Source organism: Amblyomma americanum, chromosome 10, assembly GCF_052857255.1.
Source record: "Amblyomma americanum isolate KBUSLIRL-KWMA chromosome 10, ASM5285725v1, whole genome shotgun sequence".
NCBI lineage: Eukaryota > Metazoa > Arthropoda > Arachnida > Ixodida > Ixodidae > Amblyomma > Amblyomma americanum.
The window spans coordinates 59,877,403-60,008,821 of NC_135506.1; the positions used below are offsets into that span (position 1 = coordinate 59,877,403).

The 131,419-nt window shown below is 45.6% G+C and overlaps 3 protein-coding genes and 1 pseudogene across 3 annotated transcripts in view; all 4 read right to left on the reverse strand.

The window, feature by feature from the left end:
• Window positions 1-24,193: 24,193 nt before the first annotated feature.
• Window positions 24,194-116,269, reverse strand: LOC144108349 (sodium-coupled monocarboxylate transporter 1-like; annotated as a pseudogene).
• On the reverse strand, window positions 25,067-44,229 carry LOC144107255 (sodium-coupled monocarboxylate transporter 1-like). The gene is made up of 8 exons (XM_077640262.1): window positions 44,048-44,229; window positions 41,518-41,658; window positions 40,782-40,911; window positions 35,293-35,381; window positions 33,921-34,071; window positions 29,140-29,259; window positions 28,132-28,307; window positions 25,067-25,106 (listed from the first exon to the last, which is right to left on the reverse strand). Exons 1-8 carry the CDS (start codon window positions 44,227-44,229, stop codon window positions 25,067-25,069), a joined length of 1,029 nt encoding a protein of 342 aa, XP_077496388.1.
• LOC144107257 (sodium/iodide cotransporter-like) lies at window positions 44,615-57,680 on the reverse strand. The gene is made up of 5 exons (XM_077640265.1): window positions 57,345-57,680; window positions 52,321-52,386; window positions 52,160-52,211; window positions 45,354-45,421; window positions 44,615-44,623 (listed from the first exon to the last, which is right to left on the reverse strand). Exons 1-5 carry the CDS (start codon window positions 57,678-57,680, stop codon window positions 44,615-44,617), a joined length of 531 nt encoding a protein of 176 aa, XP_077496391.1.
• A 14,000-nt stretch (window positions 116,270-130,269) lies between the features above and the next one.
• Window positions 130,270-131,419, reverse strand: part of LOC144106980 (sodium-coupled monocarboxylate transporter 1-like) — a 38,223-nt gene continuing 37,073 nt past the window's right edge. The window contains exons 14-15 of the mRNA XM_077639951.1: window positions 130,968-131,068; window positions 130,270-130,404 (exon numbers count right to left, since the gene is read on the reverse strand). Of these exons, the coding sequence (XP_077496077.1) occupies window positions 130,315-130,404; window positions 130,968-131,068 (191 nt within the window). The 3' untranslated portion in view covers window positions 130,270-130,314. The remainder of the gene's footprint in view (window positions 130,405-130,967; window positions 131,069-131,419) is intronic.

Consider the following 131,419-nt stretch of genomic DNA (forward strand, 5'->3'; position numbering starts at 1 on the left):
AGAGAGCTCCAAGCTGCCTTAAACAAGCTCAGCGGAAAAACCGCGGCTGGCCCAGATGGGATCAGCAATAAGATGCTTAGAAACCTCGATGACTACTCCTTCCAGCAACTAACAGCATTCATTCAAAAGTGTTGGGAACAGGGGGAGATACCCGGGGAGTGGAAGACAGCAAATCTAGTCCTCATCCCCGAACCAGGAAAAGAACTCAAACTTGAGAAGCTTAGGCCAATATCGTTAATCTCTTGTGTAGGCAAGCTCATGGAGCATGTCGTACAGAATAGGCTCGACGGATACTTGGAAAGGTAGGGACTACCCAGACAGCTTGGTCGGACTCAGACCACTGTCCACAAACTATGTCATGCTACAACTCAAAGAACAAGCATTGGAAAGGAAGACTAGCGACTCGAGAGTTATAGTGAGGCTGGACGTCAGCAAAGCGTTTCGCGTCAAACACCAAGCGATCCTGTCGCACCTTAATCACCTCAATGTAAGAACTAAGCTATACAACTATATCAAAGGCTTCCTCATGGACCGAACGGTGAACATAGAAATCGAGGGCACTATAAAAGAAAACATTAAGCTAGGCAACAAGGGAACACCGCAGGGATCGGTGCTCTCCCCTATTTTTAACATTGCAATGATCGGGCTGCCAGAACGGCTCAGAAAGCTAGAGAGCCTCTGCCACACACTCTACGCTGATGACCTCACCCTTTCGGTCGACAGAGGGGGGAGCGATGGCTAAATAGAAGGCACCCTACAAAGGGCAATATGGGAAACGAAAAACTAGCTGAGACCCATAGGGCTAAAATGCTCACCGAAAAAATCGGAGATGCTAATCATGAGCAAGCAGCAGGTTAATATCCAGCTCCTGGTCAACAACATCCCGGTCCCAAGGGTGTACAAAATCAGGATACTGGGTATGTGGACACAACAAAATGGGAGAAACACCGAAACAATAAACCGACTGGAAGCCACTACCACCCAAACATGCAGGCTTCTCAGGACGATAGCAAACAAAAACGCGGGGATAAAAGAGGCGAACCTACTTTGGCTTGTTCGTTCTTTCATCATTAGCCGAATCACCTACGCTATCCCGTACTTAAAGACGACTAAAGCAGAGAGAGACAAGGTAAACATTCTCATCAGGAAAGGTGTCAAAACAGCCCTAAGTTTACCAGCGGGCTCACCAACCGAGACGTTCCTCAACCTAGGAGTGTCGAACACACTAGAGGAAACGTGCGAGGCTAAACTCACGGCACAATATGTGAGACTAACTGGCAGCAAAACGGGCAGATCCATCCTTAGGAGACTGGACTACCAAAACCCAGAATCACGAGAGGGGATAACCACCATCCCCAAAGAAATTGCCAACAAATTAAGAATACCCCCATCCCAAGAAACATGCACCCCATACACAACGAGGAACGTAGGAGAAGCAGAGTCCAAAGACTCCAAAGCTCCCTCCTCCAAAAACAAGGGATAGTGTACACCGATGCGGCAGAGTACCCAGAAGGGCACTACGCTGCAGTAGTAGTGAGCGACAAAGGCGAGCTAATCTCGAGCTGTAGCGTAAGACACTTCACCAAAAGAGGCAGAGATGGCGGCGATTGCCCTAACAATCACAAACCCTTCAACTAGAATAATCATCACCGATTCTAAAACTGCAATAAAAGCCTATGACAATGGTCAAGTGTCCAAAGAGGCGAGCAAAATTCTGCAAGCAGGCAAGTAGAACGTACCTAACGACCTAGTTAGCATAATATGGGCACCCACTCACAGGGAACGAGATCGCCAACGAGGTCGCCTGAGGACTCAGGTTGAGGTTGAGGTGTTGAATGCTACAAGTGGGGTTAGCCTTGCTTTGTCTGCCGGCAATTGATCCACCGCAGCGTCCCTTCGATATTAACAATGCCGCATCTACCCCGCGAAGCGCACAGTCTTTTATAATAGCACACATTCTCTCCCGCTGTCACAATCTATGCACACAATCAATCCACACAGTTCACATCACAGTCCACTCCTGAAGTCACCATCTATGCACATATTCAGTCACACTAGAACATAGGCCATTGTAGTGCCACAATTCATACACACAGTCACTCACAATATAAAGTAGTCCACTCCGGAAGACACCATCTACGCACACATTCAATCACAGTAGGCCATAGTCCTTTCCTGCTGTCACCATTTAAAAACAAGACCCGTGTTCCGCAGAAATGTTAAAAGGCGTGCAGCCTCCCTTCTGCATGTCTGGTTTCCACTCGGGTAGACAATGTCCTGCACTGTGCTGTGACGGGTTCCTGTCTTCTTGAAGGAAGCGAACATCACATGCCTTTCCGCGTTGTACTTTGGGCAGTACATAATATAATGTTCGATATCCCCACACACCACATAAAGAGCAGAGCGGAGACGATGCTATGCCGGTCTTATGCATCCATGCAGGAGTGCGAGCAGAGGCCGTGCGAATTCGATGTAGAAGGGTCGCCTGAGATCTTCTCAGTCCCTTGGTCACACATGGCTTGTGGGACGCACTCCACAGGGTACTGAAGTGATCGAGCACCGTTTTCCTGCAGAGACTTTTCCCATCTTGAGGTACTTTTTTTGATGGAATCCTTGAGAGAGCTTTATGGGCGACACTGTCTGCCACCTCATTACCGTTGACTCCTATGTGAGAGGGCACCCACTGGAAATGTAGAGTAAAGCCTCTGCTGTGCAGATTCTGCACCAAGCGCAGAAAGATTAGAGGCAAGGCGTCAGTAGGGAATCCGCGCTCTAACCTCTGAAGGGCAGATTTTGAATCAGGATGACAACAGGTTGAGCCGGACAAGACCCTAACTTCCGTAAAGCCGCCTCAATAGCAACACTTTCAGCCGTTGTGGAGGATACAACAGCAGTACAGCGTACGGACAACTTACAGTCCAAAGAAGGAATGTAAAAAGCCGCTGCGCTAGCTTGTTTGACCTTGTCCACAGAACCATCCGTGAAAATTTGAAGGTGGCAGGCATACTCTGTTTCCAAGTATTCCAGTACAAGCGAACGCGTTGCTGACAAAGGAGAGCTGCGCTTTGCGCTCACATGGGGAATTGTGACCTTACCTGAGGACTCACCGGGCCCCAGCGCAGGCAGAATACTCCCTGTCCAAAAAGTGAGACTTAATCACATACAGTGAAATTCTAGAACACCACACTACAGAATGGGGAGGAGAACCCTTCCTCCCCCATACATCTCTCACAAAGAAGAAGTAATATGGCGAAAACTGCAGACGGGTACCTTTCCAAACACGTATGTTCCACACAAATGGCATCCTTAGGTGCACTCTTCCAAATGCAAAAGCTGTGAAGGCAAAGCGACCCTAAATCACATGCTGTGGGCTTGCCCAGCGCTAAATGGTGTACATGGAAACAGAGTCATGGGAATCCTCCCTCCGTAGTCAGGAAGAACAAGTCCAGAAACAAGTCATCGGTCAAGCCCAGGCCGCCGCCGGAAGTCAGCTGATTCCGGCTGACGTCTAGGGAGGAGGCAGACGGTGAAAGGGGGAGCTGCGTCTCATCTGATCCATACTCTCTAACGGGTGCAAATAAAGTGTTTTCTCTCTGTACTCAAGGAATAAATTGGCAAAAGAATAAATCAAAGAATAAATTGGCAAAGAATAAAATCAACTTGCAAAGAACATCTGTGAGTATCAGGTACAATTGCCAGTAAAACGACATCGCTACGGGTAGTTTATTTCGGGAGAGGGGACATATGCAGGCAAGAAAACAAGGATCTAGTTAAGTGTCTCAATGAAGGTATAAAGCAGTTTGGAGACTGTGCCGATATTATTCTGCTGGGTGACATGAATGGCAACATCGAGGACTTGGATGGATTCACAGATTCTATCAGGAAGGTAATGCTAGACTTCATTGAGCAACACATCATAGTTATGGTAAATAGAGAAACTAATTGTGAGGGACAAATCACGTGAGAATCCTGTAACTGGCAGACGACCATTGACTACTGCCTAATGTCGCAGGGGATCTATAGCAAGCTCGCAATAATGCAAATAGGTGAAGAGGGGAAGTACAGCCTGGGAAGGGATCATAAGCATATTAGTCTGCAGTTGGGAGCCCTGATGAAAAGAAAAACGCAGAGGAGCGAAAAAGAACGCAAAATTAAATGACGAGCAGATAGCACTAACAGCAGCCGGTATAGAGGAAGGAATGGAGAAACGCCGCATGGAAAAAAGGGATTCTAATCAATTAGATATACTGATTAGTATAAAAATAAAGCAAGTGAAAGGAGTAAACCGCTGGAGAGGAAAAAGGAAACCACGAAGCTGGAAGAAAATTATTGAGGCCACTGAACTAAGACGGTTAGCTTTAAGTGAACACAGAGAAGCAAAGAGGGTGCAGTTATCTGACGAGGGAATAGGCCAAAAATGGTAATCTTATCCACGAAAGAAACAGCAAGTTCAGGTCCTCGTGCAGGCTAAAATAAAGCATTCCTCTGATCGCTGGCTGGCTGAAGGTCGCGATGCAACTAAAGGGGGGCAAAGAAAATTTCGGAACCATATAAGCTGGCTGGGTAACATGATTTAAAGAAAGCAGGAACAGATTCAAGATACCAAGGGGAACGTTGAGAGGGAGACGAGCCTGTGAAATACATTACAGCAGTTATTGCTGAGTCATTTAGGCGTGACGATAGGGTAATCTTCCCAAATAAGGGAGCAACATAGGACAGCACAATAGAAAACCGCTTAGAACTGACCAATGTTAACTGGAAAAAGGCAGAAGCAAATATTCCTAATGCACATGCGCAGGGATAGACAAAAATTCCAATCAAGCTGATTAATGAACTTGGCCCAAGAAGCAAAGAAACGTAGATAAAGGCATTGGAGACAGTCATAAGAAATAACCAAAATGCGCACAGCTGGGGACAGATTAAAATGAATTTGATTTACGAAGGCAAAGGAGATAAGATGAACATAAAATCCTTCCGATCGATCAGGATAACATCTATTATATACAGGCTAGCAATGCAGGCGGTGAAATTAAAAATGCAGTCATGGGTAGAAAGTAATAGGATACTTGGAGAACTTCAGAACGGGTTCGGAAATTGTAGCGGCTTAGATAGCCTGTTCGTGTTTAGCAAATGTATAGGAATAGCTAATGTAGTAAACAGACCTCTGCATTTAGCTTTCCTCGACTTTAGCGTTGCATACTACACCGTGAACATGTGAAAATCTTCAACTGGAAACTTAACTGGGAGTAACTGGTTTCATCACGGAGTAACTGGTTCCAGTTGGAAACCAACTGGTTGCAGTTGGGATTCAAATGGTTCCAGTTGGACGCCAACTGGACGCAACTTTTCTCGCTTGGGCAACGTCAGCATCGACGTCATCGGCTTACACCATGGATATAATTTGTCGGCTGCGGAACAATTTCTTTGTTCTGTAGGTTGGTGGCTAAGCGCCAGGCCGTGACGTCAAAGAGATGCGGCGGCGCTGGCATCAGCAGTGACTTTCGTTGTGTAGGCAAAAAGCGCGGGACCTTCTGCATTGGGTGCTCCACGCTTGCGTGTTTTTGGGCACAATTCACGGCGTGCCGACAAATTGCGGTGTGGTTGGTTGAGCCGCAATGCTGAAGAAAGGAAGCGGCATATGTTTCCACAAGTTTACTGCAGTCAGATAGGCGCGAAAGCGACGGGCAGGGGCCGAGGATCCAGTCAAGTTCGGCGACGGATCGGCTTCACGGCTAATTATTACCGCCGAGCTCGTGGGTTATTACGCCTAGCTCGTTTTGCCCCTTGGATTATTATATTGCGTATCTGCATTCAGTTCTAATATGCTGGTTTGTGTCTCTTACTTCGCATCGTTGCTGTTCGGTCGCGTACGTGTGCATAGTGCAAAAATCAAGTAACGCTTGCACATCGTTCTCATTCTGTTGTGCTCTGTCAGCATATGTTCAGGCGCCATATTCCGTGTGCTTGGGATCGTAAGTTGAACGCAGGGGGCCATTTTCAGATGCTCATCACCAGGACAGCATCCCGAGCATCACTTCGCGCAAAAGTAAAGACAAGAAGCTGCCGCCAGTCGCCTTCAGCGTTCACACCGTTCCGGGTTGGAAGAAGCACCGGACTGGGGTAGTAGCATGAACGACGGTTTTTCCTCTGCTTTCATTTTCGCGAATTTCAACAGTTTGTGTCGTTTCAACACCGGTCCAACAACGCCAGGATCTCGGCAATGATGCGCAGTGTTATTTCCCAAATAATTTTAAGTTTCACATTGTAGGTCGATCAGAACCTGACGAACACGGCGAATTCCACGCCAAAAGCCACTGCAATCAAGCACAATGCGCACACATGAAGAAATTCTAAAATAAGAAGCAAAATTTTATAGCTTAGCAGAGTGAGCGTAAATTTCGTTTGGAGCTCGAGGAAAATGTCTAGGCATGCGCTCGTGGACCTCTCGGATCGCATTTGCCTTATTCAAAGAGTGAAGCGGCTAGGTGAAAATGGGAAGCACATTAGGGTTCGTCGTGTGAGAAAGCTGATTCGCGTCGTGCATCACGTCATCAGATCTTACACTAGCGATCGGATATGCTTTATCGGCCCATAGGCTGAGAACTGTGGACGATTAGTTCCTCCACATACCTCGCGCTTTCACCTGCCATAGCACTGCGCCGTTACTTGTCGCTAACTAGCAGCGGAGAAGCACCCGATGCAGCGCTCCGCCTACTAATTCTGTCTGGCGAGCAGGCTGAAAAAGTGTAGAGCGACTCTCCGTGCATCAACAAAAATGTTTCTAACCGCAAGTGACGCGCACGCTTTGAAATGTTCGCATACACCAGTTGGTTTCGAAGGCAGCGTCGCTTGGCGCAGTGTAGGCGCGCTGCGTTTTGCCTACACCCCGCGTGGCTGCCGGCCGCAGCGCCAGCTTTGTTTACAAATATGACGCCTGTCTATATGATAAACGTACTAGCAACGTTCGTACGCTACTTCTTCCTTGACCGGAAGTCCTTTTCTACACTGCCTGGGACTGTGTGCATGTTTTAAAATTGCTATTGTTAGCAGGCGATATTGAATTAAACCCCGGGGCTACTGACACGGCTGAAATTCTTGCTGGTATTTCCGCACTATCGGCAAACTCTGATGAACGTCACAGTGAGCTGTTGTCAGTACTTTCCCAAGTTAAAGCTAACTGCAGCAGCAGCTGGAACAGAAGGTTGCAGATTTAACCACTCATTTATCCGCTGTTGAGTCCATATATAGCCGACTCATTAGGCACGCAGGAAAATGCTCGTGACCTTGACAGTTCTGTAACCGAGGCAGAACGCGAAGAATCATCCGCTATAAATGCTAGGTTAGATGATCTCGAGGATAGATCAAGGGCGTGAAAATCCTATCTTTTACGGCAGCAGTAACGAAAACTGGTCCCAGTCTGAGGAGAACGTTCGCGATGTTGTTCTTGAAGTCCGGAATTAACCTTTAATTTTCCGATGCAAGTATTCGTCGGGCTCATAGGTTAGGTTCGAATACTGAAGAGAAATAAATGCAAACCCATAATTGTGAAATTTGCTTCCTTTAATCTAAAGGACGTTTTCTCCCAGCGATCGTAATTTAAACACTCAGGCTTTTCGATAAGCGAAGTCTTGTCGCGGCACTCGTCAGTCCAGGAAGAAGCTATCCGAATTTGCCAGGGCAATTCATATTTTCTGTTATCTAACAAGCTGTATATGATCCATAAATGCTACATATATTGTTCTGTTACGCATCGTGCCTGCCAGTTGGATTCAACTCCTGATCGCGCCGCTGCTACTGGCAGCATACCAGCTGAAGTTGACAATTCCTATAATTCACACCCAAAAGTTCTAGCCACCCTAACCCATAGAAACCCAAAAGCCCGAGAACAAAACCCGTTTCTGTCATTTTTCAATGTGCGTGGTGTCTGTAATAAACGCGATGATCGGTCCTCTGCCACGATACGTGCTCAGCTGGTTTTCTCCCGATATTACTGATGGCGAGACATTGCAGTAAGAATGTACTTACAAGTTTTATCGCTGTGGCCGCAACTTTGGTTGTATTTCTCGTTTTGGTCTTGCATCCAACGTGGGTTGAGGAACTTCCGCGGGTTGAGGACTTCGGTGCGGAAAATCCTGTTCTGCAGGAGGTACGACTGGTTTGAACTTTTCACATCCTGAATGGAAGACCAAAACGACAAATAAAACCAGATTATCGCTAGCAGCCACCGACTCGATCGGCACTCAATTCGACCTCCTTAATGCCACGTTCAAGACGATTGACGAAGACTACTGCAACCGCCACAAACGTGGCTGCGCGGTCACGACCAGAGAAACGTCAAGAACGGGCGGCGTGCCATGGGTACGGACCCCCAACATGGCGGGCCATAACCCGTCCGCCCGCCCGGCGGACACCATAGGCTGCTGTGTACGGCAGTGGAATTGTAAAGCTTCAGTAACAAATATGATTTCGGCATTCATGTCACCCACCTTCAAAGCAAACCCGAAATCATTTTTCTCCAAGAGGGGAACAACACCCTCAAAGCGATCGCTTATGTGGATGGCAACAAAAAGGTGGCCACACTTACAAGCAAATGAGTAAAGTGTTGTGCATTGTGGTACAGCCGCTCCGAACGCCGCTTCACGTATAATGCCTACTGTCTGGCCCGAGCACAGTATTTCGTTCAACACCTCATCCCCGCGCATTCCCGCGGCTCCGCGCTCCCCGGTCTCAGCGTGTAGGCAGCTACATGAGGGCTCTGAACTCTCTTAACTCCCTCTCCTCTTTCTCACGTGAATATATCTATCGTGCTTGTATGCTCCCGCTCTAATAAACAGTTTTACCTGTGACTTCGACCGGAGAACACTTCACTGGCGACGAGGATGGGATTCCCGCGATCGACGCACTCAAGTTCAGTCAATACTGACCACCCCGGGTAAAACTCCAGGATCCGCTCCAGCCCTGCGCACCGCCGTCGACATGGCAGCGCTTCTGCCTCCTGCCACGATCGGGGAATTCTCGCCTGTCGAGCCTACCGCCTGGCCAGTCTACCTAGAACGTCTCGAGTTCTACTTCCAAGCCCACGACACCCAGTCTGATGACAAGAAACGGGCTCTCCTCTGCAGCGTATGAGGCATCGACGGGCATACCCTGCTGCGCTCGCTCTGCGCACCAAAGGCACCTTCCGAGGTTCCCTTCCCTGATATCGTTACCAAGCTCTACGCCCACTTCGTTGGAAAGCCTTCCGTCACAATGGAACGCTTCCGTTTCAACAAGTGGGACCAGCAGCCTGGCGAATCGGTACCGGACTACCTCGCCGCTCTCCGACCTTTGGCCCGCCACTGTGAGTTTGGAGATTGGCTGAATCGTCTTCTCTGCGACCGCCTAGTGTGTGGCCTGCGTGAAGTACCTATCCAAATACGTCTCCTGTCTGAATTGGATCTCAGGCTGTCCAAGGCCATCCTACTGGCGCGTGTGGCGGAAGAAGCAGCGGCCAAGACCGAAGAGCTTCGCAGTTCAAAGTTGAGTTCGCCTCCTGAAACACATCGAATGCAGAACCCCAAGCGCCAAAACACCAAACCAACCAACCATTCTCCGAGTCAGCAATGTTGGCATTTCACCGGTAAGCATGAAGCACGTACTTTTTTTTTGAAGCGATATTTATTGCCTTAGGGCATAAAAACTATGAAATGATAGGTGAGTAAGATGCTTAAATAAATGAAAACAGTTGGGCTGGTCTGATGAAATCAAGAAGTGAACGATGATATGGACCTTGTGTCCAGGGAATATAGGAATCCGGATTGCCCGGTGAGAAACCCACTGCCGCCGGTTGCCGAATTCTCGTCGGCTTCAGCGCCGGGCAGTCCCACAACAGGTGGTGGATATCCGCCTCACAGGCTCTGATCTTGCAGACTGGGCACCCGGGGCGGGGATATAAATTTTTGAAATGTGGCCACTTGCGTGTCACAGCTGGAGTTAAGGCAACCCCTACCCGTATCCTCCGAAGCGCAACCTCTTCTGCACGGGCAAGACCACGGGGGAGGGTTACCGCACACGGGGGATTAGAGCACGTGTGCGGCGCCGGAGGTGTTCCTTATTAAAAGGAGGGTGGAGTCATCCAGAGTGAGGACACGAAGCAAAGACGAGGTAGGGGTCAAAAGGCGGGTCGCAGAATCTTCGCGGCTTTGTGCGCTCAGGAGGTCACGCGGGACCCACTCAATACGGATTTGCTGCGGGATGCGTGCCGCTAGACGATGGATGTCTTGGCAGATTTCTGGGGTGCGACTGACTCGTCGTAGTAAGCGTGTGACTTGAAGGAAGGGCGTCGGTGCGAATGACAATGCTGGCCGTAGGTAGCATGGGAACGGCGGCCACAGAGCAAAGTGCCTCTTGAACCGCAAGCATCTCCGCACAGAAGGAGGAAGGAGGTTCTGAGAGGCGAAACCTTGACATTTTGTTCAGGGCAGGCTTGCAAGGACAGTAAACTGCCGTTGTTGTTTCGCAGGCCTGGATGCTTGCGTCAACGTACATAACGATGGAGCCATGCGGCAGATTGGCGTCTTGCTCTGTAATTCGGTCGCGAAATGACGATGCCGCGGGGGTAAATGATGGCCGACGTAGATCAGTTGGCTTGTTATCGCTTAGCTGCACAGAACGCCAGGGAGGAAGAACTGGCGGGGGCGGCTGTAGAATGGAGTGCGATGAAGCATATGCCCTGAGTGCACACGTTGTGTGTGTAAGGCTTGACTTTAGGCGGCGAGCATCGCGTCGTTGCTACACCAGCTCATCTAGTGCATTCAGCTGCGCATGTTCTTGGAGCGCCACGATCGGGGTAATGCGGGGAAGGCAAGTGATGACCCTCATTGCCTCTCGATTAACAGCTTCTAGACGATCCCATTGAGCCCTCGTCAAATGCTGGAGTTGGGTTTGGTAAACGAGGCGCGGTTGCACAACCGCCCGCACCAACTGTCGTGCAACATGAGAGCGGGTTCCGTCTGTTTTAGGAGGAATGCGTCTAATCAGACCCAGCGCCTGAATTGTTTGCTTTTTAGCCTGAGAAAGCCAAGCAGCACCTGTTCCTGACTCGTGTATTGTCAAACGCAAGATTTTTGCGGTTGAACTTTCTTGAATTGGAGTTCCGGATAGATGGAGACGAATTGGTGTTGCAGCGAGTTTACGGCGCCCCAGCGGTTAGCGACTGACACGAACGTGGTTTTGCTCACTGAAAGATGCAGACCAATTGAAGAAACAAAAGTCGACGTAATATCTATGGCTGATTGTAGGCCTGCTGCTTGAGTCATCAGGTCGTTGTGAGTGCTCCACACCGTTATGTCATCAGCATACAATAAGAACTTAATCTCAGAGACATCATGTAAGCCCCAAGCAAGGGGGATAAAAGCAATATTAAATAATGCTGACACCGATCCCTGGGGAACGCCGCGAAGAGGCACAAATGATCCGACGGCCTCACCCCTGAGGCGTATGGCAAAGTGTCGGCCCTCAGGGAAGAATTTCATAAAATCGCGCACTCTTAACGGGGAAATGCAGCATGTCAAGCGATTCCAGGATGGCAGCATGGCTGATATTATCGTACGCCTTTTCAATGTCCATGGCCAGTACAGTGCGTGCATTGTTGCTGCGAGTTAAGGCCAGGACTGCTGACGCCAAGACATCCAGTCCATCTTCTGTACCTATGGACGTACGAAAGCCAATTTGGGCGGGATGGTAGAAACCATGGTGCTCAAGCCACCACGACAGTCGTGTGGCAAGCATTTTTTCGGTAAGATTGCATAATGTTGGCGTAAGCGATATAGGCCGGAAATTTCCGAGGTCTGTCGGCGGCTTTCCCGGCTTTGGTATGGGGATAACAATAGCCGATTTCTAGGTTTCTGGTACGACGCCTTCTACCCATACCTTGTTAATGGTGGCGAGGAGTTGAGGCAGTACAGCGGAACATAAGTTCTTGTAAACCTCGTACGGAATGGAGTCTGGACCGGGCGCAGTCTTCCGACGGGCCTCATCTATTGCTGCAAGCAACTCGAGCATTGAAAATGGCCTTGCAATTCCCCTCGGCGTCGGCTGTAGATGGGAGCTTATCGACATATGCTGAAATGGAAGCCAAGGGGGCTCCTATTACCCTTGGAGGCAACACATCATACTTGGGGAAAAACTTCAGCGCTGCCTCTCTGGCGAAATCATCCGGAGCTAAGTTAGCTGCGAAGCATGCTGTGGCCGCTGCGTCAGGACGAAGGGAATCATGTTTCATTGCACGAAACGTTCGCCAGAGAGCAGCATTCGATGACTTTGTCGACAACTGCTGACACCACGCATGCCACTGCCGTCGCGAGAGATCGCGGTCATATCTGCGAGCCATGATCCGCGGTAGCTGCACGTCCACCTAGTCGTTTTGCAATCCTTAGCTTTGTTTTGAACACTGCCGGCACGCATGAGCGTGTGACAATTTTATTTTGATTTTGGCTGGATTAAATGGGTGCTTAACAATGCGAGAGATGCGTTTGCATGGACTTGAGCATCTGGTCGTGCAAAGCGCTCGTGGGCATGATATGAGCGACGCTCGTCCTCTGTCGGACCCGCCATACGTTCGCGCCTGTGCACTCCCGCCTGCCTGCACGTACAGTGTTCTGAGCATGACGCAGTGTCTTGGCTCTATCTATGGCGTTTATGCAATGCCATAGATAAAGCCAAATTTTTGGACAAAATTTTAGGAAAGCTAATTAAAGTAAGGTTGTCAAATTATATTGAAAAAATTAGCATATTGACAGACAGTCAACAGAGCGTTCGGCGCGGACTATCTATATATACTGCGATAGTGTCTCACATAGATTACGTTAGGCAGACTACTGATAAAGGAATGTTCTCAGGATCGGTATAGATTGATTTTACTAAAGCATTTGGTTCCATCGATCACTTCATCTTGTTTAATAATAATAATTGGTTTTGGGGGAAAGGAAATGGCGCAGTATCTGTCTCATATATCGTTGGACACCTGAACCGCGCCGTAAGGGAAGGGTAAAGGAGGGAGTGAAAGAAGAAAGGAGGAGAGAGGTGCCGTAGTGGAGGGCTCCAAAATAATTTCGACCACCTGGGGATCTTTAACGTGCACTGACATCGCACAGCACACGGGCGCCTTAGCGTTTTTCCTCCATAAAAACGCAGCCGCCGCATCTTGTTTCACAAACTAGAATCATACGGTATCACTGGACCTCCCCTAATGCGCTTAAAGAGCTTTCTCTGTGACCGAAAGCACATAGTCTCTTTTAATGACCCCGCATCTAACATAACTTTAATTAAGAAGGGTGCTCTGCAAGATTCTATTCTAGGCCCTCTATTGTTTTTACTCTATATTAATGATTTACCGTCCTGTTTAAAGCATTGCAATACTATACTATAAGCAGATGACTCTACCATGATGTCATCGCACCTGGACATTAATCAGCTCATACATAACGTCCAATATAACCTTAATTCTCTGTAGCGCTGATGCCACATTAACCGCCTTTCCATGAACGTCACTAAGACTTGTTTTCAGATTTTCCGTCCCTCTCAGAAGCCATTGCCCAATACACCACTAATATACCTCAATTCTGCTGCTATTTCGTCGCAAGATAGAGTGTCATTTTTGGGTGTTATCATTGACCTTCACTTAAAATTCCATCATCATATAGTGAAACGTGCAAGAAAATTTCACATGGGTTACGCACACTAATTAAAGCCCGAAGCTATTTCCCAATCGAAACTTTATTATTACTTTACTACGCATTCATCCACAGCCACTTAAACTACGGTATCTCATCTAGGGGTAAGGCCTATTATATTCATGTCTAGCCTTTAATAAAACTGCAAAAGCAAGCCATGCGCATCATAACCTATATCCCTCGTATGTAACCATCACGCATTTTGTTCATAGATTTAAACGTTCTACCTATCTCGGCCCTTTATTTTTACGACATTGGTATCCTATTCTTTAAGATTCGTCATAATCAGTTCCCTCTATGCATATTTTCTTCAGGTACGATCATAAGCAACATAGTCACACGTTTTGCGCTGCGTAATAACTTTTTACTACCTAAGGTCAGAACTAACTACCGGAAACAATGCCTTCATTTTTTATCCATATAATTTTAGAATTCTTTGAACTTAGACATCAAACAAACTAATACGCTTTCGTTGTTCAAGGTCAGATTAAAAGTTTTCCTTAACGTGCGATTTTTGTTCTTTTTTTTCTTATTGAATTCTATGTATCGCGGCATCTATGAGTCTTTTAGTGTACATTCTCCTGCATTACATTGTTTGTATTTATATATTTCGGTAACTCATATTTCACTATGTATTCATTCTCTACGTCTCTAATTAATGTGTTGTGTATTTCCTATTTTGTTGCTTATTGAAATTTATTGTCACGGGAGGTCCCACCCGCGGTCTTGTACCATGGGACCTCCCTGAATGCGCTTGTAACTTTGTTTGGATTAAAAAAAGAACGCGACTAATGTATGACGGCATGCGCCGCCGGCTTTGTCGTAGCAACGCTGGCTACTGTTTTGCAGGTGTGTAGGATGCTGCGCCATCGGCTGTTTCAGGATGTTTTGTCTAGTGGAATTTCAAGGCGTCTGTCAGCACCTCGTCAAAAACGAAGCCCTTGCGCGAGGCGGGACGCACGGGCTGTCCGCATATGTGCGCCAAAGTCTGCTAAGCGTGTTTACACAGTCACCTAGGTCTCACAGTAAATGTTACACAATCTGTTACCAGCGCCCGCATACTAAGGCTCGAGCAAATGGCACAGTCGAAGCGACTGGACTACTAGCAAACCCAGCGCGTAGATTTGTGGCAAGATCCAAGCGGTTGAAGCCATAACGCCATCTGCTTGCTACACTCAAAACTTACTTTGAATTCATATATTTGTAGAAACGTTTTCCTGTCTTAAAAGTAGAAACTTTGGCGTCACTTATGTCTTAGATTCGGCGTCAGGTCGCGGCGATTTCGAGGTGACGTGGCCGGTTGTTTGCCGAAAATATGACCTAAAAGAGATTCTTGCTAATAGCTGCGAATCCTTTCGTCTTTACCATGCGTTAAAAAAGAAAATCTTTCCATTTCTGCAGAAATATATTTGCTGATGTGGCATGAACGACAGCGGTAAAGTGTTATCATGGCTTGACACCGCATAAGTGTTTCTCATTCTCCCCTGCGTGAAATATACGGGTGCGAATATAGGCCAAACTACGAAAATTTGTTGAAGTGATCTCAATTAGCGCTGTTGCAGCCCAGCGCTCAAGATGCAAGTTTGCTGCGGTAATTTTTATCCATTGATTAATTTCATTTATTTTTTATAGCTGTCAGAGATTGTCGCTTCGAGTGCAAGAAACTTCTTGTTAGTCGTATATTTCTTCTTATAGGAAGGGTGGGCAATCACTATCGACATGTTCTCGCATCATCTAAGCAGGCGCTTATTTTTCCCACAGTTACAAGAGCAAATATCTCCATTCACTTATGCAGCCTTCGCAATGGTGGTAGACATACGGAGCTAGTCGATAATATACATGATAGCAGGCCTAGCAAAAGTTAACAGCCGAGTAAAGCACAAGAACCACATGATGTTTCTCCTCGAACGTTACGACTCTCTAAGCGCTTACCTAATCGACCTGTATTCAGCACACCTACAGTAATGAAGCTTGCGTCATTTACTTGCATGCTAAAAGAGGCAAAATTGGAGACAAGGTTCACACATACACTATTAAATTCGATTTAAATATTCTTTGTCGTTGCTTCTGCAGGCGGCACTGAAATTTCCGCAGGTGGCAAGCAGAACCTGACGAGTGGAACTCTTACGCCACTATGGCGAAAATTGGGATGGATGCCGGCTCACAATGAAAAGGAGGTAAGAGGCACAATGGATTTGTGGCTCCAAGCAGGAGGGATTGCTTTACAATTGAATTATTTAGCTAAGCAAAAACACTGTAGTTGGAACTGTTTTCGCCGTCTTTCGTTGTAAATGGCTTGGAAATAAGACAAGGACGCCAAAGAGCTAGAAGAACCATCAAGACTGCCGGAAGCGTTTTAATGTGACATGCGATTTGAGTTGGGGGAACTAAGAGGCAGTGTAAAACAATGCTGTGCTGATGCTTGGGGTGAAGTGTGCAAACTGAAAATGAAGTTCCTATCCTAAATAAAGAGATTAAACATCTTGGAAGTAAAAACAATGCCCTGAAGACCGAAAACGAAAAGTTAACACAAAAAGAAAGAGCGCGGGAACAACGTAAAAGGCAGAATGTAAAAGGAAGAATCGAAGGGGTCGCCGCAAGAATATCATGCCATGAAAAGTGTTGAAAACTAGGTGAAGCTATTGGTAAAAGCATCAAGCAACATGAAGCTGACACGTGTCACTGGGTACCGGCGCTGAAGGCAGATCTACACAACATCATCATTCGCTTCGAGCAATGAAAAGAAGCCTGAAGAAGGAAGCGGTTGACGTGCAAAAACATGTTATTGCATTTAAATATTTGGCGTTCGTAAATGAACAGCTAACATTAAAAACAGCAATAAACTGCTCACAGCTTCGGGTCTTATGAACATCAAACGGGACGGTGCTGGCACGAAAGAGCGAAATTTCACTGATAACATACACAGCTTAGCAAAATAACTTGTCCAAAATTGACACCGCATAGCTAATAGGGCTCTTAAGAACACATTCAGTGCTTGGACTATTTTTTAACTTCACACATGATTCACACAGCGGCATTTACGAGAATATACAGCGCCTGAACAAAGAAATGTCAGGTTTAAAATATTTTGAACAATTCATACCAATTCTTGGAGTATCGGGATCAAAGCGGCTGAACTAGGTGACCTGGGGCATCAAAATTAACTTGATGTTACATTCTTCACAGAGACGTGGTTATCTCCAAACTCCCTGATTCTTTCTTTAGAGGGTATGCTTGCAGCACCTAACTATAACCATTCAAAGGAGAGGCTACGTTTTTAAAGGAAATGATATGTTTTACCGAATTGAAGATAAAAATTATGGCGGCCGATGATGTCTAGTTCTTTGTTGTACAGGGCCGCCGCTGTGGCTCAGTGGTTATGGCGCTCGGCTGCTGACCCGAAAGACGCGGGTTCGATCTTACTTGCGGCGGTCGAATTTCGATGGAGGCGAAATTCTAGAGGCCCGTGTACTATGCGATGTCAGTGCACGTTAAAAAACCCGAGGTGGTCGAAATTTCCGGAGGCCCTCATAGCCTGAGTTACTTGGGGACGTTAAACCACCATAAACCAAAACAATCTTTGCTGTGCATTTGGGAAAGGCCACAACACTTGTGATTTATCTATTGCTGACAAATAAAAAGTATTCTTTTAGCTGATGTGTTGTCGCTTGCCTGCATGGGACTGAACGCTGCAAAAACAACCCACGTTATATTTAGCCTCGTAAGAAAAATACACAGAATGAGAGCAGCCTTTACTCAAAATCACGGTAAATAAGCGCGTTAAGGAATAAAGACTTCGGCGTCCGCGTATGAATTATTTATGTGTCTATCTTCCAAAGTCTGTTGGTGTAATTCACAGAATAAGCCAGCCGATTCCGCTATGTCTTAAACAAAAGTTAAAAAATGCCCTGTGTGTTGCTAGGGGAACGATTATATAGACTAACTACAACAAGCTAGTTCTTTTAGTGGAATCGAGCCCTTCATCTATATTCCAAATACCATGGTCGTTTATTTGCACGTCATTGGACGTCAATTTATTTTTACTTTGACTTGGTCAGTGACTGTAATCTTTTGCTTCTACTAATGTCTGACCAGACGAACTTTCGTCGAACCCTTGACTATACCATGGTCGTTATGTGCACCTAAAAAATGCTCCGTTGATTTTGAGCAATTCGATACTTTGTATAGATATGGTGTGCTATAAGAATTTTTTCTTTACCTTAAATGCACAAAACATTTCATCAACATAGACAATGAGGAAACATCGCATTGCTTTCCCCGCCAGAACATAACACAGGTACCAAAAATATAATTGTGTGACACAAACATTCGTACATTAGTCTACAGGAAATAATGCTGGAGCAGTGAGATTTCAGTGCTTCTGAAAATTCCTTAAAAATACCTGGACAGAGAATTAATACATAATTAACCTTCCTTTCTCAGGCTGTCATATTTCTATTCTTCTCTATCTGTGCTTGTGTGACTCCTTACGAATATGTGTAAATAGATTAATTTTGTGTAAATGTGAGCGTGTGGAGCCATGCGCCTTGTTCATTCGAATTAACAAAAGTTTTCAATCATCAGTTTTCAATCTGTTACTACAGTTTTGTTCTCTTGTGTGTTCGTGGTGTGAGTGCTGTTCTATATGTGTGTTTAGAGTCAAATGTCATTGCTGTTCTAACTAGGTATAGGGAGAGAGTGGAAATTTTGTCACGTTCTATTTGCCTTAGTCCCACCCTCCCCTGGTCTAGATGAGAAACAAAGAAACTTGAATTCTTTTCTGCCAAAACTCTTTGCGCTCTGAGCCTACGTTGTAAGATGTCGCACAAATCTCTGTTAACGAGTGAAACTGTCTCGCATAATAAAAATGCTAAGCCTATTCGTGATTTGGGATACGTTGTGAATTCCGAGGAAGAATTTCGTTGCTAACATGTGACGAAACAAGGAAGCACAGGGTGCACAGAATTCAGTGATAGCAGATCTCTTTAACAGAAAATGTATTACATTAAGTGACCCTTGACATAAAAATTTGCCAAAAAATCAGCTGCGTACTGTCAATAACAGATGCATTATCTCATATATTGCGCACAAGCACTTATTCCTTCCTTGATGCGAATATTGATTTTATTCCTTTTTTTCAGTGCAGCTGTGAAGTCACGAGGAGAAGATATCGGACAGGGCTCAATGACCCCGGCGAGCAAGCTGGACTTACGAGTGAAACTTTCGCTTGAAGAAACAAAGTTTTCCTTATGCTTTACATGAACATCTCTCCTTCCAGGCGCACCATCATAAAACTATTGATTTGTAATAAAAAACACCACATGTATTCGAGGATATGTTAAGCTCTGGGTGTTACCCTCGAACGGATGCGACATCTGGTATTAGTGACGAATCTTAGCTGCTTTAAAAAAATGGGCTTATTAGGCAGTTATTCATATGCATAAGTATGCTGCCGCAACATTCATGAATATTAAAACGGTTTTATTTTGATAGGCTCTGTGATCTAAGCTTACCTGAACCTTCAAAACTAGCGATGGTCGAAGCGTTAAAATTATTTTACCTGTTATACAACAATAACTTCGACTTAAACACCATTCTGTACTTCAAACAGCGATGCTCTTGATCTGTGAGATCTTCGCACAAAGAACATGTTACAGTCCTGACGGCCCAGTCAACTTCTTTAAATACTCCTTCTTCACGAGAACAATAGCTCTATGGAATTCCTTGCATCAGGACCTTTTGCAAATAGACACTCTACTCCGATTCGAAACTTATTTGGCCCGTTACTTAAAACTATAGAAACCCTTTGCACATTTTGTCATTCCATTGTGTCCTTTACCTGCGGTTGCGATTATCGATGGTCTGAATTCGAAATTATTGTTGTGAAGGCTGGTCCTATCTGATGCACGTGTGGCAGCAGTATCTGCATAGCAAGATACGACACACTGAAACCAAATTTTCGACCCCGATACTCCGATACTTTCATTTTTGGCAAGTTATACCTAACCTAACAACGATACATAAAATGTACCAAAATGTAGTAACGAAGGTAAATGTATATTCGATACTGCCACGCCTGGTAGCTGGCACAGTAGCACAGACCACGCCCCTCGTTAGAGGATTGGCGAACGGACACCCAATAAATGACGTTACATTTATCGTGGTACATCGGTGAAATAGTACGTATTGAGATGGAATTTAGGGGATAATATGCAGGCAGTTTTAGATCTCTGTTAGTAAGGGAAGCCTGGCGTTTAAGTTATGTATAGTCCAAAAGAATTACATTAAAGATCAATGCGATACCTACCGTGAAATCACACAAGCATTTTGGCACATGAATAAATCTTCCGAGGAAACACAGGTGAGATGAAAGGGAGAAATTAGCGGAAAAGAAAAATGAAGACGAATTGAGTGTTCATGTTATAGCAGGCATATATAAAAATATGAAGCATGCGTCAGCACCATGCCATGCGCCAGCACGCTTTCAGTATTGTTAAGTGGCAAGGAGCGTCATTTCTTGGTCATAACGATACAGTAACGTTTGCTCCAAGACTGCCCATTCACGTGTATCTAGTTTGTTGTGCAGTAATGTGTTTCTGTTTAGTTTGTGAAGATGTCTCGTGTTGCACGTAGTTCATCGTCGCTATCAAGGAAGAACCCGATGTGTCACCTATATTCTTGTAGTTTTTCTGTCTGTGCTTTTGAGCTGCACTGCATTAATGTAGGCGCTTCGCGTGAAAATAAACCAGGTGAAGTACGGCGCTTTGTGGCGTGTTCTCTGTCTGTCTTCGTCTTTCTTGTACGCCGAGAATCTTTTGGTATTTTCCTCTTTTACGCAATACGAGAATGCATGGAAGTTTTCGACCTTCAACAGAAACTCCGAACCTCATCAACATGAGACAAACATTGCGCCCCCCCCCCCCCCCCCTAACAATACGCGAAGCATCGTAATCGTGGCTGCTGTAATTGCTAAAAGAAACTTTGGAGGGGACACTTACGCTCCGCCTTAAGGGTATCACGTGATAACGTAATGGGTCATTGTTCATGCGTGCAGAATGTCATTTTCTATTTTACATTCATAGATCCCTGAGAGTCCTCGCACCCTACCTGGCGTAGTGGGGCAGCGGTTAAGCAATGCGCCACTGCCCTGCGATGGCAGGTGCTCCCAGCGGTGGGCCTTATGGGGCCCAGGTTGTTCTTAACAAGTGGCCAATCATTAATATTACTACCACCTGCCATAGTGGGCAGTTTGCTCGCTTTCTAGAAGGCAGCCTGTGCTGACGCCGCAAGGTCACGTGACCTGAGTGGCCAGCCTTCCTCCTAGGTTTCCCTCTGGACACCACCTACCATGCAGAGTCATACTCCTGCTTTTCCCTCACAACGCCCACAACGCCGGATTTTCTGGGTAATGAGGCCTCTAAAGCTATCGCGTTAAAATCTAGGCGTGCACCGCTTTATTCCCATTTACAGGTGTTATGTTGCATATGAGCTCTCTTCCATTCCTTGATGACCTGGGATAGGCCTTAATATTTACTCGTCGCACACTGCTGTTAGCGCCGAGCTGAACTGTTAACGTTATATATAATGCAAGGTTGCTCAGCTGCACTTACCAACAGGGGCCCACCTGCACGCAGCGAGATTTTTCCTCCCTTGACAGAATGCGTGCAGCTGTTTCAGGTTTTTACACGTATGGTAGGGCACAATTTCTTTATTACTTTCTGTAGCGACAAAGATTGGCGGCAGCACACACACAGCAGAGCACAATTTTATACTCTATGGCAGATGAACCACATCATATTGTTTGTTACTCGTGATGGAACGTACCGCAAATATCCCGAGACATTTGTTTAATTAAACATACGCGGAAACCAATACTATTCGCATTATTTACGCGTTAATTGCATCGAAATTTGGCACAGATATGCACCTTTTTAGCAGAGTAAATGGATGGAAAAAAGGGGGTAAGGAGTTGGTTCTTGACAATCAGAAAGTGAACAAGAGAAAAGTAGGCACTCTGAGGCTTTCCACTCTCTAGTTCACTTTGTAATTTTTATGCAGAGAAAATTGTTACATTATGATATATGCTAGCTATTATTTTCTAATATCAATTGTAATTATTAACTACGTAAAGACCTCTCAGAGCGTTAAATATTTCAAAAAAACTGCACGTTTTTTTATGTTAGATGGTTTATGGGAGTTTAGCGTCCCAAAGCGACTCATGCTATGAGGGACGCCGTAGTGAAGGGCTATAGGAATTTCGACCACCTGGGGTTTGTTAACATGCACTGACATCGCACAGTACACGGGCCTCTAGAATTTCGCCTCCATCGAAATTCGGCCGCGGCGGCCGGGATCGAACCCGCGTCTATCGGGTCAGCAGCTGAGCGCCATAACCACTGAGTCATCGCGGCGGTTTTTTTATCTTAGAATGTCACAAGGCACTGCAGTGTGCAATAAATCCATTGGTTCTTTGTTTAAATGCTCGACACTCATAGAAATTGAAGTAAACCTTGAGCATGCGTATTTATAGCAATGTCAGTTTTTAAGGAAAATGAATTCAGAAAACTTTAGAAAACTCTAGAACTTGATATCAGCCCTCAGCGTCTCAAAATTTATAATCAACAAACAATCATTATACTCTCCTTTGTTTCGATATCCCAAAGGAAGGAACGATAGCGATTTCAGAAAAAAAATCTAAGCAGGAAATGGCAGTTTTAATGCTAATAATCTCGTTTTCTTCATCGCCTCGTTTGCTTTTAATTTTGCTCCGAGAATGGCGTCATTGCCACCTTTCACGGCGCCGTCGGAGAGGCGCAAAATCTGAAATGCACCGGGAGCATCAGAAGCTCGATTCACTCAATTTTTCACGAAGCACAATGAATACGTTTTAATTCGATAGCAATTAAAGCGTAATCGGGGAAAAACAATATGTCGTTGGTCGTAAACTTCGACCACTGTCTGGAGGTAAGTGGGGCCACTAGATCGGAAGGGATGTCTGCAGGGCAAAAGTGGGGTCACCAGACCAGAAGTGACGCCACTCCCGGTAAAAAGAGTGACGTCATTAACAAATTCTAATACTTTCGCATTGCCGACACACCGGCAAACTAGGTGTCTCTGTCAATTTTTTTTCTCAATTTCCTGTGCTTACCTGGCTGCAAATTTTCGCTACGACATAGATGAAGACCCGAGCATCACTGAAAAATTACTTGATAAATAGAAATTATAACTAATTTAGACATTTCATCCCAAATATTCACCGTCCAACTCGATCAGACGGGTCCAACCATGCTGGCATGTCTTCATTAGGTAAGCCGTCGAAAGAAGGTTCTTAGCTCCCGTGGCTGCACAGCAAGACGATCGAAGAGCACGGGGGGAGACAGGCAATATCTTCGTAAGCATGTCGGGTTCACAATGCAGCATGTACACTGCACCCGCGAAGTACTGAATAGCTCGGTGGCGGCGACAGCAACAATGTGCTGGGCGGTAGTCGAATAGAATTACCGCTGCTCTAGGCCGAGCTCTATTTAAAGCTGACAGTGAACTTTAAAGATAAATCACTAAAAATAACCAAAACAATCTCGAACCACGTAGAAGGAGCTACGCGTGGCGGCGATGAATTGCGAGATTTTCTTGTCGCGTCTCTGCATCACAAACAAAGGCATAACGCCGCTTCCCGGCACCTTTGGAGAAGGAACAAACTAACATTACAAGCCTTCGCGGCAAAACATAGTTGTGAAGTCGGACCATGCAATCGTGCGACCAGCGGGTAGTCTATATATTGTCCCTTGCAGAGCGTCTTTAATTATGTACTCAATTCACCAAAAGCTTTCAAACATTGTACTTGACGTAAGCAAGCAAGGAAGTGGCCTCAATTATGTGATGTGCTCTGCATTTATGCTCATGTACTTGTTGCCATTGCTTTCTGCCCTTGTAAAATTTGTCTATAGGCTGTCTGTAGACTTCGCACAGACTCTATGGCCTTCCATAGGTATTGCCTTTTGCCTATTCATAGTATATAGACTGTCTATAGACAAAGGTGTAGTAAATGCCGATGATCATAAATTTATTAGCTCTGTATGGGCTGTTTTTAGCATCGGTTGCATACAAACTTGTCTATAACATTTGTCTAGAGAAGGTGTACTTATTCTGTAGCAGGGGTGGCCAAACTGCAGCTCCTCGCGGGTGTAAGTACTGTTCGCGAATTTCTGGCACGTGTACTCCCTCCCATACCTGCCTAGACAGACATCTTCCCTTGTGCTCTAGAAGAGAGGAGCACGTTGCGGCAGTTGCAACAGCTAGTCAGCAGTTGCCAGCTCCCTAGAGTAGTAACGGGTAGTAGAGTAGTATTCTAGGGTAGTATCGAACGTCTTTTAACTTGTCATCGAACGCATTTGAGTGACTTTCTTCACTAAAACACAAATGGTTTCATGGCACGACCCCAGAAACTGACAAACTTATGTCAAGCATGATAATAGATGATTTTATACAAAAGTTTCGCTCCGAAGTGCAACTTGGTCGTCGTAGTGAATCACGTCCTTCCGATCTCTTGTCTTCGCAACTTCATATTGGTTCTGAAAAGAAAAAGAAACAAACGCATACTTCCGTTAAGAAAAAATCACTAGTGCTATTTATAGCCATCAGTTGGAACTTCTCACACTGTTGTGGCGAATGCATGTCCTTAGTTGCTTTACACATGAGCATCATTCTCAAGCTCATTTAGTGTTACAGGCGTTTTAAACATTTGTGAGTTTTGTAACGTGGACGCTTTATGGGGAGCCGCCTGGTTTTCTTGTCGATGAGGCGTCTAATGCTTTATAATTAATAAATATAATTGCTGTTAATATTGTTGATAATAAGAAATCGCGCTCACACGTGTTTTCTTCTTTTTACGCAGTGCACTAATGAGTACTCTTCGTTAACTTCACAATTATTCTTCAATCGAGAACGTTTAAGGTTATATTCCGTTTTTGTTGTGTACGACAGCTTTGCTGCTTAAAAATGCTTTGTGGTACAGCTAACCGCGCACGCTGGGAGCCCACTGAGAGTCGCCAGAAAATAACGCTTTAGTTTTCCACTACTCTTTAGTTTCCATCTGGAGCTACAAGTGTACGGTGCCACTTACCTCCTTTTCAGTGGGGGGTATCCATCCCAATCTGCGCCAGAGCGGCCAAAGAAGGTCGCTCGTGAAATTTTTCTCGCCTCCTGCTGGTAGCTCACTGCCACCTGTGTAAAAAATTGGTGAAGCAATGTGGTATCAAATTTACCTAGGTGGTACATTTCATAAACTCAATTTTACAAGCGCCTCATGAGAACTACGGCTTGTAGCGCTTGCTTTTCTAAACGAACGCAGTACGTCAGCTGATGCATTTGACACTGCCGGCGCTGAAGACCTTTCTGTGGAAGAGAGCGGGACGTTTATCACGCTGCCGAATTCAAGAACGAATGTTCTGTAAGCTCCTGAGCATGGCAGCGAACGTCAATCATTTCTGTTGGCAGCCACTGCATCGTTATATAGTAGTAAAGAGGTGCTGTTACCACTACAACGGAGAGCCTGTCTCCTTGTTTTTTTTTTGTTATCGAGTGTGCAGAAGTGCCAGTTATGCGTCGTCTATTTGCCAGATACAGAGCGCAGGTAGTAGGAAGACCGACCGGTACAAAGACAATGCCATCGTCTCTTAATTGCGCTCCATCTCTTTCTATGTGTACGAACACCTGCGAACACCGCTTGCCTAAATTCACACTCACGACAGCCTCAAAATCTGGCATTTTTTTTTTAGTATCGGGTACACGACACACTAAAACTGAAGTTTCGGCGTCGATACTCCGGTACATTCATTTTTGACAAGCCATGCATACATCGATGCATGAAAAGTATAGAAAGATAGCATCGAAGGCAAATCTATCTCCTACACTGCCCAAGCCTGGTAGCTGGTACAGTAGCATAGACCGCGCCCCTCGTTGCAGACTTAGTGAACGGACATCCAGTAAATGACGTTCAATTTCTCGTGCTACATTGGTGAAATAGTAAGTATTCAGACGGAATTTCGGGGAAATTATGCAAGCAGATTTAAGATCGGGGTTATTAAGGAAAGCCTGGCGTGTAAGTTATGATGAGTTCAAAAGAATTACATCAAAGATAAATGCGATACCTACTGTGAAAGCACACGAGCATTTTTGCACATGAATAAATCTTCCGAAGGAACACAGGGAGAAATTAACAGAAAAACCATGAAGACAAAATGAGAGTTCGTGTTATAGCTGGTATACCAGGTGTTTGAGGGAAGGTGATCACTCGTGTTTAAAAATAGTGTTCTTGAAATAAACAGCTTTTTTTTTCGGCATAGTAATGCCAGCGTTGGCGGACGTCAAAAAACAGGCGAATCAGCTTAACTAGCTAAGTGACTAACTAAATTTGTAATATTTACCTTTTTAACTATTACCAGTAGGCACCTGGTTGCAATTAGAGATTTGTAGCCGGCCGTTAATAATAGTTAATGATAGCCACATCACTTTTTAGAATTTCGAAAACACCATTACTCTCGCCGCTGTGGCTCGACAAAATTTGGCTGCATCGTGTGAAAATGCATGCGTTTTCGAAAGCAAGCAGGAAAAGCAACCCCTCTCTAATTGCAGTCAGGTGCCTATTAGTAACAGTTAAAAAGTTGTCTATTAAAATTTCGTTACTCACTAAGATAGTTAAGATGATTCGCTTGTTTTCTGACGTCCGCCAACCCTGGCATTACTATGCCGAAAAAAGCTTCTGTTGACCTCAAAAACCCCATTTTTAAACACGAGTGATCACCTACCCTGAAACACCTGGTATACTAAAATATGAAGCTATTCGTTTGATTAAGAACGGCGAATTGGAATGGCGGGCTTCTGTTAGCTACCGCTGTTGTATGTCGATGATGCGGCACAAGTTCCATGCTTGCAACAATGCAGACGGGAGCGAGGAAGTTTGCGTTAGGTGAACATGAAGGAACGACTAATGCAACAATTTGCAGAGATGTGGGGTCGGCATAGTTGATGCAGAGAAGGCGAAGAGCAAGGATCAGTATGAAGAAGCGTTGCGACAAATGGAGAAGTGACGTGCGGTGAGGTACTTGTGCTGCTGTGATGTTCTTGTGGAGTGCTAAAGGAGAACTCATTGCTCGAGAGAAAATACTGATATCAAATACATATGGCAGCGTAGTGTTGGGATTGCAGAAAACCAGTTAAGCCAGCCACTTTATAGGTAAGGTGAAACGAGCATTCTATATTACTGACGCTTGAGCACATTTTGCCCTTGGATAACATTTTTAAGCTTTTCCCAAAATAAACCACAACATTTCAATCAGAAACAATTTTTAACTATCAGAAATACAACTAGACGGCTTTATTTTGCACTCTTCTTGCTGTTCTCTAAACTTCGCGCACTGTTGCGCAAAATAGGTTTGCTTGGTGCAGTTTTACAAGTTTCCATATAATTGTGTTTAGTGGTTAACTCCAGAAAAGAAAGTGAAAGACACGCGATTTGTCACGCTTCGTATTATTGATTTCTTCCTGCGAAATAACTACAGTCTTTAACTTACGGACACGACTTTAGCATATAAGGCACATCGGAAGTCATTTTTGCGCTGCGTTCGTGAAGCGGCCAATGGAATGCCCAGCTTAAAAACTTAAGCCAGCATCCCGAATAGGCCGCAGGATTACAGCATTGAGAAAAAAGGACAAGTACCTAAGAGAAGGCTGACCGCCAGTCCTCCAAAGTAGGTAGCGCATGTGCTGAAGAAGCTACTCCAGTGTGAGGACAGGCGGAATAATGGAAACACTTCGGCCGATCTGCGAAACACGAAATAAAAAAATCCTTTGAACTGGTAGCTCGAATGTTCTGCATGAGAATGACCAGAATATCGGTTTTCTTAAGGTCTTTGAAACCATTGCTTACTGCCTAACCTTCGGACATGTTACTGTGTGTGCTTTGTATTTCATCTCTTGTCTTCTGCGCGTTTGCCATACTTCCGTACTACAGCTGGGTTTTTCTGCGGACGTGCTCTTTTGCAGATAACTGGTTAATTGCGTTTAAGCGCATATCTTGAGCCCAGATAGGTTACGGGGTTTAGCTAGTTAGCTCGCAGACTTACTTCACATTACCAATCTCTTTAAACGTCTTTGTTAAAGCTTGAAATTAAGAGAGGGGCGAGGAGTAACCGGCAACTCTCGGAGCGCCGCATTCTGTTATCCCTTGCCTAAGATAGCAACAAAAAAATTCGTCTGCGGATGAGGTACACATTCCGCCCAGAGCAGTAAATGGTCTACGCTCATCCAAGTAGAATATTGGTACAGTCAAATTAAAAGCTTATTTTGGGTCACGCACATCGCCACGCTCCACCCCCGTGACTTCGTCTGCCCTCCACAGGTGACTGCACGTTGCCAATACCTTTCTGTGTGAGCGCTGAGGGCCGCACTGGTGTTTCCTGCAGCAACCGCTGTAACGTTTACTGCGCAGTAGTCCAAGCTGACGGGCATTCTCTCTTCTGTGACACCAGCGTTAACCCTGACGAACATGTGAGCAAGCTGGTAGGCAACCATGAGAAGCGTCACGATGCCGGCACCCTGCGGAACAGTTGAGCACTCTTTGTGTGGAAGGGAAATTAAGTTATTAGAGTATTGCCCTCTATGCGGAAGCAACGTGCAGGCAGGTTATGCCTTTAAAGGCCTCATGCCTCTTGCCTCTTTCCCCTTGCTGTTGTTTTGTTATTATGATGTTGCAATTTTTGTTGTTCCAAAGCTTGCAACAACCATGTTCAGAATTTTGTTATATTTGCAATCTTTGTACCAAGTACTTTGGGTCGGCATGTAAGAATTATTGTTTCTTGTATACTGTTATTTTTTCGTTGCTTGATTTATTTACCTTTTTTGCCCTTCTTATTTCCGCCAGAAGATTTCGGTGTGAAACTTTTTTTAAAGCTATGTTTAACGTTTGTGCCAGACTGTATGCGGGGCAAGAGCCATCGTCAGGCGTTTCGCCTTTTGCTCTTGCTCCGCTTTCTGCATCAGAAAGAAACAAATAAATCAAATCAAATAAATAAATAAAATATGCGTCCCATGCGACACACGGAAAGCGGCGTGTAATTCATGGTTTCTGCTGTTAAACTTTGTTCTTCGTGGGCGTAAGACACGCATAACTGACTCCATGGGTTAGTACACACCTCAATCTCGCTTTCAGGTACGTGGCGGTGGTGTGTCCACCTGCAAAAAACTGGGCTTTCGCACAATACTTATTGCTTAGCAATGCTAAACTGCAAGCCATTTCTTTGTTTCTTTTGTTTCCGTTAAAGCACTTCGCATAATGCAGTGTGATAGGAAATGACGGCGTTTTGTACGGTACGCTCAAGACCTTTCTCCGAAACCTTCCCGCATACCGCAGTTCCGCTCATGGACGTACCTTAGCGTTGGCGAACGGGGCAGTGAGGCCAAGTATGAGAAGTCCAGCAAATGGGCCGGTGATGGCAGCGTTAACGGTCATGAACATCTGCAGCAGGGCGACAAATCGGAGCACATGGTTCTGCTCAAAACAATAAAATTTTACGCTGAAAAGCTGCAGTTCGGCTAGGAAGAACAACGCACTGCAGGGCTCAGGAACGAGTTTTTACGATGCACTGAAATGTATTAGCACAAGAGTAATAACTCTCTTCGCCGCCGTAGAATTTCGGCCATGCCGCCGGCTGACGAACCCATGCTCTAGAGGTGAGTTGCAGAATGTCCTAACCATCGAAATACAGCTTTTAGTCATATCTGCAGCATCTTTTACCTGACCTCCAATCATAAGTAGTGACGAGTTAGGAACGGCATAGACTTAATAGACAGGGAGGTCATTGGGTTCATATGGCAAATACAGGAAATAAAATGACCAGTTAAGTGTCTAGGTTAATAATTCGGTTGTTTTATGCATAGATGAACACACCAAAACACGATTCATCAATGCATACTGCGTGGACAGTGGCGCAGGAATTGTACCATGAATCTGAGTTGAGTAGCATATTGTCACGTAGTGTTGACGGCAGTCGAAGGAGCGATGAAGACGGACAAAATGTCTTCTAAAAGGAAACTGTTTATTGGGGCTGACTTGCGCCCACAATGGACTGAATCACTCGGCGGCGGCGAAGCGACAAGCGTGCTCGGCGGTCGTCGAGCAGAGTGCCCGCCGCTGTCGGCCATGCTCAATTTAAAGCTGATAGCGAACTTTCGAGATAAAGCGTGCGAAGTTACAAGAACATTCCGGAACAACGTAGAATTAGCTCTGCCTGGCTGCGATCAATCGAGATAAATCAGTCGCGTCTTGCGTCGCAAACAAAGCGATAAAGTAGTGTGGCGGCAGATTTGAAGAACGAACAAACACTGCAAATATTCGCTGCAATATTTCGATTAAAACTCTTCAGCAATACATTTCACTAAGCCGACGCCTTCTCGTTGTCCCCTCACCCAACTTGCTTCAAATGTCACAACTAAGCTGTCGCATACTACTCTCTGAGGACTGATGAGCGAGCAAAATAGAAGGCGGCTGCTTGCATAGCAAACTACTAGTGAGGAAAGGAATTGTATTCAGGTGCAGCCCACAGTGAAAGCACTTTACTCTGTTCCGGAGTTCAGTACGAATATTTAACTAAACGTGCATTGCTCTCTGCAGAGCAGCATGGTTTTTCAGAAAAGTAAATCAACTGAATCCACCCTTTTACGAATTAAAGATAATTTAGCGCATAATATACAAATGCGCCTGTTTACTAAAGGAGTTTTCTTAGATTTTAAGATAACTTCCAGCTGAATTAAACATGAAAATTTTTTTCAACAATTACCACATTAAGGAAGAAGAGATGTCGCACTACGCTGCTATTGTTTGAACCGTCCGCAACTTGTCGTTAAAAATAATGTCTGTGATGCTCAATTAAAACATATGGTTCTCCTGAGGGTTCTATGTTATGCCCTTCAATATTTTGTATATATATAATTCACATATTGCTATACTTGGAACTTCAAACATTCCACTTTACGCTGGTGACACAAGCGCCTTGTGTTCATCGCGTAACTTACCATCGCTAGTGTCAGGAACAAACGAATGGTTTGAAATCGGTCCAGATGGCCTAGTTACAACCAGTTAAAGTTAAACGTTAGTAAAAACAAATATATAATCTCTTCAGCTGTGAATAAACCAGTTAGTGCAACTAAAGCACCCTCATTGCAGTCTTGTTTCTAGGAGCGTGTTGCAATACATGAATATCTATCATAAATAATGCATACATGATAAATAAATAACACATAAATAATATCTAGTGGTCTTATTCTATGAAAATCGGCGCCGGCTGATAATGGGCCCATCCAGTCACTCGGTACATGTGCCTTAAAAGACTAGATCCCGCTATGAAATTTTGCTTCCGCGCCCATGTGCATTTCAGCAGAAAAAAAAAAAAACTGGCGCCTAATCAGACAACAACCAACAAGAAAAACTGGAGAGCGTATGTGTTTTTGTCTGATTTGGTGCCAATTTTGTTCTGTTGAAATGCACTAACTAGCCCCCCTACATGTTCTACTCAATGCCCTCATGCATGCTTGACGCAAAGACTCCGTTTAGCCGTCGCTTTCACGTGAAAGTACTAATTTCTTATTGGACTTCCAGACAACCAACACTGTTACACTGGCCACATAATCGATACTGTGCAGCATGTACTAGTGTTGTGTCCAGTATACGTGCGCGAAAGACAAACATTTGCCACTTCCTTGAAGCGTTTAAACAGCAGGCCATTTTCGGAGGACTTACTGCTAATCCCTCGGCCGCCGAGTTGGAAAGCAGTGCAAGCAACGCAGTTGTTTCCACGCTTTTTAGGCGACACACACCTCAACTCGCGATTGTGATGCCATCAAATGTGCGGGTACATATTCTCAAATCTATTCGGATGATATCGCCACCCACCACGACCCTCTTTATTGTCATCTTCCCGTTCCCCAGTGCATAGTAGCAGGCCAGACATTCTTTTCGGCCGACCTCTCTGCCCTTCCAATCATTAAACTTATCTCTCCATCGTAACAAGCAAAACTCTTCAACACATTGGTACATTAAGTAAAATTCGATCCCTTCTACGGATACACATAACAAAACAACTATATTGTCACATGTGCACTACACTCTCACATGTGCAGTACTATTGGTCTGTGTGCCGTTCCAAAACAAGCATGGAAAGGGTTTGTCCCTTAGAAATGAAAGGTCTTATTTTCATTTACAAACGACCGAGATATGATTCTCGTTCAGTACACGTCACACAAAGCCAAACATAAAAACTTCCAGCAATCTACGACTATCTAATGTGATAATTAGTGTACACAAGATACAAAACTGACTGTGCAGAGATTTTAAATACATTTCTTAACACCAATCCGCATTAGGTCTTCAGAAGCGCGAACTTTATGAATTATCGAGCAAAGATCAGGTATAGAATGCAGTCCATTCAACGTCTAATTCCCAATCTTTTGAACTGCTATCTTGATATAGATGATATAAAAGATAAATCATCCTCATTGTTCACGTTGAAGAAAAAAGCTAAAGTGTACTTTATGGAACATACTCGATATATTCTGATCAATACCCGTTGTCATATTAAACTTACTGTGACAGAAATTGTTCTCATATTTATGCAAAAGGCCGCTTTCATGTGTTGTAGCTTCGTGCTATTATGGAGTGCATATGTCTCATGCCCGTTACGTATGACGATTATTTCTAGCTGCTGCTTTCTTTCTGACTTGGTGTGTTGCCCATGTTAACTGTTGTGCCGAAGACCTAGTCAGGTGACTTGTAAGTCACCTTTTGCCTTGGCTCAGCAGCATAGCTTTGTGTGCTGAAATTTAATAAATAAAAAGGCCGATAGAGGTTTTGGCATTTTTAACCCTTCAAGATAACTTGTGATGATCAAGGCTTATAATTAACTGCGTCTAGAGACTTTTCGACATGCACAGCTCATGAAGAAGAACAGGAGATGGAGCAAGGGAACTGCTGCCGGCTTCGCCAGAGCGCGGTATAGCCGCACCCTTTGGAACCAAAAAAAGCCAAGTATGCTGAAACGCACCGAGGATCGCTTTTGGCCCTACACATGTGTTATCCATTGTTTTCCGGGTTTCCTGAACGATTCACCGCTCCTGCTTCTATTACAAAACCTCTAACGAACGCCAGACGGAGTGAGTCCGCTACTTACACCAAATGACACCCTGAGATGGTCGATGGACCTGTATTAAATCTATATAATTGGGAGTGTGTGCGACCGAACCGCTTAAAACGTTAAATATCCATGAGTAGAAGTTGAAGGCGGCTTAAGTTGGCACTTTCTATCTACTTTATAAAACCGTAAAGGCAATGGTATGAACCCTTGGTTTCAAATTCTTATTGCGTGAGATGATTCAGCATGCTTTATGGGCGGTCGAACAAAGATAGAAATGTTCAGTGAACAAGTCACAATGAGGTTTGAGGAATCAACTGCGCATGGTACGGAGGAGTGACAAGGTAAAAGTGCCTAATGCATCGTTGGCTCTGCTGAAGGATCGCCTCAATTTGAGCAGCTACTGAAATCATTCAGCTCAATGCCGCAGGTGATCGGTACCGCACTTAAGTACACTAACTATATCAGTTACTGCCAATGCCGCTAAATCGCGCTAAAATACCGCCCTCTCATTGTATATAATCTCCAGCCTGCAACTTACTTGCAATGGTGCATTTCCCTGGCTCTATCTCGATTCGGCACAATCTTTGCGAACCTAGAGATCTCGATTCAGTTACTTGGTTTGTAGGGTTTAACGTCGCAATGCGACTCAGGCTATGAGGTACGCTGTAGTGGAGGGCTGCGGATAATTTAGACCAGCTGGGGTGTCTCTGACAGGAACTCACATCCCACAGTACACGTCACCAAAAATTTCTCCTCCATTGAAACGCGACTGCCACGGCCGGGATCGAACCCGCGTCTTTCGGGACACAGCCAAGCACCACTACCACTGAGCGACCGCGGGGGCTTCCGACTCAGTTGCGTCCTGATGTTTATATAAAATGGAGGTGGTTAGCGCGGGCGAAAAACGAAGTTTGTGCCCTTACCGACATGGCAGAGCCGAGGTACGGAATCAGCACGCTGCAAGCCGTCATCACGACCCCAACTGCAAAGGCTGTTCGTTCGAAGAACGTTGCGTTAATCGCACTGCAAGCGTGAAACTGTACGGACATGTTTGCAGCACATCACCTATTGTTTTTATGATGCAATCCAAGCGAGCGCCGGCAACCTTGAAGAAAGGCGTCACAACGTCGAAGTACCACACGGCTGCTTGAGAGTTCACCATCGAAGATACCGTGCTGCGCACAAAATAAAAAGAAAAACCAATCTCGATCTATACCAAGCTATACAACTAAAATGTAAACTAGTGATGCAAACTTACTCGTATTAAGTTTTTCGCGCTTAGTATTAAGCTCTACAGATTCAGCGGAACATTCAAATGAACTTAGTGCGGTGAGTTGGGCGTGTTGGTAAATATTTAAAAAAAAAAAAGCAGCGCAAAAAAGACGTGGACAAATACGGGCGCTGAACTTACAACAGCTTATATTATGAAATAATTAACTCTTATAAACATTCTGTACGGCCGTGGCTATCGTTCACGCATGCGCAAATAGGTCAGAGGTGGTGCTGACACAGCCCTTCTTCAGACTACATATCTGTTCAGATTCTGCGATTTCTCTTGTGATGCGTTCGTTGCTCTTTCTGGTTACGGAGGTGCTATCAAGTGCTCGTAACAATACTGGCAGGTAAGACAATGACTTGCGAGGAAACCTTCAAAATCTTTTCGTGAAAAGTGTGTTCGAGGGAAAAGAACAGGATAAACTATTTATTATTCAAAAACGATTTTCTCCGGAATTGTTGGGTATGGCTTGAGTTGATAGGGCTAAAGCACTACAGACACCCAACTTATGTCGAGGTGTTTTCTTCTTCTTAATCATGCTTATATCCTTATTTTATGTGATATTCTCCAACGACTGCTAAAAAATTTATATTCAAACATATTTATTTCTCGTGCTGTTTCGGTCTCGGTTTAAGCAGCCAAATGATGGCTTTGACGTCAAAGGGTGCTTAATGTTCGCACCAGACATGAAATAACTGCGATATCATCGCTCTGCTTCGCCGTTTTGATTCTCTATAATGCTAAAGCCCGCCTGCCTCAGGAGTCAAGAGCCGGAGTGACAATGAATGTAGAAGCAGCGATTATATTAGATTTTGTTCCCTCCTCACGTGACCTATAAGCACACTTCGACGTCACAGTCACCGTTGTGCTGTTGAAACCGTTGCCGAAACAGCATACCAGGAAATTCTATTGTAAAGGATTAAGTGGTCGAAGCGAATACCACCTGGCTATTCTTGCATAGTGTTGGAAGTCTCTCACATCATTGTCGAGGACAAAACATACTCCCTTAAAAAAAGAACGGTTCACTGGTGACTATGCATTTAAATTGGAGGAATTCAAGAAACATGAGATGCGAAATTTGAAAACCAGCGTGTGGCGTATGGCTGATCAAAAGGATTACCTCACTGAAGCGCTCACAACGCCGGCCAGGAAGACACCAGAAAGGCCAGTAAAGTCACGGAAGTCTTGCACAACGTAGAAGGGCACCAACTGTCACAAAATGAAGCTGCAGGATGATCACGTTGCTCTCATGATAAAATGATCAGTGTGTCGCCTGAAATTTGTGAACGCACGTAAAAAATGTGTGCTCCTTAGCGTACGGCTTCTCATGGAAGTAAGCACATGATAGCAAATGTCCAGCCTTCATATGAAAGCTGCACTAGAATCTTGACTTCAATTTTTGTGTGATTCGTATTAAGCGTAATATAGGAATGTGTAAGAAGACTAAGCTGTTTTTCAACAAAAACACCGCTAGGAGTTCAAAACATTTCATTTCGCCGAAAAAGTTTGAAGTGCACGTTGAAGCAGTTCATGATTTCAGAATGTGTGACTGGTGGTTCAGTAATGCAAACCGGCAACTCAAATGCAACACAGAAACAAGAATAAAACAAGTAGAGATACAAACTGAAAGGACTTTAAGTCTGCTAGAAACCCCCTGTCAGCCCCCGCCTTAGGTATCAGCCATCTCAAGAGAGGCTAACAACAGCAACTGAGGGGCGTTAGTTCAACGCCAATGACCAAAGACGCGTTGACGTAATTCGGTTAGATTTTCTGCGGCTTTCAGTTTTGCTCAGCCAATACCATGCACAAGTTATGGAATTTTCCAGGAGAAACTAAAATGGCCTACTGTAATACGCACATTGTTCACCTTACAATGAACACAAGCGATGAGAAATCTGTATTCAAAGAGCAAGTAACTAAACAGAGTAGAAAGACTGGCGAATTAGGCATTGTTCATAATATTTTGAGGGCGAAAACTTTACGAAGACAAGAAAGAAGTCAGAGGACGCGAGCCGCGTGTCTTCAAGAAAACACAGGTCTTGTTTCGGCATCCACAACAACACATCAGAGAGGTTATAGATGCATTCCACATCATCTAGTATGGAAATAGGGCAGCAAGACACCGCTCCCACTGTCAAATCAAGAAATTGCTATCTTGTGACATTTTAACCTTTGTTTTCCTAGTAAGCTTGAATCAATAGTTTTTTTTGTTGTTGTTGTTGTTGTGATTGTTCCATCGTATTTAAGTATCCGTTTCCTTTCCAATACGGCACGTGCGCTTCCTCTTTAATCGTCTTCGTAAATTTTGCACCAACTCACAAAACATCAAGGCTGGGTACTTCGTTTAGAATGCATGTGCTAACTTCTCAAACGCAGAGGTGGCTTGTAACCCTTTTCCACGAAATGCTACTGGTCGGTATTCTGACGCAAGCAGAGAACAAACTAGGTGGCCCGAAAAGAAATTTTACTCCGTCGGTGATCTACAGCGGAGTAATGTCAAATGTTTTCTTGCCTTGGAGGAGAAATGATCACATTCGTGTTTCTGTTGTCATTTGGCGCCTAATGCTATGGTGCGGCTATTTTTGTTATTACTTCTCTAACTCTCCGGTGGGGCAAGTATAGCTATCGTTGTAGCGTTCTTGGCTAAAGTTGCTAAGGCGAGAAAACTAAAAATTGCGAAAATGGGCGGAAGTTAGTTTGGTTTAGTTTCGAAACCATATATGAAATTGCTGCCTCGTTACGGCAAAGTGGGTTATAAATTCCGCTAAGGATGTCGACTTAAATTGTCGGTGCGTTACTAGGACAACGACCTTGTTTGTTTCGATGGCAAAAAATAATTCTGCTCCTTTCCAGCGAAAAAAACGTTTTGTGGACCGTATGAGCAGCGGTTTTTAAGCAGGGTTTTACTTTGGATGCAGAGTGTCCTTTACAGGTGGCCGGTAGTAGTGGATTCTATAAGACTGTAAGGACTGAATAACAAAACGGAGAACAGCTAATTTTAGATTATAACTGTTATGTGTTAGAGATTAAGCTTTAAGCTTACAAGTTTGTAAGCTGACAAGCTTGCAAATTCTCGTTATGACATATGTGACGGAAGCCAGAAGTAAAAACAGCGCAAATTTTTACACAGACCACATAGAAAGACCAGACAGGACGGACGCTGATTGCCCATTGCAGGCACACATAGTGTTGGGATTTGAAGTCGCGGGCTCCTTTCTCATGCCATGCACCCCAGAAAGCCGAGCACTAGGCCAGGGAATGGCTTGTACCCATTACAGCATGACCGGTGGGTAACCGGCGGCAGTGGGAGTCGAACCCACCACCTCCCGAAACCGAGGCGGGTGCTTTACCACGAGGCCCGTCCTGTCCGGTCTTTCTGTGTGGTTTGTGTAAAAATTAGCGCTGTTTTTACTTTTGTTGCACAATGTTACACCAACTAGCCCAGCGAGAGGTACTGGTAAACGGAAGTCAACCGCTATCGAAGGTTTAGGTAAACTTATGGGTGTGGTGGCTCCCTGATTCTTGACAGCAGCACATCTGTGAGGCGCAACAGATGTCTACATGGCTAAGATGCTGCCTCAGTCATATAGAGTGCAGCCGCTTTACACACTGTAGGAAGTGCAACGCTCTATGCAGTGCACACTGTTTACGCGTGGCTAATGAATAACGTGACTGCTATCAAGAGTGCCGTTTACTGCTGCAACCTTACACCTTAGCTGTTCTCACCTTCAGCATGCTCCCTTCTGCGGTCTGTGCCCTGCTTCTTGCGAATTTCCCACTGTTCGAAGCAGTGCATCAGCTCCTCAGTTTTCACTATTTTCACCTGCGCCGTGGTTTTCTCCTTGACGTAATATGCAGTCTGACAGTGAGTTCCCATCGACTCATATTTTAGTTTGAAAGCACTATTCCGGTGTGTAAGCCGCGAGCAAGATGTTGCGATGTTTGTAAGAAATAAATGAAATAAATATCCCCGACTGGGATTCGAACCAACGGCGGCGTGAAAAGATCCGCTTCGCTGGCCACTGCGCGAGAGCATTAGGCTGTCGCAGCAGCCGAACACGCTTCGTGCCAAACTGCAACACACTCTCGCACCGTGCATTGCACATTGTCTTCTTCACAAACTAATGCTCCTTTCAAGCTAATACTCGCGCTTTGATCTATATAGCGGTAGTGACAGAGAGGTGCGCGTTGCATGCGTTGGCGTCGAAAAAGTTGTGGCGGAAACACGACACTAGGGCAATGAGCGCCGATCATTGCTGCAGAAACGCGTCAGTGGGGCATATGCCGGCAGCTTAATTTGAGTAAAATGGAATTGATGGCGAAAAAGTTGAAGACGCGCATAACTGGCTCCTTGGGTGAGTGGATACCTCAGTCGCTGTTTCGGGTACGTGGAGGTGGTGTCCACCTACAAGAATTTATGCTTTCGCCCTATATTTTGTGCTTCATCGTCGTCATCATCATCATCAGCCTGACTGCATCCACTGCAGGGCAAAGGCCTCTCCCATGTCTCTTCAATTAACCCTGTCCTTTGCCAACTGCGGGCACTTTTTCCCCGCAAACGTCTTAACCTCATCCGCCCACATAACTTGATTTTTTTTGGTATCTATTCTGTTGCCATTAAGAACCATCGGTTATCTTGCCTTCGCAATACATGCCCTGTCCAAGCGCGTTTCTTCCTGTTGATTTCGAATAGGACGTAATTAACTCGCGTTTGTTCCTTCACCGACTCTTTCCTCTTCTGGTTTCTTAACATTAACGTTTTTGTTCTTAGCAATCTTAACCCACCAGACATATTTGGCTCACAAAACAGCTAAAAGCTGCTCGGAGCTAAGGCGGGCAAGAAAGGTGGGTGGTGCAGCACTGTGATGCTTTTGTAGGCCGGAAACTGCTTTTTGTGAGCTGGTTTATTGTGGCGTATAATCCAAGCCCTGTTTTTCCACAATTCAGGCGTCTTCCTTCTCACTCGCTCTCTGAGCTTGGCCAGAACATCAAGGAAATCCTGCTTCTTGACTGTCTGGCCCCGTACCACCCGTTGATATAAAAAAAAACTATCAGCATTGCCTTCACTTTATAGTTGCTCATTGTAGCATTTATCATTCTTGGTGGCGGCAAAATTTTGCCGTTCATCGATTGTGTCTTTGTATAGGATCGTAAAAGGCACATGTAAGATTTGCTACTAATTTAGGTTTTGTTGATATTCGTTGTGTGAAGGGAGCGCTAATATATTTTTGGGAGTCTTTCTGCTCTTGGGGCCGATACTTGGCGGCCATTTTGGCGTCATTTTGCGCGTGTTCAGATGGTTTGTCAAATGGGTCGCACTGTCCCCTTGTCAATTTGCACTATATCTGCAATCACTCGGATACTCAACCGGCGATCGTTGTCAAGAATTTTAGTAACTTTCACAGTATATTGTTCCTTTGTGGCCGTCGCAGGGCACTGAAGTCATGCGTCATCTTTAATGTTCACTCTTCTCTCGGAAAATTTTTTCTTTCGTTTAAAAATTCAGCTATTTGAAATCACATTTTCGCCGCACACCTTCCGTTGGAGTTTTAGGCCCCCAATGTGTCATTTATTGAATTTAACAAGAAATCTGAGACTGACGCCCAGCTCACTTTTAGCATCCGTAATGCAGTCTTAGCTTTGCCTCGTCTCGGCTGTCTTGCCAGTGTCCGGATTACCTTCTCTGAACTCTGCTTACATCGACTACGTCGGAGAGCTTAATTCATATTCGCTCGCAATGCTTTCACTCCCCACTGCTCTCAGTATGCAGCCTACAGGGAATCTGTTCAGACCAAGCCGTACATAAGGCGGCAATAACGGTGCCGCTACACTTTCTGTACGAAAGTCCATTGGTTGCTTTTCCGTCGCTTTGCAAGCAGTAGGCACGGCACCCATTCGAAGACCCGCCCGTGGATGTTATGTTGATCTTCGCTTAGCAAATCGTTACGTTGCTAATGCGGTTAGCTGGATAGAGCAGCAAACAAGAAAGGCTTTTACGGTAACTAAGAACATATCGAAGATGTTTGATCGGGGGTAATGCGGTCGGTGCTCTCCTTACTGCACAACCTAGCTGTTAACAAAACGAGGTTAAGTTTACTGGACGCATAAAGGTAGATATTTAAAACAGTACAGAAACTTTAGATCTTGCACGACACTTCCGCGACCGTTTAGCCTGAAGGTCTCGTTAAATGATGCCAAAACGGTAAAAATAACAGCAGTCGTAACATATGTCACAGCATAATATTTCCGTTCAGGCGCACACCAGGGAGGAACAGGAGGTACGAGTTTGTTATGGACACGAATACCTGCGCCTGAACTTTATTCGTTAATGGTTAAAATATAGCAAGGCAAAATATTCATTACAAGACAGAGGCAGTAAAGAAGCAATGTCAGATTATAATAAAATTTTCTAGTCCGTTCACTTCTGGCCCACTCTAATAACCAGTGACAATAATAGCTACTATTTTTATACTATTTTGCATTCGCAGAACTTTCCACGGAGAACCCTTTACAACACACTCCGCATTAAACACCTACCGTCAGCTGGTCTCAACTGCATTCCAGCCTCTAAAGTGCATTTACGCATCCCAAAGCCGCGATTGGTCTCACCTGGTCGAACCTCTTAATTGACCCAGCAAGAAGTGGATCGCAGCCACGATACCTGGAAGTAAGAGCTGCTCCGGCACCGGTCAGGAGGGCGTAGTACAAGCTGGCAAAGAGTGTGCCGATTATGACGGTCCTGCAAGCCGCGCGTTGCGTTCTTTTAGGTATATATGACAGAAAAAGTAACTTAGTGGTAGCAATTAATGTTAGTGACAAAGAAACAAAGGGAATACCGCTACGGCAAACGAAGTCTGCAGTAGATAGCTGCCGAGAGTTAATATGTGCATTTCAAATATAGTGTCTGCTCATTTTATCAAGCGTTTGCTAGCAACGGCAAGTATTTTGTTGAATCATAACACTATGAATGCAAACAAAAGCGCACTTGCACTGCGAAACGCGTCTGTAGAAGTCGGTCTGGGATTCGTAAAACTTACAAACCGTTAACAATAAGCATACACGGTTCGTACCCTTCGTGTACTCGACCGTCATGTACAAATCAGTTTAACTTTACTTGCTTTACTAGAATAAAGACACTTGACAACGTTTTTGGCGTCCGTTGCCTCTTTCCTCGGGAGCTGCACCCTCAGCGTGAGAGTGAAGTAATGTCAACAAGCTGTTTAATCGCATTCCTAACAGCTTATCGCGTGGAGTGTGACTAAAAGTCCGTTCGCACTTAGTCATTCAGAGCTAGCGTAGAAGAGATCACTACTTACATGAAGCAGCGGTGCCAATGCGCGCTCACCATTTCGCCTGTTTAAGGGTCCTGGAAGCGAGGTACCTCTGGGCGGTACCCTGGTCCAGGCATATACGGTTGAAGAAAGTCGGCGTTGACGCTATCACAACTGCCCAGACATTCTCGTCCTTTGTGAGGTCAAAAGCCGTGCTGAAGTGCAGGAAACACGTTATGTACCACGTTATCCGCCGCAGAAGGTGAAAACGTTCTCTAAAAACTTGCGTTCAGGCAGTGGAATACTTGCGTGCATTGAAAAAAAAAATTGCCAACTGTTCACGCTCTGCTGCATAACGGTATAAACTTAGCGAAACCGGTCGCCGTGCTACTGGCAATGCCAAAGACCTACAGATATTGTGGCAACCTCGTCTACCACAGCAATGATAACTGGCGCGGCACGCCGCGCATTTCGCTAGTCACGTGACTGGGTGTTTGTTGTACAGGCGCGGACAGAAGTAAACGGAGCGCGCCGCACAAGAAAGAACTAGAGTCACTGGAACGGTAAAGTACCGCATTCGTTTTCTCTCGCCGCCGCGCCGGCGGGCCAGCGCGCGCGGACCATTTATGGCGGTGACGTGGTCATTCCCCGCCATAAATGGTCCGCTCGCTTCTTTCTCGCGGCCCCGGCACACAGATAATCCGGAGCATTACGTAGCACTTGCTCTTACGGGCCGAGATAAGCGTGCACAGCATTTCCAGTCACGTAGTGACGCTTGTGCAGTTCATGCCTGCGTAGAGACTGCGTGCGGCCGTCACTTCAGCGGCGCTGGACCAAATATGGCGGCTCCGGTGATGGTTGCGGTACATTTCCCGTTCCAGTGACTTTAGAAAGAACTGCGTGTCAGCGCCGCCTAGCCGAACCAGGCGAAAGCTCGAAATCGCCACGCGCGTGTGCAGGCCCGCTTCCGGCGCGACCCTCTCAATGCTCCGCTTCCCTCGCATTCGTCCGGCGTCTGTGTCGTGCTGATGATCATCGTGATCGGATGGTCGCGCCCTGTGTAGCTAGCGAGCATTTCGGGATACAAAGACCGCTGTCTTGATAAGGCAAATTGCGTGGGGACGGCCCTACCATTAAACCGCTTCGTTTGAGACAGCTGGAGGCGCGTTTACGCCGCAAACAACCCGCGTCTTTCGAACTTTTGCTGCCGCTGGGACTCTGCTGCGTCTCACTCGCAAGCAAACGCGCTCGAAACACTCGGCGTACTGCCGCAGTTTTGTGTTAATTTTCTACAGTTATCACTGAGGATTCGCCTTGTCCCTACTAGTGCATGCACTCTGCCTGTCTCCACGGAAGCAAACTGCCCCTATACTGGATCCTGCTCTTATCGCCACCGAGACAGTGCGCTGCGTATCGCGCTGTCATGTGCGGAGCAGAGCTCATGGTAATCACTTTGCATGCACCTTCGTATGTTACGATGACTACAAGCACCCGCTGTCTCACCCACACGAATGCCGCGGCAGCAGTGCGTCACTGTTGCGTGCCCCGCGTGCGAAATTCGGCATATAAGTACCCGTGATCGCCCACTAATCCGAGTATGAGCCACGACAGAACCCGGCAAGCGATCAAAACTCTTCTCTGCAAGCTGTATTACTTCACTGCTACCGGTTACATATAGACATTAATCTGTTTGAGAATATAGGCGTGGCAACCCAACAGTTGCATCCAGCACATTTGGAAGCAGACACTATCCTTGAGACGCTGGATTGCGCTGAAAAAATCGCTAAAAGCGGCGGTTTCATCTAATTTTAAGCTGACCTCCTAAGCGAAGTTCCAATGCAGGAGCACTGTGGTGCAGTACAGACATACAGGGCGCATGCTTTGCCGCTCCATCGGTTCCTCGTAGGAGGAAGCCGAAAATGAACGGTAACTGTAATAAACGAAGCCGAAACTGCGGTGGTGGATCCAGTGTGTTGAGTTTATTTGGTCTATAGCGAGACGGAAATGAATCCCAGAGGCAACTAAAGTTCGAAGGACGCTCGCTATTTGCGATGGAAACGCGCCTACAGCTGTCTCAGATGAAACGACATAATGGTGGCGTAGCCCCCGCGGGATTTGTGGCATCAAGGCAGCGGTCTGTGCTTTCCGAATAGCCCGCTCGCTACTAAGGGCGCAACCATCCGACCATAATCATCATCAGCGTGACCCTGACGCCGGCCGAATGCGAGGCAAGCGGAGCAATGAGAGGGTTGCGCCGGTAGGGGGCCTGCATATGCGCGTCGCGATTTGGCGCTTACGTGTGGGTTGGCTAGGCGGCGCGGACAAGCAGTTCTTTCTTGTGCGGCGCGCTCCGTTTACTTCTGTCGCGCCTGTACACGCTGTTTGTGTGACTCCTCCGGAGGGCACCGTTTAACAGTCTTCGCTGTAAAACATACAACATGAGCAAATAGTGCATTCAGACATTGATAGATGCCCGAATCTGGTCACACCTTGGCCCTAAATCGGCCAATTAAAAACAAATAAGGGAGCTTTTGGTACCGGAGATTTCTAGCAATTGCTCGAGACACACGAAACTCACAAGTTAGGTGCACTTGCTGCACGTACTTGAGGAAGTACTTGCGAGAGTCCAGTTCGTTGAGAGGCCGTGCTCCGGTACTTCCGGCGTCGTAGGCGACTTTGGCCATTATCAGCATGGGCACGGAGACCGTGAGTAGGCCCTGTAGGCAGTCCGCCCACACCACGCTGCGGAGGCCGCCCTCGTTTTGCAAGAAACAAGAGCGTGCCATAGCACATCAACTGCGCCAGATGCCATGGCAGATAAGAGCGTCCGTCAGTGGCTTAACACAAAATGTTTGCTGGATGACCGGCGATGTGGCATGCATGGCGAGCGGAAGGCACAGAACGCTGAGCGCACTGTGAGATCTGTATATGTGACACTGTTCTGCATAAAATGCGCTACTGTCAGCGAAACAAATAGTACTACCTTCGACTGGTGCCCGAAGAGAATGTTAACCTAGACTATAGGTTATCTAAACTATATGCTAGGTTTGTTGAGCTTTACGTAGAGCCATGCTTGCTTAGACTAAGTGCATTGTAGAAACACCTGAGCCATCATGGACGTATGGACAGGAGTTACAATGTTCTCGAGAGTGGGCCATGCTCGCCATAGTGCTAGTGGGCCTAGGACAAGGACAAATAAATAGAGGTAGGAAATGAGTGCGGGTGCAGTACAACTGTCACTATGTTGTCCCTATAGGAAGGCGCTTTTTTGGGTGGTCTCTTGCCTTATTCATGGGGTAAATAAAATAGAGGAGATGGCGTTCTGAATGAGAATTGAGAACAATTAGCTTCTAAGGCAGGCATGTACATACACAGTACATAGAAACTTTCTTGGTGTTATGCGTGATCCAGAAGTCAAGCTAATTTATCAGGAGTACAGGTAGGCTCCATGGGGCATGTGAAGTGGGTGTCTTTGATAATGGGTGCTGCCTGTTCATAGGATCTCAGTCGGCCTTCTTGTGGTGGGCTTTGGTGTGTCCGCCTACATGTACTATGCTGAGATCTGGGACTATTCCGCGTCCATTCTTGGGGAGAGAGCTAATGCCAGACAAATGTAGTGCTTTAAGCAGGTTTGGAAATACTGGAGGGGTAACCATGCTATGGTTCATTTGACAGGCGGTAAAAGATAGGAGAGCGTGATTTTTCATGATATTTTGAAGAAAGCGTGACTTATGCTCTATTGTGTGTTATATCTGCGGTTGGATACAGAGAGAAGATGCCTGTTCAAAGCTGTTGTTCTTTTGACCACTGCATGCCTTGACGGCCGAAGTAAGCCGCCAATAACCTTATGAACTGCGGTCCCCTAGCGATTATTACCCCACACCCTCCCCTTCAACCTTCAGATACTCACCATGGCTGTGTATGTTGTTGCTGTCAGCCCAATTACAACAGAGCACCAGATCGCCGAAATGTTGAACACTGGAACGATACGCAAAAAACCATCGAATGCCATGAGACAGCGCACTTGCTTACCCTAGAAAGCCTCCTAGTACACTTGTTCACGTAAGCACTGCTTGATATTTATTTATCTGCATGAAAACAGGCTAGATTGCTGCCGTTGGTGGCAGCTGTTTGCATAAAAATGCGTACTCCCACTCTATACTGCGCAATGAGTAGAGGTAAACATGAACAAAACCAGCGCTGTTTTTAACCTATTCCTCCTTCTCATCTTCGTCCCGTTATTCTTTGACACCCATAGCTGTTTTGGCTACACTCATCGGCCCGTCCGTCGGTCGTCTGGACCACGGCGTTCTGCATGGAATACCGCAGAGTCTCGTAGCGCTAATGTCAAAATAATTCTCGCGCTCGACTGGAAGTACTACAACTCTTTCAAGCTTACCTGTTCTTTCTTTTTTCAAGTGATATACGTGCGTGTTGCATCATTCTGTCGAGGAACATGAGCATGACCGCTCAGTGGGAACCGAAACGTGACACTTTCAAAGGAGGAAGTTGTCCAGATGTTTTAATGTATAGTATGGTGCATTTTGGGCCCACTGTATCGACCACGAGATGGTAAGATTTTGAATTAGCACTGATTTGAAGAGGGACTGAGTGAAGCATTGATCCGGAAGCCCGTTAACGAGCTAGCAGTAAGAGGGAAAAGTAGAGAAATCCAGGATCTCGCCGCAGAACAGGTATCGGCTTTAACTGAGGACGACGACCCTAATGTTCAAGGAATGAACGCCAATCTCACAGCTATCATTACGGAGTGCGCAGTCAAAATAGGCGGTAGGACGCTTAGGCAGGATACCGGCAAACACTTTCAGGGGATGAAAGATCTGATTAAGAAACTCCAAAGCGTGAGGGCGTCTAACCCTACAGAGAGAATAGAACTGACAAAGCTATCGAAGTTAATAAATAAGCGCCAGGTAGCCGGCATAAGGAAGTTTAATGTGGAGAGAATAGAGCATGCTCTAAAGATCGAAAGTAGCCCAACACCGGTGAAGAGGAAACTAGTCATAGGCAAAAATCAGATGTATGCGTTCAAAGACAAGGAAGACAATGTCATTAGTAATGTGGATAAAAAAATTTATGTAGCCGAAGTGTTCTACAAAAATCTGTACAGTAGTCAATGTAATCAAAACGTTAATGAGAGAGACAGTAGCGCACAACAATGCGTCATCCCGCCAGTAGCGAAAGAGGAGGTAAAGAAAGCCTTAGGAGCAATGGAAAGGGGAAAAGCAGCTGGGGGGGGGGGGGGGGACCAGGTAACAGCCCATCTGTTGAAGGACAAAGGGAAGATCGTGCTTCAATCGGCGAAATGATGAGGCAGGCTTTTGTAAAGAATATTCCACAATGGATCGTATTCACCCTATCAATCAGGTTGTAGAAAGACGCGCAGAATATAGCCAACCCCTATATATAGCCTTCATTGATTGCGAGAAAGCATTCGACTCAGTTCAAACTTTACAGTCGTGTTAGCATTACGGTACCAGGTTGCAGGTGGGGCTTGTGTAAAAATAGCGGAAGATATTGATAATTTTTGCGCAGCTACCATGCCCTCCATTAGGTCACCAATAAAATTCCTGTAAGGAAGGGTGTCAGCCAGGGCGACACGATCTCGCCAGCGCTATTCACCGCCTGTTTACAGGTGTTCCGAGGCCTTTATCGGGAACAGTTGGGCAATAGAGCTAATAATGGAGAATACCTCAGTAATCTGCAAATCGCTAATGGAACTGCCAATCCAAGTGACAAAGGGGATGCATCGAGAAACTCAGACAAGGAAAGCAGAGCGGTGGGCCTGAAAATTAACATGCAGAACACCAAAATAACCATAACTGCCTTGTAAGGCAACAGCAGTTTGCGATTGGTAGCGAGGCTACTTAGACAGGTAGTGACAGCTGATCCGGATAATGAGAGGGAAATAACTAGAAGGATATGAATGAGGTGGAGCGCATCTGGCAGATTCTCTCAGATAATGGATGGCAGTCTGCCGATATACCTCAAGAAAAAAGTATATAACAGCTGCATCTTGCCGACACTCACCTATATGCAGCAGAAACGTGGAGGCTAACGAAAAGGGCTGACCTTAAACTGAGCACAGCGCAGCTCGATATAGAAAAGAATGCAATAGGCATAGCTATAAAGGACAGGAAGAGGGCAGTGTGGGTCAGGGAATTAAGTCGGCTTAATGACACCCTAGTCGAAATCATGAAGAAGAAATGGCCTTGGGCAGGGCATGTAATGTGAAGGCAGTATAACCGATGGTCCTTAAGGGTAACGGAATGGATTCCAAGAGAAGGCAAGCGTAGCAGGGGGTAGCAAAAAGGTGGGCGGATGAGAATAAGTAGTTTGCGGAGTGAAGGTGGCCACAACTGGAACAGGACAGGGTTAATTGGAGAGATATGGGAGATGCCTTTTTCCTGCAGTGGGCGTGGTCAGGCTGATGATGCTGATGATGTATAGCCTTCATAGATTACGAGAAAGCATTTGACAAAGTCGAAACCTCAGCCGTCATGCAGGCATTACGGATTCTGGGTGTAGATTTGCCTTATGTAAAAATAATGAAATGTATCTATAACGGGTGCGCAGCCACCATAGTTCTTCATAAATCCAGTAATAAAATTCATATAAGAAAGGGTGCCAGGCAGGGAGGCATGATCTCGCCAATGCTATTCGCAGCTTCTTTAAGCAGGTATCCAGAGGCCTGGATTGGGGTAGTTGGAGATAACAGTTAATGAAGAATACATTAGTAATCTGCAATTCGCTGATTACATTGCCTTCCTACGCCACTCGGGGGATGAATCGCAAAGTATGATCAATGACAGACAGGAAGAGCAGAGTGGTGGGTTTAAAATGTCGACAGTTACATTTAGGGCTGCTTACGGGTGAGAAGGAGGACGCTCGCCTGCACATTCAGTGAACGGTGCCGCCCCGTGCTGCGGCGTGATGTAACCCTACGCCACGCAGCTGGAAATTCTACCTTTGCATGGGTCTACGCAGCCGCCACCGGGACGCCCGCCGCACGCATTTTGATATGGGCGCTAAATTCGTGAATTCAGTCGCCGCTCTACCGCAGTCCCCGCGCCGCCCTAAGGATATGACGCGATAGTTAATTGGTTAATGCCCATATCTGCAGAATTGGTCTTTCTCGGCTTAACATTCGTACATCCCTGGCAATCTTAATACCGCTCCTGGCGCAATGGTGCAGCGGTTAAGCGGTGCGCCAGGGGCCTGGGACGGCAGGTGCTGCCGCCGGAGGAACTTGTTCATCCAGATTGCTCTCTCCGAGCTACCTCTAACCAGAAATCATTTATTAAACCGCCACCTGCCAATTCCGTGGGATGGCAACTGTAACCACCGTTGAAACTTGTACTCATACGTCTTGGTCGGTTAAACTGCTCGGTTATGTCTTACTGCTATTGTCTTTCGCTTACAAGTTACCGTTCTTTCTCTTAAACATTCTTTCACATATTGTCTTTGTATATGTGTTTTATGTCTTGCTGTAAAAAATCCCTGCAGACAATTGACAGTATTTATCGATAAATAAAAATAAATTGTAGTTTTCAATGGAGTTAAGCCGTGTAGATGTACGAAAGCATTTGCTTAGCCTGGTTGGCTCGTGGTCTTGCTTTTCTCGGTCGTCGGCACGTGTGGCAACGATATTAGACTCAGGTTAAGGTCTGATCGAGGTTAAGCTGATCTGATTTGTTCGCGCAGAAGAACGAAGTTGATGCAGACGACGATTTGCATTGCACAGAGAGAAAGTGTGTGGCAATTTAACATGGGGCGTGACCGGCTACGGCGACAGCATATATAGTGCTCTCGTGCCAGCGAAACTGATCTCCACACTCCGACGCGGGTTCGAAAAGGAGTCACGGCGGTATTTATTCTATTTCTGCATCTTCAAGGTCTTGGTTGGGTTGGACCCTATGGAGTAGTGCGTTTAAACTAAAATGTTCGGTGGGGCCGTTTTCGTTTCCCTTTCATGCATTAAACATTGATTGAAAGACGTGTCTACTTTCATATTGGATCTTCTACTACGTATTTGGCTGCCGTCAGGTCACGAAATGCATTGTCTTAAACAACTGTAACAGCAACAACAAAAAACGAGAACGTGCGACTAGCAGTTTGCGTTGACGTCTCGCCCGCATGTGAAATGTTTTATATTTTGGACCACGGCTGGCTTTTAAATAAAAAAACACTCACAATCCCAATGTGTAGTGAACCTCGGTCACTGTGTTTTGAAGAATCTGGTGCACACTCTATTTTTTCCATCTGTTGTGGGAACTGCGTTACCTGATAGCGCGTGACTGCGACATCAGCTGCAGTGACGGAACGGTCCGGTGCTCCGTGTCATCTTAGCAATTATCAATGCACAGAAAAGAAAAAAAACCACATGGCATGGGCGTGGTCGAATTAGCTTTGTGTTTCACGTGCTGCTTAATTTTTATGGTTAAAAGCACCATGTGAATCTGTCGATCGACCGCATCCGGCGGAATTAGCTAAAGAGAGTAGACGACGCTGGCACTCAATGGTGTTTTGTTTTATACCAAAATATTTTATGAGCCTTTACGAATTACAAAAAGCGACAGTCCTTGTCCGGGAGTGTGTATTAGGTCACTGAATACAAAATAAACTCAGCGATCTCCTCTGCAATAAAGAAGAGGCTGAGGTCACTTATACAAGGATATTCCACGTAAAGAGCTTTCATTTGTTATGAATTTAAGCACTCTTTCCAAAGAAAACATCTAATGATCAACTAGGAAGAAGGGATGTGATGGTATTTGGTCTTAGCACGAATCTAGAAAATGACTTGTCTTTTCCGCTTCTAATATCTCTGACCGAGATTAGAACATGTATAACAGACACTCGGTCGCTGCATCTCGCACAACGCGTTGCGGGAGGGGTGTGTTGTGTATGTGGTTCTTCCTTAGCCTTGACAGTGCTCCTTCTTTGAATCGATGCATCTCGGGTGTCAGTCGCGCACCTCCCATTCTTGGTTATATTGCGTGGAGTTTCTGCATTACATTTCTCTCGCCAATGTCGGTGGATTTTTCTATTATTTTCTCGTTTGAAGTCCTCGTATGGTAATTTCTCAACATCAATATGGTTCCGTAGAGCACCTGACACAGCGAGTACTATAGCTACATTATTGTCAGCTAAGCTCCGGTAACCTGGAACACAGCAAAAATTAATGTGCAGTTTAGATTTATGTACAGACGTGAAACACTTTAACAGGGTGTAGTCGGAGTAAATGACATAAGTTTGTATTTTCTTCTCTAAAATGCGTCTTGCAGGTGGAGGAATGCCATGATATTCTGCAGTTAATATGCTTCTGTATGTGTTCATTGTTATCGACTGACAAAACCGTGGGCCGCGTACCAAACATGAGACTAGACTTCGCATACATTATGGCTACATCGTGCCAAAATACATGCGCTTCCAAGACGCATGCAGGAAAAACAACCCCTCCGGTGCACGTGTCAGAATAGCCAAATTTTGCCGACCCACAGCGCCGAGGGTAATCGCGTTTTCGAAATTCTAAACACTGATATGGTGATTGCTAACGGCCGGCAACATATCTGTAATGGCAGTCAGTGCTACTGATAATATTTAAAAAGGTAACTATTAGAATTTGGTTAACCACTTTACTAGTTACCATGATTCGCATGTCTTTTCACCTCAGCCAACACATGAAATTACTATGCCGAAAAAGCTTCTCTTACCCTCAAAAGCCCTAGTTTTAAATGTTAGTGATGGGCTCCCCTGAAACACCTGGTACATTTTATTCAGGTTTCAATGATTGATTGCCGACCTCATTTATGTCTCGATTGAGTTCCAAGAGCCGCAGAAAGCGTGAAAGAGTCTGATTTTGCCACAATTGCAGGAGTTTGTTGCATGATACATGTTTTTTTTCTATACGTCCTTCCGCGTGCTGTGTTCATTGCTCAATACCCCTGAAAAGTTCTTACGTCTAAATTGTTTAGGAGACACCTGGAATAAGGTTTCAGGGAGTGTGGCAGCAACTGCGGCTAGACAAATCCTTAGCCTAAAAAGTTAACAGGAACGATGTTCCGCTTAAAATGACCGGAACTCAGTTCCAGTGGCACTATCTAGAGCACCGTTCCGGCTAAAATCTTGCAAATGCTGTTCCAATTATTTTAAGAATATGTATATCACTTCCAGCTACATGGGTAGTACTTTCTTGCCAAGTAGTTGCAGCTACTAAGTGGATTCGTAGGCGGAACCTGACTAAGAGTAAACACATGCTATATTTGGCTCCGATATTCATGACAATACGATCTAGCGACTGTGCGTGTTTATAGCGCTGAAAAGATGTTCAGAGGGCGCCTTTATTATATTCACGAAAACGGTGTAGAGAAATGCATGCGAGGAAGTCCGCGAAGCCCATTCTTAAGCAGTTCTTTCCGCAATGCAATATAGTTTCTTCGACTTCCTGCAACCGACCACAGTGCGAAAACAATTAATGAGCACTACTGATATAATTCACATGCCGCCGTCCACCACAGGAGCGCTAAGTGCAGAGCTCCCGCAGTTGCAGTCATCCGCTAAACGCAGCTGATAGACAGCAGTCGGTGTCGCTATTGCAGCTACCTCAGCCGCATAGGCGAGGCCGATAAGCGTTGTGGCACTTCATGCTGTAGAATAGAGGAGTTAAGACAAATCGCAAAAATACAATAGGCATCAACTTACCTGTTGACACAGCCACCGATGATGCGTAAATCGCTATCGCTCCCACCATTTGCTGCGAAATAAAAAAAATTGTCACAGATACTTTGGAAAGAGCAGATTTCATTTTACTGGTGGGCACCTGGTACCCTCCTTACGCAGCTCACAAATTGAACTTCACTTACCGACAAAAGAATGTAAGTGATAGCAGTTATGACAGAGACAGCTGTATTGTAACGCATCCGGACGAACTGCATGATGAAAAAAAAAACGAAAACAAGTAAGAACGAAAGCAATGCTTCAAATACGAAATTTGCGTTCTCTTCCTTTCTTCTTTCACTCTCTCCTTTACCCTTCCCTTACGGCGCGGTTCAGGTGTCCAACGATATATGAGACAGATACTGCGCCATTTTTTTCCCCCAAAAGCCAATTATTATTATTATTAAAATGTCCATATAATAGCGATGGTCGAAACAGCAAACAGTAACGTGGAAGGCTTCTATCATTAGTAAGGTTTCAGAAGAAGTCCCTCAAGATTATTTTCGGATGCGCGAACGCAATCGCGCGCAATCATAACGTCTCTATAAAACTGGATTCGTTTCGTTCTGGTGTCTGAGAATAGGCGTAAAAAATAAATACGTTCCAATAGCGGCGTTGCGCACTTTAGAGACTGAATGTGGTTGCAAGGCAAGGCCTCGGCAAAACATTTCGTCAAAGTCGTTTAGGTTCGCCGCCTTGTGCTGCCTTCGGCTCGCCTCCCTTCTGGCGCCAAGGTCCTCCGCGGCGCACCGACCATGTGAGCTAAAAAATTCATGCTTAAGTCGATTGACAAGAGCCTGGTGCTTAAATTCGTAAGGTTCGCGCTTTATATAGGGCAAACAGTTCAGTGAAGCAATTCACTTCCCGAATGGGTGTCGCCACTCCACGAATGTGTGTCGGGAATTAAGAAACACTAGAAAGAAGTGGAGTCTCAAAGCGAAAAGGCATGCTTAGTGTTATATAGAAAGCGTTTTCCTTGCAATAGGCTTCGCTTAGCCCACTAGAATGGTCACTGGTGCGCTAATGTACACACCTTCACTCGCGCGCCGTAGTACATGACACTCGCTTCGGACAATTTACGATGTCTGACTTTTTTTCTATAGTAGGCACCATGTCAAAGTTCCACTTTCTTTCTTTTTTTTTAGATACCATACAAGCACGGGTAGAAAATATTTAATGCCAGGAATGTGCCTTGATGATTAGGTTCAACAACTGAGGTGTGAAAGTTGTAGTGATTGCGTTTTTTGTTTTTGTTAGCATGGGCACATGCATATTCCATTTCGTCGCACACATCGTCAGTTCAACTACACACTCTTAATCTCGGTTCCACATAAGCTGTCGTGGCTCCACATAAGTTCCTGATAAAGCTCCTGTTCCATTTATTTTATCTGGAACGAGGCTTTATTTAGCTCTCTTTAAGGTAAACACACTTTTGCAGCTCCATTCTCGCCTTTATAAGTGGAACTTATGTGGAACACGTTGATATCGCTAAAGGGTAAACAGGGCAAAAGACGTAGATGGAAAGCAGAAGAAACACAGGCCAAGCGCTGGAAGAGCCAGCTTGCCGTGTTTCTCGAAACGGTTATGTGGAACGCATGCGTTCCAGAACTGCATCACAGCTCACGAGATAAGTAGGCGGTGAGCGCCGCGATGGGAGATAATTTTTTTTCCCCGTTTGGCGCATGAGCCATCGGCTCGTGATATCCGGGAGCCAATGGCCTGAAAGTTGTCCTGAAGATGGGCCGCCGCTCGCTTCGCCTCAGCAGGCGGCGAAGGCCCTGCCTTCGTTCACCCTGTGTTTTTTGCACTTGGATTCTCTGAAGTTCTCATCACGTTGTCTTCCCTGGTATACGAACACCCGGACTGGGTTCAACTTGGAGTTCATCACTGTTTTGCGGATACATAACCCCGCGCCGTGGTCCGCAAGCCTCGGTTCGACAGGAGCTTCGATCATGGCACCGCCGGATTCCACGCTGACCGGTGGCCATCTCGATATTCCTCTTCGTGTCGCCGCTTCTGCGGAGGCCCCCAGAGAACTTTCCGGCACCCGTGCGCTTCTCCCTTCCTGCGGTGGCCTCTACTTCCTCGACTCGTATTCGTGTACCATTTGTCGGCCCTCAACTCAACCTGCGCGCCTAGACGGGCACTTCCCCTGGCTGAAGTTTCCGCGCTTGCGGCTCGATCCCGGTGGCCTTCCTGAGTGATGGTGTTGATGGCATCACCGCCGGTGCGTTTGTAGAGTGTCTACAGCTTCTCCTCATGCCTCGGAGAATTTGAGCACTTTGGAGGCAGAAATATTGGTTTTTACCTGCGGTTGTCAAAGGACCTGCCCGTTGCTGCTAGACTGCCTGTTTGCCTTCGCTGCTCTACGCGGGCTGCCGGGCGGACTGCAGCCGCTCGTCACCTCGATGGTTCTGTTGATTTCTATGCGCAGCATCTCTACTTCCTTCCATCTATCTTTACTTGCGCTATACACATTTTTGTAGCGCTACATTGGCCACGAACTAGCATTTTCGCCGTGCTCGCATTCCCACCATGGTCGCACCGCACCACGTGGCCAATCACGTGACTGGTCACGTGACACACCGCGTGACGAACCCCGTGACAACAACTAACCAGACGACCAGACTAATCTGAACTTGCAATCAAGATTAACCAAGGCTAACCAAGCTATGCCATAGCTTTCGCTACTTATATCCTGGCATAGCCGAGCTAAGCCGCTGCCAATTTTTTTTTTCATTCTGTGGTATCTACATTTCATTCCTCCTTTCTTCCGTCTTTTCGCTTCTTTTAGCTTCTGAGAAAGTACCGGCGGAACGACAGCGACATTACCCACACAACACCAAACGTCCTGAGGACGTCCTTAAATGATCAGGACGTCATCATCTCGAACAGTACATTTTGAGCGCATCGATGGCTAAAGCCCCTCATGAGGAAGTCCTCAGTTTGTTCTTGCCAGGATGGATCGAAGATGAAAAGTCCACGAATATCCTACAATCTTCCTACCGCAGGATATTACTCTGGAACCGAACTGAGATCAAGCCAGCTTTATCTCTCGCACTCGGTTCTTGTTAATTAAAAGCGGCAGGTTTAATAAAAGATATGTGTGTACAATAGTAATCGAAAAAAGGAAACCGTCGTGACCCCGAAATTTGTGTGCCTTGAAGATATATCGTAGGATCTCTTTGCTTTTAAACCTATTTGCTTTTAAAGGTCTTACAATAACACCTTTGTTTCTTTTAACGGGGATGGATTATCGGCGAAAAAAGTTTACAGGAGGTGGGTCCGGGGGAAAGAAAGGGATTTGTGCGGTGCCTTGCGACACGGCCACTGGATAATGTGGCCAGGTGATGCAGTACCTTCCTTCCCACCGGATTTCAGAAATTTCCGGTGATTGGCTGGTACGAGTTCCTCAAAATAACTTTTGATGCACACCGATATCCCCTAAGCCTTTGTAGCTGATAGCACATCTATGTCCAGATATCCTCCGTCAACCGAGCTTGTTACTGCGCCCTCAAAGCTCAGAGTCCACAGGAGTAAGCATAAATTTCTTTCTTTCGGAAGATTCAACACTTCGGGTGTGTCGCGGCTGCCCAGCTCTATGTCCTGAAACGAAACCTATATGGTCTGTACGCATTCGATCACTGAGGATGTGATTGTATTGAATAAAATTATCTCTGTAGGTGTTCAAGGTTCAGCTCGATAGGAGTAACGCGAAGCACATTTAGAACGCAATGCCGGACATGATCCAATAGACAGACCGCATGGTCCATAGTCTTACGGAGGTTTCAAATAAACATAACGTGTCTATCGCATTCTCTCCGCCTCTACAGCTTTGTGAACTCTGCCTTTTCAGCACCAGACGTTGGCAGTGACAAATTGCGCGCGCCAAGAAACACGCAAAGGCCCTACTGCACAGCTGGTTTCATTATGATCGAGTTGCGCTGCGGAATAGCTTATATCAGACAAACAGGCAATAATATATGAGATGCTTCATCATCTTCAGTCGAATGTTTGTATTGCATCTTTATGCCTCACTTCGAACCAAAACTTGGGTAGCCGTAAATCACAGCACAATACTGCAAGCCCAGAGGCTAAAATACCTGAGCATGATTTAGATGTCAGCATGCGGCTGATAGTCTAGCTATGAGCAGGCGGTTGCCAGTCACAGCGGAAGTCTCACCTTTCATGCACTTTGAAGTTGCTAACGATGAGTAATAATCTGAGACTGCGCTTTCAGACCTATGTCACCGTGACATAATCAGTGATCAGTATATTCAAGTATGTGAAGCGCTGGTTGGAGGAATAAGGAAAGGAAGCTCCGTCTTAACATGTCACAGGCAGCAATTCTGGACAAATGTATTTTTGAACGGGAAAGAGTTTATGGGCACGCTTTTTTCATATATTATCAGATTTCACACTAACAATCAATTCAGTAACAATAAACAATTCAAACCGATTTTGTAACATTTTGTACCATATATTATTGTTCAAGTTGTTTTACTTACCAATATGTGCACTACACTTGGTTGTATTATTCACCGCCCTTCCTGTTACAGTCCCTGATGGGACTTACAGTATCAAAAAAAAATATATCCGCAGATCTTTCGTCGGCAGGCTTGATATTTCTCGCTATTAATATTCTTTCTATCATATAAAGCATTTCCCATTTATCGTCTGCCGCAGCCTTAAGTGGTCGATGCGACCGATGGAAGCACTACAAAAGAAAGGTTTTCTTACATATCGGAAGAATGGACCATTATCTTCCATGTTTCTATGCCAGCACCTTGCAGTTTTATAATATTCAAATTTTGTGTCCAAGAATATTGGGCATGAGTAATTAAAAACTATCTAAGTGTGAGCGAAACGCGTAAAATTAGTACTCTTCCCGGGAGTTCACCAGACGCACACACCACTCACGCTTTGCAAGGTTCTATGCCGAAGTTGAAGTAGTCTACGGTGGTGAATGCTACGGAATTCTCCCCTCTAATGTAGCTCCTGGTACATTATCCCCCGATTACTTCGCGACGTCGTCAATCCTGCTCACGTTCATGATGATGTTTATTATTGTATTTTGCTGGCAACATTGTTCTCTAAAATTCTAAAACTAGGTTTAGAAAAATCACTTTAAAGGCGCTCCTACACCAAGAATGATAAAAATTTCCCTAACCTGAAAGACAGACGTGATGTTCAGCCGGTACAAGACCGGCACGACGACGGCAGCAGCGAATGGAATCAAGAGAACATTAGACAAGCAAAGCCAGCCCAGGTGAAGCCCATACGCGTACGTGTGCGCAGGCAATCCGACGACGCCGGTCGCGGAGCCCACGGTGGCCAGCACAGACGCGGCCAGAGGAAGCGTCTGCAGCGACTTGCTCCCCAGGAAGAGCTCGTCCGTGGTCTGCCCCGGGGCTGCCTTCTTCCTGCGGATGGAGAAGTAGCATCCCACGCCAAGACTGGCACCAGTCAGCAGAGAGAAGACGGCGTAGTCCACTACTTTAGCCATGCTTTCCCACCGCGACGACGGTGCTGCGGAAGCTGAGAATGATTTGAGCGAGTCCTATGGAGATCTGGCAGCTGCGTCGACGTGTGCGGTCCGCTACTCGCCATTGAATTGCCCCTGCCGAGCAGCTGCGCTCGACCTGCGGCAGTCAATGGTAAGGGGAAGCAACTTCGTGACAGCAGACGCCCTGCGACTATTACACACACCGTATATTTCACCTGCTATGTTTTGCAAATTTTAAAAATAGGCCTGTTGAGTAAGAGCTTTTTCAACATAATAGTGTCAGAGGTGTAGCACGTCGTAATACAGCTTAGACTTGTTAAATTGTAGGCTCGTTAACGAATGGTGAACTTTCTAATTACTACTGTTGGTGTGATTGTTTACTGATAGGAATGTAGCCCACAGTAAGTAATATCCATATCAGTTGTTAGAATTTCGGAAGCACAGTTACCTTTGAGCGCTGTTGCTCAATGAATTTCGGCCATTGCCACGAGTTACGTGCAATAGAAAGCTTTTCCTGCAGGAATCACGAAAGCGGATTCATTTTGGTGTCTACGCAACTACGCTACAGCGCCGAGGCTAAGTGCGTTTTCAAATTTTAGAAACTGGTGTGGATTTCGCTTACAATAGGCTGCACGAAAACTCAATAAGTAAGGAGACCAAAAGTAACAGTTAAAAACGTAATATCCAAGTACTACCTAACCAGCGCGCTGTTAGCAAGTCTTATCGGTATTCTGATAGGCTACACCGGTGACAATGGTATACGGAAAAAGCGCCCTTCTAACTCAACAAGCTTATCTTTAAAAATTCCAAAACATTTTAGTTGAAACATCCGGTATTTGACCCATATAGATGTGCTAGCAGTTCCATTTTTGTGCTTTCAAACACCTGGAGATCATGTCCCATTTTCCGGCGGTATACCTGTTTGTGAAAATTCTTACAAGGTAACAAGCAGACACAATGTTGTAGTGTGTCTGAAGTGAAAGCTGTTCCGTTCAGATGCAATCAGGTGATTCTGGCCAATGTCACGCCTCTTGGAAGTTACGCTTTAATTGCGCCTGTGTGTGGGTAGGCGGAATTAGAGCGTGAGAGAGGCTGTTACTGAACGGTACTATAGGTTGAGTTGTAGGCGCTGCTCCGAACTTGTGCCTCTACTTCCTGGACACACGTAAATATGAACAAGTCAACGTTGCAGAAGTAACAGAAGGAAGGCCGTATACCTCAGACAGGCTCTGTTCCCCCTACGGAAGCAGAGGCGGAGTTATTCAACGTTATGTCTTAGTTACACATGCAAAATTGACCCTGAGTAGCACCAGGAACCGAACTCCAAGGCGCGTCGGTAAGATAACTCCGCGTGAACCATCCTCCTCAGTGTCATATATTATTCGTTAGAGTCGGCTAGAAGCAAGAAATGTTGCCGACAACCGTGCGTTCCTTCGAAATTTATGGTAGTGCTAAGCAGTCATCATCGGTATCATCGTCGCTCGCGGCACACCACTAACATTTCCCTCGTCAAAAAGTAAAGGTAGGCACAGCAGATGCGTGGTAGTGATGAAGGAAAGAAAAGGCAGGGGGTCCTTGTGTATCCCATATGCAATGCGAAAAGCCGGGCAGACGTCACGCGTCATTCAGAATCCTACTTTATGGGGCAAACACCAACGCCGTCTATGTACAAACGTTAGCGCAAAATAAGACACAATCACAAGAACGGTGGACAGGACACCGTACTTGTGATTGTGTCTTATTTGCGCTAACGTTTGTACATAGAACTATGCACCGACTAGCCCAGCAACAAGTGCTACTCGAGTACCAACGCCGTCATAGTTGCTAAGGGGCAGCTCGGCGGCCAGCGCTCGTGCGCCATTGCCGCCGCGGCCATCGTGGGCACAGAGAAAGGAGTTAGCTGCCCCGTGTGGAGCGCGCCGGCATTTTGAAGCCTGGGGCGATTTCCCCAATGCTTTCACGAACAGTGACGTCACGGCTTCTTTTTTAAATTTTCTGGCTCAATGGTCGTGGCCCGCTTGTTTCCTCTTATTTCTTCTCTCCTGCACTCCTGCCTTCCTCTCCGTTTCCTCGCTCTCTGTTGTTTGCTGAGCGGTCGCTTAAGGGGCGCTACACGCTCGAAGCGTGCATTATCTGTCAGTATGTGTGATCAGTGAGCCTGTCTATGCTCCGTAAATTATTGTCTCAAATATCTTTATGTATCTTTTAGTCTCATGTTGTAGTCTTGTTTGGAGCTCAACAGCTGTCACGAGCTTGAAAAGAATTCACTTGCTCGGAACAAAAATCAGTCTTGCGATGTATAGCGAATGGTTTGGTTTCTGGGGCTTAACGTCCCATAGCGACTTAGTCTATGAGAGACGCGTATAGCGAATATTCAGTTCCGTTATCCTCTTCATGGCTAGTGTTTGCGATATGAAATCCGTCCTATTTCCGAAACGTGTAATTACAGGCTGCCGTTTAGGTATGTCCATTTTTAAGTCCAGTAACGCCGCATAGATCGACGTGCCAAACTAAAACAAATAATAGAACTTTACATCATACTTGTCAGCGAAAACTATGTAATGTACACACACCACGGTGGAACTATTGTACGCAATCTTTGTCATATACACTCCTACCTTTAGTAAATAACTTGCAGCTACTATTCCTTCATCCAATTGCTTTTATCCCAGATCTTGTTTGTCACTTCATCTCGTTTCTTTCATGATTTTTCGTGTTTCCCTTCGTCTTTCTTTCCTTCCTTTTCCACAATACATATATTCTCTTTACTCTTCCAATAAAAATTTAGTCGTGAGAGGGCGCTCGTGTAGTTGCTTTCTTCTGTGTCCTCGTCTTTTTGTGCTATGTATCGAAAAATGTAAATACTCCAACAAGCCCAGTTTAGCATAGTTGTGTTGTAGACAGACGCCCCAGTGCGCGATAAGTGCATGCTAAATACGTAACAGTTTTGGTGGAGGTCCTGGGAACCAAGACAGATACCGCTGGTTCTCGACAGAGCCATAGACTTGTTGGATTACCTTGGTGTATGCTGCGCGAATGTTGTTATCGGTGGGCATACGTTTAGAATTGAATTTACTGTGCTGTCGTGTTCTACCCATGACGTTATTCTTGGAATTGATTTTTGCAGCAATGCGGTTTAACTTTAGACTTTCGCACAAGGGGGATTTCGTTGAACGCCATTCTGATGTCCGCTCTAGTCTAAGACTTGTCTCCTGATTTCGCAGTGCTCTCTGCGTCGGAAGACTCAGTTGTGCCGGTCATGTCCGCCAGATTCGTGCCGATCGTTACCTCCAGAGTTTTCTGTGAAGCTTTCGACGCCGTTGAGTAACCCACTGCACTTACGTGCGCTAAGAAGAGTATCCTCGTGCCCCGTGGCATCGTGCCCATGACTAGGGGATACACCGCACTGTGGGCAGTGAACTATTCGGAGGAGGCAGCCGTATTGCCGTATTACTTCGTGGCATGACACTCGCCCATTTCCAGGAAGACATGTCGTCATAAACAAGGACATAAACATAAGCAAGGACGGTCAGAGAAGTTTGAATATACAATCAGCCTGGGCAAAGGATTTAATAAACCTGTCTGAAACACAATGGCAGTATTGGGTGAGAAGTGTCGCGCAAAAACATAAAGCTGGTAACAACCTGCTGCAAATAAAGATGGACTAAACTTAGCCCACCCGCGTTGATATGGAGGAGCCCCCCCCCCCCCCCCACCTAAAAAAAAATCTGCTAAAACTTTGTGGAAGTGATCATTAGAAATACTCGCACAGTGAATAATTTGCAAACATAAATTTTTCTTGCTAGAAACAAGTTACAGGCGGTAGCCTTTGTCGAGTATTGACCGACCATGTGGCACAAACGTCTGAGCATAGCACTGCACAGCCGATACGCGATCTTTCCAATAGCTTTCATCGTTCCTGCACACGCGTAATGGTAAGACAAAACTACTTGGACGGTACATAAGAACCATGCTGCGTGAGCGTATTCGGCTGGTTTAGATCTCCACAATCCAAACCACAGACCGCAACTCTTAGGACAGTTCATCCGTGCTCCCGAAATGGTGCCAAACTGCTTAGTTAAGCGAACAGCTTCATCCACGCTAGACTTGTCTGCTCAAAAAAACGCCAGATCATCTGCATAAGCTAATACTTAGAGGCCACTGCCTAGGATACGGAAACCACGAATGGCACTATGCAGAATGCTGGTACACAGAGGCTCTAAGTAGAGTGCGAACAGAAGAGACTGTAATGGACACCCCTATTTGAAAAACGAAAAGATGGACACCGGTTCTGAAAGTGAGCCATTCACAATCAAGCGGGTAGGACAATCATTGTGGGCTAAGACTTATTCCTTCGTAGACAACTGAACAAACATTAACGTGCTCTACAAGTGAGAACTGAAAATTGTGCCGCACACGATCAAAGGGCTTCGCAAGGTCAATTTGAAGCATTGCCAGTTGTTCCTGGGAGCTCCTGCAAAACTGTATAACTGTTCAGGATATCGGTAGACTAGTTTGAATAGAACGACCCCTAAAATCATATGCCTGAATAGGTCGAAATACAACCGACATTGGAACCTGTGGCCGATTAGACAGGACTTTTGCAAACGTCTTCCGTATTAGATAGCTTAATGGGCCTATAGCCTCTACATACTGCAATTTTGTTTTATCGATGCTCTTTGGTATCAAAACAATGGGATCTTTTGTGGACGTTTGCGGAAGAACTGATATTCAGACTGGTGGTGAAAATTATGAGTAGAATGGTACTCAAGAGGGGATTGAAGGCCTTGTAAAATTCTCCAAAAAGGCCATCATCCCTAGGCCTAGGTGGCGACTGAACAATGGCATCTTCTAGTTCAGCAAAAGTTAAAGGGGCACTTATTGTCGAGCATTCATTCTTTTATAGGCGTCTCTAAAGCGAGACGAAGCGCCTCACAGCCCCAGGACCCGAGGCTTGGGAGAAAGCGTAAAACAGAGACGCGTGGTATTTCAAGAATTCCGATATTATAAAATGCTAGTCACCAAGACACAAGAAGTGCTGATATTCTCTTGGCAACCGCATGACAGCGCACATCAAACAAAGCCTGACGAGTCGGTTTCTCAGAGTGCAAGGTGCAATTGGTGCGATGCCGAACATGGGCGGTCCTGTAGAGTTCCGCGTCAAACTTTTGAAGCTGGCACTTCACACCGGCGATTTCCTCCGCGTAGAAACCAGGAGTGCCACAATCAAGATCATAAAGGTTATTTTTTTCTGCTTTTTGTGGCAGTCTGTTTTTGAACAGAGTTCTTTAGTGTTGTGAAACAAAGACTTGATTTCGATGCTCTTCCCGCCTCCTATTTATAGCTCATTTTGCTTTGGATTGTCGGGGCATGACGTCCTTAAGCGCGTGCGAAAAATATTACTTCCACCGTGCACTAATGCTTTGTTTTACAAGCTACACATGAAAACAATGCCCGCGTGAAGATTTGCCTTCAGAAAACGGGCATTTTGGTGTCATATGTGAGCAGCCTCCTCTGGAATATTTCTGAGACAATTGAACACAGCTTCAACTGCTCTAACGACCCAATTCTGTTCTGAGAGGTCTTGCAGCGAATCTTGAAAACGCGAATTTGTTTGAATCCCATACCATACGGTACCTAACCGGACAGTAATATGTGGATGAACCTCTTGATATGTTATTTCCGATTGGACTACACAGCTTATTGATAACTAGAATGATTAACCGGCACTGTAAGTCAGCTGTTTCGACAAAACCTCATTTCTGCCAGTTGATTGTTCATCTGTGTGGAATTGTACGAATAGACTGGCTTTATCCCACAGTGGCACTCCCTCTTGGTGATGAGCTCAGCCTTACATCCTGTCTAGTGCTCTGTTGCTCTGTCTTTTTGAGGTGACTTTCGTGGCGTTACCAGAAAGCTTTGTAAATAATTCATGTAAATAGAACATGATTTCCTTGAAATAAATGCCATGCTTAAAAAATGCGGCCATAGCCTACAGTGCACTTACGCAACAGCCAGCGAAGCTGAACTGCTTGCGCCGCCGCGGTTCAAATCCCAGTAGAGCCAAGATTTATTTTTATTTATTTCACTTGGCACAAACGAACAAACATCCCAAGATCTTGCTCTTGATTTGCCCACCAAAATTATGCTTCGCACTAATACTGAAAGCAGAAAACCTCAATTATAGTTTTAAAACATCAGTTTCCTTCATCACATCGTTTGCTTTGGATTTTTGCAAAGGAAAACGCGACATTGCGACCACCGGAGTCTTGATCGCTCCTCTTCACTGTGATGAGCAGTTAAAATAAGATTCGGCTGCTCCGTCGAAGGAAAACCGCGGAATCCGCAATGCACTGGCAGCATAGAAGCCCGATTCACTCACAATTTTTCACTGCGACACAATGAAAATGTTTTATAGCGATGCGCTCAAAGCCTCGTCGGGAAAAATTTGTGTTTTCTGCGGTAATATTCGCCCATTGGCTAGAGGGTGAGCCATAGGGCAATGGGGAACTTGCGCTGAAGTTTGCGGTGCCGACTGCTGCGCCATAACACACTGCCTAGCGAGAAGAGCAAGCAGTTTTGGGTAGTATTATTAATACCTTTCCGCGCCACCTTGAGGCGCTTATTGGCGTGAGCCTCCGCGCTCTGTCGAAGGCGCACGTGGCGTGCGTCAGCGATCTGGGCTACGCCGAGAGAAGCCAGGCAATCAATGCTGTCAGCCAAAAGCGGGTATCTAATCACGTAGAATGTGTTCTCGCGTTTGCAGCGACCCAAACGGCTGACAAAAGCAGTTTTGAGTCACCGAATGGAACAACTGCAGTGCCACCTTGGCAGCGCAGGTTCCCCATAGTAAACCGTGGAGAGTGAACAGCTCCCGAGGCTGTGTGAAGATGAGCGAGGAGGACGGGGGTGAGGTAAGGGGCAGACTTCATCTTCGTATGAATGGTGGGTTGACAATGCAGCATTTTCACCAGGTGTCACGTGGCGGTGACAAGCGTGCAGACAGCGGGCGAGCAGACAGAAGTCACGGTGCAACATATTCTTTATTCGGCTTCGCGCCAACAAATAACTGAATAGCTCGGCGGCGGTCATAGCAAGCAGTATGTTTGGCAGCCGTCGAACAGAATCACCGCTGTTCACAGCTGCGCTCTATGAGAGCTGACAACAAACTTTCTAGATAAAACACAAAAAACAACCACAACAATCTCGAACCCCGTAGTATCAGTTGCGCAATCACTCCACAAAAGTCGGTTCGCCTCTTGCGTCAAAAGCAAAGCAATAAAGCCGCGTGCCGGCAGATATCAATAATGAACAAATATTACAAGTCCTCGCGGATGTACTGATGTGTAGTTTGAACGTGCATCGCGCGACCCGTGGCAAGTCTATAGTTCGCCGCTTCGCATTGCATCGTAAGTTGCGCCTAAGGCGTCGACACCTGTTGCGACTGTAATGGTCTGTTCACTTGGTCAAAAGCCTTCAAATATTGCACTTGTTGTAGACGAGCGCGGAAGTGAAGTGGCTTTAATTATGTGCTGTACTGTGCATTTCTAGTCCGAGCGCTCTTTCCTTCTAAAAAATGCTTTTGTGACAGTCTACAGACATCAATATTTTATTACGTCTATTCATAAGTTTAGGCTGTCTATACACAAAAGTTTAATAAAAGTATATGGCCATAAATCTATAGTGTGTCTTTGGGATATCTATTGCCTATAAACTAGTCAACGGGATTTGTCGATACAAAGTCCATAGACTCTATAGACAAATGACTATGTCCTGTCTAAAGATATTTTTGTAAGGCTGTGCTGCCTACTGGGCATAAAATAGTATAAATTACGCAATGCATTCACAGTGCTACTGGTGGCAGAGTGACTGAAAAATTTTGCAAGCATATGACGGCAACGCCACAAATGTTAACGACTTGCTGCCATTGAAGTGAGCACTCAAGTCTTCGAACACTTCATTGGCGGCCGTTAAATTCCAGAAGTTCGCTCGTGCAAGGGTGAAAAATTTGGCAATCGGCATTCGTGCAATGAGCATAAGCATAAAGGTGGTGAAGACGTCCGAGAATAGTCTTTTCATGCGACTAAAACACCGCGCATGCCACATATACGGCTATTATATAACTGGTGTTGGAATGGCAACCTTGCTGGGAAGCCGAAAACATGGTTCCAGGCAGGCAGTTCAGGTACTTGAGCGCATACTGAACGACGGAGCAGTTCAGACGAGACGTTTTAAAAATCGGTCACAGAAGTCTGTAATCAAAGAAGTTGGAGATGGCGGACACTCAATATAGGCGATTCGCAATGCACACATTGCTTCCGATTCCCGGACTGATAGTACTCGAACTGCCTTTGCTTGCGACCTCAATTTGGCGATACTGTCTTTCTGCGCTCTTCCAATCGCTTCAGCCTTGTTCATTGGTTTATTTAGTTCATAGATTGACTTGTCTCTTTAGGCGAGTTTTTTCCTTCTTGTAGTTTTCTGATGTGGCTAAAGTCGCTTGCAAACATGTGCACCTATTCTCCCTATTCATGTTTTGTGTATAATTTTTGTCTTTATTTTGCTCTTGAATGCAGTGAGTTGACCGCACTTGAGAACAATTTTTGTCGGTATAGTGTCACCAAAAAGTATATTTTTACCCGCGGCACCCTTCGCCAATACAAGAAATTTCGCTGTTGTTTACATCCCCACGTACAAAGTTTTTGGAGACGGAGGAAAGTGAGTGAGCAGTCGGTGTAGATATGTGGCCACCTCTTTGTTTCAGAGCAAATGTTGAACAATTACTGCTAGACATTTATAGGAATTATATCGGTCGCAAGGGCATGTTTTGAAAGTTACACAGGTTTTTTATACACTCATACAGCAAGCACACACGCCGCACCTGTATTTTATGCCTGTATAGAGTCCATAATAGGCGTAATATTTCTTGTCGCACTAATTCGAGGGTAGCACCGAACGTTTCTTAGCTTGGCCTCGAATGCATTTTGATGATTTTCAGAACTAAAATCTAGATGGCTTTATGTCACTACACTCAGTGCCTAACAAACCTGTGTCAATCATATTAATAGCTTTTTATTTAAACAAAACTTTCGTTCCTGAGTGCAACTTGCTCGTCGGGATGAATTACGTCCTTCCGATTTTTCGCCTTGGTGACTTCAGAGTGGCCCTGAAAAAAATAAACAGAAAAGAATATTTGTATCAAGAAAAATAACTGGTGCTATGCTCTTTATAGATACCACCGCTAATTCGAGCCGTTTAAGGAGACTTCTCCCTACTGTTGGGGCGAATGCATGTCCTTAGTTGAGTTAAGCATGTGCATCATTAGCATGTTGATTCATTGTTATAAGTGGCTGTGATACAATCCTTACATCAAGAGAAATCAGAAGTTTTGTACACCAATCGTAATAACCTAAAAATTACCGATGAACACTTAATGAACTTATGTGCGAGTAATGCGAAAGCAGCTCGATCTTACTGCATATCTATTCTAATTCTTTTCTATTTCTTTGCAGTTGGTGCAGTTGTAGGTACTAGAACTGATTATAGCTGGTTAACACTTTGTGTTTTGCCGCCTTCAATGAAGTCACGCCGTTTAAACTAATCTCGTGTTTTGTAACGCCCCCACTTTGTCGCAGACACCTATTAATGAGCCATGCGTTGGTTATGCATTAAAAAAATAATTGCTCTTAGAATTTTGATATTTAAAAAATCTGAGTTCCTCGTTTTTTCTGGCTTTAATTGCACTTCAATGACGACTACTATTTATTCATTTGAAAATCTACTTTCAATTGACCGCCTTTAAGTTTATAATCAATTTTTCCTGCTTAAGACGGTTTTGTCGTGCAGTTAACCGCACAGGATGAGAGCCCACTGTGAGTCGCCAGGAAAGAATGCTTTAGTTTTCCTAAGTAACCCCACTTCCGTTCAGTTTTCTCCTCCTGGGACTGCATCCGTGGTGCAACTTACCTGCTTCTGAACGGGTGGCATCCACCCCAATCTGCGCCAAAGCGGACAAAGAAGGTCGCTGGTGAGATTTTTATTGCCATATCCTGGTAGCTCACTGCCACCTGCATAAGATGTGGAAGATGCATTGTTAAATGTAATTCTGAGAGACGTCAGTGTAAAAATAGTGCTTATCATGGCACGGAAGTTAACGACGTAAGCATACTGGCTGTGCTGGTTTTAACAATAGGCAACGCACTTAGACAACTATAAGGTCAAAAGATGACCATGCTATTCTCAGAAAAAAATTGAATGGCCATTAACTTCTGTCCGACCTTTGTATATACAATGAAGTCACTTCACATGCCATGTCCTCGAATATCGTCTGGTAAAAGAGTGATATGGCGGTCGCACTTTCACGAACCTAACAAACACAAAAACCCTTATTACGTTTTAGCGGGAAAGGCATTTAGTTCACATAGTAATCTTGGGTGAAAATTAGCTCAAATTTCGAAGAAATTGATGCTAAATTCAAGAAGGGGTCAGGGCGAAGTTTCCGCCTTGAATGCACTGGTGCCACAGAAAAGCTTCTTAAGACGAGATGTTCGGATTCATTTCGACCTCGGAAGGTTTTATCTCGGCATAAAAACCAACTCTCGCGCGCAGCGAGCATTTGACCTGACGCCTTATAATGTTCGGCTATTGCCGCAGATGGTTGTTGCTGGTACAGTAGTATAGACTGCGACCCACGTTAGAGGCTCGTTGAACGGAAAGCCAATGAATGACGCTGCATATACAGTGCTACTTTGGTAACCGAGCACGTAGGTCCGAGGAGATTTGCGGAACATATCAGTGCAGCGCAAGTAGATTTAATATCGGGGTTTAGAACGAGTAAAGTCTGGCGTTTAAGTTTATGATAAGTCTGAAAGAATTGCATAACAGATCTCTTAAGGCCCCCTCGTATTTTTAGAAGGGTCAGGGTTCGGGCTAGTGGGTAATCAGCATGAATGATCCGTTTCTTTGATTTAAAATTAGTTTCTGTGAGTCGGGTTTGCTGGATGTATGAGCCTAGAGGGAATAAGTCTCTCTTACCGTTTACCCCCGCACATACGAAGTTAGTCAAGAGAGGAGTAGTAAAAACATGCCTGTCCAATGCAGTCAATACGTCGTGCACCTGCCTAATCACAACAAGTTTCAATAATCAGGTTCATCGCCTTCAGGAAGCGGGTTACCCGAGGTACCTTGTAGTAGCAGCAGCAGAAAGCATGCGCAGACAAAAGAAAAACACAACGTTGACAGATAAAAAAGAAGGTACCCGCAAAATTGAAGTGATACCTTATATTCACAGGATTTCCCACGGCCTCAAAAAGATTGGAGAGAAAATTGGTGTAAAAATTTGCATGTCAGCCCCAGAAAAACTGTCCCGCATGTGTAAGAACACAAGTCCAGACAAGCAGGATAAGAAGGCCTGCTCTGTAAGGCATCAGAACCCATTTGTAACTTGTGCCGATAGCGTTATATACAGGTTGCCACTTTCATGTGGCAAGTTGTATATCGGGCAGACAGGCAGGTGCCTGAACAAGCCACTCAGCGAGCACCACAGAGGTGTTAGAGATCAGGGACCAGGTAATCTGGCCCGTCACTGCCGTAGTCACAAGTGCACGCCTAACTTCAAGGAGTGTTCAGTATTAGGAAAAAATAGCAATCAAAAAACGAGAGAAATAATTGAAGCGGCAGAGATGGAAAAAGAGGGAGTGGGAAATTGTATCAGTGATCCTTCGGTGTTTTTATCAATGAAAGACTTAGCTTTCTTAGGTGCAAGGCAGAGGGCGAAAGTGTGAAACTTGTGCACTGTTTGGTAGGTTTTTGTTGTTTTTTATTTTTTATTTTTTATATTTCTTAATGTTTTTATTGTTTTGGTTTTCGTCTTTCCTTGACACATCATGACCTTGATAAGATAATCATTGTTAGTTGTTTGTACCTGCGCAATACCTGACCTTTATAAGGCTGTCAGCGCCAAATAAAGACCATTCAGTGGAAGTAAGCGCTTGTGTTGTGTCCTGTGTATTCTGTGCGCTATGAATCCTCATGCTCGTATTTTTGCTCATGAATAAATCATGACAACAGGCGAGAAAAAAGGAAGAGAATAACGGAAAATAAAAATGAAGACAAAACACAGTTTTAATGTATTAGCAGGTATATAATAAATATGAAGTGATTGCCTCGATTCAGAATGGCGAGTTGGAAGTGGGCTTCAATTAGCTACCACTGTTGTATGTCTGTGATGTGGCGCACATTCTATGGTTGAAAGAAAGCTGAGAACAACCAGATGGTTTGCGCTGGGCACACGTGGTAGGTTGAGTAGTCAAGTAATTCGGAGATATCTGGGCCCGGGTCAAAGTTTGATGCGCGGAAGGCAAAGAAGAGCACGGGTCAGTATGAAAAAGCGTTGAGATGAATGGAGAACTGATGTGCGGCGAAGCATCTTAGTTATTTGTGCTGGTGTGCTGCTGTTGCCGAGTGGTAGAGGAGAACACGATGACTCACGAGAAAGTACCGATACCAAATACATATGGTAGCGTAGTGTTGGAACTGATCTAATACATTTTGTAGCGCAGTGCTGGAACTGTAAAACACCAGTTCAGCCAGCCAATTTAAAAGTCAGGTGAAAAGAGCATTCTATAGTACTGACATTTGAGCACGTTTTGCCCTTGGATAATATTTTGAAGTTTTTCCCAAAATAAGTTCAATCAGAAAACTCATTGTAATTATCAGAAGCACAGCCAGACGGTGCGTGTAACTGGAGCGTGCAAAGATCATAATTCTTGTAAAGAAATGGCGTTCCAGATGTTTTATTTCTGCATACAGTACTTTTATTTCACAGCCTGTTGTCTAAAGTTCACGTAAAGTAGCACACATGCAATAAGGTCCCTTAGTGCAGTTCTAGAAGATTCTGTGACCTTTTGTTTGCTATTTAATTGAAGAAAACGATGGAGTTAAAGAGGCTGTTATGCGATGATTCATATATTATTTCTTCCTCAGAAATTCACTGCAGTCTATAACGTAGGGACTCGTCTTTAACCTATAAAGAATATTGAAAGACCTTCTTGCACAGTGGAATTTAGCCGGCCAATGGAAATAACTTAAGCCAGCATCCCTAAGCGGCCGAAAGATTACAGCACGCAAAAAAAGACCATATAGAAAAAAGGACAAGCACCGAAGAGAAGGCTGACAGCCAGTCCTCCAAAGTAGGTAGCGCATGTGCTGAAGAAGCTGCTCCAGTGTGAAGAAAGGCGGAATAATGGAAACACTTCGGCCGATCTGCGAAACACGAAAGAAAATGTCAAATTAACACCTTGTCGCAGAGCTTCTTTTAGCAGATGTCGAAAGAAAGGCGTGGCGTTAACGTGTAGCCCAAACGCGCTGCTCCTGAATGAACACAATTTTTAAGAGAATCCTGTGGTTTCAAGACCTTTTTACACAATAACTTATTGTCCACCATTAGGGCATAATACTGCTTATGCGCTGTATTACATGTTGTACTTCTGCGCGTATCTCGTACTTTTGTTCTGCAGCAGGAGTTTTCTTCTGATGCGCTATTTTTGTGATCAAAAAGTGGATAATTGTGTTTCAGCATGATCTTGAGCACAGGTAGATTATGTGGTTTCAATGCGCTAGCTCGTAAACCTACTTGACATTACCAATCTGTTTAAACGTCTTTGTTAAAGCTTGAAATTAAGCACAGGGGCGAGGGGTAACCGGCAACTCTTGGAGCACCGCATTCTTTTATCCCTTGCCTAAGATAGCAACAAAAAAAAATTAGTCGGCGGAGGAGGTACACATTCCGCCCAGAACAGTAAATTGTCTACGCTCATCCAAGTAGAATATTGGCACAGTCAAATCAAAACCTTATTTTGGGTCAAATACATGGCCACGCTCCACCTGAGAGTCTTCGACTACCCTCCACAGGTGACTGCACGTTGCCAATACCTTTCTGTGTGAGCGCTGAGGGCGGCACTGGTGTTTCCTGCAGCAACCGCTGTAACGTTTACGGCACAGTAGTCCAAGCTGACGGGCATCCTCTCTTCTGTGACACCAGCGTTAACCCTGACGAACATGTGAGCAAGCTGGTAGGCAACCATGAGAAGCGTTACGATGCCGGCACCCTGCGGAACAGTTGAGCACTCTTTGTGTGGAACGGAACGTTTTCAACCTATCGTCCTCTCACTCAAAGAAATATGCGGGCCAGTTATGGCTTTAAAGGCTTCATGTTCGCGCCTTACGGCACACGGCAAACGGCGTGTTATTCATGGTTTCTGTTATTATACTTCGTTGTTTATAGGTGCATCACAACCTCCGCCCGTCCTTGAGTACCTCTCACTGCCGGACCCAACTAGATATACACACAACAGACGGCCCTCTGCAGATAACCCATAGGCGCGCCAAACGCACTGGATAGAAAGCCAGTGGACAGAAAAGTGCGCACATAAACATGCTCAGATGCAGTCATTGAAGGCGACCTTAAAGGTGCTAGCTATCTATCTAGTGCAACAATGCCAGCTATGGTAAAATAGTTACCAAACTTCCCTACTGCTATCGCGATATCCTCGGCTCACGAGACGACGAGGTATATGGCAGCGTTTAGGGAACAGAACTAATGTGAAATAAAGTGTCGAACACATGAATTCACAAAAACATAATGTAGCGTACAAGAAATCTGACTTGTGCCAGAGCTGTGCCTCCTAGTCGTAGCACTCGTACTGCTTGGCAATGCAATTGGTCAACAAACAAGTCCTTCGGAGCGTGTCTAGTACGAAATAAGTAAGTTATGTGATTAGTCTCACTTCGTGAAGTGTAACACTATTAGCGCAATGATGCATCCTTGGCCTCAACATCGCACTTTCATATTGCGCAAAAAGCGGTTGGTCATTGGGTTCTTTGCCACAAGAAGACAGTGTCCTCTGTAGGAAGTGCATAAATCTGGCTACTTTTGAGTCGTTATAGGCTTAACACCTGCCAGAACTATGGTCAACTATCAACCCATTTCCATGCTTGCAAGCAATATGCTTCATAACATACGTTCTCATCATACCAGGCAGAATAGATCTTCACAAAGGCGATATGTTAGCACGAAAACAGTCACACTTATAGGCAGAGCCATCGACAGGACAAATAGAGATAGAAGAGGACGTTAGACTCGACCGCTACATGCAACAGACGTTCAATGTCGATGTAATTATTAGGCCTCAGGTGCCGGCCCCCGGATACGGAACATTTATATACTTCATTGAAGTGACCATGCAATATGGCTCTGGTGGCAGTGCTGCCCGTTTCCTACTTTCCCTGTAGGACCACACTATTTCGTAAACTTACAGTTGAAGTTCGAATGAACAGAGCAGAGAGGGTCGAAAGAGATGCGGGAATGAAAAACATAGTCACTCTTCATTTGGATTTGCCCGTAATCTGGCGGAAGATGTCTCCGCACTGCCTTTCAGCACCAATAGACTTCAGAGGAGCGAAGATCTTTTATATTTTTTTCTGTTTAAACTCTTTACATAGTGCAGGGTGGTGGCAAAATGGCGGGGTGTTTGTTGGTGCAGTAAGACAAAGACCTTTCTCCGCGTACCTTTTGTATACCGCAGACGTGCCCATGGACGTACCTTAGCGTTGGCGAACGGGACAGTGAGGCCAAGTATGAGAAGTCCAACAAATGGCCCGGTGATTGCAGCGTTAACGGTCATGAACATCTGCGGCAGGGGCGACAAAACGGAGCAAATAGTCCTGCTTAAAAAAATCACATTTGGCGCTGAAAAGAAGCAGTTCGGCTAAGAAGAACAACGCACTGCAGGGCTCAGGAACGAGTTTTTACGATGCTCTGAAATGTATTAGTACACTAGTATTAACCCTTTTTGCTGCCGAAGAAGTGCGGCCCCGCAGCCGACTGACGAACTCGCATCCTATTGCGGAGCTGCAGAATGTCCTAACCACCGAAATACAGCTTTCATTCATAGCTGCAGCATCTTTCACCTGACCTCCAATCATAAGTGGCGCCTAGTGAGGAATGGCACAAACTTAATTGACAGTGGGGCCATTGGGTTCATATGAAAAAGGCAGGAAATAAAATGGGAAGTTCCTAGGTGAACAACTCGTTTGTTTTATGCATAGATAAATCACACGCAAAGACTATTAATTAATGAATACTGCGTGAACAGTGGTGCAGGAATTTTAGCACGAATCTGAGCTGAGCTACATATTTCGAATAAAAATCTCTGGCAATACATTTCACGAGCCGACGTGTTCTGGTTGTTTTCTCCTGAAACGAAATAACTTAGATTCAAACGTCAGCATTAGCTTGTGATTTTTATTATTCTCTTGCAACGATTATATAATGAGCAAAATGAAAGCCAGTTGCCAATGCAGAAAACCTGGAGTGAGGTGGGCAGTAGAAGTCAGGTGCAGCCCACCGTGAAACCCTTTATTTTGTTCCGTGGCTGCGTACAAACACACAACTAAACATGCGACTGCTCCCTGCAAAGCAGTATGGTTTTCAGAAATCTATATCAACTGATTCTGCTCTGTTACGCTTTGAAGGTAATTAAGCTCACATTATATAAATGCGCCTGTTTACCTCAGGAGTTTCCTTTGGTTTTAAGAAAGCATCAAACTGGATTAAACGTGAAATACTTTTTGGAAAATTTTTACATTACGGAATAAGGGGCGTAGCATTCCAGTTATTAGGCAACTTTTTGCAGAAACTTTCGCTGTTTGCAGTTACTATCGTACCTCGGATTCCCAGTTCAAAAGTGCGGTCTTCTTCAGAGCTCTGTATATTTGGCCATTCATTATTTTTATTTATCTTCATGGCAAAATTCCTATCCCTGGTACTTCACATATTCTACCATACTCTGGTGACAGGAGTGCCTGCTTTTCATCGCATAGCTTGCCATCTATAGCGTAAGGAACAAACCAAAGGTTTGATAACCAGGCCGGATAGCTTTGTGCAAACCAGCCTAAGTTACATGTTAGTAAAACTGAATGTACAATCTTTTCAGCCATGAATGAAAGCAATAAGTATAATTAGCGCACTCTCATTCCAGTCTTGTTATTTGGAGCGTGTTTCAGTACTTAGATATCTCACTGTTTCAGTCCATAAAAACCTTCGCTAATCATACCATGTAGACTTCGTAACGACAAAAACTGCCCCATACATTGGTGCATTAAATAAATTTCGCGCCCTTCTACCAACAGACCAGAGAAAGTAACTATATTTTACTGATGTGTAATCACGTATGCCGTACTGTTTGTTGGCAAGATGTGAATTGTCCTCATCTCATGTGTTATAGAAATCGCAGCTTTGATTTATTGCAGCTTAGGGCTATTATGGAATATATATATATATATATATATATATATATATATATATATATATATATATATATATATATATATATATATATATATATATATATATATATATGTATGTGTGTGTGTGTGTGTGTGTGTGTGTGTGTGTGTGTGTGTGTGTGTGTGTGTGTGTGTGTGTGTGTGTGTGTGTGTGTGTGTGTGTGTGTGTGTGTGTGTGTGTGTGTGTGTGTGTGTGTGTGTGTGTGTGTGTGTGTGTGTGTGTGTGTGTGTGTGTGTGTGACTTGTAACCACCATCTCTAGGTGTTGCGTGCCTGCCGATTTCGTGTATTGTTCATGCTAACTGTAGTGCCGAAGACTCGGTCAGGTGACTTGTTCGTCACCTTTTCTCTTTGTTCCACTGTAAAACTGTATTTGCCAAAATTCAAAAAGGGCCACTTATGCTCCGCGTTCGCAGTATGACGCGATAGCTTAATCAGTTAGAGCTCATATATGCAGAATGGGTCATTCTCTATTTGACATTCATACATCCCTGGAAATAATTATACCACTCCTGGCAGCAGTGGTGCAGCCGTTAAGCAAAGCGACACGGCCCTGCGATGGCAGTTTTTGCCATCGGTGGGGCCTGTGCGAAGCAGGTTACTATTGGCGGGCAACCTCTCCTAATCAATGATTAATGTAACTACCCCCCCCCCCCCCTCCACCTGCCCCGGTGCGCAGTTTGCCCACAATCCGGTGGGCAGGTTGTGATGACGCCGCAAGGTCGTGTGATCTATATAGGTGACCTATATAGGTTGCTTCTCTGTTGATTTTTCGTGGATTTTGGCTCACGGTCAACGACGCCGGGTTTTCTGCGACACGGGCTCCTTAACCCTACCGCATTAAAAGAAACCACGGGTAGACATTCCGGTATACTACCTTACGAGGACTTGTAACGATACATGCTTATGATAATTAACTGCACCCAAAGACGTCCCAATATGTACAGTGCGTACAAAAGAAAACGAGACGGAGGAGGGGAACGCCTACCGAATTGCGCGAAAGCCTGGTATACGACTAGCTGCACCTGTTCGAATAAAAAATGCCAAGCATGCTGAAACGGACCGAATACCACCTGTGCTCTTACACATGATTTACCTAACACTTTATTAGTTACCGAGGTGATTCAGGGCTTCTCCTTCTATTACGCGACCGCTAAGGAACGCTAGACGGAGTGAATCCGCTACTTGCAACAAATGGCACCGTACGGCAGTCGATGGGCATGCATTAAAACTTTATAATGGGGAGTGGTGACGTCCACGGATGAGTCGGCATCTTTAATTGATTTTAAAATGCCGCGATGGCAATGGTATGAAGCCTTGGTTTAAAATTCTTAGTGCTTGGCACGATTCACCATGCCTTATGGGCGCTCAAACACAGACAGAAACCAGCAGTGAAGAAGTCCCAAAGAGTTTCTTGGAGTCAAGTGCGTACAGTATCGAGGAGTAACAAGATGAAAGTGTCCGATATATCGTTCGCTCCGCTGAATGATCGCCTCGACATGAGCGGCTGCTGAAACATTCAAATCAGAACCGCAGGTCATCGTTAACGCGCTTAAACACATTACACGTAACAGTTGCTTCCCAATGCCGCCAAATCACGCTTCAATACCGTCCTGTCACTGTATATTATCTTCCGCCTGCACCTTACGTGCAATGGTGCACTTCCCTGGCTTTGTCTCGATTGGGCAGAGTCTTTGCAAATTTTAAGATCTCGATTGAGTTTCTAGGACTGTTAGGTTTAACGTCCCTAAAGCGACAAATGCCATGAGATGCGCCGTAGCGGAGGGCTACGCATAATTTTGACCACCTAGGTTACCCTAACGTGCACTGACATCGCACAGTACACGAGCCTCTAGCATTTCGCCTCCATCGAAATGTGACAGCAACAGCCGGGATCGAACCCACGACATTCGGGTCACAGCCGAGCACCGTAACCACTGAGCCATCATGGCTACTTTCAACTCAGTTGCGTCCTGAGGTTTTTCAGCGACAGCTACATTACGGTAGCATTTCGAGCCTTCAGCGTGGCGGCGCCACCACGCTGTCATGCGTTTGGTCACGTGGTGTCGAGGAGCTGCCGGCGGCGCGGCGCCGTGGCTGATCACTTGGCTCGTCACGTGGTTGGTCACGTGACCAGCCACGTGGTGCGGAGCAGCTGCTGCTGCCGCGGCGGCGCGCTGGCGAAACCGAGCTGCCACAGCTGTGCGCATGCGCTGTGTCAAGTGGGACGAATATGAAGAAGGAACGCCCAGCGAAACGGAGCGGCGAAAGACCGACTTTGCAATTCCACTGAGCAAGTTCCACTCGGCCAGCTGTAGCTATCGCGTCACTCCAGGTTTAACCAGAGCTTAACCACCACCAATTTTTTTTATACAATGGCGGTGGTGAGTAAGGGAGAAAAAGTCTATGCCCTTACCGACATGGCTGAACCAAGGTACGGAATCAGCACGCTGCAAGCCGTCGTCACGACCCCAACTGCAAAGGCTGTTCATTCAAAGGAGATTGTGTTATGCGCACTGTAAACAAGAAACTGTACGGATATGTTCGCAGCCCATCACCTATTGTCTTTATGATGCAATCCAAGCGAGCGGGGGCAACCTTGAAGAAAGGCGTCACAACGTCGAAGTACCACACGGCTGCCTGAGAGTTCACCACCGAAGATACGGTGCTGCACATAAAACAAAAACGAAAAACCAATGACAGCTGCAACAAATAATGAAGCTAAAATGTAAAGAGGTGATATAAATTTAGTCGTATTAAGTTTTTCAAGCTGCGTACTCAGCCCTACCCAGAACATTTAAATAGTTGTTTTGTTTGTTTGTTTCTTGAGCTTGATGTTGCTTAAATTTATACTGTTCACGGCATAAAAACAAAGGCTACACGCTTCTATTTAAATAACGCACGGTTGATTGGTGACTACGCAATTCAATTCGAAAAATTCAAGAAACCCGAGATTAGACGTTAGTGAACAAGGTAAGGGTTAATCATAGACATACCTGACTGAAGCACTCACAACACCGGCCAGGAAGACGCCGGAAAGCCCAGAAAAGCCACGAAAATCTTGCACAACGTAGAAGGGCACCAACTGTCACAAAAGAAAACTGCAGGATGATCACGTTGCTATTTCATGGAAAATGAGGATCACAATTTCGGCTCAAATTTCTGAACGCACGTAAAAAATGTGTGCTACTTAGCGTACGGCTATTCATGGAAGTTAGCGCATGATAGTAATTGTCTAACATTAACGTGAAAGCCGCACTAGAACCTTGACTGGTCTTAGGTTAGAGTCTGTTATGTGTGAATGCAATGAAGTGCGACTTAGGAACCGGTGTCACGCCTAACCTGCTCTGCGACAATATGAGAGCTGTGAGTTCAGGGAATTTCATTTCGCCCAAACGTTTTGTCTGGAAGTGATTGAAAACAGTTTTATTTGAGAATGTGTGACTGCTCCTTGAATAATACAAATCTATAACTCAAATGCAACATGAAAAAAAAAAGAACGTAACAAGTTGTGATACACAGTTGAAAGCCTCAAGGTCTGCGAAAAACCCTCGCCAAATACCCCGCCTTAAGTATGAGCGATCTCAACAGAGGCTCACAGCAGCTGAGGGGCGTTAGATCTAAGCCAAACATCAAAGTCGCGTTACCGTAATTCGAGTAGCTTTTCTTCGGCTTCCAATTTCACTCGACCATTGCCAAGCACAAGGTCTCAGAAAGCGACAGAGAAGCTTATACTGACTTGCCAAATGACGCGTGTCTATCTCGTGATGTGCAAGTTTGCGGAATTTCCGAGGCTGATCTCAAACGGGCTAGTCGAACATGCAAGAAGGTCACCATAATGTGAACGCAAGCACTGGCAAATTACTATTCAAAGAGTAAGTAGTACAACACAGTAGAAAGCTGAGCGAGCGGGAAGCTGTGCATGATAATTTTATGGGCGCAGACTTTACGTAGATTAGGAAAGGAGACACACAGGACAGGAGCCGTGTCTTCGACAAAACGCAGGTCTTGTTTTCTCATCCACATTAGCGCACCAAAAAGGTATGGCAACATTGCATACCACCTCGTGTGGAAGTGCTATCAGCAAGTCTGAGCTTTCACTGTCAAAAACAAAGAAATTGGCTATCTTCTGACATTTCAATTTTGTTTTCTTTGTGAGCTTGAATTGATAACTCTTAGTTTTTTGTTGTTGTTGTTGCATTGCGCATATGTATCCGTTTGCTTTCCAACACGGCGCGTGTCCTGTGTTTTCTTTATTCGTATTGGTAAACTTTGTACCCACAAAACGTCATCAGTAAGTAGTTCGTTTGCAAACCGTGTGTTAATTTCTTGAACTCAGGGACACCTTGTAACTGTCCGCTACAAACTGCTACTGCTCGATCTTCCGACGCAAGCAGGGAACAAACTAGGTAGCCCGAAAAAAATTTTCTCTCCGTCGCTGATCTACCGCAGCCTACATCTAACATTTCCTTGCCTTGGAGGAAAATGTATTAGATTCGCGTTTATATTCTAATTGTGTGCCTACTGCTGCGATGCGGCTCTTGTAATGACTTCTTTCAATCTCCGGCTACGTCAGAATTGCTGTCATTGCACCGTTTTTCTTCAGTACAGCAAAGCCGGGAAATTAAAAAAAAAATGTTCCAATGGGCGGGAGCTTGTTGAGAAACTATCGTGAGATTGTCTCCTCGTTAAAGCAACGCGCTTTAGAAATTCCCTTAATTACGTTAGACTCGACTGGTCGCTTTGTTACGAAGTCAAAGATTTGATTATTCTTATTGCGCCATGGACATGCCCCTTCGACAACGCCAGGACCCATGGATTTCATCCTTACTTGACGTCCTTCGTGCACACTCTACGGCCTCCTTCCCTCAGGCCATTCGTCGTCAAGCTTCTCATTTTGCCCTCCGCGACGATCTTCTGTACCGCCGTAACTATTGTCCGGACGGCCGAAAGTGGTGATTCCCCGACAACTCCGGTACGAGACTTGTGGACACCACCATGCCGACCCTCAGAGCACTCACGCTGGCTCGCTGAAAACTTACGAGCGACTACGCCAGAGGTACTATTGGCGGGGCATGTATACAACTTCGTCGCTATGTTCGCTCCTGCACTGACTGTCAGCAGCGAACGTCGACACCTCGCCCTTCGACTGCCCCGTTACAGCCGTTACCGTGCAAGGCTCGCCCTTTCGATAGTGCGGGCATCGACCTATATGGGCCGCTTCCCTTCACGGCCGCTGGAAATCGATGGATCATAGTCGCCGTGGACCACCTCACTCGGTATGCTGAGACCACTGCCCTACATCCGGCTACCTGCTCGCGACGTCACCTTCTTCATTCTTCATCACTTCGTCCAGCGTCATGGCGCTCCTCGAGAAATTCTCAATGACCGCGGCCGTGTTTTCTTGTCTGAAGTTGTTCACGAGCTTTTTCGATGCGTGCCACAATGTCCAGTACCGCACCGCTACTGCTTACCACCCGCCAAACCAACGGCCTCACCGAACGATTCAACCAGACTCTTGGGGACATGGTCGTCATGTACATTCACTTTGATAACTATGATTGGGATGAGGTTCTTCCTTTCGTCACCAGTGCATATAACACCGCATCTCAAGCAACCACCGGCAACCCATTCTTTGTCTCATTCCGGATTGAGCCTTCCTGTCTGCCGGATACAATCCTTCCCTAAAACCCCGACAGCTCGGAATACACTTCCCTTTCGGACATTACCCGCCATGCTGAGCAGTGCCGCTAGTTGGCTCGCTCCTTCACCGCAGAACGTCAAGGCCTCCGCAAGCACGAGTCCGATCAAGACACGCCCGCTGTTCACTTCTCCACTGGCTCACTGGTCTGGCTCTCTGTACCGGCTGCGTCCAAATTTCGGCCAAGCACATCGGCCCTTGCTGCATCTTAGAGTGTACGTCACCTGTTAGCTACATCATCGAACCGGTGACACCTTCTTCGGACCATCGTCGCCGTGGCAGTGACGTCGTTCACGTCAGCAGCTTGAAGCCCTATTGCAGCCTCCTCTTCGTCCCCTCGCCTTGAGTCACCAGGATGGCTCCCTCTTTCCGCTGGGGCAGTTGGAACGAAGAAGATGATCCAGCACCGACGCCAGCGGCGACGAAGCGTTTGCGCCGCCCGTCGGATGCTCGTGCTGGAGAGCTGCCGCTTCCGGCTACAGCTTACTTCACAGCAGAGACGTTTCGAAGACAGAATTAGTTAAGAATGACGACTGGATCTCTTTTGAGATCTGATGATTGCCTGCACCTGAGGTATCCATGGAGCAGGCAATCATGCCATTCATGGCAGGTTGAAGTATCCCTATCAAGGCTCCGCTGCCGGATCCAACCCTTAAATTTTTATTTGCACAGGTTTGGGTTGGCGATTAATCCCGTCTGTGTATACTGTGGTCAGCACGAAACTATAGATCATTTTTTCTTGTTTCGTCGCCGATACTCCACGATGAGAAGATGGTTTTTAGAGCAACCGCTACAACAGCTTAGCCTTTGTTTGAGCAATCCAGTCATATTGTCGTTTGGAGCCACCATACTATGGTACAGCCACAATTCTGTTTTTACCGCCATCCAAAATTTTTTAATGGAATCAAATCGGCTACCTTGATAATTTTCATCTGTTGTCAATATTATTTTTATTCTTACATTTATTATTATCATTTAACCACTCGGCTATAAACATCAGTCTCGATCTCCGCGTGCGTATGCAATTTTCCGTTTCATTTCGCTGTTCGTTTTTGTTTATTTCTTCCTTCCTCAGCATTCATTTTATATTCGTCCAGGAAATATTTATCTGAAAAACCCTTTGTGTCCCCCAATTCTTGGCCAATCCTCCTTTGTGGGTATGTGCCATTGTATGAGGGCAACAAGGACAACAACAGCTGCGGCTTGTGTCCCGGTCTCTCACCTCGCTGGTTCTGAGATCACTTGTGCCAGGGTCTTCGTCGCCGGCGCTTTCAAAGTGCCAATAAACCGCTCTACACGCGCAACAACTCTGTTTTTTGCTCGCGAGAAGAAAAGGTTTGTGGACCGCAGGAACAAGTGTTTTTAAACATTGTTTTAGGGGGCCGGTGTTGCGGGTTGTTAGCATATTCTCTGCCTTTGGTGGTGCGCTGTAGGGGCAACGTCGACGTCAAGCCGACGTGGCAAATCCGGCAGATGTGCTTTTGTTCTAGGCTTTAGAAGGGCTATGCAGCACACATCACTCAGTATGGCGGATTGAGCAATGATCGTGCGCAGAATAAATGCTGCTCAAAACTAAGCTTGCACTGTCGAAATGAGAATTTATGCTATGCGAAAGACCAGCTTGATATTCAGACGAATAGGCTTCGAGGAAGACTGAATAAGGAAACTGAGAATTTTACTAAGGTAATTTTAGATTTGAACTGTTTTCTGTTACAGAATAACGATCAGGTAAAAATTCTGGAAGGGGTGGGTGTGCTGGCTCCTTGATTCATGCATATCCAACAACTGTAGAGAAAACCGCTTTCCAGGAGGAAAGAGTATATGAGCGCAATTTTTTATATATTGTAATATTTCACAATAACAATAAAAATACCGGCAGATCTTGCGTCGGCAGGCTTGCATTTGTTTTTCAATTAACGTTTTGGCTATCACCAGAAACGTTTCCTATTGGCTTTCTATGGCAGTCTTGACTGCTCGATGAGAGGAATGAAAAATCTTCAATGAAAAATTTTGCTACACATCGCAGAAATGAGCAATTTACTTCAATTTATTCATAAGAGTACGTTACACTATTTCAATATTTAAAATTTTTGATAAAGAATGCTGGACATGTGAGCAGTTTTGTGAAGCGCAGCAGATGTACACATGACAAAGCTGGTGCCGTAGTCATGTTTAATGCAGCCGGTTTACCCAGTATACGATGTACGGCGTTTTATGTAGTGTACACTACTTACATGTGGCTAAGCAATAGCGGGACTTCGATCAAAGGAACCGTTTGCTGCTGCAGCCCGACACCTTAACTGTTTTCGCCTTCAGGATGCTCAGAATCTCTTTTTTGCGCATGCAGAGACGACATAATAAAGACGAGGAAAAAAGGACGGGGGAAATAATTCTGAGAATGAACCAACCCGACCCACAACTCATATTTCAGCATGCTCCCTTCTGCAGTCTATGCCCTGTTTCATATGAATTTTCCACTGTCCCAATCAGTGCGTGAGGTCCTCACGTGTCACCTTTTTAGCAGTGCCGCCGTTTTCTTCTTGACGTAATATTTCCTTCCTTCAAAGCATATTTTAGGTCAAAAAACAGCTAAATGTCCCGTGGAGCTAAGGCAGGCGAGTAAGGCGAGTTGTCCAGCACTGCGGTCCTCTTGTTTCCAGAAACGGCTTTTCGGACAAAGCGTTGTGAGTTGATGCAATGTCCGTTTTTTTCGCAATTCAGACCTCTTTCTTCTCACCCGGTTCCTCGACATGGCCAGAAGCTCAAGGTGATCATTTTCGCTGATTTTCAGGGCTCGTGGTACCGATTAAGCATAAGCACGCACATTGATATCAAAGAAAACAATCAGCATAGCATTCGCTTTATACTCGCTCATTCTAGCCTTCTTCATTCAAGGTGGCCTCAGAATTTTTCACTCCGTCGATTGTAGTTTTGCATCGGATCGTAAAAGTCACACGAGAGCTTTACCACTTATTCATGTTCTGCTGATATCCGTTGATGAACGGAACGCAAACAATGTTTTGGGAACCTTTCTGCTCCTGAGGAAGATATTTGGCAACAATGATGGTGTAGATTTTGCACATGTCGAGTTTTTTTATGTCAAATGGGTCTTATTGTTAAATTATCAATTTTTACTCTATCTGCAATCGCTCGGGTGCTCAAGCGGTGATCGTTGTCAACAATTTTAGTAACTGCCAGTACGTTTTCTGCTGCTGTGGCCATGACAGGGCGCCCAGGTCGTGCGTAGTAGTCAACGTTCTCTCTTCGATCGGGAAATTATTTGCGCCATTCAACAGCTAATTAACTTGCAACCCCATTGTGGCCGTACACCTCCCATTGGAGCTTCAGGCAACCACGTTGTGATTTCTTCAGTCTCCCAGAAATTTGTGATCGATGCCCAGTTCACTTTTATCATCCGTAATGTTGTCTTGGCTTAGTCTCGCTTTGGCTCTTGTCGTCTGCTTCCGATTTATTTTTTCAGAGCTCGGCTTATTTTGACTACTTCGGAAAGTTTAGTATTCGCTCACAATGCTTTCAGTCCCCACTGCTATCGGATTGCTGCCTACAGTGAAACTAGTAAGGCCAAGTCGTGCATAAAGCGGCGGTAACGGCGCTGGAACACTTTCTCAACGGAAGTCGGTTTGTTGCTTTGTTGACCAACAAAAGTTCGTTTATTGCTTTTTCATTACTAGGAAAGCAATGCGGATGGCATCCATAGGGTGACGCGTACCCGTGGCTGTCATGTCTCCATGCGCATAGCGAGTCGTTACGCTGCAAAAGCTTTTGGCTATATGGAGCAGCAAATAAGGAACACTCTTACTCTAACTAAACACATAGTGCAGGTTTTTGACCGGGGTAATGTGGTCAGTGAAGCGCTCACTGCGCCATCTAGGTGTTAATAAAACGAGGTTAATTTTACTGGAAACGTCATGGTAGATAGTCTAAAAGGGTACAGAAACTTCAGATCTTTACGACATTTACACGACTATTTAACCGTCAGATGTTGTTTAATCATGCCAAAACGGCAAAAATAACAAATGTCGTAACATATCCCATGGCACAATTTTTGTGTTCTGGCGCACACCAGGAAGATGAAGAGGAGGACCGAGCTTGTTTTGAATACGTACATCTGGGCGCGAACTGTATTCTTTAAGGAGTAAAGTATCTCAAGGCATTCATAGGAAGACAATGCCAAATTATAATAATAAACTTTTCTAGTTAGTCCACACAACTATTTTATACTGGCAGAACTGTCTACGGAGAACCATTTTCAGCGCATGCAGCACTAAACACCTACCGTCAGCCGCTCTGCTTTATCTGCTTTAAACGTGCGTTTACGTACCCCAAGGCTGCGATTGGTCTCACCTGGTCGAACCTCTTAATTGACCCAGCGAGGAGTGGATCGCAGCCACGATACCTGGAGGTAAGGGCTGCTCCGGCGCCGCCCAGGAGGGCGTAGTACAAGCTGGCAAAGATTGTGCCGATTATGACAGTCCTGCAAGCAGCGCATCGCGTTCTTTAGGAATGACAGAATTCAGTGGTAGCGGACAATATTAGCAACAAAGGAAATACCTTCACGGTACAACGACGTCCGCAGTAGTTGACTGCTAAGAGTTAAAATATCTGCATTTCCACTATAGTCCCTTTTCATTTTGTACAGAGTTTGCTACCAACGGGCCGTGGTAGAGAGAGAGAGAGAGTGGCTAGACGCACTTTTTGCAAACACAAAGTGATCCAAGGAGGGGAAAGCCTCAGTGAGCTTACCAATGTTTCGACAAAAGGATTTGTCTACGCCTGGGCGAGTACTTTGTTTAAGCGTAATTTGTGGATACACACGAAAACGCACGTGCATTGTAAATAGCGGCCGGAGAATTGGGTTTAGGATTCGTAAAACTTGACGACGTTTGTGGCGTCCATGGTTTCTTTCCTCTGCAGCTGTGCCCTCAGCGTAAGGGAAGCAATGTCAACAAGCTGTCGCATTCCTGACAGCCTTTCACATCAAATGTGACAAAAAGTCCTTTAGGGTTTAGGCATTCAGAGCTGGAGTAGAAAATAGCACTCTTTACAGCAACGAATGATGAAGAGAGAGCGAGAGAAACAGGAGGACGGAAAGGCAGGGAGGTTAATCAGGCGATACCCAGTAGGCTGCCCTACACGTGGGAGGAATGATGAAAATACGCCCTCACCATTTCGCCTGTTTAAGTGACCTGGAGGCGAGGTACCTCTGGGCGGTACCCTGGTCCACGCATACACGGTTGAAGAACGTCGGCGATGAAGCTATCAAAACTGCCCAGAGGGTTTCGTCCGTTGTGAGGTCAAACGCTGTACTGAAATGCAGAAAACACGTTATGTACCACGTTATCCGCTGCAGAAGGCGAAGATTAGAAGGAAAGGAAGTATTCAATCTTTGCTCCTCCGCTAAACAAGCTGTTTACCCGAAAATAGATCAATGTGCGATTCAAGGCCAGGGGCAGCGCGGAATGTGACCAAAAGTTTAGTACGACTACTACGACAACTTCTGAGAGACTTTCCATTCGCGACGATATGGCGTCTTCAGTATTCACTACACAGCAGTCTAGCGAAGGCAGGCAAATAGGGAGATTGTAGTACTTAATTGAAGGGAGCAAATGTGAGCTCTTGGGCGTGCGAAGCCGCTACAACTTCTATGCTGCATTGCAATCGCCTTGGAGTGAATCGAACACTCCAAGAGATTTCTTGGTCGCACCACGGTCGGTGGCAAAACGCGCTCCCGCTGCTTCTGCACGAAAAGCTACGCGTCTAACCCTTGGGTTTCTGTTTGAAAAGCGTCTCTACTTGAACTAATTTAGGAACTCTGTTGCTTCAATAATCCAGGGCCTGTCACTGAAGCCGTAAAGGTGCACGTGAAAGCGGCAGAGTATAACTACGCAGGAACACAGAACTCACGACCGCCTACTAACGTTTGAGAAACCGTTACTCATCGAGGTCTGTCCGCAGCCGCAGGCAACAAAGAGTTGTCGTAATCATTTGTTTTGTAGCATGTTTTGGGATATAGCACCAGACAGACTAGGTTATTTTTGCACACTATGATAATGCAAGTAAGAAAGAAGGGTCGGCGATCAGATAGAGATATTTGAATTTTTTGTTGATATTAGCCCGCTCTGAGCCTTAATTCCTGTTCATATTACAGTGACCAAACACCATTCGCCGCCTTGCGAACAATATACACATGCGTACCTCAGATTCGTAACGGCTCCCCTAAGAAGGAGCCGTTCTTTCCTCGTTTGACACGTAGAGGCGGCGTTCGCCCAACGACCAAAAACATTTTACAAATTTAGGCCCCAACCCTCTTTAATTTTGTGTTTCCTCCCCATCGGAACCTTTCTGCCCATGTGAATCGTGTAGCCAATTTGGCCACAAGCCTCTAGGCACAAGTCTCCACCTAGTCCCCGCGCTATCTTGAAGGATATTTACAACAAACTAAACTATGCAGACACATATGCAAAGCGCTCCATGCATCTGCTGCACATATGCATTCCCACCGATTGCTCACATACAGTGGCCCTAAATTCTATGCAGGCTCTCTTTTTTGTTCATCCACTATGTCTTCTTTTTCCCGTTATTCCCAGCTAACCTGGATAACATATACACCCTATCCTTCAAAATAAGCGCCCGTGTATCACGTGGTTTGGGAACGTCGGTTGTCATTATCGTCCAGGTGAGCCGTGCAGTCAGGAAGCAAACGTTGGTGCGTTACGTGCTGACCCCGCAAGTTTGCTAAAATCTTCGGTGCAGGCATTAGAATGGATGACTACAATGAACAAAAATATGCAAGTGTTTGCTCTCTGCTGCGTAACGCTATAAAGTTAGCAAAACATGTCAATGCAGTGCTGCCTGTCATTTGGTAATGCCAAAGACCTACAGACATTGTGGCATCCTCGGCGCTATTGCAACTATCTCAACGAATGCACTATGATGCGCAAGGCGCTGGCCACGTGACCGGATGTTGACTGTCTACGCTGTGCTCTGTGAATCCGTCGTGGAAGGGCTCCGTATAACAGATTTCGTTGCAAAAACACAAGGGAATGTGCAAATAGAGTGTTCAGACATTGATGGACGTCAGATTACATACACAAAAAGTCCCTGATTGACCAATTAAAATAGCTCTGATCGACCAAGGAAGCCTATGGTACTGGCGATTCCGAGAACATGGTCACTCCTAGCAGCTCGAGGCACGCGAAAATTGCAAGTTAGGGGCGCTTGCTGCACGTACTTGAGGAAGTACTTGCGAGAGTCGAGTTCGTTGAGAGGCCGTGCTCCTGTACTTCCGGCGTCGTAGGCGACTTTGGCCATTATCAGCATAGGCACCGAGACCGTGAGTAGGCCCTGTAGGCAGTCCGCCCACACCACGCTGCGGAGGCCGCCCTTATTTTGCAAGAAACAAGAGCGTGTCACACGTCGACTCTCACGGCATGAACTGCGCCAGATGTCATGGCAGATAAGAGCGTCCGTCAGTGGCTTAATACACACTGGTTGCTGGCTGACCGGTGATATGGCATGCATGGCGAACGGAACGCAAAGATCGCAGAACGCTTTGCGCACTGCGTGAGAGTTTAGTGAGGTTGGTCTATGTGTAACATTTTTCGGCAAAAAAATGCGATGCAGTCGCCAAAGCACATACTCCTTATCACCTGCGCCCGATGGGAACGCTAGCATACCCTAACTTACCTAACCTAACCAAACGCTAGGTTGGCTTAGCTTTACGTAAACTACGTTAGCGTAGGCTAAGTGCCGATGGGGTCAGGAGGTATGGACCCCAGTTCAGTGCTGTCGAGAGCGGGTCATGTGCGTTGTGCACTCGTAGTGGGCAGTCGTAGGCGCGTGCGGATGCAGCACAACTGCCACTATGTTCTCCCTAGGGAAAGGCGCTTTGTGTGAGGTTTTCTTGCCTCAATCCCGCTCTAAATTAAATGCGAGCAGCGGGCAGCGAGTTTCTAAAGCAAGCGTAGACATACAAACTCCACAGAGGCTTCCACGATGTTGTGCGTGAACAAGAAGTACAGCTTATTTATTCAACAGTGCAGGTATATTCCATGTAACCTATGTAGTTGGTGTTCTTGATAATGAGTCATGCCAGTTCATAGGATTCAAGAAAGTGTATTTTTTGTATGCTTTGGTGTGTGCACCCGCATGTAATGAGCTGAGATCTGGAACTCTACCTCATCCATCCACAGTTGGGGAGAGGGCCATAATGCAAGATCAATGTGATGATGGGGGCAGATTTTGAAATGCCGCAGTGAGAACAATGCTATGGTTCATTTGACAAGAGGTAACAGGTAGGGTAGCAAGATTTCTCATAATATTTTTAAAAAAATGCGAAGTAACCAAACATATTTCTCTTTTGTTATAATGTGTGTTGTTTTGGCGGCTGGACGCAGAGAGAATACGGCAGTTCAAAGCGATTGATTGTTTGAACCGTGGATGCGTTGACGGGCGAAGAAACTGGCTGGCGGTTTAGCATTCCTAAGCTCGAAATATAGTGCGAAAGCACAGTTTTTTGCGGGTAGACATCACCGCCACGTATCTAAAAGCACGATTGAGTTCTGCACTGATCCAGGTAGCCAGTTATGCGCGACTTCAACTTTTTCATCATCAATGCCAATTTACCTAATGTGCACCGGCGGCCTATGCTCCAGTGCCGCGTTTCTGTAGCCATGCTGCCAACGCCAAGGCGTATTGCTCCAGTGCCGTGTTTCTGCCACAACGTTGTCCACGCCGACGCATGCAGCTCACATCTCTCTGTCACTACCACCACATATCTCAAAGCACGAATACTAGTTTGATAGTAGGATTACTTTATGAAGAAGACGATGTGCAATACATACAGCGTGAGAGTGTGTTGCAGTTTGGCAAGACGAGTTCGGCTGCGGTGGGAGCCTAGTGCTCTTGCGTAGTGGCCAGCGAAGCTGATCAGTTCGCTCCGCGGATATTTATTGGATTTCATTTGCTGTATTTATTTCCCTTAGCACAAACCAACAAACATTTCAAGATCTTGCTGGGGAATAACGCATAGGAATAGTGCTGTGACACTAATATGCCTCCGATAACATTATGAACAGCGGTGCACTATCGCCTCTTCCCCCCCCCCCCCCCCCCCTTCCCCACTCTGTTCCCGTTTAACCTTTAGATACTCACCATGGCTGTGTAAGTTGTTGCTGTCAGCCCAATGGCGACGGAACACCAGATCGACGAAACGTTAAACACTGCAACGATAAACAGAAAGCCCTTGAATGCCATGAGGCAGTGCGCTTGCTTACCCTAGAAATCCTCCTAGCACACTTGTTCACGTAAGCACTTATTTCTCTGCATGAAAACAGGCTAGATTGCTCTCGTTTGTGGTAGCTGGTTGTCACGCGTACGAACACCCATTCTATGCGATGCTGCAAGGAGAGGAGGTATGCATGAACAACAGCAGCGATGTTCTCAACGTAGTCCTTCTTTTCGACTTCGTACTGATTTCGTTTTGCACCCGTAGGTGTTTTTCGCTGCACCCATCGGCACCTGCGTCGGACCTCTGGACCGCGGTGGTCTGCGCGGAATATCGCAGTTTCTCGTGGCGCTGATCTCAAATTAATTATCGCACTCAAATGGAAGCACTAGAACTTACCTGTTCTTTTTGTCATTCGATTTGGGAATAAAGGAATTTTGGGAATGACAGCTTAGTGAGAAGTGAAAGGTGAGAATTTCCACAAAGGAAGTTGTCCGGATCTTTTAATTTACAGTTGCGGCTGGTGGTGCCATCTGTCTCCAGAGGAAAGCACCGAGCCGAGTGTTGCAAGATGCTCGGGTCTTTTAATGGCGCCGCCATCGCTATTCAGCGAAAACCTGATGCTGGAAGCTTTTCATTCCTTAATCTCAGCGCAGACGGTTACGTGTTTGCATTATGAACGGCTACATCAGGTACCCAGACAACAGACCTAAATCATAAGGACATCATTGGGAGGTCCGCAGTGGAGCTTTGCGTACATCCCACGGATGTCCCTACAATGTTTTGAAAACATTCGAAGTGAAATGCCAAAAAAATGTCATTCGGATGTACAACTTTTTCAGGACCTTACCAGAACTTCAATGGAGCGTCACTATTTTTTCTTTTGCCTTCACCAAGGCCCGTATTCTAACTTCATGTCGTTCTCAAAAGTGTCGTCATTGGTGACACATGATTCAACACAAAGCCAAAAGCGGAAGCAGCGCCTCATAGCCGCCAGAGAACTAATTAGCTTTCGCTTCCGGCATTTCGGCCAATTTCATATGACCGAAAACGAAGCTTGTAAGAACGACACAAACAACACGCACCCCGATCACATTGCACAGTGATTTAAAACACAAAACTTCTGCTAAAGTAGTTTTTTATGCAAATATATGGGGCATGCCGATGGTTAGGCCAAGCATTCATTCATATCTGAATTTTATTTTTCAAAGTAGCACCTGAAACAGAACAATTTACATTAAAAAAGCACTTATAAAGCTTTCACAGTTCCTCTCAGGAATTGCTCGTCACTGAGTGCAAAGTGACGGACGATGTGCTCGTAGACTTTCATTCACAATTTATGCAATAGGCTTCATTTCTGTTGTTTAGCCTTGTTTAGCTTGTCTGGTTGACATTTTAGAAAATTATCTTTTTTTCTTCAAACTAGAAACAGTAGGTAATTTTAATACAACAGGCAGCCAAGTGTACATGCGCTGTCAGTTGGTTTCGACTCGAGCAAAAAAAAATGTATGCGGTCCAGAAGGGCTGATGCTCAGTGCATGCCTTAGGAAACACAAAAGGATGTCGACCCAAAATTTATAGTTGGCTTCCCCAACTCAAAACAACTTCAGAAGCGTTGCATTTTGGGCGAAACAACTATCGAGATAAAACAGCAGGTATAATTATATATAAGTTATGTAAGGTCTAAGCAGGAATTCCGGATGACAAACTTGATCAGAACAAAAAGTATGCGTCCCACTGCAGAGGACATGCCATCAAAACGAGAAGTGAAGCAGCATGGTGCGGGGCATATATAATATAGGACTGCCTTATAAATAATTACCGTGAAAAACAAATGCAAGATTTCTTGCTGAAACAATACAAGCCTACCCAGCAGAGGTTAAAAAATTAGCACAACCTCTGGATCGAGTTTAGGCAAGCACAAAATGATGGAATAAAAATAAGGTAAAATTTTACATAAGCTATTGCTAGCATGGTCAGAAGAAAAAAAAATCAATCACGCTGCATATGGCATGACTAAAATGAAACATGTTATGAGACTACTACAAGGCAGAGGAACTATTGTCTTACATGTAAACAATCCACATTATTAAAACAGATCTCGTGAAACAAAAAAGGTGGTAGTACAAGTCTAAACGTCATCTATGCGAAAACGTTGTTGTCTTAAAGAAGTATAAGATTTTATACATCCTATCGAAGTCTTGAAGTCTTCCAGTAGCCTAGGCTAATGCAATGCTATCCGTTGATAATAAAGTGCTTGCCATGGCGTATCGTAGACTACTAAATGACATGCTGATTAGCTGTTATGAAGTGTTTTAGCTGCGGTATGTAATGGTAGTAACTGGCTAAAAGAGGTTTTACCTAGCTGTATAGATGTGTTGTAACCGTTTCGTATCATTAGTAATGCAATGCTTTTCAGTGAAAGGCACTTTATGAAGAGCCCATACTTCATGTCAGACAAGTAGTAAGAATTTCAAAGAAAATGTCTTGCATGCCTGGGGGGACAAAGTGTGTGTATTGAGGTGTGTAATAAAACTTGTTGTTGTACTGTCTCTTGTCCCTCTTGTGTGACATTTGGCCTGTTGCCTGAAGAAGAGGCTATATTTGCTCTGCGAACAGGTACTAGGCAAACAACAAATTTAATCTGTAGACAACAGGCCAAATGCCAGGCAAGAGGGACAAGACAGCGCAGCAACGAGTTTTCTCACACACCCTCATTGCACACATTTTTCCGCCCAAGCGTGCCAAGACATCTGTATTTTGTCCGCACTGAGTTCTTACTGGTCGTGAGACATGAAGACAGGCTCTTCGTAAAACGCCTGCCACTTTTCCTACGGCGTAACTATAAGTGAATTGTGCGAATGTGACATACTGCTGCTATTTCTGCTGTAATATGAAAGCTTTTGGGGAGGGGGGGGGGGGGAGCCAAACTGTGCAAAAGCAGCATATTTTCAAGTGAAAAATCACACTAAAGAAATAAAAAAAGAACTAGCATGGTTGCTTCTCAATGCAAGCGCTGCTCTCGGTGCAAAAGAAATGCAACAAATGGCTTCAATAAAAATTACTGCTACTTAATGTTGAAGAAGAGTGAAACGCTGATGCAAAACACATTACAAATAACCTCAAGGTAACAAAAGCGTCATTTTCATGACCAGTTAATGTGTATCTGCTATATATAGTAGACACTAGGTTTATGTCTCCCACGAAGACTGAAATACAAATGTTGCTTGCAGTCGCACTCTATAGAGGGCATGAAAAAAGGCTATTGTTACTGCACGAACATAGCAATTAATATCAGTCTGACTGTTTGCATGCAAGAAGACACAAAATACACGAGACAGCCTGCAATTAATAACTTTTCAATTTGTTCTATTCATGATTATTTATGCATGGTGCTGTAAGCAGAGAAAGAAAAAATAAGAGAAATCCTTCTTCAGTTTTGCCACTTGTATGAGCTAATAACCCCCATTTCCCTCGCTTTACAAAGCCACTTCTGTTTCTGAAAGCCTTGCACATTTGTTTTCCCTTTGCTGCAAAGGTTTTGCTGTTTCTTTTTTAGTTTTACCGTTAGTTTTTCCTTCAAAACTAGGCAAACATCGCCACCTTGAACTGTGTGTGTTATGTTTCTAGTGGTTTTTAATCAGCTGGCATGCATACCTGTGCTCGCGCAGCAATTCATTAAGGCAGGTCCCTCTTTACCCAATGTAATTTTTCGCAGGAAATTGGTATACCAATCTCCACATACCCTTTAGTATTATCAAAGTTTTTTTCATGTCTCATGGCACAGCTATCAGTTTTCTTTTATCTGCTCTTCCATTCACCATCTTGCTAACTCGTTACACGAGGAGGGCCAAGAAAGCCACTGCGCATCGGCATCTGTTTTTTGAAGCACATGCGGCAAATTGCAAACATACAGCTAAACTATTCTTTCTACTTTTTGTTGTTCCGTATTGCTGGTGCGCCACGTGTGCTGAGCCCTAGCTGCTATGGTGTTTCGTTGATTCCAGCAACTGTTTATTCTTCTAACCACTAGCTTTGAGTTTCATCACATTCTCCACCCTGCCTTAAGCCACGTTCCATGAAGAAAACTCGTTAACAGGCTGGCTCGGCAACACTTTTTGTAAGTTCTGAGCACCCCCAGTCGTTATGCATTACTCCTTTCACGGCCCTCTCTTGGTATATCCGACTTGCTATGCGAACCTGTTTACAGATCAAGACAATCATGCCAAGAAGACCCAAGCTCCAGTAAAGCGGATACTTGAAACCCCAATGTAAAACCAGGTCGAAGAAATGCAAACCACTATTCGATCAGGGCTCTATCACTGCCGCTTTCCCACTGACCCTTACATGTGTGCGTATTGTGCAGCGAATAATCCGTTCCACATCTGAGGGGATGACAACTTTGCATAGAACCAGAAAACTTGAGCTTCAGAATAGCTCAAGTTTGCAATATTTATAGACTATTATCGTAACCAATGTAAAGCAAACATAGTGAATGTAACAAGCCAGGGCTTAAAATGCATTGATGAGGTAACCGGTCGGTGAGGCTTAATTTTTCGGCCACGTCACTGACCACCACCAACCCCGGTTTTTCTGCGACACGGGGCTTTTAACGGTGACGCGTTAAAAGTAAGCTTGGAGCTCCGCAGGGCAATGTGCGGAGATTAGGAAGATGGAAATAAAAGGAACTGGGTGAAGATGGGGGAGCAAGAAAAAGATATCCACGGTGGAAAAATGAGTCAGGTCTGATCGTAGTGAACAACAGTACTTACAACAAGCGAACATGAGCAGATATGCAAGCGAACTCAATCAGCACCAGAGACCAGACCTAAGCCTCTCATACTGACGCATTCAGTCAATCCGTCACAATCGTCCAGTCTGCTTCCGCAGGATGCGTGCGTATCGCCTTGCTTTTGGCGCATATAAATTTGCACAGGCTAGACAGCGCAAAGCGAGCGAGTTAGAAACTAAGCGGATTCTACTGTGAGTGTAACGCATGTTGGTGAACATAGCACAAAAGTTAAAGCAGCTTACCCTCAGGCTACAACTGGTCAGTCCTAGCTGGTCGGCGAAATGATTACCATGATTATGACCTCACCTAAGGCTGCCATTGCCACTGAACTCGTGTTCTAAGACCGCTGAACTGCCGCTGAGCAAACACTAATATCCGCAATAGGCTACAAATGATTCCGTGAAATAACGGTTGATGGGAAGGGTACGCTTTATCACGGTTTGGGTCCTGCCTTTTGGTTCTAATTCCGTTGCGCGCGCTGGCCTTCTCCGGGGGATGATCTTCAGCAAAAAGTGGCCGTAGTTTAATTTGTAGTGGGACGGGGCGCGACGACTGTACGACGAAGACATCAACAACGCGAAACGGGAAGAACAAGTCTAATGCAACTATCGCTGTAATACACGATGAACGGCGTAAAATCGAGAATAACATCAACATGAGAGCACTTTCAACATTGTCTCGGTTCGAGTGCTTCACACGGGTATTACAGTGTGTCCGAGGCCGAAAGCATTAGTTGCGCGCAGAAAAAAATATGAGCTCTTTATACTGCTATAAGGCTTTATACTGTTTGTCTGTACATGCCTAAGGACGCTAGCACGCGGCTTTTTCACTGTGCGACGCGAGATGCGACCCGGTTTATCTCTAATGATCGCAGCCGCGGGCATCTGCTTGTACAGTCCTTCACACTCTTCTTTAGAGTGCTCGAACGGCGAGCTCTGTTGCGCTTTGTGAAAATCGCCGCTGCCTAGGGGGCCTTACATAACATTTAAAGAAATGAGGAATTTTGTTTTATGGGGTTTAATGTACCAAAGCGAATCGAGCTATGAGGGACGCCATAGTGGAGGTCTCCGGGTAATTTGACCACCTGGGGTTCTTTGACGTGCACTGACATCGCAAAATACACAGGCCTCTAGAATTTCCCCTCCATCGAACTGCGACCGCCGCGGCCATGATCGAACCCGCGTCTTTTGGGTCAGCAGCCGAGCCCCACAACTAATGAGTCACCGCTGCGGCAAATGAGGAGTTAAACATCGTCGATAGGAATTTGCATTTACGACCGACTAAGGTTTCGAGGCATAGGCCGCTAGTAATGACACCAATGCCCTCACCGATGCAACGTTCGAGCCCTCGAGACAGGTTTGTGGACGACTGTATGTCGTTGCAGATTGTTGTAGTTGCTTTTGACACCTTATCGCGAAGGTTCCTTGTAACCTTTAAATGATTCGCAGCCGAGCGCGGAAGGGATGGCAGTGATTGTAATCTTCGACAGCCGCCGAGAACGTTTATTCCTGTTTAAGGAGAGTATAGTTTAGTTTAGTTTATGCGGGTTTAACGTCCCAAAGCGACTAAGGCTATGAGGGACGCCTTAGTGAAGGACTCCGGAAATTTCGACAACCTGGGGTTCTTTAGCGAGCACTGACATCGCACAGTACACGGGCCTCTAGAATTTCGCCTCCATCGAAATTCGACCGCCGCGGCCGGGATCAAACCCGCGTCTTTCGGACCAGCAGCCGAGCGCCATAACCACTCAGCCACCGCGGCGGCTTGTCTAAGGAGAGTAAACTTGTAGGCCAGTTTGTAGGTCATAACCACTAAAACTGCCACAGACACAGAAAAGAGGCAGCCGACAACACAAGGCGGTGTTTTCGACGGTCACCGCATCAGTGTGAATAAGTTTTTTTTCTATGCGCGAATCAGACGATTAACATCTCGTTACACTGACGCCTCAGTCTGCTCGTCTGTCCTCGCCGGTGTTGTCACCGTCACGTGACAATACTGTAATACAATGCACACTGAAATTATAGAGTCCGGTTCGCAAATATTGTGATTCATTTGGATTCAACTATGTTTCACGTGACGCGGTTTTTATTTTTTCAAGTTATGACAGTGCTTTCATACAACCGTCTACAGTCAGAAGTGCAGCAACGCACAGGAGGAAAATTATCTAGCTCTCTCCTCCCGAGTGAGCGTCTGACATTTCATGTTCCCTTAGTAGCTATTGGGGCAGCTGTCAAAAGCTGTATGAGGGCTGAAGAATGCAGTCCACAAAGAGTGCGGAAAATAAACGCCCGCGCTGCCTTCATAGAAGATATACAGATATTTTCGCTGCTGTGGAGAAAGAACGCGTGCTCGAACAGATGACCAATAGTTTGGAAAACATCGCGTAAGATCCGTTAGCAGGAGAATATGAGATACTTTTTTTCTGGAAGCTGCCAACCCTTTATGAAAACTGGAAGAAGCTTTCGACTATTAACCAGAGATCAGAAAACATAGTTCGCCAAACTGCCCTGAACTCAGGTCTGCAGTCTAGTACAGATTGTTAAAAAGTAGGAGTTAGCAGAAGAGATGAGCACCGTGAGCTCCATTAGACTTCTGAGTGCGCTATTATAGTTGGTGGGTTGAACAACAGTCCTAGGTTTTATAACAATGCTATGCAATAAAGAACATTCCGCCGAAACATTTTTTTGTGAGGGCCTTTGTCGTATGACACGCTGAGAGCGAGGAAGATGTGTATGAAATTGTTTATTTATTAATAATATAATTGCTTATAACTGTATGTTATATTATGGTATAGGAGATTATAATTTATTGTAATTGTTTTTATTTCAATCCTGAAATTCTGGGTCCAGTAATCCATGACCTTCTGGTTCGTGTTAAATACCATACCGTTGGTGGTTTCCTTAACGAATGCTAAAAACTGTGATACCGGGTGTTTTAGCTAAAATGTTCTGCAGTTCTTGAAAATAGGCTTTCACAGTAACAAGAGGTCTTTTATTCGGCATAGCGTAGTCAGCAGTGTAGAGCATCAGAATACCACTAAGACCTACTACTTATTAGGCTTCTTAACTAATATTGAACAGTTGCCTTTTAACTATTACTGCTAGTTTTCGTATGTAATGAAAGGCGTGTAGCCTACCGTAAGCTAAGCCCATATAATTTTTTTCACAATTTCAAAAACGCGGATACCCTCGGTGAAGTGCCTAACAGATTTGGCTTATTTCGGCGTGTTACATGCATTGGAGCGGCTTCTTTGCCTAAGTGGGTAAAATTAATTGGGTCGCAGATCCGTAAGTAACAGCGTGTTCGAAACTAAAACTGATATAGGTGTTAATTACGGTGCGCTACATGCCTCTCATGAAATATGGAGACTGTAACATTAAGAGCTAAACAGCTAACTGCTCCATAGTAGTAAACTAGCCTACAAGTTAGCACGTCTTAGCTGTGCTCTGATGCGTTACACAGCTGACATTTGTAGCCCATAGAGTGGCCTATTGAAAGTGTTTCATTGCACATGCAGATGAGGGCCACAGACACGGTTCTCAGCAAATTTCACGTTCCAGTACAAATTTTTAAGTGGAACAATGTGGGGTATATTTGTCCCGTCTTCACTAAACGGGGTAAAAAAAATGGGACGTATTTGTCTCATTGACCTGCATGGGTTTCATCACAGAGCTAGTTTCTGCTAACCACGTATTCAAGTTGCTCGCACTAGTTCTCCTCTTGTGGAACTGGAACACCAACGGCGTCTAACCATGTGTTCGAGTTTCACAGGGTTGTGTTCTGTGCCAATGAGCCTAGCTTCAACCGAGACGCCAATTATGTTTGACCATTTTGTAGCGATAGCTACATTACGGCAGCCTTTCGAGCCTTCAGCGTGGCTGTGCTGCCACCCTGTGGCTGCGCCACCACGCTGTCACGTGGTTGGTCACGTGGTGCGGAGCAGCTGCCGGTGGCGCGGCGCCGTGGCTGATCACGTGGTGTGTCACCTGATTGGTCGCGTGACCAGCCACGTGGTGCGGAGGAGCTGCTGCTGCCGGTGGTGCGGCGCGGGCGAATCCGAGCTGCCACAGCTGTGCGCATGCGCCGTGTCAAGTGGGACGAAGATGAAGAAGGAACGCCCAACGAAACGGAGCGGCGAAAGACTGACTTTGCAATTCGACTGAGCGAGTTCCATTCGGCCAGCTGTAGCTATCGCGTAACTCCAGGTTTAAACAGAGCCAAACTACAGCCATTTTTTTTGTGGTTTCTACGGAAGTCTGGGAAGTGGAGCCTGTTTTCCGCTTCTGACATCTCTGTCACAGATGAGAAAATCTATAACAGACAGCCGGTAGCCGAATCTTGCACAATGCAGTGCCGGAGCATTGTGCATAATATGGGGTGTGTTGTATATGCTGCCCTTCTTTAACCTTGACAGTGTTGTTATTATGAATCTATCTTGTGTTTCAATCGCGTGCCTCTTATTTTTTGCTTTAATAATAATAATAATAATAATAATAATAATAATAGGTTTTTAGTGGAAAGGAAATGGCGCAGTATCTGTCTCATATATCGTTGGACACCTGAACCGCGCCGTAAGGGAAGGGATAAAGGAGGGAGTGAAAGAAGAGAGGAACAAATAGGTCCGTAGTGGAGGGCTCCGGAATAATTTCGACCACCTGGGGATCTTTAACGTGCACTGACACCGCACAGCACACGGGCGCCTTAGCGTTTTTCCTCCATAAAAACGCAGCCGCCGCGGTCGGGTTCGAACCCGGGAACTCCGGATCAGTAGTCGAGCGCCCTAACCACTGAGCCACCGCGTCGGGGCTTGCTTTATTGTGTGGAGTTCGTTTTCAATTTCTGCATTCAATTTTCTAGCGATTGCCGGCAGACTGTGCTACTAATTCCGGGACTGAAGTCGTCATACTTTATTTGCTAAACATAAAAACAGTGATTTTCCTTATGTAAAGCCATGAAGCAGTTCAGGAGGCCGTTCATTACGGAATTATGGCATTTTCCGGAGGATACTGCAGTTGCCACACTAAAGTAGTCTGTGTAGGAGAAAGAACTTTGTATTTCCCATTCTAGGCTGTGTCTTGCAACCAGGGCCACACCATGATGCTCTGCAGTAAATATGCAATATCTATGTGTTCATTGTTTTCGTTTGGGAAAAGCGAGGGCAGTGTACCGCACATTAAACTGGAGCAGGCTCTCAGACGTCGGTGCAAAACTCTGCGCACATATACTTTTCCTGCAAAGGCATGATGTGCAGCTTATTCGCAATCGGTAACCCATGTTTGCCCACCTCTAGAAGCGAGGTGTCACAATTAACAATATGCATTTCTCAAGGAGTCGTGATGTCACTAAAGGAGATCATTTCAAGATATCAATGTACCAAACTCAGGTTTTACGAATGCGTGACAACTCAGATGGGGAATTGTAATGTCATGGCTGATCGTTTTGGTTGCAGTTGTGTGCTTGTTGTTTCAGGCAAAATTATGATTCCTGAATTCTCCACTTGGGATAGTATCTTTGTTAAATATAAAATGCTTGTGAACCCTCGTCATCATTCGACTGACCATCTATCCGCATCGATGTACATGCTAGCGATATGGCTAGTAACGAAAGAACCCGTGTTCAAATCGAATCAAAGGCGGTACACTAGGTAAGCATCTTTAGGGAAAATCTTGACGCCGACTCGCACACTACCGAACTGTATTCAGTAGGTGACAAGAATAGGCTGTCCAGAAAATTTAAATGGCAGTCGTGGTACGAAGCCGATGACTGACAAGACAGAATTTTTACCACGTTCAGTATTTTCATACATTTCAATTGTAAGGGATGGATGTGTGTTCTGAATATAAGCTTTTCCTCAGCTGCAACACCAGGAAATGAAAAGTCGTTTTAAAATGATGATGTTCAGCCCATACAGTGTGATATTGGAGTCAGGTAGAATTCCACCTTCATTTGAAATGATTATACAGTATTTACGAGTTAAATTTAATCCTCTTTTCAGTTTCTCAGTTAGAAATTCTGTCACCCCCTAGCTGTATTTGCCATTTACTTACGGCTAGATTACAGGCCTTAACACATATCTGGATATCGTCGACTTAAACGAAATAAGAAACAGATGTGTCGAGCGCGGCTGTAATGCAATCATTTTAACAACGCGAAATTTTACAGCTGAGTACCCGACCATGGGCAATGCCGTTCTCGTATGCGACCTGACGTGATAAAGCATTTGCAACGAGAACCACGTAGTTGCTTCAGAGAATAAGCTTCTGTGTCATTCAGCATGCTGAGTGAGTTTCCAAGGGGCACATATCACGAAGATTGCCATAACGCAACTTCGTATGGTGTGCTTTCTCCAGGTAAAAAAAAATGGCAGCGGCTTAGCTCTGGTTAAACCTGGAGTGACGCGATACCTACAGCTGGACGAGTGGATCCGAACTCGCTCAGTTGAATTGCAAAGTCCGTCTTTCGCCCCTCCGTTTCGCTGGGTGTTCCTTCTTCATCTTCGTCCAACTTGACAGGGCGCATGCGCACAGCTGTTGCAGCTCGGTTTCGCCGGCGCGCCGCGCCGCCAACAGCAGCAGCTGCTCCGTACCACGTGGCTGGTCACGTGGCGGTGGCGGCGCCGCCACTCCGTGACTGCGGAGCCATGGTCACGTGCCACCGCCACGCTGAAGGCTCGATATGTTACCGTAATGTAGTTATCGCTACAAAAGTCGCAGGGGTTTAACGTAGTTCATCCGAGCAGACTTGCAAAAGCAGGTGTTCATTCCTCAATTGGAGGGGACTCTTAATATCCCCTTAAGGGTATGATGCGATAGCTTTAGTGGGCATTAACACACTAATTAATTAGAATTGGTCTTTCTCTACTTAACATTCATACTGGCAGCGGCAGCGGCCGAGCACCGTTAAAAGAAGTGTTTTCTGATATTGCCGATATGAAGCTGTGATCCGATTTGGCATTTCACTAGCGAACACCGACGTTTTTTTGTGCTGCGTAGTACTGCGGAAGATAGCATCGCTACCTCATAACGAACGGCAGCGGACACGCCCCATCGGACAGCGCTATAAAGGAGGGCCAGCTACCAATGGTCGTCTCACTGGCAGCGGCAGCGGCACCGGTAGAGCACCGCTGTAAGAAGTGTTTTCTGCTATTACAGGTTGGTTACTAATCACTCAATACTTTTACCTGCAGCTTTTCTCTGCTGCTGCCGCCGCTGCCAAAGTGTTTTCACCGATGTCAGTACGCCTCTTGATAAACACTGTGGAGCATGTAGTGCAGAAATTGAGGCACTAGATTCTATTATAGAATGCAGTGACTGTAAACCAGTGTATCACACGGGGACATGTACAGGGATTTCGGGTAGTACTATCAAGTCGAAAGGGGAACACTACTGCAGTGCGTGGCGTTGCGCAACTTGCAGGCGTTCCAAAAATCGAACCACAGAACATGATAATTCTAGCAGTACTTCAGATGAACAAGATGTTCGAGAACTTTTTAGAGGCATAACTGAAAAGCTGGAGTACATTTTGGCTCTGAAAGAAACAGTAGATAGCGATGAAGATTCCATCCAGTACATTAGTTGCCAGTATGACGCGCTATCGCCACGGGTGGAAAGGAATGAACTTGAGGTCAAGAAACTGAAGTGCAAGGTAGATAAGATTTAGAGGCAAGATGCTCAAAGAAGCCAGCTGAAAATTAAATGCTTGAATGGGGGAACCCAAAACTTAACCTCGAATTCCATGGAATCCAACAAACGCAGAATGAGGACCTGTTTGTCGAGATAAATAAGCTGGCTACCCTAATCAAACTGCCGCAGCTTTTGGAAGGTGACATAGTGGCCACTCATCGCCTCCGCTCAAAGCCAGATAAGATACCTGGCATAATCTGTCGCTTCGCCAAGCAATCGGTGCGAGATCAATGGTGGCAACATCGGAAAGTGCTGTCTGAAAGAAATGAAGGTTTCTTCATATCGAAAAATCTGACAAAAAGGACACGCGCCTTTTTGAGAGAAACTAAACTCTACGCAAAGGCAAAATACTACAAGTATGTTTGGCACTCGAACAACAAGGTGCTGGTCCGGGAGGCTGATGGTGCGAACGCAGTGATCATTTCCTGCGCTTGTGACCGTGACAAACTTCCGTAGAAAATGTAGACGAACACGATGTCAAAATGGCACACACGCTTAATCAGTCTTACGTACTACCACATTTGTTTTGCAGTAACTTAGGTACCGTGTTTTCAAATAGTTTCAAATTCTTTCACCTGAACATACGGTCATTAACTCAGAAGCAACATGATCTTTAACTATTTTTTGAACAGGCAGAACAATCATTTGATGTTATTATGCTCAGAGAAATTTGGTGTGTGGATGACGTGAATATCTTTCGGCTACCAATGTACACCGCTTTCTACCTCAATCCATCAACTGGTCGTGATGGTCGGATATGTATCTTGGTTAAAAATCAGTTTTCATGGAAAATACTTAATCAGTTCTCATTAATAACGCACGACTATCAAACTTTATCATTGAAACTAAATAACATTTCTTTTTGTGTTTGCTATCGTCCGCCAAATGGCTCAGCAACATCATTCCTGGATTTCTTAGACACTTTTCTTGCCTTTGTAAACAACAACAAACTGAACTCAGTTTATGGAGGAGACATCAACATCAATATGATGAAAAAAGGTCCAATATAACTTAGGCTAAATGCTATTTTAAAGATGAATTCATGTTGGAATACTATCAGTTTTCCTACGAGAGTGACTGAAAATTCCACATCCCTAATTGATGTATTCATTACAAATTTGCGTTCTGAGGCCGTTAAAGCTGGCACCTTCGCATCGAGTTTGAGTGACCACTTGCCGAGCTACATGTGTTTCACGGGACATGCACTGAAAAATAATGCACCCCCAAACCAAACAATTCAGCTTATCACAGAACATACATACTCTTTCTGTTGTTTGTGAGAAAATAGCACACATTTCTTGGGCACCTGTGTATGGTCTGAAAGACGCAAATTTGGAGTATGAAGCTTTTTGCAGGCTATTAAAAGTTAGTTACGAAGCCAGTTTTCCGATCAAGTGCTGTAAACAAAAAAAAAATACGTAAACCTTGGATAACTGCAGAGCTTTCTAACAGGACACGTAAAAAAAAAGTCATATTCAACGAATTAATAAGGACTAAAGACACAGTGCTATTTCAATCCTTTAAGACATTAAGAAATATTCTAGACAAAGTTATAAAAAAGGCAAGGCGAGAATACTATATACGTGGAAATATACTATATATATGTGGAAGATACTGAATTCATTGTCGAATTACCGAGCCCATGGGGAACAAATACGCTGTTTAAAAATAAATGACGTTAAGGTACAGGATAAAGCACTTGCTGACGCATATAATGAACATTTCGTCAACGCAGGAAGTAACACTGCACCAAACGCTGATTTTGAAGGCATATTATACAATTCGAGATCTACATTTTTATGTCCAGTATATGAGGAAGAGATAGTTAACATAATTCTTAGCTTAAACAACAGTAGTGCTAAAGTTATTGATGGATTTCAAATAATACCCTTTAAATATGTGGCAGATCTTCTGTCTCCTTGTATTACCTATATCTTTAATCTCTGCTTAAACACAGGAATCTTTCCTCAAAGAATGCAGTTAGCACGAGCCACCGCAATTTTTAAAAAAGGAGATCGAAATGACTTAGGAAATTATCGACCCATATCAATACTACCGGTATTTTCAAAACCTTTGGAGAAAGTGATTCTAAAATGATTAGCAGATTTCGAGAAAAACATCGCCTGTTGTCTGATTCTCAGTGTGGCTTTCGTAAAGGTTTAGGCACACAGCTCGCTTTACTAGAATAAAAAGAATACATCTTGAATCAGATTGAAAGAAGTAAACACGTATTAGGGATATTTATTGATCTTTCTAAAGCGTTTGATATCAATCATCACATTTTAATTAAGAAACTTCTACGCTACGGCTTTCGTGGAAAAGGGGGCTTCTATTATAAGCTCCTATTTGGAAAACCGGACACAAATCGTCGTCATAAACGACCACCTCTCTAACTCATTACGCATCTTGTCTGGTGTCCCGCAGGAAAGTATACTAGGACCTTTTTTATTTAACCTGTACGTACGTAAATGGCATTGTGAAAACTGATGCAACAGCTAAGTTTATCATGTACGTGGATGGTACCAGCATACTACTAACAGGTAACACTGGCGATGAACTTGTCGCTGCTGCAAATGTATTGTTGGCAAAATTGGATGAGTGGACGGATAAAAAGAGTCCACAAATTAATGCAAGCAAAACAAAAGCAGTTTTCTTTCGAAGTAAAAACAAACGAATAGCTACAGAAAAAACTAACTATTTAAAAACTATTACTCTAGAAGTGACTTGCACTATTAAGACGTTAGGGGTTATTTTCCGGGGCAATATGTCATGGGATGCTCACGTAGACAGTATGGTAATCAAGCAGGCTCAGGTATTAGGATTAGTATTCCGCAATCGTAATGTACTGCCACCAAAGGTTCTTATGTTAATCTATAATGACTTGTTTTCATCTCGACTTAATTATTTTCATTTAGTTTGGGCTACAATAACCTATGAAAATTTGCCGGAGCTTCGCAAATTAGAAAAAGATATTTGAGCGTAATGGAAAATCAGCCTTTTAATTCACATATATATCACGTGTTCAGCAAGTACAACATATTCCCTGCTATGAATATATTTGTTATGTGCTCTGTAAGGCTTTTGAGACTGAAAAGGCAAATAATGATACACGTTTACATCATCTAGCCAGGTTGCAAGAAAATACTGCTGCACGCCAGACACGCCACACAAAGCTTTGGAAAGTGGGAACCTTCAAAAGTTTGTCCTTTATTATAAAGAACAAGAAAAATGGCGACTAATGTTTTATTTCGAGTAGCAGAGGCTTAAAACACCATGTTTCTGGGCTCTAAAGTGGCACCGCTATATATACGAGGGACTGTGGAAGCTAGAGAAGGTTACCAAAAAAGTCCAGAACTACCGCTTCCTACTAACAGATTTCGAGAGGCTTTCGCTCTTTTCATTTTTCTCTGCACTGCATTACTGTCTTTCATGAATAGCATTAGAGTATTCCTCAAGGGTTAGAGGGGGTGGAGAGGGGTGGGGGGCAGAGTGAAAAGAGCGATCAGTTTGTCGGCATTGATGACCAGTTACCAGTTTGGCGGGGGAAGAAGAGTGGGGGGGGGGGGGGGGGGGCAGGTAAGAAGGGACGTCAGTTTCTTCTTTGCATCCTCTTCGGGATGTTAGTTTCTGCCTAAAGGAAGCGACACAAAGTGGCAGCAAAGAGCATACTGGCAGCAGTCGTTTCGAAGACAGAAAGAGATTACCTGATTACATAAATAATAATAAAACAGCAAATATGACCAAATATGGAAGCCCTCTCACAGAAGGCCTCCTAAAGGAAAAGAGTTATTGCAGTCAGCCGCGGGACTAAAATGTAGCCAACGGTTGCATGAGAGGCATGCACGGATCCGAAAGCGAAATTACAACTTTGTGCATTTTTTGGCTGTTAGCACGTTCAGCGGATGGCTGGAAATGTTTTCTCCAGTTTCCTATGAAGGAATGGTGTCACGGCGGCTCTAATGGGGCTGAAACATGACTCAGTTCGAATGCTCGCGAATGATTTTTCATCTTTGAATGTTGAGCCGCGGTTACTTGCTTTTCTCTTTCGTGTTCCAGTCTGTTTCCACTGAGGTCTTTGTGGCGACGCAGAAAAGCCCGACGATCACACCAGTAATTATGCAACAAAAGCGTTATAAGTGCGCGTCATCTGCGAGTCGTGGCAGATGGCTCTGAGCGTTTGCAAGCTTCCTGCAGCAGGTTAAACGCATCGACACCGCTGCGCACATGTCTAGGAACCGCAACCAGCAACTCTGGCTCAGAACTCTGTGCGTATAATTAGGGCGCAAGTGTGTTTTGCACACATAAAGCTCAAGGCTGAGCAAGCTGAAAGCGCAGAGTTCGTTTTCAGCGCGTCTGATGTCTTAATCCAAAGCTAGAGAGCGCAGTTATTTAAAAGCGCATCCGTTTATTAGACACTAAGTCGCATTGCTAAGAATCACTAATCTCAAGACGTCAATACACCTCACAGCCCTGAAGCAGCACCCGAAAGCGGGCCAGCAGAACCACGCGCGCAAAGCAGTTGGCACACGTGGTAAGGTTGGAGCTAAAGGGGCTGCCAACCAAAGGGTTAGATCGCGCGAGACAAAACGGAGGAGAATGAAGAATGCGCGGAACACATCTGGACGACAAATGTTGGACGTCGAGGTCTCATCTCGCGTGCCGCCGTGGGCAATGGCCGGCGAGGACAGAGGTCCAGCCATCCAGTCCTTCCGAGCGTCACCGATGCACGTCGGGTCTTGGGGCCATGACTGGATTTGAACAAACATGCGAGGCGCGTGCTTTCATCCCGTGTCGAAATCCGGGCACAGGTTCCCGAGTTTTGCGAGAGGAAAACTTTACGCACCTTGCTTCTATTTGTGTTCCTCTAGCGAATCCATGACGCAACAACGTTCCTGAACGTCAATACTTGTCCCAGTGGATTGGATTAGAAAACGTTTATTCGCCGGCAGAAAGTGGTTTAAGGTGAGGTCTTGGTCGCGCTAGATGGCCGTTAGCCCGTGGCTTACGGCAACCTCGCTGGCTCGCTCCGCTGCCCGGAGTTGGGTCTCAGGGTCCGAGCTGAGCAGCACGGACAAGTGAAAACGCGGAGCCTTCGATAATAGTGAACAGTGGGTGCACTGACCGAGGTTCTCGAAAGAGCCTCCCTTTGCAGACAGACAAGCACCCCTACCCCGCTCTCCAGATGTCCATGGGGCGCCCCTTACGAGTGAGAAGTGGCGAAAAAGACAATTATTAACATCCATTGCTCGCATCCTGGAGCTGCGATGAAGTTCTTCAATGACGCAACGTTAGTCCAATGCGCAAAGGGAAATTTAATCAAACGTCCATTTACACATTATCATCCGCCGAGTGCTGAGCTGTTTACTGCTCCGCTCAGGGAGGTTGTAATGGCCAGTTGGTCCTTTGAATGACACGACGTTGTTCACATCTTCACGTACCATTTCGATTTTTTTTCACCACAACTTGCTGGTATGTACCACCGTCAGCAGGCTTAACACGAACGCTCAAGCGCGTGTCTTCTACTGACATTAGCGGCACTGTATGTCTGCCGCTGGGTCCGAGACAACGTTAGTGTGGAAGGCGGGCACGAGCTGAATGGAGCCGTCGCAAACACACCGTGCAGCATGGTCTCGGACTCAGCGCCCAGCGCTCAGGGCCTGTTATATCAGTGCAGGATAGGGCGGCACCGCTCATTCAGCGTATTTCATCTTTCGAGAGATGAGATATGTTTCACATGCCCAATATACTAGATCCCATTCATGAGGTTACAGGCACCCACATCATTTCTCCGAAGCTAAGCATAGCTTCGTTGCCACACTCATGCGTGGAGAACCCGAGCTCGAAATAGGCTTTTTATGAAGACTATATGTACCATCAACTTCAGTGCAAACATACGGTTTGGTTTATGGGGGTTTAACGTCCCAAAGCGACTATGGCTATTAGGGACGCCGTAGTGAAGGGCTCCGGAAATTTCGACCACCTAGGGTTCTTTCACGTGCACTGACATCGCACAGTACACGGGCCTCTAGAATTTCGCCTCCATCGAAATTCGACAGCCGCGGCCGGGATCGAACCCGCGTCTTTCGGGCCAGCAGCCGAGCGCCATAACCACTCAGCCACCGCGGCGGCCAATGCAAACATTCCTCTTCACAACTGCCGCTTACAGGGACATGGGTGTACGACCTCGGGGGTGCTTTAGTGTGAACGATAATGCCACTCAAACTGAAGCGAAGAAGCAGCTCGTCCTTAATAGGCAGCGACCCTATTCAATAATGTTGCGGTATGCCGCGAATGTTAAAGGGCACTTTTTTAAGACGTAAAGAATTTTTTTAATGTCAAGGATTTTTTAACCAGCTACGTTGAAGCTTAGTTATCTGTTATAAAATTTAAATGTCAGCCTCGTAGCGTTTTTCTCAATTCTCTCATTCTTTGCGCGCTGAGAAGACGGCGCTTCTCCGCGGGTCTCACAGCTGCAACTCAGGAACAAAGCTGCTTGACGTGCCGGCCCAACACTATTGGCTGGACGCAGCCACGGTAGCTGCGTGGCGTCCTAAAGAATCTAACCAATAGCCATCTCCAAACCGATGTACGCAGTGCAATGACATGGATCAAGGCTCTACATAAAAAGCCGCCGGAAAGGGCTTGCCAAAACTTTGAGCGCGATTGCTCATTGTCTGCTGCGTGTAGACCTGTGTTATTTGGCTCAGATAAACATGAAGGCGCGGTCTAGCGACTGAGCGAGTTTTTTTACATACTGTACGTAAAAGGTACTTCAGGGTGCATTTATTATATTCGCGAAGATAATCCACAGAATATGCACTCCGGGAAACCCGCGAAGCCCCGTTATTATGCAGTTATTTCTGCAATGCAATATATTTTATTTGGCTTCCTGTAACTGAGTGGTATAATGGAGAAAAAAAAAGAGGGGGGGGGGGGGGTCATGACTGTGTCCACTTGAAGTCTGCTCCACGAACGCTGGTCGCTTCTGAGAAGAGATTTATATGGTGGACCTCTCCTCACTACCACTTGTGTCCTAGCACCAGAACTGATTTAATGTCATCTCTCTGAACTGCCCGAACAAACAAAAGGGCCCTCGGCAAGGGTCAGAACATCTGGAGCGATGGGAGGCTGCTCTGCGTAGCTCGCTGCAGGAGCCACAGCTTAGGACAGTGGGCTAGCCCTAAGCACAAAATTGTCCGGCCGTTGTAATTGACAACTTTGCTAAAACAAATAACAAGCACAGCTAATTTATTTCGCGTTCCCCAATCGAACACAGCAGCGCTAAGTGCAGTCATAAAATTGGTGCAATAAGCAGCCCTCTGTGCCCCACATGTAGTGTGCCCGAGGATCTGTCACATGTGATCTCACGCTGCAAACGCTTCAACAATCATCGCAAGACACTTTTAAGTGCTTTAGGACTCCCACAGGATGGCCCGTGCTCATCGAGCATGTCCTTGGACCCTGGAGGAACGCGGCTTCGGGTGTGCGCGGGACAAAAACATTTTTAGTGTTTTTAAGAGACACGGGTTTGGTGGACATTCTTTGACAATTTTCTGTGTGCGCGTGTGTTTGTGAGTGCGTAAGTGTGCTTGATTTCACCATTCACCCTTCATTTTCCCCTTTCCTTTTCTTTTTACCATCCTCTTGTATACCCTTCTCTTCCTTCACCCTCATCTGGAGTAGCATGCCAGGCCGACAACCAGGCAGACATCTCCTATTCCATTAAAGTTCTTTTCCTCCTCCTCTGCTCAACGCAGCAGTAGACAGGAGGGGATTTTGCGACTACAGCTACCTTCGTCACGTCAGCGAGACTGATAAGCGCTGTGGTGTTCCGAAATATACAGTATCTGTGATGAAACAAATGGCAGAAGTAAAAGTGGCATCAACTTACCTGTCGACACAGCCACCGATGATGCGTAAATTGTTATGGCTCCCACCATTTGCTGCAAAATGAAAAATAAAAATAGGCCAGGTTCTTTCTGGAAGCGCAGACCAGTTTACTACAGGGCACTTTGTACCCTCCTTACGCACCTGAGAAGTTGCAGTGCACTTACCGATAGCAGAATGTAGGTGGTAGCGGTTATGACAGAGATAGTCGTGTTGTAACGCATCCGCACATACTGCACGAAGGAAAAAAAAAGCATGTAGACAAGCAATCCTTCAAATATGTTATTTATATTAGGAACGTTAAGAAATGTCACATCAGTGACGCTCGGAAAGGCTAACAGTACACGCATATTTAAACGTGGAAGGACACCACATTCGTAAGGTTTTTACGGAAATCGCTCCCAATTTTTTGATTAAGAACAACCGCAGTCCCGTGCATTTCTAATACATAATTTTTCTCATGCCAAAGTAGTTTGGCTTAACTTTTCCCTAAGTCGTTCAAGTTCACCGCCTTTTTGTGCCTTCGGTTCGCCTCAATTCTGGAGCCAAGTTCATCCACGGTGTGCCGACAACGGGAGCTTTAAGCATTTCATCCCTAAAGCAATTACAAGTACCCAGGTTCGAACCCGACAGCGGGGCCACGTTTCTATGGAGGCGAAACGCAAAGGCGCCCGTGTGCTGTGCAATGTCAGTGCAAGTTAAACATCCCCAGGTGGTTAAAATTATTCCGGAGCCCTCCACTACGGCACCTCTTACTTCCCTTCTTTTCTAAGTCTCTCCTTTACCCCTTCCCTTACGGTGCCGTTCAGGTGTCCGCCGAGATGTGAGAAAGATACTGCGCCATTTTCCTTTCCCCAACAACAAATTTAGGTTAACTTAAGCCCATGTTGGTTAAATTCGTTCGGTCGCACGTCCAACAAATACGTCACATCACGTCATAATGACAGGCGCTAAGGCGCCCTGTCAACTAGCCAAAGAATTGGTGGTTCATCATGCACAAAATATTGTGCTTGTTTGAAGTATTGTGCATGTTTTTTCCCGGTGGAATGCGCCGCCACGTACCTGAAAGCACTACTGAGGTGTCCACTGACCCAGGGAGCCAGTTATGCACTTTTCTTTTCGTCAAAATTAACGCAGTCTACAACGTTGTCAGCGTCAACGCCAATGAACCCAATGAAAGCTGGCGGCCAATTGAAAGATGGCAATTGGTTTTTGGGGGAAGGAAATGATCATGCAGTAACTGTCTAGTATATCTCGGCGGACATACAAACAGCGCCGAGACGGAAGGGATAAAGAAAGAAAGAAAGAAAGAGAGAAAGAAAGAAAGAATGGGAAAAGAAAGAAAGAAAGAAAGAATGGGAAAAGAAAGAAAGAAAGGAAGAAAGAAATAAAGAAATAAAGAAATAAAGAAAGAAAGAAAGAAAGAAAGAAAGAAAGGAAGAAAGAAGAAAGAAAGAAAGAAAGAAAGAAAGAAAGAAAGAAAGAAAGAAAGAAAGAAAGAAAGAAAGAAAGAAAGAAAGAAAGAAAGAAAGAAAGAAAGAAAGAAAGAAAGAAAGAAGAAAGAAAGAAAGAAAGAAGGGTAGCCAGTTATGCGCGTTTCCTTTCCTTTCGTAACTTTTGCGCACAGATGGAAGTTGATGACTACTGCGGGCAATGCACAGCGCGACAGCGTGGCAGTTTAACACGAGACGTGATCGGCTCCACGCATGGCACATTGCTCTCGTGCAATGGCTTGCGAAGCTGATCTGTTTGTGCCGCCAGGTGCTCGAAACCCAGCCGCCGCATAATTTACTTTTAATGCGAAATCATTCCTACTCCCATTACACTAGCCGGTGGAGTGCGTTAGTTTATTACTGTGTTTGTGCGCTTACTCGCAGGTGGTACAGAACATTCCAACGATGCCAAGAACAGCGTGACGTCATCAAATAGCCATTGGACGCACACCACAAACTGAGCACCGCCATTTCAGGCAATCATGTAAATGTTCGCTGGCCACATACGCGACCCTCTAAGAACCGTCGCTGACTTCGCCAAAGAAGCCACGTGTATGGAACGTTCCTCGCAGGACTGCAGTGCGCAGTACGGTGGTCAGGGAAGTGTTGCAGCCACCAACTACTGTGCGTCAGTGCCAGTCGCCGGGTACGAGGCGCTTCGGGAGCTTGTGCGGAGTGTGATCCGCGAAGAACTGCGCAACCTCCGCATATGTGCTCCACCTGCAAGTGTTGCAACTGCAGCCGATGCCGTCCGTGACGAAATTCGGCGAGTAGTGCATGCCCACCACCGGCACACCAGCCGGAGCCGTACATGATGGGCTACAGCGAAGCCCTACAGACAGACACCGCAGCCGGAGCTGTACATCGTAAGCTACAGCGAAGCCCTACGGACAGCACTAGCCGCGGAACCGTGCATCATGAGCTACAGCGAAGCCCTATGGACACACAGCCGTAGCCGTAAGTACATCATGAGCTACAGCGATGCTCTACGGACACCATCGCCGGAGCCGTACATCATGAGCTACAGCGAAGTCCTACGGACACCGCTGCCGGAGCCGTACTTCATGACCTAAAGCGAAGCCCCTGTGGACACCACAGCCGTAGCCGTAAGTATATCATGAGCTACAGCGATGCCCTATGGACACCAACTAGCCGGCGGAGCCGTAAGTATGTCATGAACTACAGCGAAGTCCTATGGACACCACAGCTGGAGCCGTAAGTACATCATGAGCTACAGCGATGCCCTACGCACACCACAGCCCGGAGCCGTAAGTACATCATGAGCTACAGCGATGCCCCTACGCACACCACAGCTGGAGCCGTAAGTACATCATGAGCTACAGCGATGCCCTACGCACACCACAGCCGGAGCCGTAAGTACATCATGAGCTACAGCGATGCCTACGCACACCACAGCCGGAGCCGTAAGTACATCATGAGCTACAGCGATGCCCTACGCACACCACAGCTGGAGCCGTAAGTACATCATGAGCTACAGCGATGCCCTACGCACACCACAGCTGGAGCCGTAAGTACATCATGAGCTACAGCGATGCCCTACGCACACCACAGCCGGAGCCGTAAGTACATCATGAGCTACAGCGAAGCCCTACAGACAGCACAACTGGAGCCGTACATGATGAGCTACAGCGAAGCCCTACGGACACCACAGCCGGACCCGTACATCATGAGCTACAGCGAAGCCATACGGAGGCCTGCACTGGTACCGCATGCATTCCATCCTGCTGCCGAACCAATGCAGGGGTACCCTTCCCCGGCGAGCTGTGTGATCTGCGCCCTGTTCTACGGGAAGCGGACGTGTGACGCACTTCCAAGAACCGGCCGCTATGCTACCATTGCAGGGAGCCAGGTTGTGTCCTCCGCAACTGCCCATAACAGAGTATGGGCTTAAGAGGATTTCCACCGGGCGCATCCCGACCGCGCTATGGTGAGAGACCGCGGGACATTGAACAGTACCTGGCCGATCACGTGCTGCCCTCGACGCCGCCATGGCATCAGTCTTGGTCGCTGTCTCCCAAACAGGTTGCTTTGCCCAGTCGCGCATCATCCTCTGGCCAATTCAAGGCACGTCTTCCCGCCAGGAAAACTGAAGACAGCGTCCTCCAGTAATAGGACCGCCGCTGCTGCAAAAAGTGAACAGCCTCCATCCGACGATTTGTTGCGGCGACCCGAACGGCGACGACCTCACCCGCCGACCCTCAAAAACGATCTCACTGCCAACCCCACCGACGACCACACGACGACTTCAACGACGACCTCATCGACGAGTTGTATAAGAATGGTTTCCACCGCCGAATTCTAGTTGCCGCCGACAGCTATGACGTGACACAGCGAGCCGTTAATATCGACCCCGAGCCGCACAGAGAAGCACTATCCGTCTCTGACGACCACATAACGATAACGCCGAGAGCAACCTTGTCGCGGTGTAGTGTGATACGAGCTTGGGCACGCGGGGCATTGCCGAAGCGAACATGTCGCTGCTACTGTCTCGGCAAGTTTGCGTTCACTGCTCACATTCTGCTGGCGCCGCCATGCGGCCGAGTGGCATGACTTGGCTCGTGACGGAGCGAGGACGACGCTCGTGTGAGTGCTGCTGTTCTGCTTGGCCGTTCCATTGAAAGCTGCTTTTTGAGCCGCGCTACGTTTGTTGGCGACAACTTAGCATTTAAAAATTCTCCAAGTATATGCTAAACGCATAGAATTCGTTCTCTCATTATATTTAGATACACAGCCCTTGCACGCGTTTTCAAGTTTTGTACAGCCGCAGCTCTCGCAAAGTATATGAAAAAGGGCTTGGTGCTGCCTATCACTTCCTGCTGGTCACAACCACCGTTGCTTTACCAGCAAGTTACAGACAATCGGCCTATGACTCACATACACTCACGATCCGTTGGCCACCTGAGTGAGTCTAGTGTGATGACGTGTGGCATCTCGTCTAAGACTGGAACTTCCTTACGGCGACATGTGGCCTATGTCGATGCTAGTGCGAGTGAAGATCACGTGACCGCAGCTATCGCTTCCCCTGCATTATTACCACAGATTGCAACCGGCTCATAAGCTTGCTCCCCACCTTCGCCATCGACACAGGCAGAGCTGTTGGCCATTCGGGACGAATTAAGCATCCCCTGTCTACTGTCGCCATCTAGAAGCCATCTTGACATCTTCGGACTCCCCAGGCGCCATCCGTAGTCTGCGGCGTGTTCTGAACACCGACTTATTGGCACAGATAATTCAGAACATAATTGAAAACTGCTCCCTCACGGTATGTGTACGGTTGATTCTTCGAGATGCCCACCCCACATAAGCTTTGGTGAGCAGAGCAACTCATGAATCAGCTCTTCCACGTCCCCTTCAAGCGGCCCCCAACCACTCGTGTGGCAATACTCCTTAAAGAAAACATCCGACGCGCCACACGAGCGCTTCTCCCGCCGTGTGGCACCGACCCCCCTAGCGGGCTTGCACGCTGGGAAGAGATCTTGCTTCGGAGGTTACGCCTCCGTGTCGCCCTCACCCCAGCGGCAACCTGGTCGCAGCCGGCACAGTAAATGCCCCTTTCGGTGACTCCTGCCCCTTCTGTCACGCTGCAGTCTGCGAGGCGGACAAAAAAAAATTTGCTTTGTACCCGACCCCATTTGCGTGCTAACAGGCAGAAACACCAGCCCCGGTGCGGACCGCCCCTAGGCCGTCAACTAGATGTAGAGCGAATTTTTGGCCCGCATGACCAGATGTTACTGACCTTTCTTCGAGAGTCCAGGGGGTAGCTATATTTGTAAATAATACTTTATGCCAGCAGGCACACTGCTGCAATAAAAAAAGTATTGTAGTCGAGGTAAAGTATTCTGTGCTCGCGAATAGTACGTAAGTTTCTCTTTTTATATTACTGCTGTACAATCACAATCCAGTTGACTTTACGGCATAATCGACCCTACACACTTTAATAGCCGTATTTACTGTTCTCTTTTATTGGCAGTATTTCTCGGGAAGAAGATGAGTACTTGTTGTTTCAAACCTAACAGCTGCATTTCGCACACCAGTGCTAACGTCCGCTCGACTCCTATGCCAAGAATGATGAAAATTTCGCTAACCTGAAAAACCGACGTGATGTTCAGCTGGTACAAGACAGGCACGACGACGCTGACAGCTAATGGGATCAAGATTACGTTGGACAAGCAAAGCCAGCCCAGGTGGAGTCCATACGCGTACATATGCGCCGGCATTCCGACGACGCCGGTAGCGGAGCCCACGGTAGCCAGCACAGACGCAGCCAAGGGAAGCGTCTGCAGCGACTTGCTCCCGAGGAAGAGCTCATCCGCGGTCTGTCCCGAGGCTGCCTTCTTCCTGCGGATAGAGAAGTAGAGTCCCACACCCAGACTGGCACCCGTAAGCAGAGAGAAGACGGCGTAGTCAGCGACTTGAGCCATGCTTCCTTTCTGCGACGGCAGTACTGCGGGCTGAGAACGGTTTGATGGCAACCCACAGAGTTCTGGCAGCTGCGTCAGTGCGTGGCCCGCCGCTCGCCACTTAAATGACTCTGCCGAGCAGCTGTGCTCGATCTACTGCACTCGGTGGTTGGAGCAAGCAACTTTGTGACAGCAGGCATTTTGCCACCATTTCACAATCGGTATATTTCGCCTATGATGTTTCGCAATTTTTTAAAATAGGCTTATTGAGTTAGAGGAGCGCTTTTTTCAGCATATCATTGTGGGAGGTGTAGCACATTAGAACACAGCTAAGACTTGTTAACTTGTGGACTGATTACTAATACTGAATAGTTAACTTTTTAACCATTATTGTTAGCCTGCTTATTTACTGAGACGCGGGTAGCTCACCATAAGTAATGTGCAGCAGTTTTTAGAATTTCAAAAGCGCAGTTTTCCTAGACGCTGTTTCCTAACAAAGTTTGGCCGTTCCAACGAGTTACTTGCACTGGAAAGATCAGTTTGCCTCCTAGCTTCTGGAAAGCGCACTTATTTTGGCACTACGTAACCAAAATCTGTGGGGCTGCAGCGCAAAATGTAAATGCATTTTGCATATTCTAAACTCTAACGTGGGTATTACTTACATGGGCTACATGTCACTCAATAAATCAGGATGCTAACAGTAATAGTTAACAAGTTGACCACTTAGTTAATCAGCCTACTATATAGCTCCGATTAGCAGCATTCTGATCGTGTACACCACTGACAATGCTCTCATGTTCAACATTCTCGGGCAAAAGTTTTTAAAAATTAAAAATTATAATACACTGTTATGAAAATATTGAAGATAATGCTACATTATTCTGATATGTAGCAAAATCTTTCTTTTAAAGTGTTTCCATCAATCGCCTCGACGAGTTAAGGCTGGCATAGAAAACCAATGGGGAAAGCTTTTGACGACAGCAAAAACGTTAATAGAAAATAAAAAGATTATTGCTGTTGGGTGATCTGCGGATATATTGATTGTTTTAGTGAAATCTTACACTATATTTAAAATTCTTTTAATGAATGGTTTCCCGCTCAAAACCACTTTTGTTCAGAATTGCTGGGTATGCTAACTCAAAAAGATTATATTTAAATATTCTCGAAGATGTTAGGTGACGTATTTGGTACGTGTCCTTTGTAGGTGTGCCAGAAGTTCGATGCTCGTGCTTTCAAACACCGAGAGATTGTGTCCCCTCTTCCGGCGATACCTGTGCGCGTGAATTTTTACGAGGTAATAAATAGACTCATTGCAGTATATCTGAAGTGAAAACTGTTCTGTTCACCGCTTCACCAATAAGAGTGTTATCCAAATGCACTCATGTGATTGAGCCGAATGTCCCGACTCTTGGAAGTTACCGCTCTCATCGCGTCTGTGAGTGGGCAGGAGTAATTTGAGTGGGAAAGCGGATTCTGTTAGTGAAAGTTACAATTAATGGTTACGTTCTAGGCGCTGTTCAAGGCCGAACTTGTACCTATGCTTGATGGACACATGTAAATGTGAGCTGGTCAACGCAATGAAGCAACACGGGGAAGACCATATATCTCAGACATGCTCTGTTACCCCTGCGGGAGCAGAGACGGAGTTCTTCAACGTTACGCCTTCTTTACACACCCAAAATTGACCATGAATCGCAGCAGGAACAGCAGGCCAAGACGCGTCGGTAAGATAACTCCGCGCAAACCGCCCTGCTCTGAGCCATACATTCTTCGTCAGGGTTGATCGAGAAGCACGAAAGGTTTCCATCAGCAGTGGGTTCCTTCGAGATTCATAGTAGCTCTGGGCAGCCAATTTCAATGGAGGCCAAGTAGTGTGCGATGTCAGCGCATGTTGAACAACCCTAGCTGGTCGAAATTTCCGGAGCCTTCCACAACAACGTCCCTCTTAGCCTGCCGCTTTGCGACGTTAAACACCATCAACCAAAACATGCATCACCATCGCTGGCGGCTCGCCACGAACATTCATCCCGTCATAGAGTAAAGTGAGGAACAGCCGCTGCATCGTGGTCATGCAGGAAGGAAAAGGCAGATTGCCCTCGTGTATACCATAAGCCTCATCATAGGCCTGAATACGTCTACTGCAGGACAAAGGCCTCTCCCATATCTTTCATTTTTTTCAATCTTTTTTTTCTCACTATACAATGAAAAATGAGCCAAGGGAAAAGCCGTTCAAGCACGGCTTGAGTTGTCGTTGGCCCCACTTATCAGGCAGTGGCAGCAGCGAGAACAGCACAAAAAGCGATGTTCCAGGACGACGCTATAGCTCAGTCAGTATAAAGCAAAATAACCAGCAATAAAAATGGAAGTGTAGCAAGTGGTACAAACATTAAACCTATCAAAATAAACTGCACCAAGTGAGAGCATATCACATGATACACAAAATAAGAGAGTAAGATTCAGCGGACGAACATGGCGATGAGATCAGAGAGTTGCAGTTATCGATAGTTGATTTATATAGCCATGTAGCATGCGTGGTAACAGACTGTAGCAAGCAAATCAGCGCAAAGGTCGGAGGCACAGAACAGGAACACAGGACGACGTTGGACTATTGACTGCCTTTATTACAATAACGGCCACATTTATACCCTTCAGTATCGAAACCACTCATGCGCACACATGTCAGTTTACAAGGAAAGGCAGATTGCAGGGTCACAGACAACCATCAGGAGCGCATTCAGTGGGCAACACGGTTACTCTAAGAAGTTTAAAAACTTAATTTCCTTAACCAATAGTCTCATCGTCGTGTCACTTACACTTGAATCTGGTTTTTTAACGATATGGTATGCCTCTAGAATTTCACGTTGGCTCTGATTTCTACCGCGTCCAAAAAGTGGTAACAGATCATGCAGTATTTGTCGACCGTAATTAGTCCAGCAGGCAGATATTTTCCAAAATAGGGCAGACCTGGTGGACCCCCGGTCCTGTGCCAGCTGTGGCCACCCTATTCTCGCAGACTTCTTAACCTCACCCCCTGCCCTCCCTTCTACCGGCCCCTGTTACGCTTAGAGTCCACTCCGTTACCCTTAAGGATCAGCGGTTATCTTGCCTTCACATGACATGCCCTGCCAAAACCCATTTCTTCCTTTTGATTTCGTTTAGGATGTCATTCACACGCGTTTGATCCCTGACCTACTCTGCCCTCTTCCTGTCTCGTAACGTTACACCTATCATTTTTCTTTCGATAGCTCTCCACAGGCCCGCACCATGCACTATCTTGAGAGTGTGTGATCCGGGAGTTTCTCTATGTTGCGTTATGATCCACAATTCCTTGGTGCATCCTTTAGTCACATACCGCAGCCTTGTTAGGGGCACAACGGGGGCCAGCAGCTTGAAAAGTCTTAACTTGCTCGAAAAAGAAAAAAAGCATTGCGATTTATAGCGAATGTTCCTTACGTCCTCCTCTTCATGGCTAATTTTTATTATGTGACATCTGTCCTATTTTCAAATTGTATAACTAGAGGCTATTGTTTTGTTATGTCGTTCGTTACATACAGTAATAGCCATTATAGAGCAATACGCCGAACTAAAAAGGATCAGAACATGCATTGACAGACATAACGTGAGTTATCTGCACGTGAGTTATCTGATCGTGAGTTATCTACACGCTGACGCGCAGCGCGTCAGCGTGTAGCGCGAGGGGGCGGCGCGTCGATAGGCGGCGTGTTCTGTGGGCACACACCTGCGCGACCGGTGTCACTCTGCGTCGCTTTGGCATTTAACCTTGAAGTTAATTTTTTTTGTTTTGCGCTCAGGTCTTTCGTTCGCTCCCTAGGATGTGCGCTTCGGTTTTCGCGTTGCATCACTGCTGCAGCTGGAAAGAAAAATGACAGGTGTAACGTTAGGAGACCAGAAGCGGACAGAGTGGGTGAGGGAACAAACGCGGGTCAACGACATCCTAGTCAAAATCAAGAGGAAGAAATGGGCTTGGGCAGGGCATGTGACGCGAAAGCACGATGAGCGATGGTCCTTAAACCATTAGGGACCATCGTACTTTTAAAAGTACAGTTAAATATTTAAAGATTTCAAAGCCAAATATTGAATTTTGTTTTTCAAGTGGGTCATGCTTTTGTCATCATGGGGCAGGCCTGCGCCCCTTAATTATAAAGGCGTTTCCTGCGCTCCGTATATGATCTCTCCATTGAGTAAGTTCAGGGTAGTTGTTTCGCTGCATCTACAGTGGCAGTCGCTTGTTTATATTTTTTTACGGCCGCGTTTTTGCACATATCATGCTAGATTTATGTATATAGCAGCACGAAAAACAAAAGTAAAAGTGGATGCTTTGAATTTCTCCCATCTTTCACTTATTTTTCACTATGAAGCATATGCTGCTCTACTTTATATAGTACACTCGATCTTCCTGTGTGCGCAATGACACCTACCTATTACAGGCGATAGATCTCATGGTTACTTCCAATTTTTTTTTTTCTGAAATAACCTTTTCTGCCCAGCGAGGCCTTAGAGCTTGTTTTCCTTGTCGCTAGGTATTCTGAATATCACGTTGATGTGGTTTTAATTGGTTTTTAGAAACTTTTTGTTGTAAGTACTGGATGTAGTGTAGTGCAAAGTTGGCGTTTATGCATTTGGCACATACCATGGAAACTCTCCAGTGAAGAAACATCTGGAAGCACGTGTTCTTCTATAGTTGCTTGAGGTGATTTCAACGCTTAGTAACCGTTTCGTCTTTTCGGCCAACTTTTTATCACTTTAGACACTCTAACGCACCACCGGAAGGGGTTTCGGGCTGCAGTAATTACTCGCCAAAACTGACTTAGGATGTGTCCACTAGGTCGAAAGAAAGAAATGAAATAGAAACAGCGGGGAGAAACTGGGTCTTGTTTCAATCCCGTAGGTTACGTGTTTTGCTGAAGTGTAAGGACAACAGTGCCGTCACTATCAGCAGCAGATATAACAGCATTGAGCCACCATGTTTTGAAAAGCTGTGGTCGCCTACACCGCACGAAGAACTGCACTTTTGGCGGCCAAATTTTTTGTAGCGATAGCTACACTACGCCACATCTTCGACCCTTCAGCGTGGCACCACTTGAGCTCCGTGGGTTGATCACGTGGTGCGGCCGTCGGTCACGTGGTGCGAAGCAGCTGCTGCTGCCGGCGGCGCGGAGCGCGACAGCTGCAACAGCTGTGCGCATGCGCCGTGTCAAGTGGGACGAAGATGTAGAAGGAACAACAACAACAAACGGAGCGGCGAAAAACTGACTTTGCAATTCGACTGAGCGAGTTCCAGTCGGCCAGCTGTAGCTATCGCGTCACTCCAGGTTTAACCAGAGCTGAACCAGAGCAATCTTTTTGTTTCCTTTTACATTACTGGTATGGCAGGCGTGGCATTTCTGGATCAGAGTGTCAATAATAATAATAATTGGTTTTTGGGGAAGTAAATGGCCCAGTATCTGTCTCATATATCATTGGACACCTGAACCGCGCCGTAAGGGAAGGGATAAACGAGGGAGTGAAAGAAGAAAGGAAACAGATTAAAAATGGTGGTAGCTATTGTCGACACAAAAGCTGAACTTTGCAAATATGGTCGCCTGGACAATGTACCAAATGACTAGAGACGAGCATGCTGACCATTTTTGCTTTCGTAAGAAGGGTTTCTCGTCATTATCTTTGTCTCGACATGCAGCAACCAGCCGTTCGTAGACACTCTGGCTCACTCGTGTCTCATGCTTCTTTGACAAAGCAGGAAATTTCGTGCCCAAATTATAGAAACAACTGAGGTACTAGTGCAGCCAGAAAAAATCTTGAGGGCCTGCTAGAAGTGTTATATCACCCTGTGCAAAAATAAAGGACCTTTTAAAAAAAGTCACGCCGCGAAGTAGAGGTGGAGCGAAGTAGCCACTTGTGCTATGGGGAGGGCCCAGCTTTCTATAGGAAGTACGCCTTTGTAACATTGAAACTATTAAAGATATATGAACAAACTCTCGGAAATCTGCTTTGCTTTATACACTAGCAATATGTGCGAGAAATGAAAAAAATCCTGCCGTTAGATTTTTCTTGGTCCCTAATGGGTTAAGGGCAACGGAATGGATTCCAAGAGAAGGCAAGCGTAGCAGGAGGCGGCAGAGGGTTAGGTGGGCGGATGAGATTAGGAAGTTTGCAGGCATAGGGTGGGCGCAGCTGGCAAAGGACTGGGTTAATTCGAGAGACATGGGAGAGGTCTTTGCCCTGCAGTGGGTGTAGTCTGGCTGATGATGATGACAATTATGATGGCGATCTGGTGCAGCGTTGCCTCAACACGCGCATGAAGTTATTACTGGCGAATTCGTATCCGAATTCGTGGCGAATTCGGATGCGAATTCGTGGCGAGCTGTAGTTTAACGCGAATGTATGAAACCCTGAAGTAGCTTTAAAATTATGGCGTTTATCGCGGTCATATTAAAAGGGCCTACTGGAGAGGAAGTTATGCCTACATGTCTCTTCGTCATGCCTGGGTGCTGGCTGTCGTCGAAGCTGCAGTCAGTGTTGAAATAAAACGCGCACATGCGTAAGGACATGATGTAGCTGAGCATAAATTGTAGTCGTTTCCGCTGGCGCTCTCGCCCTTTAAATTTTTCGCGCTGACATTGACTTCGGTCGGCGTCAAATTAAATGAGAGCAGCAAATTCAGTCGCGTAAAGCATAGCGTTTTATTAGTTCATATGATCAAGAAAGTAGCACTGTTGATTTTCACTTTTAGGGAGCGACAAGAGGTCTTTTTTAGTGGCAACAAACCCGGTGTGAATTTCCTCTGGAGGAGCTTTACTGTCACGTAGCGTATGGCGATAGCTGTCCAGGCAGTGGGAAGAGAGCGAAAAGCTCTTCTAAAAGAAAATTGTTTATTGGGCTGACCTGTGCCCACAATGAATTAATTGACTCGGCGACGGCGTAGCAGCAAGGGTGCTCGGCGGTCGTCGAACAGAATGCCCGCCGCTCTCAGCCAGGCTCGGTATAAAGCTGTGTGCGAACTTTCCACATAAATCATGCAAAGTTACAACAACAATCTGGAACAATGCAGAATTGGCTCCGCCTGTATGCGATCAATCGAGATAAATCTGGTCGCGTCTTGCGTCACAAACAAAGCGATAAAGCCGCGTTGCCGCATTTTTGAAAAATGTGGAAACAGTACGAAGATTCGCGGCAACAATACTGCTTTTTAGCTAATCCCTTTATCTTGTTCCGGTTCTTTTGACATTTATGGCACATTCATTTCAGGAGTTTTTTTGTAATTGTTCAATTTTCTTTTTTTTATTTCCTTTCAGGAATGTGGCCCTTTTATGGGGCGACCAGGCTTTATTTGCAGACGCTAGGCTCCGATCAGTTTGCTACTCCGGGTGCTACATTTGAAGGCTCAGCGGGAGCTTAATAGAGTAGGGCCGCCTTCCTGCGATTCAAAATTTCACTTTTTCATTTCGCGACGCATCTGAGTGTGTAATCTTGAGCAAAGAAATCCAGGCTTTCAATGCAACACAACTTCCATCGGAATACTATTTTGTATCTTTATTGAAAACACTCAAGCAATGTGATTTATATTTGTACGGCTGTGGCATTCACTTTAGGGCCCTACTTATTTACGAATGTGCCACTAAAAAAGAGCCACTGCACAAACATTAATGGAGGCACTGTATCACTGACGACACTAAGGGAATTAAACGCGCCGCGGGCAGGAAAAACAAATGGGATACTATCCCAGGTCCTGTGACTGTCATTGTGCTACAGAATCCTGTCGAGAGCCACTGTAAAATTGACTCTAATCTTGTCTGCGTGGAGCGTATAAAGCACGTATGAAGGTGTCTCGGCGAAGAAAAAGGAAGGAAAGGGGGAAAGAAAAGAGAAAAATGCTCTGAGTGCGATACAATCCAGGCATTATCAGAGTGCATCGAATACATTACACTACGTTAGAGCTGGCGCTTACTCTGCCCGAGTCGCTTTGGGACGTTAAACCCCCATAAACCATAAACCAAAGTCTTACTCTGTGTATTGTGCAGAAACTACAAGCACGGCACAATCGGCGTGACTTGTGCCCTCCCGTAAGAAGCGTGATGGATTAGACACGTGTCTCTTTGCACTTTGAACTTTTTACTTTTTCCCTGTCTCTCCTTCATTAGGGTCTTTTGAACTGCTCACCGCCGGCTTGCGGGCGACGTTTCGTTAGGCCATCCATGGAGGAGCTATAAACCAGGCCTTAACTTGAAGATTATTCAATTTGTTTTCCTTTCAATACATGCCCTTTGTTTCAACGTAGGAAGAAAGAGCCTTAACTGGGTACAGGCACAAACTTTCAAGTACAAACTAAATATATAATTTGTTTCGCGGGCTTAATAAGATGTTTTCTAGCGAGCTTTAGTCGCAGGCTTTCAATGGAACATAATAACAAGGTGAAGTTTGGGTCACTGAGCAAGTCACAAACAAACGAAAATGACGTTTCGGGTACCGTACGGGACCCTTGTTCACAATAAGACAGTCAAGGAAGAAGGCCGGATTATATAGTCTTCGGGGCTCTTCCTAATCTTTTTGCGTAGATATGATGAAAAGAGCCCTGATTCCTGTTCAAGGTGTCTTTCGTCGTCTGGATGACTAATGATTCTAGATGCAGTCTTTTTTCAAATTATTCCTTTCTGTGGCTGCAATCTCCGCCTCGTCCCAGGCTATCTCGTGGCCAGTGGAACAGCATTTAATATGGCAATCAGTGTTGTCCGAGAAGCTGCTAGGCGTTTTCATCAGCATCGAGTGACAGCAGGGGGCACTTTCCCCAAATATTTTGACGTCACTAAAATCAGTGTTGTTCTCAGGAACAACCAGTGCTTACCGGTGACGCCTGCATCATCAGTATTGTGGCAGTTTAGGCTATCCGGTTGGCCGTGACGTCAACGTGCACTCCAGCACTATAGCACCGACCGAGACAGAAACAGGTGGCAAAAATTGTTTGTAATTAATTGTTCACCCAACGCTCTGATGTTTTCGGCTCATTTTTATTATTACTGCGGCCGTATAACTGTTTAAAGGAAAAGAAATGGACACCCAAAATTTTGTGTCTGCTTCCCGGCTTCTTTGGCGGGAAACATCTGAGCGTTTGTAAACACCTTCCGGGTTGCCTGAAATACTTATAGTGCCGTGAAAACAGCAGACAGTCAAATTGTCACTAATTATTTATTTACGCGATACACATAAAGGCCCCGTTCACCAGAAAATCCAGTGTCTAAGATTTCCGCGTGGCGAGCGAAAAATCACGCACACGGCTCTCGCAGGTGGCCCCCGGAGAGCAACCTAGGAGGCAGGCGAGCAATCTATGTCACGTGACCTTACGGCGTCATCACAGCCTGCCCACCTGATAGTGAGAAAACTGCCTACCGTGGCAGGTGACAGTTATATTAATGACTGGTCACTTGAGAAGGGCAACCTTGGTCGCACAAGCCCCATCGGTGGCAGCACCTGCCACCGCAGGGGAGTGCTCACCAGCTACGAGGCAACTCAGATTTGAACTTCTGTCGATAGATGGCAGCACATAAGTACCACAAAAAGGAGGGAACTTCTATTACCCCTCCAGGTGTGTAAATTCTACCGCGACATCTCCTCGACCGCGACACGAAAATTTTAGTTCTTCCGCGGTTCAGGTGTCCAACGATATATGAGACAGATACTGCGCCATTTCCTTTCCCCCAAAAACCAATTAATTAATTAGTTCTTCCGCGAACAAAAAGTAAGGCCGAGAACTTTCTGTGTATATCCTGCCAAAGCAGGGAGACCGAAGCACAAAAAAATAACCCATCTCAAGTGGTGGTGGTCACAGAATGGGCCTTTTTCAAGTAACCCACCACTCAGCTGCCACAAGGAAAAGTACGTTTTCGGGTTTGGGTCCCCCTAAGCTCCCTTGTTTCAGCGAAAATATATTTACAATGATAGGGTGGGGTATACAGCCTGTAGTTAGAAGCAGCGTTGGTTTAGCCTAGCCAGAACAGATGAGTGTGAGTCATTTTTTGACACACCTTGGGAACAAACACTTCCCCTTCCGCACTTTAGCCGGCTATTCCCGTATTCCGCGTATTCTTATGTCGCCACACGCAATACAATAAGCCTGGTGACCGTGTACGAGTGTGGCCGCGATTCGACGAAGCGGCCTCTGTGAAAAGCTTTTTGCGCTCTCATTGTTTACGCTGCCAGGGTTTATTTTGCATTGTCTTTGCTGCTGTTGACATTACTTTTTGTTTAAGCATCCGTTCGATGCTTATTTGACAAAAATAATGCCGCGAAACTGTTGTACTACTTGTTTGTTCGAGTTCAAAACCGTTGTCGTGCGGGAATATCACTTTGTTATGTGAGATGCGATCAGCGTTATCTAGAAGGAATGCAGCCAGGCGCAACTATTCCGACATTATTCTGGGTTGTTGTAGTTGTTTTTAGCGCCTTATCTTGAAGGTCCCTCTTCGATGACCACCGAGCAGGCACGTTTATTGCTATCGGCGTCGCCGAATTCTTCAGTTTATTTACGGGCGATAGTCACTTCAGGAACTAAATTATTGCTGAAATACTTCGTTTCATGTCTCCTTCACTGCTTATAATTTCACCACGGAACAAATCAGACTTGGGTAAAAGGGGGACATGTGTGGTTTGCAAAAGCACTGAGATCGTCCTGTCGCTATTCGTGGTGGCTTTGAACGCGAATTTCGTCAATGCACAGGCGGATACCAACTGTTCTGGACAAAGTTGGTAGTAGTGGTTTATTGTTAAAAATAATAAAAACTGCAAGTCAATAGAAGATGGTCACAGCAGCCACGTCAACCGCGTGGGCTCTTTCTGAACACAAAAACGGCAGCGCACCGGAATTGTCATGGCGTAAGGGGTTTGAAAGCGAAAATTCCACACCAACTATGGTTTCCGAAAAAGTCTCATTATGAGCTCTGCTTTTTATGTTCTTTTATATATTTTACATATCATATACATTTAGGTATTATTTATTTTATATATGTATTTATATAGAGCCCCTTCCAAGCGTTTTTCTTATTGAAATGTGCGACTTTTGGAAGCGTAGTGCAGGAGGTGCGACTAGGTGTGGCGCATACCGAGGCGTATCTAATTGGGAGAATAAAGACGGTTGGGGAACGCTTGACACATGCGAAACCGGTTCAGAAGAAAAACTGGATGATTTTGCCAGTCAGGCCATGAACGTTTGACATCACGTTATTTACGCCACGGAGATGTCTATTTTGGAGTGGGGGGCTCGGAAATCCGCGAGCTCCTTTCTGCAGACAGGGTGCACCCACGCTTACCCGCGTACACTGGACAGCACCTGCATTGATAACGCGAACATTCTGGCGGAGATATGCCTGGTCGCGAGGAGAATTGGGGAAAAAGAGCGACGCTCGACCAAAGATTCGTTAGGGAACCGATGTTTCCATGCCGATACGACACATTCTGGTTTCACTAGCTTGGAGCCAAAGCCAAACGTTGGCTTCGACCGGTTCTCATGACTTCGCAGTTTCAGCTCAGCAGGAAAAGGAGACGGTCCTTTCTCCCCTTGATGTGGGCTGTTGCACTGGCATACATAGTTTTCCGCGAGTATAGCGTGTAATCGCAGGTGATTAGCAAGTGCCTTAGTGAAAGGAGGTTAATCGCTACGTCATTACAATCAGTCTATGCCATTAGCCCTGTTTACATGAACCCAATAGCATCGGGTCGATTCGGACGTCGGGTTGAGCATGGTCAATCCAACTCAACCACTGTGTGTTTACATGAACTCGATTTTAGCGATTCGAGACCGGTTCAGCTGTAGCGACACAAAGCATCGAGCAAGCAGTAGCAGCCTCCAAGATTGAGGCACGCCATCGCTGTATCGGAGGTGCGACGGCGCACGTGGAAAGCAAGTTCGCATTTACCCTCTTCCCTCTCAATAACCCTACTTTTCGACCCCACAGCATTTACAAGCACATCCGTTCAGGGTCGAGGTGAATCACCTAACCCTTGCGGCGGAATTGACTGGACCCGACCCGTCGATTCCCGGCTCAGCGTACGTAATAGTACCGGTTTTCAAACAACCAGGCGTGTGGGTTCATGTAAGCGCCGCTATCGGCTCGATACCCTCCTATGAGGAATATTTGCAGCTTCATTCTTGACTTGTATCGACACCTGGGTCACTGCGCCCTTGCGCTGGGCAAGGAACAATGCTGTTCTCCCACACTGTCCTGAATAGGGAGCCCCTTCCTGTGTTTTGGCACTAACAATGCTTGTTGTGTGGCTGCCAGGAGGAGAAAATGGGGGGGGGGGGGGGGGGCACTTTTGGGGATGGCCTTGCATTCCACTTCCTTTCCGCACCAAGAGCTCGAGCAAAAAAGAAACGCAGAAATCATTCCCGAATACAGTCCCAGCAAGAAAAAAGGAAAGAAAGAGCTCAGGTTGGTCCAAGTTCTGAGTAAAAACCTGCGCGCATGAACACAGACAACCAAGAGGCTGGTGGTAGAGTGTAGTAGCGAGAAAATATTCAGACGCCAGATGGAGCCACGTCGTGCTAGTTAAATTTGGCGCGAATTTCAAATCCCCGCAGAAAATACATACACAACCGGGACAGATACTGCGCCGTTTCCTTTCCCCCAAAAAACCAATTATATAACTTTCAGAGCCTGTTAAACGCAAATACTGCGCTCGATATGAATGAGAATTGCGGCTTGACAATCTAGAAAGAAAAAGGGAGAAAATTTTGTGGACGAAATTTTGATATTTGGCTTAGTTTTTTCACGAGGTGACATGACAGACTGACATATATAAAAGTGCAATTTTTCTGAATATTTACCTCTGATTTGCAAAAAAAAATTAAGCTTTAAAAATAATATCTGATTGCAGCATTTCCTCCATTGATTAAAGAAGAAAACGCTGCCACAGACCTCATGAAAATCGAGCCATTTTTAGACACGCTACTGCTTCTGAAAGTTCCCATGTATTTCCTAAGGACACTGTGACTGTTGAACCCTCTTAACCGCTGCACCACTGCGCCAGGAGCGGTGTGAGGACTCCCACGGAACTGTCAATGTAAAGGAGAAAATGACATCCTGTATATTTGGGAATTAAACCATTACGCCCTCGCTTCATACCCTTAACGCGAATTTGAAGTGTGCCCTCCAATTTTCTCTCTTATATCAAAGCAGAAATAATTTGCCATGTGCAACACGCCTGCCAATGATGTGCTTCTTGTAACATCTATGAACAAAGCTCCTCCCCATTTTTTTCACCTTTGACTCCAGTTAGATAAAACCATTGCCGTTATAAAAAGTATTTCATAATTAAAACCAAAACTAATGCAGCATATGAACGTTTTATAATGACAATTTAGACATCTCCAGCGTTTGGTTTGCCTATTGCATTACGTTTCTAAGCTCAGAGTTTGGTCTCGTTCACAGGCGCAGTTACATCCTATTTTTTAGAGACTACATCTGGCGGAAGTCACTAAAAGAAAACATGTGCGCTTATCGGTCATAGCGCGCGTCCTAAAAAAAAGTAATGGTTTTTATTTCCGTCAGAAAAAGTTCCACAGGTGCAGTGTCGTCATTAAGAGGAAAATTTTTTTGCCGCCGTACATTTCGCAAATTCCAAAACTTTTGCAGTTGGTGATCCCATATAGTGCACTGGTGCTCGAAGCCTGTTTATTACACGGGCAAAGCTAACTGTTTGCTGTGAGAACGTTCTCTAACTCTTCGTTAGAAGCCAAGTATTGACAAATTACTGCTAAAAATATATAAAAATGTCACGTCACAACGCTTTGTTAGTAACTGGACTTAACACTACACGAAAATCCTTTTTATTTCGTCCATTTCATCAGATGTACTTTATGAACTGGAGTAACTGCCGTGTATTTTTACAGCTAGAGAGAGTCCATAATCAGTGTCATATTTTTGTGGCACTCATTCGCAGTACAACCCAACATTATTTCCGTAATGCAGTTTCATGGTCTTCAGTGAAAGCAAAGGATTTAGTGGTGTTACGTTCTGACAACATGAAGTGTATGTCAAGGATGATAGCTTTTTTTTTTAAACATAAGTTTCTTTCCTAAGTCCAGCTTGCTCGTCGCAGGGAATCACGTTTGCACGATGGCTTCTCTTCGGAACTTCATAGCGGCACTGAAAAAAAAAAGCAAAGTAGCTAAAGTTGTGCATAAAAAAAATATCTGCCGGTATGCAATTGGTTGGGCTCAGCAACTATTTCTAGCAAGTAGGAGAAACTTCCCCATTAGTTGTGGGGATTGCAGTCCTTAGTTTATTTACACTAATGCATTATCTAGCTCATTCAATGCTATAAATGGCACAGATAAAAACTTTTCAGCAAGAAAAAAAAAACAGAAATGTTGTATGCAGAAGGCATACTGCAATTTCAGTATCGTTGCCGTTAAATTTTTGATACAAAACAAATCTTTATCCCAATGTTTTCTTGTTCTTACCGCATCTGACCAAGAGCTACTCTTCATTCACTTCAAAATATATCTCGAACAAAAAAATTTTGAGCTTATATTCAACTTTTCGTGTGTACTACAGCTTTGCTGCTTAAAAAAGCCTGATGATGGCGCTCATCACGCAAGCTGAGAGCCCGTTGAGAGTCGGCAGGAAAGAACTCTTTAGTTTCCTAAAGGAATCCAACTTCGATCTCGTTTCCCTCTTCAGGGACTACAAGCCTTTGGTGCCACTACCTGCTTTTGGTTGGATGGCGTCCACCCCAGCTTGCGCCACAGCGGCCAAAGCAGGTCGCTCGTGAGGTTTTGCTTGCCACCTCCTGGTAGCTCATTGCCGCCTGCGTAAAGAGATTGAGGAGGCATCGTGAAATCGTATTCTGAGCCCCGGGCTAGACGTCCCGTCTGTTCTCCGCCAGGTAGTTACACGCAGTGACCGAACGCTCCACGAGTTCTACCTTGAACGATTAATAACTGGACGCCGTACTCCAGTTGTAGCCATCACAGTGCTGTGCGCGTTTGTTTTAATGCCTCCAACATGAACTAATCATGCGCACAACCTGGACACATTTGTTATTGCGTAAATAGTTCGTGTAGATTACTTCTCCCCCTATCCTCTCTTCCTGTCCCCTCCCCTCTTTCATTTCATTTCTGTTCTGCCTGCTATCCTTTATTTCCGCTGCCCCACCTCA

Excerpts from the sequence above, each read along its gene's own strand:
- LOC144107257 (XM_077640265.1), bottom strand. The coding sequence starts at position 57,680 with ATGGCTAAAGTAGTGGACTACGCCGTCTTCTCTCTGCTGACTGGTGCC. Across the intron at positions 52,212-52,320 it reads TCACTTACATTCTTTTGTCG|CAAATGGTGGGAGCGATAGC; the intron begins GTAAGTGAAGTT and ends TTTATTTCGCAG. Across the intron at positions 45,422-52,159 it reads ATCGGTGGCTGTGTCAACAG|TGTTCAACATTTCGGCGATC; the intron begins GTAAGTTGATGC and ends GTATCGTTCCAG.
- LOC144107255 (XM_077640262.1), bottom strand. The coding sequence starts at position 44,229 with ATGGCACGCTCTTGTTTCTTGCAAAACGAGGGCGGCCTCCGCAGCGTG. Across the intron at positions 41,659-44,047 it reads TCTCGCAAGTACTTCCTCAA|CACGGCTTTTGACCTCACAA; the intron begins GTACGTGCAGCA and ends CCTGCACTTCAG. Across the intron at positions 35,382-40,781 it reads CAATTAAGAGGTTCGACCAG|TTGGTGCCCTTCTACGTTGT; the intron begins GTGAGACCAATC and ends ATTTTGTGACAG.